This window comes from Musca domestica, unplaced genomic scaffold (genome assembly GCF_030504385.1).
Source record: "Musca domestica strain aabys unplaced genomic scaffold, Musca_domestica.polishedcontigs.V.1.1 12, whole genome shotgun sequence".
NCBI classification, from domain to species: domain Eukaryota; kingdom Metazoa; phylum Arthropoda; class Insecta; order Diptera; family Muscidae; genus Musca; species Musca domestica.
The window spans coordinates 14787405-14925083 of record NW_026712155.1 but is presented as its reverse complement, the minus strand read 5'-3'; the positions used below and the strand labels follow the sequence as shown (position 1 = coordinate 14925083).

Here is a 137679-nt window from a genome sequence, read left to right as displayed (position 1 = left end):
GACATAAATCTATTATCCGCGTTATCCGAAGGACATAAATCTCTTATTCAAGTTATACGGAGTATTCAAATATGTTATCCACGTTATCCGAAGGACATGAATATCTTATCCACATTATCCGAAGCTCAATAAACATGTTATCCATGTTATCCGGAATATTAAAATGAGCTATTCACGTTTTCGAAATATGAAAAATTTGTTATCCACGTTATCCGGAGTGTTCACATACGCTATCCACGTTATCCGAAGAACATTAACTTTATTCGGAGCCGTTTTTCACGTTATCCGAAGGTTAATAAATATGTTATCCACTTTATCTAGAGTATTAAAATATGTTATCCGCGTTATCCGTAAGTCACTAAACATGTTATCCACTCTATCCGGAGTATTTAAATATGTTATCCATGTTGTCCGAAGGATATTAATATGTTATCCACGTTATCCAAAGGACATAAACAGGTTATCCTCGTTATCCGGTGTACTCAAATATGTTATCAACGTTATCTGAAGTGTTCAAACACGTTATCCAAAGGACATGAATATGTTATCCTCATTATTCGAAGGTCACTAAACATGTTATCCATGTCATAAATATTTTATCCATGTTATCCAAAGGACATAAACAGGTTATCCACGTTATCCGAAGTGCTGAAATATATTTTCCAAGTTACTCACGGATCAAAACATGCTATGCACTTTATCCGGAGTACTCAAATATGTTATCCACGTTATCCAGAGTGTTCAAACACGTTATCCGAAGGACGTGAATATGTTATCCACGTTATCCGAGGAACATGAATATGTTATCTGCGTTATCCGAAGTTAAGAAACATGTTATCCACTTTATCCCGAGTATTTAAATCTGTTATCCATGTTATCCGAAGGACATTAACATTTTATCCATGGTATCCGATGGTGCAAACATGTTATCCACTTTATGGAGTATTGAAATATATTATCCAGTTATCTTGAGGTCAAAAATTTGCTATCCACATTATCCGAAGTACATAAATATGTTATCCATGTTATCCGCAATGCATAAATGTGTTATCCGTGTTGTTTAGAGCACTTCAAATTGTTATCCACTTTATCCGCAATGCATAAAAGTGTTATCCGTGTTATTTAAAGCACTTAGACTAGTTATCCGTTTTATCCAAAGTACATAAAAGAGTTATCCGTGTTATTTAAAGCTTTTCAAATAGTTATCCACGTTATCCGAAGTTAATAAAAGTGTTATCCGTGTAATTTGAAGTCCTTCAAATAGTTATCCACGTTATCCGCAATTCATTAAAAGTGTTATCCGTGTTATTTAAAAGACTTAGATAAGTTATCCGTTTTATCCGAAGTACATAAAAGTGCTATCCGTCTTCTTTGGAGCACTTCAAATAGTTATCCACGCTATCCGCAATGCATAAAAGTGTTATCCATGTTATTTGGAGCACTTCAAATTGTTATCCACTTTATCCGCAAAGCATAGAAGTGTTATCCGTGTTATTTGAAACACTTCAAATAGTTAACCACATTATCCGCAATTCATAAAAGTGTTATCCGTGTAATCTGAAGCACTTCAAATATTTATCCACATTATCCGCAATGTATAAATGTGTTATCCGTATTTTTTAAAGCACTTAAAACAGTTATCCATGTTATCCACAACGCAAAAAAGTATTATCCGTGTTATTTGGAGCATTTTAAATTATTATCCTCTTTATCCGCAATGCATGAAAGTGTTATCCGTGTTATTTAAAGCACTTAGATTAGTTATCCGTTTTATCCGAAGTACATAAAAGAGTTATCCGTGTTATTTAAAGCTCTTCAAATAGCTCTTCAAGAGTTGTTATCTGAATCACTTCAAATAGTTATCCACGTTATCCGCAATGCATAAAAGTGTTATCCGAGTTATTTGGATCACTTCAAATAATTATCCACTTTATCCGCAATGCATAACAAAATTATCCGTGTCATTTAAAGCACTTCAAATGGTTATCCACTTTATCCGCAATGCACAAATGTGTTATCCGTGTAATCTGAAGCACATCAAATAGTTATCCACTTTATCCGCAATTCATAAAAGTGTTATCCGTGTTATTTAAATCACTTAGATTAGTTATCCGTGTTATCCGAAGTTCATAAAAGTGTTATCCGTGTAATCTGAAGCACTTCAAATTGTTATCCACGTTATCCGCAATTACTAAAAGTGTTATCCGTTTTATTTGAAGCACTTCAAATGGTTATCCACATTATCCGCAATGCATAATAGTGTTATCCGTGTTATTTGGATCATTTCAATAATTATCCACATTATCCGCAATACATAAAAGTGTTATCCGTGTTATTGTAAGCACTTTATCCGTGTTATCCGAAGTACATAAAAGTGTTATCCGAACACTTCTAATTGTTATCCCCATTATCCACAATGCATAAAAGGGTTATGCGTGTTATTTGGAGCACTTCACTTTATCCGCAATGCATAAAACTGTTATCCGTGTTATTAGAAGCACTTTAAACAATTATCCGCGATGCATAAAATTGTTATCCGTTTTATTTTAAGCCCTTCAAATACTTATCCTGGTTATCCGAAATACATAAAATGGTTATCCGCCCTTCAAATAATCATCCTCTTTATACGAAGCACCCATATAAGTTATCCCTTTTATCGGAAGCCCATAAATATCCACATTATTCGGAAAAAAAAAACATTGAAATATTATCTTGATTTCCTAAACTCTTCACCCCACCCTCATTACTCACTTTCGCAACATCCATAGTGGTCCAGACCACAGCTATTTGTTCTACTGCAAATAATTTCACTATGGTTTAGCATAAAGGCATTTACACACACACATACACAAAACCCCCCACACCTTTGGTCCCAAACCGGGAGAGTCGAAAAAATCAATTAAAATTACAATAATCTTTAAATTATGAGTTAATCATTAATGAAGTTCGTAAAATGTTCATACATTTGTCTTGTCACATTGCTACACACACACACACTCACACACACACGAAGAGGCAGACAAAGGCATTCATATGGACCTTGTTATCAATTTGTTTGGAAATAAATGGAAATTACTTTTTTTTTGAAGGGGGGGAGAAAAGCTAATAGAGAGACAGGTGAATTATTTTTTTTTTGTTATAATTTTCTTTGTCTTTTCGTTTTATTTCCTCCTTTTTTTCTTTCCCCCAACTAATCAATGGATTAGTCATAGTTCAAAATTCCAAAAGAAAAATGTTTTGGATATTTCATTGATTGAATTTTTTTCCTTTTTTTGTTTTGCTGACCAAGCAGCTATGATTAGCCTAGTCTACTGTTTTGTTATTGTTGCTGTTGTTACGTCGACAGCAGCCACTTAGAAGTGTCGTGGCGCTTGGTGACCCCTATGAGTCATGGCAGTGATCTCGGTTGATGTAATATTAAACTATTTCCGTTTGATGGAAGGGAGGCTGTTACTAAATACAGCAGTTAATCATTGGTCGATAGTGGGACATTTTTTGTTTTTTATTTCCATAGAGTAGTTGAGGGGACGGGAGCGAGTGTTTTGACTGAAGATTTGAATGAAAAAAATTTAATGGCTTACAAAGAATTTTCATTTTGGGTTCAAAATTCATGTTTGGGGGAAATATGAAGGAAGGAATTTTTATTCACAATGAAGCACATTTTGAAAGCTATTTATTCCAGCCGAGGAGAAGACATTTTCCACAGAAATTTGAAAAATATGTTATAGGGTTTCCTGGTATAAACATCTTTTTTCAAAAAAATTTTTTTTGGGAAATCGTGGATTCTTTTGGAATAATATTTTAACGAGTTTGATCAAAACAATTTTTTTCATAGTTTTACAGGATTTAATGTTTTCAGAAAAAAGGATATTGGAATGGAAAGTAGTGGTTCTTCAAGAAGGGCTTTCTAATCGAAAACCGTGGATTTGTGAGATTTACTGGTCAAAAAACTTTGAATTGGAATTTTTGATATAAATTATGGTTTTTTATTTTAATATTTTCTGATCAAAACTTTTGGATTTTTTCAAGGTTCTTGTGGAAAATATGTTTTAAGAAACTCTTGATTAAAAATCCTAAAATTTGTTCTAAAGGACTTCCTTGATTTTTTTTAATTATTAGGAATATTTTTTCAATATTTTTATTTTTCAATATTTTAAGAAAAAATAGTGGTTCTTCAAGACTCTTTACATCAAAAATATTGAATATTTTTCGCAAAAAAAAACAAATGTTAAGGAGCTCCAAATTGAAAATCATGTGTTTAAGAAACTGAAAATTATATTTTTCAGAAAAAACTGATATGATCGCGAATCTCATAAAATGTTTTTAAAATCACTTAATATAAAATGTTTTTAGAAAAAATTAGACTCCTTTAAATAGAAAATTGTAGTTCTTTTGGAGATCATTTCTGGACATCGTTTACAATACTCGTGGATTTTATTAAAAATATTTTAAGTACATTCAGTTTGAATATCGTGAATATATTCAGAAAAAAATTTAGGGATTTGTGTTTCATATGAAAAATATTTGTGACAGGACAAAAAAAAACGTAAATGTATTCATATTAATCAAATCGTGAGTATTTGGATTTTTTTCAGAAGAGTTTCAAGGACTTCATGGGCACGAGTTCCGAATATTTTGAGAAAATAAATTAGGATCCGATAGGAAATCGTGAATTTTATGAATACTTCGAACTAGGTTTTTCTGGACCAAACCTGAGCATTTATTCAGAAAAATATCTAAAGGATGAAGATCAAAATTTTTGAAGACCTACCAACATTTCCTTTAACCCACAAATATTTTTAATCCCGGAAAAAATCACTTTTGACGATTTCAATGATGCTGAAAGACAAGATATCGGATATACAGGGTGAGATGAAAAAACTGCGACCAAAGTCAAGAAAGTGGATGGAAGAAAAAAGCAACATATGCAGAATTGGTTCGAAAAGTAAAGAAGCGACATGATCGAAACCCGCGTCGCAGTGGCTCGTGAGCTAAACATATCGCAATATTCCATTCGGCAAATATTAAGAAATGAGCTCGGGGTAAAGCCATTGAAATTCCAAAAAAGTACAAGAACTCAGAAAGAAAATAAACTCAAAAGAGCTAAAGAGTTTCTTCGCTTGGCTGAAATTGGTGAACTACCGAATTTGGTTTTCTTCGATGAGAAAACATTCGTTGTCCAGCTGTTGGTAAACAAACAAAATGATAGTGTTTACTTGCCAAAGAGGTTAGCTGAAAATGTGCACCTTCTGTTGGCCACTAGAACTCAAGCGCCGGCTATGGTGATGGTGTTGGCCGCCATAACAGTCAGAATAAATGCCGAAACTTGGGCACGCAAACATTTTGGCCGCAGAACTTGGACTTTCCAACAGAACTCAGCACTATCGCACTCAGCACCCGCCACCCAAGAATGTTTACAAAATGAGGTTCCTCACTTCATTTCCAGCGCACAATAGCCACCAAAATCTTCGGATACCAATCCCTTGGACTATTGTGTCTGGAGTATTTTGGAAAGCAAGGTTGGCATTAAAAAATAGCAACGTGTCGATCACCTCAAGCAAGCGCTTCGCCGGGAATGGGCCAAAATACCGCAGAGCAACATTCGGGCACCGTGTGACGGTTTCATTGGCCGTTTTAAGGGCATAATTCGAACAAATCTAAACTTATTCTAAAATTTGATGCTATTTCCGACATTTTTTGCTTTCATTCAAAAAAAAAAAAAATAAATAAATAAATAAATAAAAATAAAAAATGTAAAAATTATGCCGTTTGACGTTGTAGCAGTTTTTTATCTCACCCTGTATTTAGTTAACATATTTTTCAAGAATTTTCTGTTCAAAAATGTGGGCTCCATCCAACAAGACGCTGGCAGTAACTAGAGAGAGCACAAATGCCTGAGCAGAGCATGGATTTGCTCATTTCTCCTAGATTTCTTAGAAAAAAATTTAAGATTTAACTAAATTAATTTCAAGATTTCTTGGAAAAAAATTGTAAATGGATTTCCTGGTAAAAATTGTAAATTTTTATTATAATATTTGTGGCCAAAACCCCTGGAGTGTTTCAAGTTTTTTGTGGGAAAAATGTTTTAAGAAACTCTTGATTGAAAATCCTGAATTTTGTTTCAATGAATTCTTTGGTTTTTGTTTAATTGTTAGGAATATTTTTTCAACTCGTTTTTTAAGGACTTCATGTCAGGGACTTCTTCGATTTTCGATTTTTTCTTCGATTTGTTACATTTTTTGAACATATCAAGCCATTGGACTAAAGTCAACACCGAAAAAACAAAAGACTTAAGGAACATACATGCTCTTATGGAATATTCTGAAAACTTCATTAAGAAAAAGCCTTGATTTTTTACAAGGACGTACTGGATAAAAATCATGGTTTTTTCAAGGATATTCTGGCAAAAAAAAATTCAAAAATATTTTTCAAAGAAAAAAAAATTTTTTTTCAAGAATGTTTTTTTTTTTTGGATTTTTTGCAAAAATCTAACATTTTTAAGTTGATTGATTTTTTAAGGTATTCATGTCAAGAAATTGTGGATACATCAAGGCCATCCTGACATGGCACAAGGATGATGTATTTACAAGGATTTCTATGCATTTTTAAGAATAGTATTCCTGGACAAAATCCTGGTATGTATTAAGTACTGCCTTATCAAAAATCCTTGATAAAAAGACTTCGAATTTCTCGCATGGACGTAGTGGTAAAAAAATCAAAGATTTTTTTAAGAATATTCTCGTAAAAAAAATTCAAAAATATTTTTCTGCAAAAAATTTTTTTAATATTTTTTTGGAGAAAAAATTCCGGAATTTTTACAGGAAAAAATTTTGGATTTTTAAAAATTTTTGATTTTTTTCAGAATTTTTTTTTCTCGAATTTTTTCAAAGGCTCCCTTTTAAAAATCCAAAATTTTTAATTTTTTTGATTTTTTAAGGTCTTAATTCCAGATAATCATGGGTTGTTGAGGACATCCTGAATCGTATCTTTTTTAATTTCGATTTACATTTCTGAAAACATTTATTAAAACAAGTAAATAAGCAGTAAGTTCAGCCGGGCCGAACTTTGAATACCCTCCATCATTTGGAACGAATTTGGAAATTAAAAAAAAAAAAAAATTCTTAAAAAATTCTGTTTAAATTTTAAAAAGACCGAATATAGCCGTTATATTGAGTCTATACGATGTGGACCTACATAGGCATTGATTGCCATAAGCCATTACAATATTCAAATTTCAAACTTGAAATAAACGGTGAAGCTAAAATCATGAAAATATCGTATATAGAGAGGAACCGTTATATCTGTGCAGAGACCTGGACCAGCATAGACAATTTTCTGTCGTAGGCTGTAGCATCCATTACGAACTTCAAATACGACATCTCAATCAATTTCGATGGATATTGTTTGGGTACAATCAAAATACCGAATACAGGGAGGTACTGATATATGGGGCCTATACGAAGACCTGGACCTGCATAGACAATTTTCTGTCACAGACTGTAGTTCCCATTACGAACTCTAAATACGTAAATTTGAAACAATTCCGGTTAATAATGTCGCTAAAACCATCAAAATACCGAATATCGGGAGGTACTGTTATATGAGGGCTATAGGAAAACGTGGACCTACATGACCCATTGACGAACTTAACCTGCCTACTGGAAAAATAAACATGTGTGCAAAATTTTAGCCTTCTATCTCAAATCGTTTGGAAGATAACGTGATTACAACAGACAGACGGACATCACTAAATCGACTAAGAATTTAACGCTGGTCAAGAATATATATACTTTGTTGGGTCTGATATGAGTATTTCGAGGAGTTACAAACGGAATGACAAAGTTAATATACCCTCCATAGTATGGTGGAGGGTATAAAAACAAAAGACTAAAGACACAAATTTGCTCTCGAGCATTACGATTTAGGTTAGGTGGCGCTAAGGCGACAAAGTGCTGCAAAATATAAAAAAATTAGTTCTCTGAGACTATGGGAAAATGGTACACTTCCATAGAACATCCAGCCGATCCACTTCATAATTCATTACCAACTTGAGTACATTGTTTAATTTCTTCAAAGACTTCGAAGACGGGTGAAAAAATAAGATTACAATTTTAGAAGGCAGCTATGGCTGGGATTCATTTACCACCAAACAAAAAGGAAGACACACCATCACCACCTTCTAGCAGGAGTCGCAACAGCCGAGACACCAAACAATGGCCTCCCCACAAAAGTGAAGAAAAAAAAACGCAGTTGGAAAAAATTGAAAACACCAACGAAAAAAAAATTACAAATCCAAAGGCGACGAGACGGCGTCAGTATTAAAACTGATTGTCTCGTTGTCTCCACAACATCGAGAAGACAACAACTCCCCCAAACGTCATCAGGCACCCTCAGCTATGGAGCACAAATTTTGGGTGAAAAAAACAAAAACAACAACAACACAAAACAGTAACAACAAAAAGGATTCTAAGAATGTAACACAACAGCCAGGGCATTTGTAAAGTTCCTGGGAGGAAAAACAAAACCCGAAAAAAAAAAACAAAAACTAAAGAGATCTAAAGGAACTTGTTGAACATTTGGTTGGTTGGCTGGTTGGTGGCTTGGCTGTTGTTGTTCTTGTTGCTGGCGGTTTGGTTGGTGTTGCTGATGCTGGTGTTGCTGTGGAAACAAACAAAATAAGTGTGCAATAATTTGTTATTTACAACAGCACATTAATTTCCTCTTTTGCTTTCACAATTAGCAATGCAAGTAACAGGAACAGCAGCAGCAATAACAACAAGAACAACAACCGCAGTCTTAGCCGGAACAGCGGCGGCAATAGCGCCAGCTATGGCAACAATTTGGTTAATGTCCCTTTGGAAGAGGGTTCGTGTTGTTGCCTTGGCTGGGTAGTACCATTGCCAGTTGTATTGTTCTTGTTGTTGTTGCTGGCTATGATTTTGTTACCTTTTGTTGTTGTTGTTGCTATTTTTGTTTTCTTAATGTCTGGGGTGCTGTTGATGATGATGCGACTGTTGCTGCCGCTGCTGTTACTTTTGACGGCCTGTTGCTGGTGTTGATGAAGATGAGGACATCGAAGCACAGGGATTTTGAATAATTTTTTCGGGATTGAGTTTGGAAATTCGTACTCCAGAAGTTCTGGGACTAGAATTTCCAGATTTCGCAATTACGTTATTATTAATGCAAGACATTAGCTGAGGTGGTCTTTTTGGAATTTGTACCAAAAAGGTAGCAAATAGTACCAATAACAGTTTCTTGGACTTATTTACCTTAGGGCTAGAATTTTGAAATTCCCCCGGAATTCAGAATTTAATTTTTTGCTCGGACAAAATTCGGGGTTGAGTTTGGAAATTCGTACTAAAAAAAGTATTAAAATGTACCAGAAACTGGATTTTCTGGGATAAATTCAGATGTTCTGGGACTAGAATTTTCAGATTTCAGATTACGTTATTATTGATGCAAGACATTAGGAGAGGTGGCGTTTTTATACCCTCCACCATACTATGGAGGGTATATTAACTTTGTCATTCCGTTTGTAACTCCTCGGAATACTCATGTCAGACCCAACAATGTATATATATTATTGATCAGCATAAAATTCTAAGCCGTCTTTCTGTCCGTCTGTCTGTCTGTTGTAATCACGCTATCTTTCGAACGAATTGAGATAGAAGACTAGAATTTTGCACACATATTTATTTTTCCAGTATGCAGGTTAAGTTCGTAAATGGGCCATGTAGGTCCATGTTTTCATATTGCCCCCACATAACGCTACCTCCCGATATTCGGTATTTTGATGATTTTAGCGACATTATTTGCCGGAATTGTTTCAAATTTGGTATTTGAAGTTCGTAATGGATACTACAGCCTGAGACAGATGACAAATGGATGATGTAGGTCCACGTCTTCGTATAGCCACCATATAACGGTACCTTCCGATATTCGGTATTTTCATGATTTTAGCGACATTAATCACCGGAATTGTTTCAAATTACGTATTTAGAGTTCGTAATGGGAACTACAGTCAGTTACAGAAAATTGTCTATACAGGTCCAGGTCTTCGTATAGGTCCCACACATCCGTACATCCCTATATTTGGTATTTTGACGATATTAGGTACAATACCCACCGAAATTGTTTGAGTTGTCGTATTTGAAGTTCCTATTGGATGCTACAGCCTGCGACAGAAAATTGTCTATGCTGATCCAGGTCTTCGCACAGATCCGATATAACGGCACCTCAATATATACCATATTTTGATGATTTTAGCTTCACCGTTTATTTCAAGTATTCGGTATTTTTAAAATTTTAACAGAATTTTTTTAGGATTTTATTTTTTGAAAATTTCCAAATTTGTTCCAAATGGTGGAGGGTATTCAAAATTCAGCCCGGCCAAACTTACTGCTTTTTAATTTGTTTTTTTTTTTTTTGTAAATTCGTACTAAATAGGTACTAAAAAGTATCAAAAATTTTGATTTAGAGCACAGATTCTATTCTTTTAGAGTTAGAATTTCCCAATTATGTTAGTACTGTGGTTTTACAAACCCGTACCAAAAGGGTACTAAATAGTACCAATAAAAAGGTACCACAAAAGCACTAGAAATTAGGTTTTCTGGGGAAAACTCAGGAGTTCTAAAACTACAATCTTGAAGGTTCGTAATTAGCTCTATACTGGTGCGAGGTATAGTGGAATTTTTTTGTAAATTCGTACTAAATTGGTACTAAAAAGTACGAAAAACTCTGATATTGAACTTAAATGCTATAGAGTAAGAATCTTGAAATTTCCCAATTAGGTTACTATTGATTCGAGACTTTAGATATAGTTGTGGTTTTGCAAACTCGTACCAAAAAGGTAACTACGAATGCGAGGCATTAGATGCGAAGCTACCTTTAGAAAATTTCTAAATTTTTGTCTAAAGTCTGAAATTTTGAGATTTGATATTTATTATCTCCTGTCAAAGCAAATAATGACATTTTGCAGAATTTTATTTGTACCTAAATTGTACCATATCTCAGTTTCAAATACAAACAGAGACCTCAATATCCAATTTGAGGTTTCCAGCCCTATTCCTTCATCCAATACCAATTTTAGTACCATTTTTTGTGCAAATATAGGACGCATTTCGAAATCACTGTCAAATCTCAAAAGCAGATACCAGATAAAAAATTTCAGAATTTTATCTCTATCCCTTCGATCAATACCAAATATAGTAGCATTCAGTACTTAGAAGTTTAGTACCATTTTAGAACTTTTCGTCACCTTTAAGTTCGAGTTATCCAAAAACCCTTAGTACATTTGTCCTGCACTCCATCTGTGACTCTCATTTCGCATTTTAGTACTTTTCGTATCATTTTGGTACCATTTTCCAAAAACTGACTCAAAATTTCTTCCTTCTGGTACCAACCCCCCCCCCCCCCAAAATCTCTAACTTTTCTAAGAAAATATTTTACTCCACACAAAGAGAAAGGATAATCCGATGTTGCTCCAACTTTGCAAAGCCTAATATTTGTATCGGTGCTAAGTCATGTGCGAAAATGGACAATATCGGTCCACTCCTTGTGGTACCTCCCCCACAAAGAGTCAAAATTTTGAATAATTATAACTTTTATAGAATTTAATGGCAGAGCCGCCTATCTTCAAATTACATACATCACAATATTTTGATTAACCCAAGGTCCACACCTTCTGGTACATCCCTCACAAAAGGTCGAAATTTTCAAAAACAAAAAAAAAAAAAAAAAAATATTTGACTGCACAAAAAGAGAAGGGAAAATCCGTCTTTGCTCCAACTTTGAAAATCCTAACATTTGCATCAATACTAGGAAAATAGACAATATCGGTCCACTACATCAACTACCTCCTCCACAAAGTGTCAAAATTTTGAAAAATTATAACTCTTATAAAATGTGACGTAATAGTCCGATTGATGGCCCACACACTATCACCATGGTCGGCGCATTAGTTCTGGTGGCCAACCGAAGGTGCATATTTTCAGCTGACCTCTTTGGCTAGTAAACACGATCATTTTGTTTGTTTACAAACTGCTGGACAACGAATGTTTTCTCATCCGAATATTTTTTTACCCTCCACCATAGTATGGAGGGTATATTAAGTTTGTCATTCCGTTTGTAACACCTCGAAATTTACATTTTAGACCCCACAAAGTATATATATTCTTGATCAGCATAAAATTCTATGTCGATTTATCAATGTCCGTCCGTCCGTCTATCCGTCTATTCGTCTGTGGAAATCACTCTAGCTTCCGAACGAAATGAAGTAGGTTAATAAAATTTTACTCAAATGTGTATTTTGCCTGCAGGACTTTTGGTATTGAAAATGGGCCATGTAGGTCCACGTCTTCTAATAGCCCCCATATAACGGTACCCCCCGATATTCAGTATTTTGATGATTTTAGCGACATTCTTCACCGGAAATGTTTCAAGTTTGGCATTTGAAGTTCGTAATGGATACTACAGCCTAAGACAGAAAATTGTCTCTGCAGGTCCACGTCTTCGTTTAGCCCCCTTATAACGGTATTCCCCGATATTGGGTATTCTGATGATTTTAGCGACATTCTTCACCGGAAATGTTTCAAATTTGGCATTTGAAGTTCGCACATGGGTACTATAGCCTATGACATAAAATTGTCTGTGCAGGTCCACCTTTTGGCATAGCTATAGCTACATTATCCAGCGATTTTTTTTTCAAGTTTCCCTTTTGAATATTGTAAAGGCTTATGACAAAAGTTTCCTATGCAAGTCCACGTCGTCGTATATTCCCTTATATAACGGCTACATTCGGTACTTTTAAGATTTTAACAGACTTTTAACTTTTAAAGGCCGGCCGAACTTATATAATTTTTACTTCTTTTAAACTTTTTTCACGGGTTTGTCTAAAAAATGTGGTTCGTAATGGGTTCTACCTCCGGTGGTGGAACATTTTACATATAGATCCTCATTTTTATTTAGCCCCATACCTTAGCCCCGGTACCTTCCGATATTCGGTATTTTGATGGTTTTAGTTACTTTTTGTTACATATTTATCCAAAAATTTACATTTATAGTTCATAATGGGTTCTAGCTTCGGTGGCGGAATATTGTATGCATATGAAATGGTTTTCATATTGCCCATATAACTGTACCTCCCGATATTCGACATTTTGATGATTTTTGGCACATTATTCCGCGTATTTGTCCAAAATGTGGTATTTATAGTTCGTAATGTGTTCTAGCTTTGGTGGCGGAACATTGTTTATATAGGTCCACTTTATCGTATAGCAGTACCTCCCGAATTTCGATGGTTTTTGCCGCAATTTTCCACAGATTTTTGGCAGAACATTGAATATCTAGGAACCTAATGGTGGAGGGTATTAAGAGTTTGGTCTGGCCGAACTTAATTTCTTTTTACTTGTATATATATAGAAGCTAGATTTTTTGAATTGGAATTCTGAATTTTTATACATAGTTTTAAAATTTTAACCGGATGAAGTTGAAATATTGTAAAAAAATCCGATTCAAAAAGTTGCCGTTTTTCTTTCTTCAAAATACTGTACCAAATGTACTAGATGCAAAGAGTAGGGCTTGAATCCTGAAATTTGCCATAAGGGTCGCTTCTACTGCAAAGGAGTCGAAAACTATCTGCTCTATGGAAATTTATCTCTAAAGAGTACTAAAAAGTACTTTCTTTTGAATCCCCTAAATATTTATGAACATTTTTTGAAGAACAAAATAGGAGCTTAGCCCGAAAAATTTGTTCCTGAGTCACTGTGCGCCCCCACTTTTTCGCCTGGCCTCCGAGCTTTTGTGCATTGTTAGGAATTTTGTTGTTGTTGTTATTGGTGTTGTTGCGATCTCATAAAACGAAACACCTTTTTGTTTTGCCATGGTTTTCGATTCATGCAGATGGCGGTGTGGGGGCTTCAACAGTAGCTGGAGATATTCCTTGCAGCTTTGGATTTTTCTTCTGCTTCTTCTTAGAGAAAAGACAAACAAAAAACGTTTCATTTCTGCTTTTGTTTTGTACAATTGTTAGTTGTCACTGCATGAACTGAAATGAAATGAAATAAAATAAAATCCAAACACACAATGCCACATAAAAACCAAACAGACAACACTTTTGTTTTGGTTACTATGTCTTGTCCATTTTTTGTGTTTCACATTTTTTTCTTTGGTGTCCTGAAGTCGTCTGCATTTTATGTCTGTTTGTCTGTCTGTATGTCTGTCTCCCCCCTTCGGAGAATGTTGCATGTTTAACAAAACTGTTAAAAAAACTACGAAGCTACTGTTTTGTGAGCGTTTGCCACTATCGTCGCATTATTATGCTATTCAAATTCCACTAAAGAGGGACACACACGTACATACATACACACAAACATACACATGCATACATGAATACATACAATGACGACAATATTTTCCATTTGGTTGGGGGAGAAATTTCTAATATCCGAAAAATGTAAAAAGCGAAGGAGAGTGACTCATTTTGTCGAATGCCGTCGGAAAAGTTTAAAATCAATGTTGCAATGTAGAAATCATAATCTATGGAAATGTATGGAGAATGTGATCCTAAAATATTATAAAACCATTAAGGAAAGCTCAAAAGTCGGGCGGAGCCGACTATATGATACTCTACACCACTATGCATATTTAGCAGAGCTCTCGTAAAATAAAGATTTATATTGGGTATATCTGAGCTCTATGTGATATCTGGTACAAAATATGATTATGGTAGAGTGCATATTCCGAAAGTTGGAGATTTAAACACCAAATCGGATGAAACATATCTATGGGAGCAAATTTGAATTTTTTGCTTCTATGCTAAATTCGGTTGAAGTGTGAAAATCTATTTGGACTAATATTAGCCATTTGGTGCACAAAAAACCTAAAATTGGACAAAGATATATAGAGAAGCTATATCCAAATCTGATCCGATCTTGATAAAATTTGAATCATGTATTGCTAGGCTGAATCTAATATCGGGTACCAAATATAATTTTTATGGGGTGTATGTTGCGAATGTGAGGGACTTAAACACCAACATCGGATGAAACATATATATGGGAGCTATAGCTATATCTGAACCGATTTTCACCAAATTTGAAGCAAATGCTTGTAGGCTGAATTCGGTCGGATGCAGCAAAATTCACACCATTTGGACTGATATCAATAGGGTTCGTCCTTGAGCCAGACAAATGTTATTTAGAAAATTGCATCTCAATCGAATAATAAATGCGACCTGCATTTGTTTACAAAAATACATGGGGAGACGGACGGACGGACATGCTCAAATCGACTCCAAATGTGATTCTTTGCCGACCATCAAAAGGAACTATGGGACTATCTCGTTTCCTTCTCCATGTTACAAACAAATTCACAAAGACATAATACCCTGGTGTAGGGTATAAATACTGAAAATCAGATTCTGAAACTTAAAGAAGGTTTCCAGGTATGAAAAAAAGACTTGCTTAAGTCTAAATTGAAGTCATTAGAACTGTCTACTTGCAATTGCAGTGTTGGAACATTTGTAAAACAAAAGACTTAAGACACGAACATGTTAGTCGCAGTTTTTGTTTCGGCCCCAAATTTGATGATGAATAAATTGAAATAACTATAGCCTACACCACAAGGTGGTCAGGGTATTATGTCTTGGTGCATTTGTATGTTACAGGCAAAAGCAAACGAGATAGACCCTTAGTTTCTTTTGATGATCTGCATAGAATCACATTCTGAGTCGATTTAATCATGTTCCTCTGTCCGGCCATGTAAAGGTCGAATTTATTATGCGATCCAGGTGAAATTTTGCACAAATCATACGTTTGACCCTAAGACGAGCCCAATTAAAACTGGTGATAATCGGTCAAAAGTTATACGTATTTTCGTCCGATTTACTTTTTATTGTGGAACAAAAGTGAAATATAAGCCTAAATGGGATGAAATTTGGCACTTACTTGGCCAAATAGATATAGCCTAGAAATTAGTACGCCAAATTTGGTGAAAATCGGTTCAGATATAGCCATAGCTCCCATATATATTGTCCATCCGATTTGTTATATTTGTTCTCCACAGCCGTAATATGCACTCAGTAACAACCATATTCAGGGAAATATATCAAATACTGCTCAGAAATACTTTTGCCAATTTTTATAGAGGTCGGTTCTGATCTGTTTTTTTTTTTATCAGAAAGCGAAGATAGTATCTAACTTTATTCAAATTTGTGTGTCATATCGATCCGCTCCTTTAGACAACATTTTAATCTAATATAAATTATAGGGTATATCAAGTTTCTGAGGATTTTTTCCTAGCCAAAAATGGTCTCCTCAAAAACTGAGATAGCTTTTCATAGACGAAGAAATAATCTCCGTGGAAAGCAAATTATTTCCATATGAAAAATAATCTCCAGTAGGATTTCTTTTTGTTAAGGAAAGGCAATTCTCAGGTCATCAGGAGCTTACAATAGTTTTTCTATGGAAATAACATAGAAAATTTATTCTACAGGAAAAATAAATTCCTGAGAATTTTTTTCTATAGAACATGAGCTGAAGGATAATTTTCTGGAGTGGATTCCGAAGGAATGGGCCAATATTGTCCATTTCCTATCGGGCCTACATAAATGTGATATAAATATTGTGACGTGCCAGGTTTGGTCTACACTATTTGCTTCACTTTAAGTGAAATATGTGATAATTTTCAGAAAATGTTGAAATATGCTTGAGGTATCAGGTATAGTCGACCGAAGTATTCCATTTTCATACTTCATATAATACAGATAAAAATATTGGTATGGCAAAATCACAAGAAAATCGAACATTTATATCCAATTTTATGCGGAATCATAAATTCGGCATTCATCCCAGGTTTCTGGTTGAGAGAAATATTTAGACTTGTTTAACAAGTTATGACAGATAAAATTATTGAAAATTGTGAGCCTTTGTGGGGAAGGTACCAGAAGAAGTCCGATCTGTACCAGCTTCATGGATATTTAAAATTGTGACCCTTTGTGGGGGAGGTACCAGAAGGAGTGGGCAGATATATCCCCTCTTCATAGCATATCTTGTGTTAGTAGAAATAATGCGGGGTGTGAAATATGAAAAGAAGCGAATGCTTATTTCGGATTTTTAATCGGTTTGGTTTCAAAGCTTTGACCCTTTGTGGGGGAGGTACCAGAAGGAATGGTCCGATCTCTACCATCTTTATAGCACATCTTGTGTTGATAGAAATATTGAGATATGGTAGGTAGGTAAAATGTTTTTTTTTTTTTTTTTTGAAATATTGAAAATATTCTGCTAAAATGCAATATTTTTTCAAAAATATCAAATATGTATGTGAGGGCCAGGAATTCCTTGAACATATCCTTAAAATACTCAACATTTTCAACAAGGAGGACCTTGAAAAAATAGCGTTCTTTTCCAGAAATTCTAAAATATAGTCTATTATAACCCACAATTTTTGTCCGAAAATACCATGAGAAAAAAATTCTTCGAAAAATTCAAGAATTTTGTCCAGATGGTTTGAGTTGAAAAATATTTTTTTAAGTAACAACGGTTCTTCGTCTAAAATTCTCAATAAGTTGGCCAGGATATTCTTGAAAGTATTCTTAAAATATTAACAGCTTCTTACAAGGAGATCCTTGAAAAAATCACGTCTTTTTTTTACAAAATCTCAAACGTATACTAAAAAAATGGCGATTACTGTCCGGAGGTCTATAAAAAATTCATCATCTTTTCCGGAAATCTCAAATTTGGTCTAAAATAAGTCACATTTTTTTCGGGGAAGACCTTTAAAAAAAATATATCAACAAAATCTAGGGAGAGCTTGAGAAAAATATTTTAATAAATTCATAAGTTCTATTCATGGAGCTGATTAAGAACCACCACTCTTGCCCCCAGGAAGTTTTTAAAAAAATATATATTTTTTTAATTTTTATATTCTTAATAATTCTGGTCAAATTTAAACACATCTGAGATCTAGTCTGCGTAAAACGTAATTCATGTTTCTTATACCTAGACCTTTTGACAATTTATTAATTTTATCTTTAATTCGAAATTTAGACTAACCCAAAACGAATGGCCCCTCTGCCTAATATGAGATTTTGGATTTTTCAAAAATTTCTCTTTTTTGGATGACAAGGTGTAAACCTACATATCCAATTATCCAACTTCATCTTCATTTCTTTAAAAATATTTGAAAAGTCGGATAATTAATTTTAATTTTTTTTCATTTTCCAAATTTTTGATTATCAGGGACGTTCTACATGTTTTAAGGGCGGTTTAAAATAAAAAATAAATAAAAAAACAAATTTTCTAAGTCGACCTTAAATTCGAAACTACTGAATCCATTTAAAAATATGAAGACGTGATGAAAATCTTAAGATGTTTTCTGAAAAAAGTCATTAAAATAGTTTTACTTTTTCAATACTGCAGAATTCTGGCTTGAAAAAGATTCTAATTTGCTTTCAATACTGTGTTGTCACTAAAAATTAGAATTTCAATTATATTTTTTGCGCGTCTTTACTTTTTCTATTCCAATTCTCTGTTTCCTTAACTTCTTTATAAAAAAAATTTGGATGCTCAGTTTCTGTATTGAATTGTATCGCTGCAGAAAATCATGATTTTTTACAAAAAACATTTAATATATACCAATCAAAAACAGCCTTCCCTGCTGAGCAATAAAAACGATCAATTCCTTTATGTGTTCCGCCTTTTAACATTTTTTCTTGTATTTGATTATCGCCACCACATTTAAATGCAAGCGTAGTTTTTAATTGTTTTTTAAATATTTACATGATTTTGGAAACTAGATAATCTCATTTATGCAGCGATTCAGTTTTATTGGCAAAATGATTTATGTCCCTCCATTAATGTCCCCTTTGTTATGCTAATTTGTTTCTCTTTTTTTTTCTTACAAATCAAATGATCATGTAATGATTTAAACACATATAAATGTATATATATATTTATTGTTAGTGCTGATTTTTATCGTCGATTTATATAATAGCCTTTGGTTACAACGTCCATGTTGGATTTGTAATGCCATCAATTCAATTCCAAGTCTGTTGAATATTCAAATCGCTTTTTCAAATAAGTTAGCATTTTAATTAATTCGAAATAAAAAATTAATGAAACACACAATTTGTTTGCAAATCATTAATTGGCGGCATGATTAATACCAAATTCAATGAAGATAATTCTCATCGATTAAAAGAGAATAGGGGAGAGAGAGAGAGGAAAAGAGTTGACAACATTATTTGCCATTGGTCATTCACACTTTCTGGCCATTAAAGCAGTCAACTAATACAAACTTCATTCAAATTAAATTCAAATAAAATCTAATGATCTTACATTGGTCATCAGAGTACGATACTCTCTTAGTTTACAACAATAAAAACAATAACCACAACAAAAACTACAACATATTAAAAATTAATTGCTAATATTTTAATAGTCGTACCTATGCCTAAACATTGTCTATGAATTGTTGTTGCTGTTATGATTTTTTGTTTTTCGTCTCCCATGAAGAGTTCATTATGGCTATTATGCTTGTTGAACTATTCACTGACACAGAGAAATACAAATACCTGTATTGAAGACCAATACATGCATTCAATACATACTCTTGTTTATATACTCTCCAAAGATGTGCTCTGATTGGTTATTCACTGTGGAGATGTTTACGCACACAACAGAGATGTTGTTCTCACACAGTTGGCTCTCAACTCAACGGTGTGTGAAGAGGCGTTGTTACAACGAAAAATGAGAGATCAGTTTGTATTGTGATTGGTATTGGTGTATTATAAAACAGTGATGCCAGATTAAGCCGTAACTTAATTGGAAGAGTAATAAAAATAAGGGATTGGAGTTTTCTGGATTCCAGAGCTCACATTTTCGTATAAAATCTATGAATTTTGTAGGACCTTATTCTCCCAACACTTTCCTGGGGAACGTCAATGTAAATATTGTAGCTAAATTCACATATAAATCGGTTTAATTTTGTAAAAACGGTGGAAAAACAAAAGACTTAGGACACAAACGTTGAAAAATCAAAAAGTGCTCCTTAAAACCAACAACAACAATAAACGACATTTTTAGATTCTTGATAAAAAAACAAAGGTATAAATAAGATAATATAAAAAAGCTTATACTTGAAGAACTAAAACCATTCTACAGAACTTCCACTTATGCCATCGCAGAATACCAGAAAATTCGTCAGAAAACATAATGTTTACTTCTCATAAAAAACAGAAGGTCTTCCTACTATAAAAGTAGCAGCTTCAGATGGAAGAGCTACAGATTTTATTCTTAATAGAATTGGAGATATTCCTCTAGACGTGTTTTTCTTTATAGAGGAAAAATGTCTTCTCCAGGATAGATCTACTTCTGATAGATCTACTTTCTTAAAAACCAGAAGTTCTTCTCCTCAAAGAAGGTATTCTCAGAGAAGCCAGAAGGTCTTCACAGAGAGTGCCAGAAGGTCTTCTCAGAGAATGCCAGAAGGTATTTTAAGAATTGCATGTATTTTAAGATATGGCTAGAAATTCTTCTCAAAAAAGGCTGGAAAGTCTACTCAGAGAATGTAAGAATGTGTTTTCAGAGGAGGCCACAAAGCCTCCACAGAGAAAGCTAGAATGTCTTCTAAGAGAAGTCCAGAAGGTCTTCTTTGAAAAGGCTTGATGGTCTTCTCAGAAAAGGCGAGAAGGTCTTCCTATAGAAGACCGTAAATTCTTCTCAGAGAAGGCTATAAGTTCTCCTCAGAGAAGGCCAGAAGACATTCTTCACAGGAGGGCAGAAGGTATTCTTCATAGAAATCTTCATAAAAATCTTCTCAGGCCAGAAGGTCTTCTCAGAGAAAGCCAGAAAGTCCTCTCAAAGAAGGCCAAAATGTCTTCTCAGATAAGGCCAGAAGGTCTTCCTAGAGAAAGCCAGAAGGTCTTCTCAGAGAAGACCAGAAGATCTTCTCATAGAAGGCCAAAATATCGTTTCATAGAGGGCCAGAAGGTCATGGACAGATGGTCTCCTCAGAGAAGGCCAGAAGGTCTTCTTCTGCTCATATCTTAGGCCAGAAGGTCTTCTTCCAGTCATATTAAAGAAGACCAGATGGTCTTCTCAGAAAAAGCCAGAAGGTCTTCTCAGAGAAAGCCAAAAGGTCTTCTCAGAGAAGGCCAAAAGGTCTTCTCATAGAAGGCCAAAAGGTGGTCACAAAGAAGAAGGTCTTCTCAAGGAGAACTTCTCAATAAAGGCTAAAAGATGTTCCTAGGAAAGGACAGAAAGTCTTGTCAGAAAAGACCAAAACTTCTTCTCATTGAAGGCCAAAAGGTCTTCTCAGAGAATATTAAAAAAAAAAATTGAAATAAAATCTTTAAATCTCCTAAAGCTTTCAATCTGGCATTGCCAATTCTAAACAATTCACACACACACACGTTTTCATAAACTCAAAAGAGGCGTTGCTTCTCTCCTAACTTGGTCAAGCGTGGCAAACAAGTTTCGTCAGTTTTTCTAGACACAACTCCCACAACACCAAAACAGTTAAGAACAAGGCCTCTACATGTATTATTCGTTGGATAGCTGATGTATTGGATTGAGCTCATCACAACAGCATATAACAAACACACACACACACACTCATGCGACGACAGAAAGCTAAACTTCTCTGGCCACATTGTGCCCTGTGAGCCAAGTTAAGCACGTTTAGTTTCCATTTGAAACGCTCTTAGATCATAACAAACAACAAATTCGTGCGATTAACGCGATCGCATTGTGGCAACTGAAAAAAAACTTGACGGTAGTTCTGCAGCTCCTCGTTGACATCGTTTGCCGTCGGTAGGAGTCGTTGTGTTCGTAAATTGTGTAACGTGTGTGTGTGTATGTGTGGGCAAGAGAGAATCGAAAGGCGGCCTAGCAAATAAGGCCAGGCCAGGCCAACAATCAAAGAAAAGGGCAGGCAAGGGCTTTTGTTTGCCGAGCAGTAGAGTCAGCAGAAGCAGCAGTAGAACCATCGAAAGGGTTCTTAACGTTTTGTTTTGATTCTTTAGTATTGCGCAAGACGCCAAACGTTAAAGAATACCTTCCGATTGAAGGTCGCGTTACGTGTGTGTCGCTCTTTTTTCTTTGAAAATTGTGAAGAACAGAAAAAAAAAACGGATAAACGAAAAAAGGCGGTTAACTAAACGAAAGATCGTTTAGCGATTACTTTTGAAAAGTGGATTAAAGGAATTAGCTGTGAAGGAAAGTGGTCGAGGCAAATTATGCCGATGAATTGTGATTTCTTATTGGAACCATACAGAGGAGAATTGTGACCTATTTTTAAAATTGAATTGAAATAAAAATTAAAAAAAGTATTTGAAAAATATTTACTAAAAATAACACACAAGTGAGGAGAAAAATTTATTTTCCGAAATAATTAAATAATAAATGAATTTCCGTATAAATGGATATATAAGTGTTGCTACATAAGTTTTGTGCTATATAAGTTTTCAATAATTTGACGCAATATTGGATACTATTTTTAATTACATTTTTTGCTGAAGGAGTAATGTAGCCTTGACTTTTGTAAGTAAATATTTGAAAATATTTTTTTCAAAATCTGTTTTATTTGCTCGTATGGGAAAAAAAGTTATTTATAACTTAAAATTTCAGAATTTTGCAAATTTGCAAAAATTTTAAATTTTCTAGATTGGGAAAACTGCATCCGACAACAATCTATAAAATTGGAAATAAATGTTTATACTTTACAACACTATGTATTGGGGGTATTATAAGTTTGTTCGGGTCAAAATTTATGTAACACCTCGAAATATTGGTTTCCCACATAGGGATGTATATATGGATCTTCTTATCTCGCCGAGCTGAGTCGATCTAGCTATGTATGTCCGTCCGTCCGTCTGTCCATGTTAATTTGTAATCACGCTACAAGTCGCAATTTTGGCCCGATTCTCACGAAATTGAAAATGTAGGTGGGGTTATGGTCAGAATAGAACCCTATTGTTTTTGGAGATGATCGCACGATATTTAGGGCTTGAAATGGACCAAAAACTGAAAAAATTCCTGATTTTGTGGATGCTTTACAGGTCGCATTTATGCATGGAGCTAGAGCTTTGGGCTGGGCGGAAGCCTTACAATTTTTATGGTCATCGGTCAATATTTAGTGGGTGAAATAGACCATAACATTTGTGTTAAATAAAAGTCAAATGTTCATATATATTTTTAATCCCGGCGAAATCACAAATAGACAAAAAGGTCAATTCTGACCGTTACGTAGATGCCGATAGTAAATATATCGGATATATATAGCGAAATATATATAATGTGTATATACAAAGGAAGGGGATGTTAGCTAGAATGCTTATATCTCTAGAACGGCTGGACCGATTTTGACAAATTTGGTTAATTCAGAATGCCTTCTTGGCATAAAAGAAAAAAATTAAGAAAATCGCACAGATGCCAATAATGATGTTAATGTAGATTTTGCAGTATTTTGTGACACTTTTTTTAATTTTTTAATACTTTTTATCGCATGCGATTTTTTCAATTTGACTTATAATATTGAAGTGTATACTTTGTAATATTTTTTCGCCTTAAAACACAGGTTGATGATATTATATACAGATTGCAATTATCGTCTGATCCTCAGGAAAATGTTCACAAGGGTAGGGTTGGGCTCAGCGAGGCTAGGCCTATTGTTTTCAAAGACGTCCATTGGAAATGGACCAACTAGTAAAAATATTTCTGATTTTGCAGTCATTATAAAGGTAACAAATAGAAACCAAAGGGTACGAAATCTCGCATGAAGTTAGAATTTAGGACAGCGGGTAGAATGGACCACTACTTTTGTGTGAAGAATTACCAACATTACTTACAGACGATATCCGAAATACACAATAGGCGAACTTCTCTTTTTTTATGCTGATTTCCACACAATTGAAGCCAATCGACACGCCTGAGAAGAGAGTTAAGGACAGCGAAGAAGTCTATCATTTTTGATGACCATTGGATTATATTTAGCTGTAGAATGGACAACAACAACTAACAATACGACGGAGTGCGTAAATATTGGACAAATGTGCCTGTTCAAAATGCATATCTGGGCAGTGCTCCGTGACATAATTTTAAAAGCAAAATCTTCCAAAGTGGATGTGGACATAAAGGGGCTTCTAACATATTGTAGTGTTGTCGGGTATCATATGGTCGGCCCCGCACGACTATAGCCTTTGCTTACTTGTTTTAAATTTGTTTGTATTAATGGTGTAGAGATCACACACTCTACATTGCAATTTACACATATAAAATAATTTTAACTTTTAGAATCTTCATAGTAGGAAAAAGTTGTACTTGATCTGAGATATTTAGATGGCGAATTTGAAAATTTTCAATATTATCTGAATTATAATTTCTAATACACAGCTGTTTTCACCGAATCATAAAATATTACTAAAAGTTCGTGTCTTAAGTCTTTTGTTAGTGCATATTAGCAAGGGTAATTTATTTCACCGACAATTAAAGCTTTTTTTTTTTCTAAATACATTTACAAGTCCCACTGTTTTGGGTTGCCCTGGAGCCTGGTGCTGTTCTCCATTTCTATATGTGTCAATATACAGTGTTTTGATGTAAGGAACTTGCAATACCAAATATTGGGTTAAATCGTTTTATGCGTCTATACAAAAATATAGTCGGTTTCAGAAAAGTTTCTGTCATTTCAGTCTGTTGCGGAGTCCAACCACCAACTGTTATACAATGCCGTTGAAGAATGTCGCTAAAATTATCCAAATACCAAATATCGAGCTGTACCGTTATATGGAGCTTAGGCTTATTGCCCATTTGCAATACCAATATTTTACGGTGCCAAAATAGAGTTGAATAAAATGTTATCAATCTACTTAATTCCGTTCGGTAGCTAGAGTAATTTCCTTAGACAGAGCTAAGTCGATATAAAAATTTATGTTTTAAAAATACACACATCTTAATATTTCTTTCAATATTAATTTTGACGTGGATTTATCGACCCACTTTTCCGTGTGTGCACAGTTTTGCACAAAACATCGCTTATCGCAATATTCCGCAAATCAGTATGTGAAATTTTTTCAGAAAAAAAATTTCTGTGACCTATGGTTGCTGGTGGCCCTTTTTAAGTAACATCTACGAAAAAAAAACATTTAAAAAGCACCTAAGTTCGGCCGGGCGTTAATACGCTCTACCATTTTTCAAAAACTTAAAAAATTGTTAAAAAAAAAAAAAAAAACTAGAAAAGTACCTTTAAATTAGGGGGAGTAATTTCATGAATAATTTTTAACCATAGGCTGTAGTACCCATTACTAACCAAATATGGGGAGGTACCGTTATATGGGGGCTATAGGAAAACGTGGACCTGCACAGGCACTTTTTGCCATACGCAGTACTCATTGCGAACATCAAATACCAAATTTGAATGAATTCTGGTGAATAATGTCGCTAAAATCAATAAAGTAGCGAATATCGGGAGGTACCGTCATGTGGGAGCTATACGAAGACGTGGACCTACATGGCCCATTTTCAATACCAAAAGTCCAGCAGACATTATATACATTTGAGTAAAAGTTTATCAATCTACTTCAATTCGTTCGGAAGTTAGAGCGATTTCCACAGACGGACGGAGATAAAGACGGACATTGCTAAATCGACATAGAATTGTATGCTGATCAAGAATATATATATATACTTTGTGGGGTCTAAAATGTATATTTCGAGGTGTTACAAACGGTATGACAAACTTAATATACCCTCCATATTATGGTGGAGGGTATAAAAAACAAGTTAAAATTTATCAGTCGGTTTTGCTGACAGATGTATACGCCCAGCCAATGTTTGATTATTTAAATATATTTTGACTTCTGTTATGATTATTCCAAATTGTTTACCCTCTATGGAGTAGGTTCCAAAGGAATGTGTCAATATTGTCCATTTCGATTCGGACCTAAATAAATATGATATAAATATTGTGACGTATAAATATCTGATAAGGGGCATCAGATACTGCTCGAAAATACCTCCGCCAAATTTTATCAAGATCGGTTAAAATTTTTTATATAGCTTCTGTTTATAGCTTCTTCATCCGATTCTACGGTTATTGCTCACTATGTACGTAATATCAGTAATATCAAAATATGACAACGATCGGCCCTCGGCCCTCGAAGAAGATATGTTAACCAGATCTTCTATACAATCCATCTGACCTTTAGAAATTTTTATAAAATCAATTTTGTCCTCCAATTCTTAGATAAAAACCGTGTAGCCTTCAATTGTTCCATTTCTATAAAGACACTCACCCAACATAATGGTCTCCGAAAGACTATCTGGCCTTTAAAAGCTTCTTAATTATTAGTTTAGATACTTCAGGGACTTCAATCTCTACATGTATATACTCCCTGCCTCTATAGCTAGGTTACCAGGCCTTCAGTTCTCCAACTCTCTTTTCTTTAACTTGATTATAAACATTATCCAGAAGGATAAGAGTAACAGGGTAGGCTTAGAGTTAAACGTTTGTCCGAGTCATAGGAGTTAGTTTCTATGATATACATCTTACCATATTTCTGAGACAGCTTTGGAATTTGGTAGAGACGATAATATACTCCCTGGATGGAAATTCCTTGACATATATAAGAGCCCTTTTCAAGCTGTAGGTATGACAATGGTGATTTGTATTGACAAAATAAATAATGTGGCTGGAATTAAAACCTTAAGAAAATCCAAGACAAATTTTGAAAATGTTGTGATATTTTGTCCATCATAAGCTCCCCCAATCACAAACTTAAAACCAATGATTGTGGATTTCACTAAAAAAAAAAAAAAAAAAAAAAAAATAGCTGTTAAATAGTTTTGTACTTAAATTCATATTCATATTTTTTTTCTCTCACTTCATTACTTTTAAATGTATTGTTTTGAAAGAGTTTGATTCTTTCTTTTTTTATTCACGACTACAATGGAAAACCATATTCCGCCGCTTTTCATAAAAAAAAACAACCAAACAAAACAGACAAAAAAACCAACAACATATCAAAACTCATCAATCATTTATGAACGGCTGTTTATGATCTGGTAATTGATCTTCTATCGCAGTTAAGTCCTTTTGTTATTGCAGCATTGTTTGTTTGTTTGTCTGTTTTAAAAGTAACTCTTTTTATTTTCTTGTTGTGATCGGCATTCTATCAATTTTTCGTGATTTGGATAAGAAGGGAAAACCTAAATAATTGGATTAGAAAAAGCGATAATTTAATTGAGAAGATTTGCAAAACCATTTGGGTATATCTAAATCTAAAAATTGATCTGCAATTCAGTTTACACCTTTAAAATCGCAAAAACTTTGATTTTAATACTACTTGTCAACTTTTGGCCTTTTTAAGTTATCCCCACTAAATTTGCCTTATGAGTCGACATATAAAGTTGAAAAGAGTCACATATTGGTGAGAGTGTGGTATACCCTCACACTCTCACCAATATGCGACTCCTCTGGTTCTAAAAAAAACATTCTCTATAAATTGCAGTATTATACACCAAACAATATATATATGGCTAAAAAAATCAAATGAGAATTTAAAATGTGCTCTCCATGACAGAAATGGATAGATTGTTTGCGAAGTGAACCAATAGGGTTTTTTTTGGTACATACAGTGTGAGTTAAAAATCTGCAACAAAGTCAAATGCCATAATTTTTACATTTTTTTTAAATTTTATTGAATGAAAGCAAAAAATTTCGGAAATAGCATCAAATTTTAGAATAAGTTTAGATTTGTTCGAACTAGTCACCTTTGGCACGAATTATGGCCTTCAAACGGCCAATGAAACCGTCACACGCTGCCCGAATGTTGCTCTGTGGTATTTTGGCCCATTTCCGGTGAAGCGCTTGCTTGAGGTGCTCAACACTTTGGCATTTTTTGGTGCCAACCTTGCTTTCCAAAATATGTACTCCAGACACAATAGCCCAACGGATTGGTATCCGGAGATTTTGGTGGCCATTGTGCGCTGGAAATGAAGCGAGGCATCTCATTTTTTTACCCCTTTTTGGGTGGCGCGTACTCAAAATGTTTGCGTGCTTAAGGCTTTACTACACCCTCCAGAATATTTTCGCTATAATATTCTGCATTTATTTTGATACGGTCGATTAATACGAGCGTAGAGCAATCACCGACTGTTATGGCGGCTCACACCATCACCATGGCAGGCGCTTGAGATATGGTGGCCAACCGAAGGTGCACATTCAGCATCAGCTGACCTCTTTCTGCCCGAATGTTGCTTTGCTCAAGCACTTGCTTGAGGTGATCGACACTTTGGTGTTTTTTAGAGCCAAGCTTGCTTTCTAAAATACTCCAGACACAATAGTCCAACGGATTGGTATCCGGAGATTTTGGTGGCCATTATGCGCTGGAAATGAGACGAGGCACTTCATTTTGTAACCATTCTTGGGAGGCGCGTACTGAGTGCTATGGTGCGGAATCCAAAGTCTGCAGCCAAAATGTTTGCGTGCCCAAGGCTTTAATACACCCTCCAGAATGTTTTCGCGATAATATTCGGCATTTATGCTGATGCCACGGTCGATTGATACAAGCCGAGAGAGACCTTTGGCTATTATGGCGGCCCACACCATTACCATGGCCGGCGCTTGAGTTCTGGTGGCCAACCGAAGGTGCATATTTGCAGCTGTTAAAATGTCCAAGGTCTGCGGCCAAAGTGTTTGCGTACCCAAGGCTTTAATACACTCTCCAGAATGTTTTCGAGATAATATTAGTCATTTATTCTGATGCCACGGTCGATTAATACAGGCGGGGAGCGACCATCGTCTGTTATGGTGGCCCACACCATCACCATGGCCGGCGCTTGAGTTCTGGTGGCCAACTGAAGGTGCACATTCAGCATCAGCTGACCTCTATAACACGATCATTTTGTTTGTTTACAAACTGCTGGACAACGAATGTTTTCCCATCGGAGAAATCTAAATTCGGCAGTTCACCATCACCACTTTCGACAAGGCTAAGCAACTCTTTAGCTCTTTTGAGTCTATTTCCTTTCTGTTGCGGTTGCGGTGTAAGTTCTTGCACTTTTTGGAATTTCAATGGCTTTATCCCGAACTTATTTTTCAATATTTGCTGAATGGAATTTTGCGACAAGTTCAGCTCACGAACCATTTTCGGCCTCGGCGACGCGCATTTCGATCGTTTCTTTATTTTGAAAACATTTCTGCTGATGTTGCTGTTTTTTCCATCCACTTCCTTGACGTCGGGCTATGCCATCAGGTAAACACGGTAACGAGCGATCGTACGAGACACAAAAGATTTATTCACATTTAAATGCTGGAGTGCTCTACCGATAGCCACTTGTGGTTTTCCAGCCAAATATAAAGAAATCACACCATGACGCGTGAATTCCATCAGGAATTACTTTTTTTCTGGAAAATTCTCAGGAAAATGCGTTTGTACGCTTGTAAACAACATAATGAGCTGTCACTGGAATAATTTTAACAGCTGACGGACGAGTGGCTTAGAAATGGCAGCAGTCTGAAGTTGGTTGCAGTTTTTTCATCTCGGCCTGTATACCCTCTCATGCCATATTACTGAGGGTATAAAAAACTGAACAAATTCTGTATTTTGAATACTAGAAAACTTTAAGACGAACTATTGGAACGAAAATGAAATGTTAAAGTGGAATTTAGGGGACAGAAAATCAGTATCCTATCTTTTTCGAACATAGCTTATGCCAATATTTTTACCAAACAAAAAAAGATCTCCCATCAAGTCGATCAAGTGGGCTTCAATAAAGAGAACACCAAACACTAAGGGTATATGTCGGTCAAAAGCTCCGACTCGGAACTGATACTTTCCAACATGGGCTTATAGATCTGTGAAGAAGAAAAATTGGAGATATAATTTTCGGAATGGTCTCACAAAAAGCTAAACTGTACTTATTTATACGGTCATAATCTGAAGGTTTGATAAGCTTGATAAAATGTTAGAAAGCTAATGTAGAATACGATCTTAGCCATTTCAGTTGAGTTGCTATTGAACTCTCTGACCATTTATATTTCTAAATTTGAAATTATACAATAAAATCCCTGTGGTCTTCATTGACAAATTTAGGGTTAACGTTTTAATTCTGAAAATTCCCAAAAAATCAAAACTGAATAAAATTATGATGCTCTCATTAATTGCACTTAAAATGCAAGATCGCTTATTATTATAACTTGTTCGTTGTTGCTGTTGTTGCATTTCATTTTCCCTTTTATACCCCGTGCATTATTATTTTGAGTGTGGTTTTGTTGAAAACTTGACAATGAGTTGACGTTTCAAATGGCTTGTAAGCTCTTCAGTCAAAACACTTTAGCCATTTTGGTCACTGATACATTTATTTGTTTGTTTGTCAGGGGCCCACCCTTTGTCTCCCTCTCGCGTAGACATCACACAAGACATTTTGAAACAATTGGCGCCAATTATTTTCCCACTCACCTCACTCTGCCCCCGCCCCCTCTTAGCCAAGATCTCCAGAGTTGTGTGTGGTGTGGTCGTCTCGAAAATGGACAATTGCTTGGCTGAAGAACTTTTAAATGAAAATCAATTTCAATTTCAACCTTTAGTTGTTTTTTTTTTTTTTTTTTGGTTTCATTTTTGAAATGACAACCACAGCCCAGTGTTGATCGGTCTGTCCGTCTGTCTCTCTGTCGCACTGCCGTTTTGGTGTTTGGCATTTATCAAGATGTGTGATTGCAAGTTCTATGGAAATATTTTAAATTGAATGTCTGTTTTTTGGGGGGTAGGCAATCAGATGGTATCAATTTTATGATGTGTTTTTTTTTTTTTTGGTTTTTGTTGCTTTTGTCTCTTTGTCGTCATGTGTAGCCTTCACAGATCACTTTTGAGGTTAAAATGGCAAAAAAAAAAAAAAAACAGAAAAAGAGAGCAAAAATGGGATTTGTGTTTAAGAGTTATTTCAGAATGAACAAACTATGTTGCAAAATTAAAAAAAAAATAATTTATATTAAAAATTATTATTCATATCATTAAGCTCGTCTCGAAAAAGACGTCTTCGCTTAACAAGGCAAATCTAAAAAAAATATTGTTTATAAAAATGACTTTTTCATAATATGAGGAGTAATGTTTCATTAATTTTATACCTTAGTGAGAATATCTATATACGCTAAAAGAGAACCCGCTACTTTAAGTAAAAATAATTGCAGGGAAATTTTGAATTCGAGGAAGCTTAATTCAAAACTGCAAAGTCCAGTGAAACCGCTGGAGAATATAGTAAAAGCCATAAAACCTTTCCTGAGACCTAATAATAAAATATGCCAAAAATTTGCATTTCGGGCGAAAAATGTGATTAAAAACCTAAAAATATTGAATTAGGTGTTACAGTTCTATGGGGATTATGACGAAAAGGTTAGATACATTTTTAGTTTTTTTTAGGGAGTTTCACCAACCTCTTTTAAAGCCTTCATAATACTGAGTATAATATATGGGAGTTATACCATTTATAAATTATTGTAAGGAGTTTTCCTGCCCTCTGAGAATGCAGAATGGCCATTTTAGTGGAAAATACTGTTTAAAATCCTAACCTGTATATGAGGTATTTTTCGCGAGAACATTTCATTACCTTAAAGTTACCATTTTTCCAAAGGATGGAAATCAAAAACAATTTTTATTTTATATAACTAAAAGAGAAGTTGGAAAAATAACTGACGTTTTGGTCTGTCTTCTTATTATCTGTAGGTCTTTATATCAGTTTAAATGGAAAGGTGTTTTTATTTGTTCTCAAATTGATTAATGTATGGTGAAGTTCTTGTCTTAAGTCTTTTATTCAATTTTAAAACAAGAGAGGGAAAGTGCACTCTCACTTACTCTTTCTTTTATCAGAGGAAAGCTCTCTTCTCTGTACTACCAATATTTAGCTATAACTATTTGCTTAAGGCGAGGTTTGGGTCTAAAGTCTTTTGATAAATTTTAAACTACATTTAAACTACAAAAATCGGTTGTATATTTCCAAGTCCAGTTTTCATCACAAACTTACAGGTCCATATTTCATGAAATATTGCCTGACCAAATCGGTAATTGACTTCCTAATGCCTTTGGGTTCCTCACGAATTCCATCTTTGAGATCTTGTAACGACGCTACGAGTAGATCTACCTTTCAAAGCAAGAAGTCGCTGGGTGTTTAATCAAAATATATGGGTGCCAAATTCTTATAACCACTCCGAGAAAAATACGATCCGAGTTTTTTCCCCAAGAAGCAAATAGCAAAGTTTTCGCTACACGAGGCGCAAGTAACACCATTTTGTTGAGAGTAAAAGTTGTCCAGACCACAGATATCCGACCATAAAAAATCACTAAATCACCTTTCGATTGGGCAATCTGTTTACCGGAATCTCATTTCGGTCCATAAAACGCATCAAACAGTCACATGTTGAAATTAATAAGCTCTTCGCACACCAGAAGCAACTTCACTCCACGAGCGAATTCAAAGCGAGTTAAATTATTAACAATTTATTCAAATATTTAGTTTTTTTCTGGGAGAGGATCCAGAAGACCTGGTTTGACGTGGCCAATTTTCGTAACTGATCTAATTTTGACATAAATATTACTATGTGCACAATTTAAACTAAATCCAATACTCCCTTTGATTTTTAATAGTTCATCAACGCCCAGACGAAACGGCTAGAGTGAGGGACACTGGCTGAGTGAGGAGGCTGGGTTTTTGGAAATGTGTACTAGAACGGTACGAAAAGTAGTAAAAGGTACTAAATATGGTATACTAAATTTTGTATTTGATTATGCAGTAGAGGTTTTGCAAAATGCGTACTCCTATTGTTCGAAAAGTACTAACAGGCGTCTAGGATGGATGGAGAGGTGTAGATTGTTTTGGTTGTAATCACGCTATCATTCGAACAAATTGAGATAGAATGCTCAAATTTTGCACACATGTTTATTTTGCCACCAGGCATGTTAAGTTCGTATATGGGCCATGTAGGTCTTGTATAGCCCCCATATAATGGTACCTTCCTATATTCGGTATTTTGATGATTTTAGCGACATTTTTCACCGGAATTGTTTCAAATTTGGTATTTGGAGTTCGTAATGAATACTACAGCCTATGACAGAAAATTGTCTATGCAAGTCCAGGTCTTCGTATAGCCCCCATATAACGGTACCTCCCTATATTCGGTATTTTGATGATTTTAGCGACATTATTCACTGGAATTGTTTAAAATTTGTTATTTGAAATTTGTAATGCATACTACAGCCTAAGACAGAAAATTGTCTTTGCAGGTCCACGTTATATAGCCCCCATATAACGGTACCTCCCTATATTCGGTATTTTGACGATTTTAGCGATATTTTTCACCGTTTATTTCAAGCTTCGAATTTGAATATGGTGATGACTTATGAAAACAAAGCCTATGTAGGTCCACGTCGTATAGACCCCAATATAACGGCTATACTCGGCATTTTTAAGATTTTAACAGAATTTTTAACGGATTTTATTTTTTTGAAAATTTCCAAGTTCGTTCCAAATGGTGGGTGGGTATTCAAATTTCGGCCCGGCCGAACTTACTGCTTTTTAACTTGTTAGTGTTTACATATGGAGACGTTGAAGTAGTTTAAGACAGAAAAATTGGATGTGGGTCTATTGTGCAATGGTTTTACTAATATCCCCCTCTGTAAGCTTCAAAATGAACGATTTTGAAGACTTTTTGGTGTAAAAGGTAAACATTTTCATGTTATTTCTGTACGAAAACGGAAAACTTGAATAATATCTAAAACTTTGAAGAGCAGAATATTTAGCAGGATGTATGGAGTTCAGATTAATAAAAAATGCATATTGTACTAATTTCGCATTGTTGAGTAGGAAAAAGGACTAACACGAACTGTTAAACCGAATCTATAATTTTATGGTGGTATTCTCGCTGACGAAGTAGCGAAAATTGTACATGCTGGTTATCACTACTAATTATTAGAATAATAATATAAAACCACATTATTTTTTTTTAACAATTTCCAAAAATAATTTTAGAAAAAAATGATTATTTAAACTAACCAAATACCACAACAACAACTACAATGTAAATAAATATTTTTTAAAAATAACTTCTTGAAACGAAAGCAAATAAGTTATTCAAATCTGAAATCTATTTGTTTAGCATTTTGCGTAAAATTGAACACAGCAGGCGAATGAATTATCAATGGCTCGTCAAATGGTTGGTTGAACATCAACTATGTATGTGTGTGTAGTTTGGTGGTCAGTCAGTCTGTCAATCATCTTCCTCTCCACAAAAAATATCACATAAAAAAAGCTTGGCTAAATAAATGGCCATAACGCTTATTTGCCATTCGGAGATATATATATAAATGTGGCAATATAAAAATGATGAATATTCTCCCCCCACCACCACTACAACAAAGGCAGTAACAACAACAAGAAAAAAAGACTTTAGATAGATGATTGTGAAGATGGATGGATGGTTGGTTGGTTGGTGGGTTACTCCACTCTGGATGGATGACCAAGTGTATTGTTGTTGTGTGGCATCAATCAGCATTGGCAGGCCAGGCTAACAAAGACAACAATGCCAACCAGACAGCCACCGAGATTCAAAGTGAGTTTTCTTCTTCTTCTGATTTTGTTGTCAGTATAACTTGTTTAGGATTGCGGACAAAAGAAACCCCAAAAGAAGAGAGGGAGGGTGGGGGAGCGGAGCCCATAGAATTCCCCCAAATTCGTTACACTGATGTTTTGCCTTAATTTAAACACTTTTCTGCTCGAGTGTAAGCCACTTATCGATACTTGTAATCTATTATTTGATCTCAATTGAACAATGATGAATGGACAAAATTCAGTAGAGTTACAATAACTCCCAAAAAAACTCTGAACATATTCAAATGAAAAGCCAAGCCAAGCGTTTGAAGTAGGAAACAAAAGCAATAGAAAAAAAGATACGAGAAACCATTAACAATAAATGGTAACAATGTAGCAAAAGTTAAAACATAAATGCCTTAACATGGGAATAAGATAACGGAGATACTCTGCAAAGAGTTTAAGACTTGTTGGGTGAACTCAATGACAATTGGATTATTTTTTGGCAATATGGTAACCTATGAAATAGGTTATAGGAATAGATTATGGAGAGACCTTAAGCAGCTTTTAATTTGAAGAAAATCTATTATACCTCTGAGGCCAGGTAGTCCATGGTGCATTCCTCTGAGACCACCTATTCTAAGATAGAGTCCTCTAAGGCCAACTACTCTGCAATTGAGGCGCCTAAGGCCATTTACTTTACTGCAGAAGCCTTAGAAACTTACTTTTCTACAGTAGATGCCACTGAGGCCGGCAAATCTACGGTAGAGGGCTCTGAGACCAGCTATTTTAGGTAGATGCTTCTGAGGTCACCTATTCTAGGGTAGCGGCCTCTGAAGCTAATTACTCTACAATAGAGACCTCTGAGGCCAGCCACTCTACTGTAGAGGCCTCTCAGGTCAGTTACTCTATAGTAGAGGCCAGATATTTTATGGTAGAGGCCTCTGAGGCAAGATATTCTACAGTACAGTCCTCTAAGGCCAGCTACTCTACAGTAGAGGCCTCTGAGGACAGCTACTCTACGGTAGAGGCCTTTGAACCCAGCTACTCTACAGTACAGGGCTCTGAGGCCAGCTATTGCACAGTAGAGGCCTCTGGGGCCACTTACTTTACAGTAGGGGCTCTGATGCCAGCTACTCTATCGTATATGTCCCTGAGATCAGCTACTCAATACTGGTATGCTATAAGGCCAGCTACTCAACATCAGAGGCCTCTGAGGCCAGCTACTTAATAACAGAGGCCTCTGAGACCAGCTACTCTATTTTAGAGGCCTCTGAGACCAGCTACTCTATATTAGAGGCCTCTGAGGCCAGTCACTCCACAGCAGAGGCCTTTTAACCTAGCTTTTCTACAGTAGAGGTCTCTGATGTCGGCTAATCTACAATAAAGACTTCTGAGGCCAGTAGAGGCCTCTGAGGTCAGATACCCTACAATAGAAGCCTCTGAGGCCATCTACTCCACAGTAAAGGCCTCTGAGGTCAGTTAATCTATAGTAGAGGCCAGATATTCTACACTATAGGCCTGCTACTCTACAGTAGAGGCTTTTGAGCCCAGCTACTCTATGGTAGAGGTCTCTGAGGCCACCTACTCTATCGTATATGTCTCGGAGACCAGCACTGGCAAACTATAAGGCCAGCTACTCAACACCAGAAGCCTTTGAGGTCAGCTACTTAACAGCAGAGTCCTCTGAGACCAGAGTATCTACAGTAGAGGCCTCTGAGGCCATCTACTTTACAGTAAAGGCTCCTTTGGCTATATACTCTACGGTAGAGGCCCCTGAGGCCAGCTGCTCTATGGTAAATAGCTCTAAGGACAGCTACTCTACAGTAGAGGTCTTTGACACATTAGATGTCTCTGAGGACAGCTAATGCACAATAGATAACTCTAAGGTCATCTAATGCATAAAAGAGGTCTTTGAAGCCAACTACTCTACATTAGTCGTCTCTAAGGTCGGCTATTCTACAGTAGAGGCCTCTGAGGTCAGCTATTCTACAGTAAAGGCCTCTAAGATTAGATACTCTGGCCTCAAAGGCCTTTGACACCAGTTACTCTGAAGTAGAGGCGAGCTACTCTTTATTAGAAGGCTCTGAGGCCTCATACTCCACTTTATCGGCTTCTGACATAAGCTTTTCTGCAGTAGAGGGCAGCTACTACAACTACTCTACAGTAGAATGTTCTGAGGACAATATTGTGAAGGCCTCCATTAATTTAAAATAAGAAGTGATTAAATTCCTATATAACTTGAAAACGGATTTCCTTTCTCTTTCATGGTTCAATTTTAGGAAACTTTTGTTCTAATCTTTCATTTTCTTTTCAGGTTTTCGGGTTCTGGTAAAAATAAATTTCCTCAAAAATGTCACAAAGATAGCAATGCTGATGCAATTTCCCCAGTCGCTTCCCAATGAACATCTCACATAGAAAAGACCACATAAAACCACAACGGAAGTAGTCACCTAAAATAACAACCTCCTCCGAAATATTGTCCTTCTCCGAGACGCACCTATGATGATGTATCCCGATAAATGTTTGGAAAAGGCAAATTTACACAATCCATCGCCACACCTGCCAGCGACACTGAATGAAATGCATCATTCGTCGGCACATCACCATCACCACTCGCATGCGGCGCATCATCATCATCACCATGGAGTGCAATTAGTCGCCAGTGATGGCAACACCAATAGCAGCAATCATCAGCATCATAACCTACAAATTCAGGCCCATCATGCGGCGCTGCATGCGCCACCGCATCCAACAATTCTAACAGCAGCGGCGGCAGCAACGGCAACACCTGGTGTTTTGCATGCGAACCAGCAACAGGCTTTGCAGCAACAACACCTTTTATTACAGCAACAACATCAGCATCATCAGCAACAACAACAATCAGGTGGAGTGCCTGTCCAACAGCAATCGCTCGCGCACCCGCATGTGCCACACGCTCCTCCACAGCTGCCACCGCATCATTCCCAGCTGCCACAGGGCCAACCGCAGCAGCATCAGACACCACATGTGGTTGCTGGGCAACAGCAGCAGCAACAACAACATCAGCAACAGCAATCACAGCAGTCACAATCCACACAATCACATGGCCAACAGCAGCAGCAACAACAACAGCAACAGCATTCAGCCATGTTCACAAGGTAAGCCAGATTGTCATGTCATTGCGAGCAATGCTGCGTTTTGATTGCAATTTTTAAAAAAAGAACAGGTGGGAATGCATTTTGTTTTGATTTTTTTGAAATGTCTACACGTTTTCGCCAGGATAATTGATGGTGTTAAAAGTGACACGAGCTTTCGTCAGTTCGTCAAAACAAATTATGAAAAATGAGATGTTATTTTTTGTCTTTGGATAGACGGTGATTGGCGTTTGCAAAAAAGGGTATATAGAGAAGTTCGGTTTCTATGGAAGATGATAAAGAGGTCCTTTATTTATAAAAATTCAATATTTCCCGGGAAGAAAGAAGAATTTCTGTTTGTGCTATGAGACCAGCTACTCTAGCGCCCTCTGATCAGATACGCTATAGTAGACGGCTTTGAGGCAAGTAATTCTACAGTAGAGGACTCTAAGGTCAGCAATTTTACTGTAGTGATCTCTGAGACCAGATGCTATACAGTAGAGGCCTCTGAAGCGAGCCATGGGATAGAATAAATTTCACCAATCTTGAAAAATCAGTACCAAATACCAGTAACTTTTTTGCACATTTCATAGGGAAAGTTTCAGAATATCTCTAAAAGTCCAGAGAAATAGCTTTTTTAAAAAAGCCAAATATTCTTAAAATTCGAACGACAAGATAATTAAAATTGCTGACTATATGTGGGAGGAACCAATATTCCATTTCCCACCTACCCATTCTCGATTAAATATTCGAACTGAATAGACGTTTTTTTTGAGCCTGTAAATAAAAAAAAACATTTCTGGAAAAAATATTTGTTAATATTTTTAAAAAGCTTTGAATATCTTCATTTACGAAGGTACCAATAATGTCGGCGGAGGATTGACTTTATCAGGAAAATGGACCCCACACAAATCTACGAGAACATCTAAGAGAAAATCTAACGCAATCAAGCTTTTATGAAGAAGAATCAATGGATAATTCCGAAGATACAATCCACAATTCGAAATCCAAGCTAGTTGGTAAACCATGATCCAAGACTAAAGCTTCTGATGAAAGAAGACATCGTAAAGATGGTCGTCAAAAGAAATTTTCATCAGCACACCAAATTGAAAAGGTTAGTAAAACAAATTTGGTTTTGCTCAAGCCCAAAGATCAATCTCAAATGAAATGACCAAGATTGTGTGAATATTCTGAAAGTCCACCGGATTCTCAAAACCGATTTTCTCTGCTTGGGAATATTGATATTCTCTACTCTCTCTCTCTCTCTCTCTCAGGATATCTATTCCATTAATGAAACCGCAATACTCCAAATACCAACATCTCATTCAAATCTCAAAACAGTCTTAAAGGGGTCTGTCTCCTAATTTTTATACCCTCAGTCATATGGCTAGAGAGGGTTTATATCATTTGATACGGCTAAAACGTGGCTCACCGATTTTTTTTAGATTTTTTAGGTTTTAGATCCACCAAATCAACTTCAGGACATTTGGAATCGATCTAGCGATGTCCGTCCGTCCGTCTGGCTGGTTCGCACGATAACTCACGAAGGGAGTATCTGATTTAGTCCAAACTTGGTACTTGGTGTCGAACATAGATCGAGTTCGGAGATGGGTAACAACGGGCCACTAATTTTGGTCCGCTCTAAGAAAAGCCCAACATTTTCAAAAAAAAAAAAAAAAAAAATAATAATAATAATAATAATAATAATAATAATAATTCGATTATGGAGAATCTTTGCAAATCCCGATATTATTGCTAGTGCTAAAATGGACAATATCGGTCCACTCCATCAATTATCTCCCCCACAAAGAGTCAAAATTTGGAATAATTATAGTTCCTATAAAATGAGATATACGAGTCCATTAGTCTTCAAATTGCACACATTCCTATGTTTGTATTAACACAAGATCAAGGATGAAGGTGGAATATATCGGTCCAGACCTTCTGGTAACTCCCTCATAAAGGGTAAACATTTTGAAGCATTGTAACTCTTACAAAATAGGATGTAAGGGTCCGATTGTCTTCAAATTACACACATCACAATACTTTAATTAACCTAAGGCCTGTTGTGAAGATGGAATATAACGGTCCACTCTTTCTGGTATCTCCCCCACAAAAGATCAAAATTTCCAAAAAAAAAAAAAAAAATATTGCACAGAAAGAGAAAGAATAATCCGATTTTGCTCCAACTATCCTAATATTTTCATCAGTGTTATGTCAGGTGTGAAAATGGAAAAAATCTATCCATTCCTTCAAGTACCTTCCCAACACAGGGTCAACGTTTTGAATAATTATAACTGTTATTAAATGTGATGTAAGAGTCTCCGATAGTCTTCAAATTACACACATCCCATTACTTCTACTAAAACAAGATATCCTGTGAAGATGGGATATATCGATCCATTCCTTCCGGTACCTTCCCCACAAAGAGTCAAAATTTTGAATATCCATGAAGCTCATAAAATGCGATATTAACATCCGATTCCATTCAGACTTGATAGATCTCAATATATGTGTGGGTGCGATATATCGGTCCATTCCTTCTGATATCTCCCCCAAAAAGGGTCAACATTTTGAAAAACAAATGGCACAAAAAATACGAAATTAGCATCCAACTCTCTTCAAATTTTAACACACACAAATATTTTTGCTAACCCAAGACTGCTGTCATTTCTAAGTCACTCGTCCGACAGCTTTTAAAATATCCGGTGACAGCTTGTTTACAAGCGTACAAAAGCATTTTGGTGAGAATTTTCCAGAAAAAAAGTTATTCGGGATAGAATTCAAGCGTGATAGTGTGATGGTAGCGTAGGTAGCGTAGCCCGACATCAAGGAATTGGACGGAAGCAAACAGCAACATCAGCAGAAATGGTTCGAAAAGTAAAGAAATGACTTGATAGAAACCCGCGTCGCAGTGGTCGAAAAATAGCTGGTGAGCTGAACATATCGTAATATTCCATTCGGCAAATATTGAAAAATAAGCTCGGGTTAAAGCCATAAAAATTCCAAAAAGTGCAAGAACTTACACCGCAACCACAACAGAAAGAAAATAGACTCAAAAGAGCTAAAGAGTTGCTTCGCTTGGCCGAAAGTGGTTAACTGCCGAATTTGGTTTTCTCCGATGAAAAAACATTCGTTGTCCAGCAGTTTGTAAACAAACAACATTATCGTGTTTAATAGCCAAAGAGTTCGGCTGAAAATGTGCACCTTCGGTTGGCCACCATAACAGCCGATGGTCGCCCTCCGCTCGTATTAATCGACTATATCTGGTACCTAACGCACATTTTAACATTTTTTAAAAATTATCGCATATCTCATATAAAGTGAAGGAAATTACCTATATGGTCCAAACCTGATACGACCCAATATTTATATCAAATTTATTTAGGTCTGATACGAAATTGACAATATTGGCATACTCCTTCGCAACCTACTCCATAGAGGGTCAACAATTTCAATAATCATTGCAGAAGTCAAAATATCTCTAAATAATCGAACATTACCTAAGGGTATACATCTGTGGGCAAATCCGGATAATAGTTTTTATCTTGGTTTTAAAACCGATGCTACTTGAGGAAATCCAAAGCTAATTTTCGAAGCTCTATATTTAAAGTTAGGAAATATGTCTCAATATATTAGGGTCTCTTTGTATAGGGTCAAGGCTATATATGTAGAGGCATTTGAGAAGTTTTCAAAGGCCTTTGTAATATTTTTGTTATTTTTAATTATTTAATTTATTTTTTTTATTTATTTATGTATTTTTTTGAACTGATCCGCAATTTTCAAGGACATTTTTGAAAAATATATAAAATTTCATGTTGAGACTATATTTGACAATTGCACCCACGACCAATTTTAATACTATTTTTTGTATAAAGCTCACATCTTTCAAATCGTTTCCAGGAGTAGAAAACCCCCCACCTCCCATTTTTTTGAACTTGTAAGTATTTGGAATATTGACATAAGTGCAATAATTAAAAATATGTTTTGTGTCATTGTCTTGTTGGTGTCATGGCTTCTGTTTGGTGATATTTTTGTTGTCATTGTTGTTGTTTTGTTCCAAAGATATTTGCAAACTTTAACCTTCAAACGGCACATGAATGAAAGAATGAATTGAGAAGGAGAAGGAAGGCAAGTTTGTTGCTTAAGTCTTTTGTTTTGGGATTTATACAAAACTAATAGAAACACACACATACACACACGCTTTTTCAAATTCACAATGTTTAACAACATTTTCTTAAAAACCAACTTACTTTTGTTGTTGTTGTTATATTTTTTTCAAATTTTTGCTTTTAAAGGTTTCCTAACCAAACCTCCTTCCGCTGCACCTCCTGGAGTCGAAAAAATATTCTGCCGTTGTTAAGGCCTTTTTCCTCAACGTTGTTTCATTGCCATTTGTTTGGAATTGTTGAAAATGTGTTGAATTTACTGACAATATTTGCACCAGGCAGGCTCACTTTGGCGGAGAACAGAAAAAACAACAACAACAAAAGAAAAACTACAACAGAAACAAAATATCTGATAGTGTTACTGGACGGTTGCTGTTACTCTTGGGATTTTTTTTTTTGGTTTAGCTTCAAACTTTTTTTCTATTTCTGTTTCATTTCTTTGTAGAGCTTGATGTTGTTGTTGTTTTTTGTTTCTTACGGATTTTACTAATGCTTATCAAGATTTAAGCTAAGCAAAGTAAGGAATAAAAAAAAACAACAAGAAACAAAAACAACCATGGTTTACAGCAGCAGCAAACCACGATGGTCGGGGCTCAACTTTTCAATATCGCCAAACGCCACAATAATGGGTTCAATTTGGAGAAATACAGGGGGCCATGTTTTCGTCATCCAACACATGATGGGAGTTCTTCCATTGGCTAAAAAAAATGTATGGCCCTCTAAAGCAGTTCTGCGAAATTTAAGCGTTTTTTTATTAACCAAACATAGATCAAGGTTTAAACTAATTATATGTTTTTCAATTATTTAACCTCTTTACTTCCACTCGGAGAGAAAAAAAGTGACAAGAGTTTCTTGACCCAAAATATAATTTTCCTTCTCAATTTTTGAGTTTTGCCTCGTTTATGATTTATGTTTTTATTTCTCTTTCGAGAGGAGCTCATTTTCTCCATCAAACTTTTAGCAACCTATCACGTGCGATATTTCTTTCGTATCACCACCACCACCTCACCCCTCAGCCAAATTATGATTGAAATATTTATTAGCTTTTGCACAGCTAAATACTTGTCGATAGAAATCTTGCCACCGTTTCGTTTTTGCTGAAACAAAAGACTTAAGCCACAAACCTGCTCCCAGAATTTATTCACTCATTTTTCATTTTTTTCCGCTCACTCACTCACTCATACATGCACACTCGCACACACAATAATGGTGCACTCAGCTATAACTGCATATCTGATATCTTTTTTGATCGAGTGCGATATGCAAACACTTTAGTTGGCCAATTAATAAAAAACAAAATTTCATTCATATTTGCGATAAATATATGAAATAGTTGGCAAATAAATTATAAAAAAAGATATGTATTTTATCAAATGATCATATCAGACATTAATGCTGATTTATTAGACATATATTTTGAAGACAAAAGAGTGCAATTATTAAATCGATAAAGAAATTTTGTGGGATCTTTTAAAGCAAATTTTATGGGATCTTTTAAATGGCCAATGAAACTGTCACACGCTGCCCGAATGTTGCTCTGCGGTATTTTGACACATTCTCGGCGAAACGCTTGCTTGAGGTGATCGACACTTTGGTCTTTTTTAGTGCCAATCTTGATGTTTGCGTGTCCTAGGGCTTTAATACACCCTCCAGAATATTTTCGGAATAATATTCGACTTTTATTCTGATGCCATGGTCGAATAATACGAGCGGAGAGCGACCATCAGCTGTTATGGCGGTCCACATCATCACCATGGCCGGCCCTTGAGTTCTGGTGGCCAACCGAAGGTGCACACGAATGTTTTCTTATTGGAGAAAACTAAATTCGGCAGTTCACCACTTTCGGCCAAGCGGAGCAACTCTTAAACAATATAATGAGCTGTCACTGGAATTATTTTAACAGCTGTCTGACGAGTGGCTTGGAAATGACAGCAGTCTGAAGTTGGTTGCAGTTTTTTCATCTCACCCTGTAGGTACATATAAAAAAGTTTTTCTAGGCTCCTATAAAGTAGTCTTTATAGGTTCCTATAAAGGAGTTCTTATAGTTCCCTATAAGTCTCAGTAGGTTCCTATAAAAGAGTGTTAATAGGCGTCTATATGAGATCCTGCAAAGGAGTCTTTGTAGGTTCCTTAAAAGATTATTTATATCCTATGTAGGAGTTTTATGAGCTAATATAGAGGAGTTTTTAGAGGACTCTATAGAGGACTCTTCATAGGCTTTGGAGGCACGATATAGGAGTATTTTAGGCTTCTATAAAGGATGATGTATTTCATCCTTTAAAAGAGCCATGTATGTTATATAGGTTTCTCTAAAAATTATCCACGAAGAGCTCGATGGAGACTCCTAAAGAGAAGTCCTAACAAATGTGACTTCTTGTGATGATTATATTGGGGCCTCTGACCAATAGACCATTTTTGAGTTGTATTTTGAGACTTCTAGAGAGGATTCCATTACCTTACTTCTGAGGAATCTTTTGGGACTTCTTTAGAGTAGTCTATTGATACTGCTACTATTTAAATTCCTTTATAGTGGACTTCTTCATAGGAACCTCCTTTAAAGGAATTTCTGAGAGCAATTTCGAAGATTCCATTGAGACTCCTTTTGAGGATTCTATAGGGACGTCTGTTGGAAAGTGTGTTGAAATTATTTATATGTAAGTCCTTGCAGTCTCCTGACAAGAAGTCCTTTTCTTAAGGAGTCCTTATGGACTCCTGTAAAAAATCGTTCAAATAATTTTATGTAGTTTAGAACTACTTCTATAGAGGGGATCATACAAGCTTTTTTATACAACTCTCTTCTGACCCCTTAAAATGACTCTCTGTCATTATATTTAAAGAAATATCTGTAGACTCTCTCAGATGATTCTTTAAAAACTCGAAATACTTGTCTGTGCACATTTTTATAAGAAGCTTTGAATGTTCTATCTTGACAGGCAATTTTTTTCTCTCTCTCTCTTTCGCATATTTGTATTAAAGTAGTGATGACACCACCAAAACATTTCCCTTTCCCGCTCTTCACAATAAAAATCTAGAACAATTGAGATAATAACTTCATTCGGTGACAGGCTTACTATTAGAAGAACTATATCCTTAAAATAGGATAAGAGATGGGATAACCCATCGGCATTGGAAATATTTTAGGTTCATATTATTCTTACGTTTTTCTCCCATTTACAACATTTTTAATTGGTTGGAATGATAATAAATGTATATTTTCACACCTCCTTTTACATGTGTATCTATGTGTCTGCATTGGTCTGTAAAAGTAGACAACAAAAGATTTGGGTGAATGTGAAATAATCAGAAAGAAAATAGCTTAACATAGGAAAACAAAAAATAACAAAAGAAAGAAACTTTTAATAAACAGGAGTTGGGATATTAGGGTGGCTCATAACAGTTTTTTAATAAAACAAAAATTGAAGAACGACTCAAAGGAGTCGTGTAAAGGCTCTGCAATCGATAGAACGTCTCCAAATGTTTTCATATAAGTCGAAAACAATAAATACTTCTAATCACCAATTTTTGCTAGAATTCACTCCTGCGGCAGGATTTGTGTTCTATAAACATATTCCTTTATAAAAATTTTATTTCACATTTTCATAGAGGAGTATTTCTAGCCTTCAATAAAGGGGTCCTTATAGGCTCCTCTTAAGAAGTCTTTCTGATCTCCTATAAAGGAAACTTTATAGGTTCTTATAATGGAGTATGAATACATTTTTATTTTATTTACAAAATTTTTAATGTCGTATTATCATGTGACTAGAATGAAACCTCTGGTCATGTTTTAACAACAACAAAAATAAATAAATAAATTAATAAAAATAAAAATATAAAAATAATAAAAATAAAAAAACATAGAAAAAATATTTTTTTTCTTCTTTTTCCAAATCCTTTACCCTCCCCTAATGTTCCATATGCTATCTCCTGGTGTCTGCCAAAAAATACCCAATGCGATTAACTTAAACTGGATCATTGACCAGACATTGCGAGAAAAAAAAAAACAACAACACAACAACAAAAAAATTTAAACACCTTCTGATATAATAATGTTGAAATACTCTTATTTATGTTGTTGGTGTTGTTGTCGTTGTTGCTTTTCTTCTTGACCATTGCAAGGGTTGGTGCATTATCTTATTGGATTGTTGTTGTTGTTGCAGTGCTTATTTTTGGCTGCCACCATCAAAGAGTTTAATTCTGGTGAACCACAGCGACCAAAAAAAGTAAAAAATGCGAGTAATAAACATTGCAGCCAAGAACTTATTTCAAGGGGAACAGTGGGGTCTTTTTGGGAACTGAAGATAATAATAATAATAACCATATTAATTAAATAAATATTAATAATAAATATATCTTCGGAAAAGACCACAGGAGGCATTTCTAACTTCCACGATTTATTTCCGTAAAATACTTTCTAAAAGACAAACCTGCTCCCAGGATTTATTCACTCATTTTTACACTCACTAACACATGAACACACACATTTACCTAAAAAAGACATATCTGACGTCCCTTTCCAACATACGTTTTTAAGAGGATTTCTGACTAAAAAAACATTTCTAGGACTTTATTCTTGGATGGGCCTATTAAAGGTCTACTATCGAAAGTTAAAATCTAAGAAGGAGCTTTCAGAGTTCATCTCCTCAAACAAACGCCTTTAGCCTCCTTTGAAGGATACTTTAAAGACCCAATGCGAAGACTCTTTAGAGTCACTATTTGGGAGGTCGTTTGAAACTCTTGTAGATGCGTCTATGGAGATTTCTTTTGGGCAGTCCATTGAAATTCCTCTATAAGGAGTCCTACGAGACATTTTATATTAACCTTTGTGAGGATACTACGAGACTCCTATAAAGGAAATTTTTGAGATTCGTTTAGAGAATTCCTTTTGAGGATTATATTCGGACCTATGAGATTCTCTTAGAGGAATTTATTGAGAACCCATTTTGAAACCCTTGTTGAGAACTAATTTTAGATTGCTTTATAGGAGTCCTGCGAGACTTCTTCATAGAAATCCCTTCGAGGATTCTTGGATTCCTCTGAGACTCCTTTTGAGAATGTATGTAGAGAAGTCTGTTGAGATTCTTTTAGGGGATTTCACTGGCAGACCCTCAAGACCCTTTTCGAGGAGTCTTTTGAGACTTACATTGTAATATTTCGGAGGAATCTTTTGAGAATCAGAAGTCTATTGATACTGCTTTTGAGGAACTTGGAACTTTTAGAGGATTCCTTTGAGACTGCTTTTTGAGGATTCTATTAAGACTGTGCAAGAAAGCCTGTTGAGACTCTTTTATAGGATTTTACTATATAATTTTTTGAGGATTATTTTGATGCTTCTTGAGAGGATTCTATTTAATTTCTTTAGGGTAATATTTTGAGAATCAGGAGTCTCTTGATACTGCTTTTGAGGGGCCTATTGAGATTCCAAGGTCTCTAAGAGGATTCTAGGAGAATTTTCGCACTCTTTTGTAGGATTCTCCTTTGAGACTCCTTTTGAGGATTCTATTGGGACCTCTGAAGGGAAGTCTGTGGAACCTCTTTCAGACGATTTTTCTGGGAAATCTTTTGATACCCTTTTTGAGGAGTCTTTTGAGACTCCTTGAGAGGATTGCATTAGATTACTTTTGAGGAACCTTTTGAGAATCAGAAGTCTATTGATACTGCTTTTGAGGAGACTATTGAAATTTCTTTATAGGATTCCTGTGAAACTTCTTTATAGGAATCCTTGAGAGTATTATCGTAGACTCTTTTAATGAAATGTTTGAGACTCCTTCAGGAGGATTCCACCAAGACTAACTTTGAGGATTTTAAAGAGATCTATGTAGAGAAGTCTGTTAAGATTCTCTTGAAGGATTCTAATGAGAACCCTTTTGAGACCCTTTTTGAGAAATATTATAAGACTTCTTGAGAGGATTATGTAAGATTACTTTAGAGGAATATTTTGAGAATCAGGAGTCAATTGCCACTGCTTTTGATGAGCCTATTGAGATTCCTTTATAGGAGTCCTGCGAGACTTATTTATAGCAATCCCTGAGAGGGTTCTTGGAGTCTTTTTTTTTTGAGAAATCTTTTCAGACTCCTTTCGAAACGTCTATTGATATTCCTTTGGATGAAACTATTAAGAGTTCTTTAGAGTTGTCTATTGAGACTCCTTTAAAGGAGACGTCTTTTGGGGGACTATTAGACTATTATATAATCTAGGGGCTTCTTTTGATAATCTTTTTGAGAAGTGTTTTGGGACTCGTTTTGAGTAATCGTTTGTGGCTCCTTAAGAGGGGTCTATTGAGACTACATACAGAAGTCTGTTGAGATCGTTTATTGAATTTTACTGACCCTATTAGGACTATTTCATAGGAATTCTTGAGACTATTTTAGAGGAGTGTATTAACCATCCTATACACGACTTCATTGCTACCCTTTTTGAAAATTCGTTTAAGACCCCTTTGGAGAATTCTATTTAAAGAAGAGACTCCTTTGTGGGATAATGTTAGGAGTCTATGGAGATTCCTTTACAAGGAGACTCCTTTGTGAGAGAATGTTAAGACTCCTTTAGAGAAGATTCTGCGGTGTCCTTGCATTCTCTATTATATGAGCCTGTTGAGACTGATTTTCACGAATTTTTCAGAATGCTTGGCGGAATACCCTTACACTTATTTAGAGGGGTCCATAATGTATCCTTTAGTAGAGGTTATACAGACTCTTTAGAGGAGTCTGAACATTTCTATTTTAGAGAGTCTCTCCAGATTCACCAGACTATGTGAGTCTTAGGCATTATGAGTCTTCATTCATTTTCTTAAAGGAGTCCCTGTGACCACTTTAGGGAAACCGCTGCAGCTGTTTTTAAGGGATTCTCAGTCGACTTCTAAGAATAAGTCTTTGATGTCGCAGGTGTTTTTAGTGCAGTCATCCTTGGATGATTCTACTGAGTCTAATTTAGAGTAATTTGTTGAGACTCCTTTAGAGGAGACCATAAAGAGTCCTTTAGAGCAATCTATAGAAAATCCGTCGGAAGAGTAGATTGAAACTTCTAACTGGATTCCACATAGATTATTACTCCTTTAGAGTCTAAGGCCTCTTTTCGAGGACTACTTTTGCGAGCAAACTATTTAGGAGAGCAGAAAACTCCGACTCCTTTTCCCCTAAAGAAATAATTTATGTCCCCCACTGTAGCCAATTTGGAGCAAGGAGATTCCAGCAAAAATATAGTGCAAATGTTTTCCAGCACACAGAGTCAACGTCATCATTCCATTCTCTCTCTCTGCACATCAGCGGACAGCATCATCGTCATTCGCATCATCAGTTGGCCATTATCCGTTACCAATATCAGGAACAACAAGCTCTGCGAAAGCCTTGACCAAGAGCCAAGTCACTTGGGTAAAAAAAGATTCACAGGCTATTTGGCAAGTAGCTCGACTGGCGTTCCAAGTTTCGGTTTTGTTGTTATTGTTTTTACTGTTCCTTGCAATTGCTACGAAAAGAAGGATATTTCGTTCTGCGATTTTGTTGTTTAATTCGTATCGCAATGAGATGGGATTTGCGTTGGGGGCTTGCTTCGTCTGCTTCGCCTTCGTCTTAAAGACATTGTTGGTGTTTTTTGTTGTTGTTGTTGTTGTTCTTCGATTTCTTTTGTGTGGCGGAGTTGCGAAAACGTTAACTTATTGGATTGCATTAAAAGCACTAATTAATTGGAACAAAATAAAATGGCTTAAAACGTTTTATTTTCGCAGCAGCAACCGTTGCCGCATCACCATCGTCATCATCATTGGCGGCAGTAACCACATCATTGCCAATGACCACGCAGGCTGTTTGGGAGTAGAACCACACAAAAAAAATCCGAAGCAAAAAAATACAACAAAAAACGCAAGGCGACGTTTTCACACAAAGATTACAAAGTTTAGATAAATTCCGAGTTACAAGCTGCGGTTGCTGCTGCTGTTGTGTTGTTGTTCCTCCTGCGGCAAAGGTCATTTAATGAACCAACAGCCAGCCAGCCAACGCGCCACCGCCACCAGAAGGTATTAACAAAAAGTTACAAAAAAAGAGTGTGTCCTTTTTCTTTTGAACAAAAAAAGGGCCACTTAACTAGAAACTAGCCTCAAAGTCTGCGAAAAGAAGGAAACAGAACAGAAATCAAATTAGATTCTTGTCACAATTGCAAATGCTACCACAGACGAACTTTGGTTTTTTTTCTCTTTTTCACTTTTTAGAACTAGGATCTTTGTAAGTTTGGTTTTTAATTAATTTTTACAACATTTCAACTAATTATGTCCTGCTGCAAAGAGCGGAGAAACCCTAGTTATAGAAGAGATGAAAACTTTTTTTTAAGAAAAACCGAAGTTCTCTAAATGGAAGGCTGGAACATCTTATCATAGAAGACCAGAAGGTCTTCTCATAGAAGACTAGAAGAGCAAAACAAAAGAGGTCTTCTCAGGCGAAGGAGGCCTTCTCCGAGAAGTGCTGAAGTTCTTATAATAGAGGGGCAGAAAGTCCTTTCATAGAAGGCCAGAAGGTCTTCTCATAGAAGAGCTGAAGGTCTTCTCATAGAAGGCCAGAAGGTCTTCTCATAGAAGGCCAGAAGGTCTTCTCATAGAAGGCCAGAAGGTCTACTCAAAGAAGAGCTGAAGGTCTTATCAAAGAAGGCCTGAAGGTCTTAACAAAGAAGGCCTGAAGGTCTTCTCATAGAAGGCCTGAAGGTCTTCTCATAGAAGGCCAGAAGGTCTTCTCATAGAAGGCCAGAAAGTCTTTTCATAGAAGGTCAGAAGGTCTTCTCATAGAAGACCAGAAGGTCTTCTCATAGAAGGCCAGAAGGGCTTCTCATAGAAGACCTGAAGGTCTTCTCATGGAGGACCAGAAGGTCTTCTCATGGAGCACCAGAAGGTCTTCTCTAGATGACCAGAAGGTCTTCTCTAGATGACCAGAAGGTCTTCTCTAGATGACCAGAAGGTCTTCTCTAGATGACCAGAAGGTCTTCTCATAGAAAACCAGAAGGTCGTCTCATAGAAGGCAGAAAGACTTCCCATAAATTGTCTTCTCATAGAAGGCCAGAAGGTCTTCTCATAGAAGGCCAGAAGGTCTTCTCATAGAAGGCCAGAAGGTCTTCTCATAGAAGGCCAGAAGGTCTTCTCATAGAAGGCCAGAAGGTCTTCTCATAGAAGAGCTGAAGGTCTTCTCAGAAGAGGCCAGAAAGTTTTGTCAGAGAAAGCCAGAAGGTCTTCTCAGAGGAGGCCAGAAGGTCTTCTCAGAGGAGGCCAGAAGGTCTACTCAGAGGAGGCCAGAAGGTCTACTCAGAGGAGGCCAGAAGGTCTACTCAGAGGAGGCCAGAAGGTCTACTCAGAGGAGGCCAGAAGGTCTACTCAGAGGAGGCCAGAAGGTCTACTCAGAGGAGGCCAGAAGGTCTACTCAGAGGAGGCCAGAAGGTCTACTCAGAGGAGGCCAGAAGGTCTACTCAGAGGAGGCCAGAAGGTCTACTCAGAGGAGGCCAGACGGTCTTCTGGTAGAAGGCCAGGGGTCTTCTGGTAGAAGTCCGAGGAGGAGAGCAGAAGCTCTCATCATAGGAGAGCAGAAGCTCTCATCATAGGAGAGCAGAAGCTCTCGTCATAGGAGAGCACAAGCTCTCATCATAGGAGAGCAGAAGTTCTCATCATAGGAGAGCAGAAGTTCTCATCACAGGAAAGCAGAAGCTCTCATAATAGGAAAGAGGAAGCTCTCTTCATAGGAGAGAGGAAGCTCTCTTCATAGGAGAGAGGAAGCTCTCTTCATAGGAGAGAGGAAGCTCTCTTCATAGGAGAGCAAAAACTCTCATCATAGGAGAGTAGAAGCTCTCTTCAAAGGAGAACGGAAGCTGTCCTCATGGAATAGCAAGAACTCTCCTCATGGAAGGACAATAAGGCTCCTGATAAAACAGCCCAAAATTGTCTCATAAAAGACACGGAAGTCTCCTGACTCAATTATACAATTTCTCCCTCTGTCCCTATTTTCTCTCTCCCAAATCTTCGATATTTACTATTAATAAAAACTCCAACAATAACAACAACAACAACCCAGAACATCACTCCGAACATCAAAGTTGACAAATTGCTACTGTCACAACTTATCATTTATTGTCAATGGATGTTGACTGTCGCCGACAGAAGACAGACAGACGGACAGACAGACGGACAGACAATCAGCCAGTCATAACACAAACTTTATGCGGGTACAACAATGGAGGGCCCAACAACAAAAACAACAAGGTGAAACTACCTCTGATAGATGTACCAGATTTTCGTTGTTTGCACACCGGAGTATGACAGCGCGTTTCGCTGGGCCCAGTGATGGTTTGAGAAACCGAGTAACGTATCGGTGGCTTGTCATTTCATAATTTAGAGGTGCGTCGTCAACAATTCAAATGTGGCAGCTTGGATAGGTTTGTGGCGGTCGGTCGGTCGGTTGGTTGGTTGATTCTAGGTGCCCTGGTGCTGTAACTTGGCTTTAAGCCTGTGCGCATGCGCACCTTCTCGTTGTGTGTTTTTGATTGTTTTCTTGAGCGACTGTCGTTAGAGTCTCTTTTTGTTTTTGTAATGGAAAATGTCTGCTACTTATCACTTGTCAACCGTGAGCACTCACACACATACACACACACACGCTGACACACTCACACACACACATTGTCTGGCAATGGTGACAAAATTTATCTTCGTCGTATCTCCGAAGTTAAAACTACAATGACTTTTGGTAATTGAAAACATTTCAACAACATTCATCAATAATTTCTATTGTTGTTGTTAATATTGTGGTTGTTGTTGTTGTTGCAGTTATTGTCATTGAGATCAGTAACTCGGTAACAATGAAAACATAAGGACTTATGAGGTATTTATGTATTTTTAAACGCCAGATTTGTTTATTGGCTTTGTTTGTTTCTGTTTGATTGTTGGCCTGTTCTGCTGGGTGGGGTGTGTTTTTCGCAGAGGAATTATGACACACCAAGAAGATTGGAGTGAAGGAGATATTTTTGTACAGTGGTGGCTATTAGTAGAGGATAGGCAGAAAAAAAATATTTTTTCTTTCGAGACGAGCTTAATGATCTGAAATTTGCAGTGAAAAGGAAAGCCAGATAGACACTATCACACACTCACCACTATGCGACGCGTTTCGCCGTTGGTTAAGCGGCTCATCAGGCATATTTTGATGTGGATGATGGCTTACAAGGGCCGTTCTCTGGAAAGTAGTATATATTTCGAACTTATTGCAAATTAGCATATGCGAATTATACACTAGAAATTCTCCAGGTTCGACTCAATTTCTATTGGCAGATCTTTTTCACAGCAACGTTTTTGTTTTTGTAGTGATGGATTTTTTGTCCACAACAACTACATTGCTTCCAATGCATACACTTGTTTTAGTGCTGCTTTAGGAAGACGGATTAATGGCTCTGAACGTAGAGACGGCAACTTCTAGTTGGCTGCACACAGAGGTCCGCGGTTCAAATCCCACAGCCAGGCTCGGCTGAATTTTTGAGTTTTGCCTTATTAAGGCGAAGATCATATGTTTTATGATTTAAGTGTTTGTTTTCTCTTTCGAGACGAGCTTAATGATCTGAAATTTGCAGTGAAAAGGAAAGCCAGATAGACACTATCACACACTCACCACTATGCGACGCGTTTCGCCGTTGGTTAAGCGGCTCATCAGGCATATTTGATGTGGATGATGGCTTACAAGGGCCGTTCTCTGGAAAGTAGTATATATTTCGAACTTATTGCAAATTAGCATATGCGAATTATACACTAGAAATTCTCCAGGTTCGACTCAATTTCTATTGGCAGATCTTTTTCACAGCAACGTTTTTGTTTTTGTAGTGATGGATTTTTTGTCCACAACAACTACATTGCTTCCAATGCATACACTTGTTTTAGTGCTGCTTTAGGAAGACGGATTAATGGCTCTGAACGTAGAGACGGCAACTTCTAGTTGGCTGCACACAGAGGTCCGCGGTTCAAATCCCACAGCCAGGCTCGGCTGAATTTTTGAGTTTTGCCTTATTAAGGCGAAGATCATATGTTTTATGATTTAAGTGTTTGTTTTCTCTTTCGAGACGAGCTTAATGATCTGAAATTTGCAGTGAAAAGGAAAGCCAGATAGACACTATCACACACTCACCACTATGCGACGCGTTTCGCCGTTGGTTAAGCGGCTCATCAGGCATATTTGATGTGGATGATGGCTTACAAGGGCCGTTCTCTGGAAAGTAGTATATATTTCGAACTTATTGCAAATTAGCATATGCGAATTATACACTAGAAATTCTCCAGGTTCGACTCAATTTCTATTGGCAGATCTTTTTCACAGCAACGTTTTTGTTTTTGTAGTGATGGATTTTTTGTCCACAACAACTACATTGCTTCCAATGCATACACTTGTTTTAGTGCTGCTTTAGGAAGACGGATTAATGGCTCTGAACGTAGAGACGGCAACTTCTAGTTGGCTGCACACAGAGGTCCGCGGTTCAAATCCCACAGCCAGGCTCGGCTGAATTTTTGAGTTTTGCCTTATTAAGGCGAAGATCATATGTTTTATGATTTAAGTGTTTGTTTTCTCTTTCGAGACGAGCTTAATGATCTGAAATTTGCAGTGAAAAGGAAAGCCAGATAGACACTATCACACACTCACCACTATGCGACGCGTTTCGCCGTTGGTTAAGCCTGATGAGCCGCTTAACCAACGGCGAAACGCGTCGCATAGTGGTGAGTGTGTGATAGTGTCTATCTGGCTTTCCTTTTCACTGCAAATTTCAGATCATTAAGCTCGTCTCGAAAGAGAAAACAAACACTTAAATCATAAAACATATGATCTTCGCCTTAATAAGGCAAAACTCAAAAATTCAGCCGAGCCTGGCTGTGGGATTTGAACCGCGGACCTCTGTGTGCAGCCAACTAGAAGTTGCCGTCTCTACGTTCAGAGCCATTAATCCGTCTTCCTAAAGCAGCACTAAAACAAGTGTATGCATTGGAAGCAATGTAGTTGTTGTGGACAAAAAATCCATCACTACAAAAACAAAAACGTTGCTGTGAAAAAGATCTGCCAATAGAAATTGAGTCGAACCTGGAGAATTTCTAGTGTATAATTCGCATATGCTAATTTGCAATAAGTTCGAAATATATACTACTTTCCAGAGAACGGCCCTTGTAAGCCATCATCCACATCAAATATGCCTGATGAGCCGCTTAACCAACGGCGAAACGCGTCGCATAGTGGTGAGTGTGTGATAGTGTCTATCTGGCTTTCCTTTTCACTGCAAATTTCAGATCATTAAGCTCGTCTCGAAAGAGAAAACAAACACTTAAATCATAAAACATATGATCTTCGCCTTAATAAGGCAAAACTCAAAAATTCAGCCGAGCCTGGCTGTGGGATTTGAACCGCGGACCTCTGTGTGCAGCCAACTAGAAGTTGCCGTCTCTACGTTCAGAGCCATTAATCCGTCTTCCTAAAGCAGCACTAAAACAAGTGTATGCATTGGAAGCAATGTAGTTGTTGTGGACAAAAAATCCATCACTACAAAAACAAAAACGTTGCTGTGAAAAAGATCTGCCAATAGAAATTGAGTCGAACCTGGAGAATTTCTAGTGTATAATTCGCATATGCTAATTTGCAATAAGTTCGAAATATATACTACTTTCCAGAGAACGGCCCTTGTAAGCCATCATCCACATCAAATATGCCTGATGAGCCGCTTAACCAACGGCGAAACGCGTCGCATAGTGGTGAGTGTGTGATAGTGTCTATCTGGCTTTCCTTTTCACTGCAAATTTCAGATCATTAAGCTCGTCTCGAAAGAGAAAACAAACACTTAAATCATAAAACATATGATCTTCGCCTTAATAAGGCAAAACTCAAAAATATTTTTATTCGAAAAAATTTTCAGGGTTAAAAATATTCGAAATTCGACTCCATAATCATCTGTTATTGCCGATTTTATTGATCAATTTTGCTTTGAGAGATGCAATTTTTTAAAGTTTCCCTGTTTTGTTTAACTAATTTATGACTTAGAGGCAGAGTGTAAAATGAAAAGGGGGACTGGTCTCCTCTAAAAATAAATCAATCGACATTGGTTTTTGCAATTAAATAAAAAAACTTAAGCTCAAAGCATACCCTCAGCTAACAAGAGAGATAATTAATTAGCGTTAAATAAAACTTGACGAATTATAATTAATAAAATTTTATTATGAAATAAATCTTGCATGACTCACATCATGTGGTGTGGTGCTATACAGGGTGAGATTAAAAAACTGCAGCCAGAAGGTCTTCTCATAGAAGACCAGAAGGTATTCTCATAGAAGACCAGAAGGTCTTCTCATGGAAGGTCTGAAGGTCTTCTCATAGAAGACCAGAAGGTCTTCTCATGGAAGGTCTGAAGGTCTTCTCATAGAAGACCAGAAGGTCTTCTCATAGAAGACCAGAAGGTCTACTCATAGAAGACCAGAAGGTCTATTCATAGAAGACCAGAAGGTCTATTCATAGAAGACCAGAAGGTCTACTCATAGAAGACCAGAAGGTCTTCTCATAGAAGGACAGAATTTCTTCTCATAGAAGACCAGAAGGTCTTCTCATAGCAGATCTGAAGGTCTTTTCATAGAAGGCCAGAAGGTCTTCTCATAGAAGGCCAGAAGGTCTTCTCATAGAAGGCCAGAAGGTCTTCTCATAGAAGGCCAGAAGGTCTTCAGACTGCTGTCATTTCTAAGCCAATCGTCCGACAGCTGTTAAAATTATTCCAGTGACAGCTAATTCTATTATTTACAAGCATACAAAAGCATTGTGGTGAGAATAATCCGGAAAAAAGTTATTTGTGATGGAATTCAAGCGCCATAGTTGTGATATCTTTATATTTGGCTGGAAAACCACAAATGGCTATCGTTAGAGCACTCCAGCATTTAAATGTGAATAAATCTTTTGTCTCTGGTACCATCGCTCATTACCGTGATTACCTGGTAGCGTAGCCCGACGTCAAGGAAGTGAACGGAAGAAAACAGCAACATCAGCAGAAAGTGAAAAAGCGATATGATCGAAAACCGCGTCGCAGTGGTTGAAAAATTGCGCTTGAGCTGAACATATCGCAATATTCCATTCGGCGAATATTAAAAAATGCCCCCAGCTCGGGGTAAAGCCATTGAAGTTCCAAAAAGTGCAAGAATTTACACCGCAATAGAACCACAGAAAATAGACTCAAAAGAGCTAAAGAGTTGCTTCGCCTGGCCGAAAGTGGTGAACTGCCGAATTTGGATTTCTCCGATGAGAAAACATTCATTGTCCAGCAGTTTGTAAACAAACAAAATGATCGTGTTTACTTACCAAAGAGGTTAGCTGAAAATGTGCACCTGCGGGTGGCCACCAGAACTCAACCGCCGGCCATGGTGATGGTGTGGGCCATCATAACAGCCGATGGTCGCTCTTCGCTCGTATTAATCGACCGTGGCATCAGAATAAATGACGAATATTATAGCGAAAATATTCTGGAGGGTGTATTAAAGCGTTTGACCGCAGATCTTGGACATTCCAACAGGACTCAGCAACACCGTACTCTGCACGCTTCACCCAAGAATGGTTACAAAATGAGGTTCCTCGCTTCATTTTCAGCGCACAATGGCCACCAAAATCTGCGGATACCAATCCGTTGGAACATTGTGTCTGGAGTATCTTGGAAAGTAAGGTTGACACAAAAAAGCACGAAAGTGTTGATCACCTCAAGCAAGCGCTTCGCCGGGAATGGACCAAAATACCGCACAGCAACATTCGGGCAGCGTGTGAAGGTTTCATTGGCCGTTTGAAGGCCATAATTCCTGCCAAATGTGACGAATTCGAACAAATCTAAACTGATTCTAAAATTTGATGCTATTTCCGACATTTTTTGCTTTCATTTAATTAAATTAAAAAAATAAAAATATGGCTATTGGTTTTGTTGCAGTTTTTTTATCTCACCCTCTGTATCATTTGATACGACCAAAACGTGCCTCATCGAAATAATGGTTTTAGACCCTAGGTCTCTTTGAGCCAAATCTTTGTAGGGACATTTGGAGTCGATCTAGGGATGTCCGTCCATCTGTCTGGTTGGAAGGGCGCACGATAACTCTAGAAAGAGTATCCGATTTGGTCCAATCTTGGTACATCGTAATATTATTATCAAACTTAGATCGAGTTTGGAGATGGACCATATCGATAAATTCCTTCTGGTACCTTCGAGACAAAACGTCGAAATTGTCAAAGAAAATATCTTACTGCCCAGAAAGAGAAAAGATAGTCCGATTTTGCTCCAACATTGCAAATCCTAATATTTGTGCTACGTCAGATGCGAAAATTGACAATATCCATCAAGTACCTCCCCCACAAAATTTTGAATAATTTTATCTCTTATAAAATGTGATATAAGAATCCGATTGTATTTAAAATACATATATCACAATATTTTTATAAATCCAAGACCTGGTGTGAAGATGGGATATATCGGCGCACTCCTTCTGGTTTCTCCCCCCACAAAGAGTCAACATTTTGAATAACCAAGAAACTCAAAAAACGTGAAGTTAATAATATTTCTATCAACACAAGGTCTATTATAAATATGGTGGAGATCTGACCTCTCCTTCTGGCACCTTCCCCACAAAGGGTCCAAATTTTGAATAAACAAAACGAGCATAAATTCCGAAATAATTATCCAACTCTCTTTAAATTTACTTCTACTAACACAACATCTGCTGTGAAGATGTCAACTCCTTTTACCAAAAAGTGTGAAAATTTTGAATATTCATAAACCCCATAAAACCCAAAATTAACATCCGCTAAACTTAAAAAAATCATAAAAATGTTTTAAAATTAAAAAATAAAAAAGCTGTTAATTCCGGCCGGGCTGAACATTTAATACCCTCCACCATTTGGAAGGAACTTGAAAATTTTCAACAAATTCCGAAAAATACCGTTTAGTAAAAAACTGTTATGCGGGTGCTATGCTGATCTTGTCATAGTCTGTAGTACCCCTTAAGATCTTCAAAAATTCCGGTGAATAATGTCGCTAAAATCATCAAAATACAGAATAATGGGAGGTATCGTTAAATGGGGCTATACGAAAGCGTGGACCTCTATACAAAATTTTTAGGCATAGTTTGTAGTACCCATTACAAACTTCGAATACGAAATTTGAAACAATTCCAGTGAATAATGTCGCTAAAATCATCAAAATACCGAATATAGGGAGGTACCGTTATATGGGGGCTATACGAAGACGTGGACTTGCACAGACAATTTTCTGTCTTTGGCTGTAGTATCCATTATCCATTATCCTGTACAGACAATTTTCTGTCGTAGGCTGTAGTATCCATTACTTCAGATACCAAATTTGAAATCATCAAAATTCCTTATATCGTGGGTATACGAAGACGTGGACCTGCACAGACAATTTTCTGTCTTAGGCTGTAGTATCTATTTCGAACTTTAAATACCAAATTTGAAACATTTCCGGTGAATAATGTCGCTAAAATCATCAAAATACCGAAAATAGGGTGGTACCATTTTTTGGGGGCAATACCGAAACGTGGACCTGCACAGACAATTTTCTGTCATGGGCTGTAATATCCACTACGAACTTCAAATACCAAATTTAAAACATTTCCGGTGATTAATGTCGCTAGAATCATCAAAATAGCGAAAATAGGGAGGTGCCATAATATGGGGGCCATACCGATACGTGGATCTACATGGCTCATTTGCAATACCTGCAGACCTACAAACATAATATACATTTGAGCAAAATTTTATCAACCTATTTAATTTTGTTCGGAAGCTAGAGTGATTTCCATAGACGGAAAGGCGGATAGACAGGCAGACAACAGACTTCATTATATCGACATAGAATTTTATTTTTTATAGAATTTTATATATACTTTGTGGGCCTAAAATGTATATTTCGAGGTGTTACAAACGGAATGGCAAACATAATATACCCTCCATACTATGGTGGAGGGTATAAAATATCCCAATTCCCAATTACACATGTTTGTGTCTTAAGTCTTTAGATTTGTGGAGCTACTCAACATTTAATAAATAGAGGTTGTTAAATGTATATGTGTACATTTTAATTATTGCTCTCAGTATTCACATGAAATTTCTCGCATAGAAGGATTTCGTCTCCCTCTCTCTTTCTCCCATACCATTGTAATCAAAAGACCTAAGACACAAACATGATTTTGCCAAACAACTCCATTTATGGCATTAATCTTTCTTTTGCAACTATTTAAAGTTAGCCATTTTTTATTTACGGCAAATCAACAAAAACAACAAATCATTAAGCTCTTCTCATATATGAATATGTAACTGTGTGTGTTTATTTTGCCCTCCCCAATTTGTCAATAATGTTTATTGGACAGCTACGCATTTTAAAATCATTGATGCGTGTGACATATTCCACCAACACCAACACAATGGCGCCCCACACACGAGCTTTATTTATTTACGCTCTTCTTTTTTTTAAACACACATCGAGAGAATGGCACGGCGTCGACGACGTCAACACACAGCCCCCTATTAGTCACGGTAATTTAATGCCACAAGTGTGCGGAGTTGGCTGGCTGGCTGACTGGTTGGTCTCGCTTTGCCTCGCTTTTGGATGATTGGATGGATGGGGCGTGTGCGTGTGATTATGTTTTGTGGTTGCTGTTGTTGTTAGTGTTAGGCTTGAAAAAGTAGAAGTAAATGAAATATATGTATAATATTTTGCCAAACAGAGACACAATGAGCGTCTGATGTGATGGCCAGTTCAAATGATCCCTTGCCCCAAATCTCGCCCCCTCTCATTTGTCCATAGCCATGAGAAGTGTGTGTGTGATGGTTGCGATTCCAACCAATTAATTTGTTGTTATATCTATGTTGATTCGATAAATGAACCAAGCGCGTGTCGTCGTGCCGATGATGATGAACTATAACTATTCACACATCAAAAGATGTGAATAAGGTTGACAATGGATCGGATGATGATGATGATGATCAGGCGCATGACATTAATGTGTTTGGTCGGAATGTATGCGAGAAAATGTTGCTAATCATGATGACGACAAGAATGACGACGATCACCAGACCATTGGGAAAGTAAACACACGTGAGCCGGGCTAGACGAAAATCTTCGATCTCCAAATAGAATCTCAGCCCGTGCCGGATGAGTAAATAAAAATAATATTTTAATAACTTTTCGGTTGAGTGATGTTAGGTATTTGATAGAAATTTTTTGGGAAGCAATTAATTGTGTTAATTAAAAGCGGTTTTTAGGGGTTATTCATTTTATCAATCCACTAAAATAGTTGTTGTAATTACTGCATTGAAATATATTTTATATTTCAGTAGAACATACCATACCATACCAGACCTCTCAATATTCTATTAGGAGAGCTTTCCTGTTTATCTCTGAGGGGAGCTCTGCTCTTCTATTGAAAAAGATTGACCTTTTGGTCTTCTCTGTGAGAAAAATTTGGCAATCTCTGAGAAGAACTTTTGGTATTCTCTGAGAAGACGATTTGGGTCTATGAGAAGCCATCTCTGAGAAGGCCTTTGACCTTCTCTATGAAGAATTTTTGGCTTTTTCTGAGAAGAATTTTTGGTCGTCTTCAAGAAGACCTTTTGGCCTTCTCTGAGGTGTCATGCTGCCTCTTATGAGAGGACTTTTGGTATTTCACCATTCGGCATTCTTTGTGAAGACTTACTGGCCTTCTATGAGAAGAGATTCTGGCCTTTTCTGAAAGACATTTAACCCTATGAATAAGGCCTTCTGGTCTGGGGGAAGACGGTCTGTTCCTCTAGGACATTAACTCTTGGCCTCCTCTGACATTAACTCTTGGCCTCCTCTGAGAATGCCATTTTCCCTACTCTGAGAAGACCTGGTGATCTTCACTGAGAAGACCTTGTGGTCTTTTCTGAGAAGACATTGCTGCCTTTTATGAGAGGACTTCTGGTATTCCAGGAGAACACCTTTCGGCATTCTCTGAGAAGACTTACTGGCCTACTAAGGGATGAGCTTCTAGCCTTTTCTGAGAAAACCTTTAGCCCTCATGAATAAGCCCTAATGGTCTTCTAGGGTCTTCTTTGAGAAGGCCTTCTGGCCTTCTATGAGAAGACCTTCTGGCCCTCTCTGAAAATAACTTTTGACCCTCTCTGAGAAGACTTTTGGCCCTCTCTGAGAAGACCTTTTGGCCCACTTGTCCTTGACCTTGTGATCTTTTTTGAGAAGACCTAGTGGCCTTTTCTTAGAAGACCTTGAGAAAAATATTTTGCCCTCTCTAAGAGGACATTTTCGCCATCTCTGCGAAAACCTTCTGGCCTCTTCTGAGAATATCTTTTGGCCTTCTCTAAGAGAGTAAAAAGGTCTTCTCTAAGAAGACATTTTGACTTTTTCTCAGAGATGGATTAGAGTCCTCTCTAGAAAGACTTTTTGGTTTCTCTGAGAAGACTTTTTGGCCATATTTGAAAAGACCTTCAGGCCTTCTTTAGGAAGACCTTTTGGCTTTATCTGAGGAGATCTTTTGTCCATTTCTGAAAAGACCGTTTGGCTTTCTCTGGGAAAACCTTTTGACCTTCTCTGAGAAAATCTTCTAGCCCTCTCGGAGAAGACTTTTTGGCCTTCTATGAGAGGACAATTTGGCTTTCTCTGAAAAGACCCTTTGCCTTCTTTTGTTAAGATCTTTTGGCCTCCTCTGAGAGGACAAAAAAGTCATCTCTGAGAAGACCTTTTGGCTTGCACTGAGAAGACCTTCTGGCCTTCTCTGAGATGACCATTGGTCTTCCCTGTAAATACCTTTTGGTCTCTTCTGAGAAGAACTTTTGGACTTTTCTGAGAGAACTATTTGACCTTCTCTCAGAAGACAATTTGGCCTTCTATGAGCAGATCTTCAGCACTTCTAGGATAATACTTTATAGGATTCTGTGGGAATACCTTCACCTCTTTTATGAGAACATCTTCTGGCCTTCTCTGAGAACAGCTACTTGCATTCACTGCGAAGACCTCTTGGCCTTTTCTGAGACGACCTGCTGGCCTTATCTGAGACGAACTTCTGACCTTATCTGAGTCGAACTTCTGTCTTTTTCTGAGACGAACCTCTGTCCTTTTCTGAGACGACCTTCTAGTCTTTTATGAGAAGACTATTTGTACTTATATCTTAAGACCTTTCCGCCTTCTTTGATAATATCTTGAGGCCTTCTCTCAGGGGACTATTTGATCCTCTCTGGGAAGGCTTCTTCTTCTCTGAGAAGATTTTCTAGCCATTTTAGATTAGACCTTCTGACCTTCTCCGAGAAGACCTTCAGACGTTTTCTGCGAAGACATATTGACCTGATTCAATAAATCCTTCTGGTCTTCTCTCTATAGACCGCTCGTTTGGAAAGGATTCTCTTCTTCTATGAGAAGACCTTGGATTCTTCTGTGAGTAAACCTCTCGGCTCTTCTATGAATTTTTAGAAAATATCTTCTTGCCTTCCCTAAGATGACGATCATGTTGGCGATCTCTTTTTTGGCAACCTAACCTTACCTAACCTAAAACTAACACTCACTTGTCAATGTTAATCAATGTAAACTAATTAATACATTTCCCGCCAGATATCTGGGGCATTTCGAACATCAAATATTGTTCGAATAATTCTAAAAATATAAAAACCATTCTACGCTTGAGTGGCTGCGAAAGAAAAAATACCAAAAATATTCACTTCAAATCAATTGTTGATCCAAACAATTCACACCCAGCGATAATATTTTCTTGTTTTCCCCAAATATTTGTTTAAGAAGAAGAACTAGTTCAAAGACGGAATAATAAATTCAATTTACGTCTTAGACAAGAAAGGAGGAGGAGGAGGAGGATTGAAAGATGCTGCCAAGAGAAGTTTACCCAACCAAAGATGATGCACTGGATTACCTAGCTCAGTTGTGGAGTTCATTATTTTCGAAATGGGCGAAATAATCTTTCATTCATTCAACTTCCCTTTGAGAGCTACTCAAATATGTGTGAGTGTGTGTATGCGTGAATATACAACAACAATTCTTCCGTATTCCAATGAACAAATAAAACACTTTGGTGTTAATGAAATTAGCAACCCTTCTGGGCCCTGTGCTGCTGCATTTGGTATCATGGCCCAAGCGGTCAAACAGTCAACCATCTAACGAAGAGGTGGACGGACGGACAACCAGTAAGCAGAGCTCTAATTTCCTGCTGCTGTTTCAAGTTGAAGGTTTTGGTTTTCGTTTTACAAGAAATGAAATGCTCAACTCCAATCCAGTCTGGTCCACTCCGTACCCGTAATGTAAACTCATAGCTGTTTTCCGGGGTGTTAATTGCCAGAATCTACAGTGCATTCGCACTTTTGGAAATTTCTATTTGTTTTCTGACGGTTCGAACGCCTCGTGGGGGGAAGGAGCTGACGGAGGGACAGACATGTATACGAAGAGCTAGATAGACCAGTACTTATTTATGTATTTTTTACACATTTATTTGTTGGAATTGTTGTAGGTTCAGGTTGATCTGATAATTTTTACACCTTCCTAGGTATGATGAACTCCGGTTTGGGCCGGAGGGGTGGATGGATGGACGGCTGAACGGCTATGTGTTACATTTTCTCCATTTAATTAGAGTCATTAAATATTTAGAGCGCTTACAGTTATTTACAAATATGGACGGTGAGGCTGGAAGGCAGGCAGGGAGATAGAGAGACAGAAAGGCAGGCAGACAGACTGACAACCACCAATACTCAGATTGTCACACAGCCAATTCATTGACACTGGAGAGCACTCACCTTTTGTACAGTTTTTTTCTCTTTATTTGTCATTGTCATTATGATTTGGAGCTCTATAACAGAGGTCTTCCTCGAATTCCCGAGTGAAAAGACCTGACGATGGCAATGTTAATTAAAATAATTATTTTACAGCGAAAAAAAAAACATATTAACATCTCAATTTTAAATTCCAGTGGCACACTTCGTCAATGGCACTTTCTCCGGAAGCCACGCGACCGCTTTCTAGGGGAAAATCTAAAAAAAATCTATCTGGAGCGAGAATTTGGATGTGAAATGATTGGATATTTGAGGGGAGCAGATCAGAAGAAGTTTACTCATCTTTTAAAAGGTCTTCTAATAGAAGGCCAGCAGGTCTTCTCATAGAAGGCCAGAAGGTTTTCCATAGAAGGCCAGAAGGTCTGCTCACAGAAGAGCAGAAGGTTTTCTCATAGAAGGCGAGAAGGTTTTCTCATAGAAGGCGAGAAGGTCTTCTCATAGAAGAGCTGAGATGGTCTTCTCATAGAAGAGCTGAGATGGTCTTCTTCATAGAAGAGCTGAGAAGGTCTTCTTCATAGAAGAGCTGAGAAGGTCTTCTTCATAGAAGAGCTGAGAAGGTCTTCTTCATAGAAGAGCTGAGAAGGTCTTCTTCATAGAAGAGCTGAGAAGGTCTTCTTCATAGAAGAGTTGAAGGTCTTCTTCATAGAAGAGCTGAAGGTCTTCTTCATAGAAGAGCTGAAGGTCTTCATCATAGAAGAGCTGAAGGTCTTCATCATAGAAGAGCTGAAGGTCTTCTTCATAGAAAGCCAGAAGGTCTTCTTCATAGAACGCCAGAAGGTCTTCTTCATAGAACGCCAGAAGGTCTTCTTCATAGAAGGCCAGAAGGTCTTCTTCATAGAAGGCCAGAAGGTCTTCTTCATAGAAGGCCAGAGGGTCTTCCTCATAGAAGGCCAGAAGGTCTTCTTCATAGAAGGCCAGAAGGTCTTCTCATAGAAGGCCAGAAGGTCTTATCATAGAAGGCCAGATGGTATTCTCATAGAAGACGAGAAGGTCTTCTCATAGAGGAGCGGAGGCTTTTCTCCAAGAAGGGATGTAACTGAAGGGTATTAGCACGTCGCCAAGAAGATTAGTAGCTCTTCTCGTAGACGAGCAGTAGCTCTTCTCGTAGACGAGCAGTAGCTCTTCTCGTAGACGAGCAGTAGCTCTTCTCGTAGACGAGCAGTAGCTCTTCTCGTAGACGAGCAGTAGCTCTTCTCGTAGACGAGCAGTAGCTTTGCTCGTAGACGAGCAGTAGCTCTTCTCGTAGACGAGCAGTAGCTCTTCTCGTAGACGAGCAGTAGCTCTTCTCGTAGACGAGCAGTAGTTCTTCTCGTAGACGAGCAGTAGCTCTTCTCGTGGACGAGCAGTAGCTCTTCTCGTAGACGAGTAGTAGCTCTTCTCGTAGACGAGCAGTAGCTCTTCTCGTAGACGAGCAGTAGCTCTTCTCGTAGACGAGCAGTAGCTCTTCTCGTAGACGAGCAGTAGCAGTAGCTCTTCTCGTAGAAGAGCAGTAGCAGTAGCTCTTCTCGTAGAAGAGCAGTTGCTCTTCTCCCAGAAGAGCAGAAGGTCTTCTTCTAAAAGAATTAATCTGTTCCTCTAGTTTTAACTAATCTCTGTAAAAACTGTTGGCCTTTTCTGTGAGGACACAGAGAAGCTATAGGAAATCCTTCTCTACAAGAAGCTCATCTTGTATTCTTTAGAGGATCAGCTGTTGCTGCTATCATTGGGCAAATAGTTCTCCACATTGTCATGGGAACAACTTGTAAACACCAACTACACAAAACATACAACAACAACAACAACAAAAATTGGCAACAAAAATAATCTTTTTTGGAATATTTTTATTAAAAACTTTCGCACGCAAATTAAAGCAATCATGGGTTTTGCGGAGCCCACCAGCTCGAGGAGCTTACGGAATATGACGAAGCGTATGAAATATGCAAGCAGAAGCATTTTTTTGTTTAGTTTTGCCTGCGGTAGCTACCGAACAAAATCCAAAAATATTACCGAGATGATGACGATGATGCTGATGATGAAATAGTCGATGAGGAAGAAGAAGCAGCAACAGCAACAATACCACTAACAACCACATTACAAGCCAACTAATAAGTTATTAAATGTATGCGCTGACTACTGACCGCAAAAAATAAGCCAATAATGCTGGCATTATTTGGTTGCTTGGCTTGCTTCCTTCCCAGGCGCGGAACAGGACTCCAAACTGAATATTACCAGATTATGTGTGCAATGAAGCGCCGATCAATATCACGCATAAGCGTTAGGTTAGGTTTTGCAATGCCTGGCATGAACGTCTAGCTGGCGTTGCTCATATTCACAGGCCATGGAGTTTTTGTTTTGAGGCTAAATGAGAGGAATTTATGGGTACTTCTCTCCTCACTTGGCTACCTCACTTCGCTGTCGTACATTATGTGAATGTGTGTGTGTGTGCCATACTCATAAATCCATAAAGGCCGGCATAAACAAAATACCAACCAGTAACCGACCAGGCAGCAGGCTACGGCTCAAATTCAATACCGGTAGCTAAACCTAAAAAGTCAGGATAATTGACCACCATGGTGATTGCTAACACAGCAGCAGCAACAACAACCACAATAGCAACACCAACAGCATTTTCCTTTGGATGCTAACTGTTAGTGTCGCTCTTAGCCGAACTGCTTTGTGGTGTTGTTGGCTGACTGAACAAAAAAGTGTGAGAGTTCTTCGCAAAGTTATATGGATTTCAAGCTCATACCTCCACATCCACCTCCACCTCCACCCAGCAGCTCCTATTTCATTTTCGCATATTTTTGTTTCTTTTTTTATTATTATTGTTGTTGCCAACTGTGCAACAACAACATCACCACCACCAACAACACATCACTTAGTACCCGGGGTCCGTGTAATAACAGCAGCCTGTCTACCAAGCCATGGTTCAGGGGCAATCTTTTTTTGCTTTTGCATACTGCCATAACCCGCAAAGCAGTAGCCGCCATCGTCACCACAGCCACCACCGGCTGAGTGATACATCTCGAAAATCCCATAACAAAAATATTGAATGTTTTCAACGAAAATCATAAGGAAACATGATGTTGTTGGTATGCGGCTGACGTTGATGATGGTCATGATGATGTCGACACAATGCGGCTGCTGATGATGATGAGGACGTTGTATTGGTGGTTGACTGGTTGGCTTCCAGTGTTACGCGTAGTATGTTGATAGGGTTTTTTTTTGGGTAATATTGTGGCCGTACAAGGCAAATGTGGGCAATTTATGGCCCCTCGCTGGAAAACATTGCAGGAATGAATGTTTCAATCTCTAAGTGAAACAAAAGACTTAAGACACAAGCACGAAAGGAAAGAACCACTCACAAAAAATTAAAAACTTTCTTGGATTTTAATACCCTACACCACAAGGTGGTCAGGGTGTTATGTCTTTGTGCATTTGTTTGTAACAGGCAAAAGGAAACGAGATAGACCCATAGTTCCTTTTGATGATCTGCATAGAATCACATTCTGAGTCGATTTATGCATGTCCGTCCGTCCGTCCGCCTGTCTGTCTGTCTGTTCGTCCGTCTGTCCATGTATTTTTGTAAACAAAGTACAGTTCGCATTTATTGCCCGATCCAGGTGAAATTTTGCACAAATCATTTGTTTGGCCCAAGGACGAACCCTATTGAAATTGGTGATAATCGGTCAAAATTTAGATATAGCTCCCATATATATCTTCGTCCGATTTGCCTTTTATTGTGCACCAAACGTGTAATATCAGCCCGAATAGTATGAAATTTTGCATATACAACCAAATTAAGCCTGAAAATAAGTATGCCAAATTTGATCGAAATCGGTTCAGATATAGCTATAGCTCCCATATATATTGTTCATCCGATTTGTTATTTTTGTCCTCCGCAGCCGTAATATGCACTCTGTAACAACAATATTTAGGGAAATATATCAAATGCAGCTCAGAAATACCTTAGCTAAATTTTATCGAGATCGGTTCAGATTTGGATATAGCTCCCATATATAACTTCGTCCGTTTTACCTTTTATTGTACAACAAACGTCTAATATTTGTCCAAATGGGGTGGAATTTGGCACTTACGACCGAATTGAGTCTAGAAGTTAGTATGTCAAATTTGGTGAAGATCGCTTCAGATATAGCTATAGTTCCCGTATATACTGTTCATCCGATTTGTTATATTTGTTACCCACAGCCGTAATATGCACTCCGTAAAAACAATATTTGGGGAAATATATCAAATACAGCTCAGAAATACATTTGCTAAATTTTATCGAGATCGGTTCAGATTTGAATATAGCTCCCATCTATAAATTCGGTCCGATTTACTTTTTTATTGTGCACCAAACGTCTAATATTTGTCCAAATCGGATGGAATTTGTCACTTACGACCGTATTGAGTCTAGAAGCTAGTATGTCAAATTTGGTGGAAATCGGTTCAGATAAAGCTATAGTTCCCATATATACTGTTCATCCGATTTGTTACCCACAGCCGTAATATGCACTCCGTAACAACTATGTTCAGGAAAATATATCAAATACAGCTCAGAAATATATTTGCCAAATTTTATCGGGATCGGTTCCGATTTGGATATAGCTCCCATATATGTCTTTATCCGATTTCAAATTAATTGTGCACCAAATAGTCAATACATGTCCGAATTTAAAAGATACAAATGCTTCGGCATATTTAGTCCTTTGAACTTTAAATTATAATTATAATCATGGCGTGTATGATTGAATTCTCCCATAAAAACTTTAAAAACTCATTGTTATGCGGAGCTCTACTAAATTAGCAAAGTGGTGTAGGGTGTAGGGTGGGTTTTTCTTCAAAAGTCGATGGGGTCAAGGACTTCTGTATGAAGACATAAAGTGTATTTCAGAAGAGAAATTTTATATTATTTTATTTATCTTTTTTTTGGTATTCCACAAAATAATTAGACATCAGAGACTTTAGAAGCTTTCTCCTGTGAGATGACTTTTAGGGACTCCAAAGAAAATATGTATTTGTGGACATCCAAAAAATTATTTCTTAATTTTTTAAGGGGATTTTCAAATTGTTATATGGAAGAAGATTTGAGATTTGCCCTACAATAAAATCTAGTATTATCCAAATTTGGGAAGATTCCTATGAAATTGGATATTATGAGCTTCTACGGAAGAGAATCTAGGATTTTTCCATACAAGACAACTATATCAAATCCTGCAAAAGAAGACGGTATTGTTTTCCAAATGGACGACCAATTTTCTGTATAATGATTATTTTATGATTTTGTGCAGAAAAAGGGAATAGACCCTCCATAGAAGAAAACCATATAACTTTATTTTGAAAGAAGACCTTGATATATTCAGTGGAGATCGACCGGAACTATAGTATATGAAAAAAAACCCTGGTATTACTCTATTAAAATTAATTCCTATAATATTCAGAGTTAGAATACTTGCGCCAACTCATTGAAAGAAAAACCATTTTTTTATTTAAAAGAGAAAACAATTCATCACTTATTATGTTCTCTTCTGTGAAAAAAACGGCCATCTTTCTAACAGTAAATCAGAAGTTCTCTCTCTCTCTCTCTCTCAGTGAAAAATATATTTTTTTTCTCCATTAAGGAGATGGAAATGTATACATTCTCTTTCATGATTTTCCTTCTCATTAAAAGGAACATCTTCACAAAAATAAAGGCCTTCATCTCAGTGGAAGAGAAGATAACTATTATCTCCTGCAAGCTTATTCTCACTGAAATCCAACATATTGCCCTTTTTCTATAAATATGAAGAAAATCTTTTTCCTTTCTCCATATCGAAGTAGATGAGCTATTTATCCTCTCCGAAACAGAATTACTTCTTCACATGTTCTGAAAGAAAATGGATTACTCTTTAGTAAAATTTTATTCTTATTCATTGTATGAAGAGAATATCATCTTCTACTGAAGAGATTGGAAGAAAAGTTCCTCATTTCCACCTTATAGAAATATACCTTCTACCTCGCTGTAGCTCCCTCTCTGACACTCAAAAACGTCCTTTTCTTTTTTGAAGGAGAAGACCTTCCAGTACTCCTCGGATATGAGCCTCACCTCTATAGTAAAAAATCTTTTCCTTTGGCAGAAAGAGCTTCTATCCCTCAATAACGGAGAAACCTCATTTTTTAAAGAAGAGAGGGAAATTTTTCTTATACTCATCGAGAGAAGGCATTTTTGGCTGTTATAAAGGAAAATATCGTATATTCATCCATATAAGAGAAGTCGTTTTCGCATCTATGAGAGAGTATCCTCTTCTATTCTGTGAGATCTTCATCTCCTCTTCGATTTTTTTCGTCAAAGAAGAACACAATTTTTTTCCTCCCCAGCAAATAAGACTACCTTCTCTTATACTAAAATGAAAATTTTCGTCATCTCACTGAAGCAAAATAATGTCTTGTTCTTCGCTCTGAACAAGACTTTGTTCTCCGATCTGAAGAAGATATTTTCTCCGTTTTGAAGAAAATATGGCTTACCGCTCGGAAGAGTCTTTGCTTTTCTCTCTGAAGTAGAATAATATATTGCTCTCCACTCAGAAGAAGAAAAAGTTTTTGTCCTGAATAAGATATTTTTCTCCGATCTGAGGAAGATCCTCTTCTTTGCTTTAAGGAAGATTTCTTTCAAATTTCTCTATGATAAAGAGACTTTTCCCTCATCTTCGAGAAAAAAAGCATATTTGAGGGAATTGACCTTTTTATCTCTTAACAAGGAGATATCCCCTTTTCCATGGTGAGAGAAAACCATTTTTCTTCGATGAGGGAGAAGACGACGTTGTTTTCTCTCCATGAGGTAGAAAACTTCTTTATCTCTATGACAGAGAATCTTATTTTTTTCTTTTTCTCTATTATGAATAAAAATAACTTTTTATCACATATGAGAAAAAATACCTTCATTTATTCTATGATAGAGTAAATCAATTTTTCAGATTGTTATTTGCGCGGAAGAATGCTTCTTCTTCTATGGAGAAATCCATCTTTCTGTCTTCGCCCTTTTGGTGCAGATGAAGGAGCCCTTAGTGGCCTTTTTCCTGGGTGAGATAGATATCCCTCTTTTCTAAATATGAGACATGATATTGTTTAATATTTATAAGAGAAAGAGAGAGAGCAACCTTTACTTCTACGTCACTGTGTAATTAAGATCTTCTTTTTATTTGTGAAGAACGACGAAAACAAGAAAATTTTTCTTCTCCATAAAGAAAAGAAAGAAGAATAATCTCTATGAGAATTGGGTCTTTTTTTTCCGCTCAACGGAGAAATAGGCGGTCATCTTCCTTTTTTAAGTTTCTCTGTGTAGCGGATTGTTTCAGGTTAATTTGGGAACCTTCTACTGCTTATTTGAAAATCGACTTCCAATTTATTTACAAAGGTGACTTTAAAAGCTCTCCTTCAAACCTGAAAACATTTCAGGTTCATTATGAAGAAGAGAGGGGCTGACATAGCCCCTCTATTATGGATATTTTTTAAAGGGTCTATGAAGGAGTATCTCAATTATTCTTGAAATGAAAAATTTTGTATTATGCTACGGGAAAAAATTTCGTCTCCGTCTACATGGAGAATTCTCTCATCGTTTATTAAAAATTGTATAGAAGAAGTCCTCTCACCTTATGTTTTTTAACAAAAGAATTTTTATACTCCTCTGTGAAAAATAAAGCTTCTTCTCTCTTGTGAGAACACAATTGAGAAGAGTTTGAACAACATCTCTGCTCTAAGAAAAAAATCCTTCTTCTTTAATGATGAAAAAATATTATTTCTTTTTATTTTTCTTCTTAACCTTTCCTTTGAAAATTTGAATAAAGTTTGTCCTTCCCCGACAACAAATCAGTGCCTATAGGTTTCCTCATCCCAATAACATGCGATTAGGGTAAACTTCGGCTATCGACAAATGTTGCGTATGATTTTGAGAAAGTGCATTGTTTGTTTTGCTGTGGTCGATTGTCTGGCAGCTAGTCAATTTCATCATTCCTCGTCTAGTGGCGTTCAACTGGATGATGGTGATGATGATGACGACGACGTCTGCATCATCATCTCTGTCGATGATGATGATGTTGTTGTTCTGCTGGGTGGTTAACATAAAGACGTTTTCATTGGAATTATTGTAAATTCTGGGAATTCTTTTCTCCCAAGGATTTTAGCCAATAAAAAGTAATCAATAAAAGCCTAGTCTTCAATGCACAGCAACAAAAACAAACAAAATCAACAAAAAATTCAATATGATCTATATTTCTATGATATAATCAATGGCAGAGCTCTGCTACTGCATCCAGGGAACTCCACATAAGAAATCATAACTCCAATCAAACCGCATAATAATCTCAAGTAATTGCCCAGGTAATTCAATTGTCCAAAGTAATTGAAATGAACCTGAAATGCACCAGATCCCAGAAAACAAAAAGAGCAACAACAACAACACCAAAACAACTTTGAGAAATTTAGAGGAATTGCAGTTGCCGGGGTTCCCCTCTTTTTTTGGGGAGGCTGTGTGTGCGTCTGAGAATAGTTGATTTGTGGGAGCCAGTTTTTTTTTTTTTGCGGAATTTGTAGCGTGGGAAAAGTGAACATAAAACTCATTAAAAAAACGAAACTTGGTGGGAGAACAACCTGGCAAATGATGCTCTCAAGAATCTGAAGTGAGTGACCGGTAGGTAGACCAACCGACCAAGCAACCGGTAGTTAATGATTAGCTTAGTTGGTTGTTGCAGAAACATCAATTTGATCCTCTAAGACGTTACGTTCGTTGATTTGACTTGCAAAATTCATTGCCAAAGGCGCTAAATCTTGGCCAGCATTACTCATGCAGGCAAATTAAGGGAGTTGCTTCTTTTGTTGGTGTTGTTGTAAAAATGCATACATTGCATACCAATATACCAATATATTTGTGTACGTATGTGGATTGGCATTTGATGAGCTATATGACGCCACCATACCATCGCCTCCCTCTATCGAAGAATTATAGCTTTCAAAATTATCCCTTAATGAAAGAAGACTTAATGTGGCTTTCGGAACTCCATATAAATTAAGTTTTATTTTGGTTTGAAATCCTTTCCAAAAAATTCCTGTAAACCAAATCCCTAATTGTTTGCCAATCATTTAATGGCTTTCTAATTGCCACTCTCACTTTGAGCAGAGGATACTACTCTTAAATTTATCGTTGAGCTGCTAAATTTTACGATTTACTAAACACTGACCGGTGGCTTTTCGGCAAATCATTTCCACGGAATTATTTTATGATTTTTTCTCGCTCCCCCCTCTCACTCTCCCTTTTACTCGCCTCTTGTTTACTGCTATTGCATTTGCACTCACAATAATTTGCCTGTTTTTTTTATTTTTATATTCCGCTACAGGTTCGATGCCAATAAATCTACAAAAGGTGCCTCCAAATTACGCCGAGATTTAATTAATGCCGAAATTGCCAATTTGCGGGATTTATTACCTCTGCCTCAGTCAACGCGGCAGCGTTTATCCCAGCTGCAACTTATGGCCTTGGTTTGTGTCTATGTGCGAAAGGCTAATTATTTTCAACAAGGTGAGTAGAAATTCGAAAATGAAAATACAAGTTTAGGAAGCAGTTTTGTATTCCGAGGAAAACTTCCAACGATTCTCCATTGATCTTCAAATATTATTTTTTTTCTTGGAAAGATGAAAAACTATCCAAGAGACCAAATTTAATGAAATCTATTAATAAAATGTCAGAAGACCTTCTTCTATTGACAAAAAAAAAAAACAAATCACTGCTGAAGATTTTGCACCTTTAAGAGATCTTCTTCACCTTTAAAAGATCTTCTACAAAGGCAAAATAGGTCTCTAGGAAAAATGTCCTTTAAGAGGTAATCTTTATAAAGAAGACATAAGGAGATAAGGGTTTCGAACATTTCCTATAGATAGGAGACACAACAAATCATTTATAGATCGAACCCTCTCAGAGTTATTTTTAAGATATAAAACATTCTAGAGGACTTCCACACAGAGAAGGCCTTCAAGAGGTCTCTTGTAGACAAGAAGTAATTTAAAGAAAAAATTCAAGTGATTCTCTTAAGGTGTTTTTTAAGACTAAAACTCTTCTAGAGTTTTCTAGTAACACAGTAACAGTCCTTTTGATTATACATGGAAACCTCTATATGTCTGACAGGCCTTCAATAGAGCGAATAACTTACACAGGCCTTCTCTAAAGAAAAAGTAAGTTATTTTATGCCTTTTAAAAGTTTTCTATTGACAAAAGTCTTTTGAAAAACCTTTAGATGTTTCTCCTGCTGAAAGTATTTGACAGGCCTTCAAAAGTTATTTTATGTCTTAAAAGCTTTTCTATCGACAAAAGGCTTTTGATGGTCTATAGACTGAAAAACTTGTATAGGCCTTCTTAAGGTGTAAGACCTAATCGATAAGTTCTATGAACATACACCCTTCTTAAGGTATTATATATGAAAATAATGGATCTTCTATGAACAAAAACCCTTTTAAAATTCTCCTAGAAATAATCGGATGAAGACCCCTTCACAGGCTTCTATGTGACGAATAGTTTCTAGAGGTTCTTTGCAGGGAATATTTTTTATGTAAAGGTGACATCCAAAACGACTTCTGCAGAGAGTAGTTGTATTCAATGGAAAAAAATATCTTCTAAAGCTCTTCCATGGACAGAAGGTCTACTAAAGGTTCTTCTTATAGTTAAGACTTCCTAGATATATTTTTCAGACACTGAAGGTCTTTCATGGACATATATATTTCTAGAGATCATTTATGGGCGGAATACCTTCAAAAAGTCTTATGAAGACAGAGAAACTCCTAGGGGTCTCCCATACACAAAAAAATTTTTCGGAGGTAGTCTCTAGGTCAAGCTCTTTAAAGCGAAGAACACCTCGATAGTCAAGGCATCAAGAGGATTACACAGCTATAATAACAGACACAATATCTAGATATCTACAGAAGTCATTTAAAAGTCTTCTAGAGACAGACATATGTTCTCAAGGGACTTTTTATAGACAGGAGACCTGGTGGAAACCTCTTTTAAGCCGGTGACTTTTCAGCAAACTTATTTAGAAGTGAAAAGCCTTTTATGAACAAAGTACTTTCAATATTTCTTTTTTTAAGGAAGATCTTTTAGAGAATTTATTCATACATAAGGTCTCCTATTGGTTTGCAAACCGCCTTTTAAAGTACTTTTTAGACAGATATTTTAGTCCTCTTAGAGGTTCTCCATTAAAAAGGTTCTGTAGCCAGAAGATCTTCTAAGTTTTAAGTTTCATAGCCACAATAACTCTTACGTGAGTCATCTATTCAAGTCTCCTTGGTGTTCTATAAGTCTCTCTATAGGGTTTCTATTGCTGACCTGCAGTCAGTAATAGGGCTATATTATGTTCCTCTATATATCTGCCATAAGCATAGAAGATTAAAGACCTATTGTATATCATAGAATACCTTCAAGAAGTTTGGATATTTCCTTCTTTTTGTTCCAAAAGCCTTAAGTCTTCCTCAAGAGACTCTAGAAGTCTTCTATGAAGATAGGACCTGAATGGGTATTTTATACCCTCAGCCATATGGCTACATTGGTCATATCATTTGATATGGCCAAAATGTGCCTCATCGAAATAACGGTTTTAGATCCTAGGTCTCTTTGCGCCATGTCGGTTTCAGGGTATTGGGTGTCGATCTAGGGGCGTTCGTCGGCCTGGATGTTTGGTGACCTATAACGATAACTCTCTAAGGGAGTATCCGATTTGGACCAGACTTGGTCGGAGATGGGCAAAATCGGTTCACTCCTTCTGGTACCTCCTCCACAAAGGGTCAAAATTTTGAATGACCATGAAGCTCATAAAACACAAAATTAACATCAGTTTCCATTCAGACATGGCACATCTTAATATTTCTATCAACATAATATCCTTCATCCACCTTCTGGTACCTTTCCCACAACGGGTCTATATTTTAAATAATTATATATCTCATAAAATGTAAAATAAGCATCCAACTCTCATAAAATTTCATACATCCCAATATTTTTATTAAGACAAGATGTGGTGTGAAGATGATAAATATCGGTCTACCCCTTGTGTTACCTCCCCCACGCGAAAACGCGAAATTAACATCCGATTCTATACACACATGGCACATTTCAATATTTCTATCAGCACAAGATCTGCTATAAATATGGTAGAGATCGGACCACACCTTCTGGTCTTCTGTCTACAAAGGACATAAAAAGGTATTCTTTCTTTAGAAGTATCATCCTCCTGATAGAAGTAATTTAAAATTTTAAATACAGATCTTCTTTAAGTAGATAACGATTTATATGTCTACAAGATAGAGGTAAAGACATCCAATATAAGTTCTACAAGAACTCAATATATCTTCACAACAATAGGATTTGGACAGAATATTTAAAGCACCCGAATATATATTAAATTGGAGCATATATATTTTTAGGCTTGTTATAAACGGAAGACCCTCTACAGGTGTTTTGTGAATGGGAAAAATGTATATACCCTCTATTGAGAAAATATTTTCAACCTTATATTGATAGAAAGACATCTAGGGGTATATTATGGTAAAAAGGTCGTCCATTTTTAGAATAACTCCTGTAATGCTTCTTTAGATAAAATAAGTCCCTATCTTATTTTTTAGAAAGGCATATATTGCAGTATAAATATTCAAGCCGATCTCTACGCAATGTATTTTCTAACAATACTTATTGCCATATCCATAATTATCTTAGAACAAAAAGGCATAGGCTTCAAGTTGAACGCACTTTAAACAATTTGAAAAAAAAAAAGAACAGCGAAAAACTTTTTCTCCATTTGAGTTCACAAAACAATTCCGCAAATGTTGGTAATTTCAAGTGTAGGAATGGGAAATTACCGGTAATTTTAGATAGCTGCACTTAAGTTCGTCCAATCTGGCTGAGTTTTTTATCCAATTCAATGGCTGGATGGATGGCTGCTTAGCTGGTTGGCTGACTGACTTGCTGCCTAGATGGACCTTCACCTCCCACCACCTGTACTTGAATACCGGCAGATAATTTCGAAAATTGTTCACTAAATTAATGTGAGTGAGGTAGGATGGTATCTCGGGAATCAAGGGGAGAGAGACAAAGAGAGAGAGAGTAGGAGAGTTGAAGAGAAAACAAATTAAAGTCTGTTGCAATCCCGGCAAAGAATTCCTTCAAATGTTGGTTTTCAATCTAATCGCCATTGTTGGCTATTAGCCGGCAAGTAAATCAAGCAAATTGGCCAAAAATGAAAATTATCCAACTAGAATAACAACTATTGTAATGGCAATAAACATTATTATTACAACAATAATTACATGATATTAATAACAAAATAACTTGGCACATTAGCAACATCTCTGGGGTGGGGAGATATTTGTTTTTTTTTTTTTTTAAAGGCAATCCCCAGTCATTTAAATAGACATTGAACTTGAATTGAATTTGAGGAGAAAAAAAAACAAATATCGAAACAATTGTGTCACTCTCAAAGCATTTGCATCTCCATTTGAATTACACATCTTCGTTGAGGCGATGACTTTTTTTGTTGTGCGGCAAACTTATGTGGCACTCCTTGAACATGTCAGATTCATTTGTCTTTCATATTTATTTTTTTTTTGTTTGTTTTGGATATCAGTTACAGATTATCAACAAAAGCAATTAGTTCAAGTTTGCATTTTTCCATTCTATTTGCATCAGCATCATCATCATCGTTGTCGGCATCATCTCGTGATGCTGGTGGCGCATCAGCTGAATGAAAAACATTTTCCCATCATAAACAAATTCAAACAAGCACACCGACAACATGCCATTAGATCTCGAAATGATGCTGATGCAGCAGATGATGATGAGGACGACGCCCACGACATTATTTAAATTTTGTTGACAAAGTCAAGATCTGATTCAGTGTGAATATGTGTGTCTAGAATGCTCTGGAAGTTAAAATGAAGAGAGAATTTTCCTTTTTGGATTAGAAAAAGGTGCGTCGCAGATCTACGATCTATTGTTAGAATTCACAAACAAGGTATGCTCCAGGAGCTTGACAACATTTTTCAGCAGACCAGTAATGAAGAGCTTTTTTAAAGACCTAAATTGAGTCTCTCTCCGTGAGATGCTGGAAGTCTCTCCACATAAGTGGTGCAAGGAGTTTCTCCAAATGAAGTTCTGAGAGTCTCTCTAGAAAATCTGCTGGAATCCGCTATGGACCAGGGGGTCCTTATATACAAGTGTAAAGAGAGGAGTGTCTAGGAATGCAAAGAGAAAGAGATACAAGTATGAAGAGAAGGGTCTCTCTAGAAGAGATTCAAGGCAGAAATCTATACCAGCTAGCACTTCAGAGTCTCTCTGTAACAACCTGAAGACAATCTCTATAGACCAGCTGAAGGCTATCTCTATAGACGAGCCAAACGCTGTCCCTAAAGATCAGCCAAGGCTGACAAATTAAAGGTTGCCTCCATAGGCCAGCCAAAGGCTGTATCAACAAACGAGCCGATGGCTGTCCCTATAGACGAGCCGAAGGCTGTCTCTTTAGACCAGCCAAAGCTTGTCTCTTGGGACGAGCCAAAGAGAGCTTCCATCGACGAGGCAAGAGTGGTCTCTGTAGATTAGCCAAAGTATGAAGAGAAGGGTCTCTCTAGACGAGATTCAAGGGAGAAATCTATACCCGCTAGCACTTCAGAGTCTCTCTGTAACCACCTGAAGACAATCTCTATAGACCAGCTGAAAGCTATCTCTATAGACGAGCCAAACGCTGTCCCTATAGATCAGCCAAGGGCTGTTTCTATAGACAAGGCAAACGCTGTCCCTACAGACAAGCCAAAGGTTGTCTCTATAGACCAGCCAAAGCGAGGCAAGAGCGGTCTCTGTAGATGAGTCAACGGCTGTCTCTATAAACGACGACTTGAAGACCCAGTCAGTCTCTTTAGAAGAGTTGGAGACCCAAGGAAACTCTAAATAAGAGCTGAAGACTCAAGAATTCTCTATAGACGAGTAGAAGGCGCAATGAGTTTCTATAAGCGAAATGAAGGAGTCTAAAGACGCAAATTAAAGGTCCACGTATTCGCCATAGCGGAGCTGAAGGCCCAAGAAGCCTCCATAGACCAATTTAAGTACCAAGCAATCTCTATGGACGAATTGAACGTCAAAAGAGCCTTTATATGTGAATTGATGGTCCACGGAGTCTCCGTAGGCTAGATGAAGGCCTAAGGCGTCTCCATAGACGAGTCAGAAGCCCAAGAAGCCTCTATAGACAAGGTGAGGGTCCAAGGGTTCTCTATAGAATTGTGCAAAGACTAAGGATCCAAGGGTGCCTTAAAGACGAACCAAAGGTTCCTTGAAGACCCAAGGATCCGAGGATTCCATACAGACGAGTTGAAGACTCAAGAAGTCTCTATAAAGGAGTTGAAGGCCTAGGGAGTCTCTTTAGATTAGTTAAGGGCACAAGGTGTCTCTATAGAAGAGCTGAAGTTTCAAGGATTTCATACAGACGATTTGAAGGTCCAGGGAGTCTCTTTAGACGAGTTGGGGGCCCAAGGAGTCTCTTTAGATGAGTAGAAGGCTCAAGGAATCTCTACAGATGAGTTGAAGGCTGAAGGAGTATCTATAGACAGTTAAAGACAAAATAGTCTCTATAGAAGAGTTGAGGCCTAAGAAGTGTCTATAGACCAGTGGAATACCAAAGGGGTCTCTATAGATGAGTTGTTTGCCCAGGTATGCTTTAGAGACGAGATGAAGGCTCAAGAAGTCTCTATAGCAGAGTTGAAGGCTCATGGAGCCTCCATAGATGAGTTGAAAGCACAGTGAATCTCTATAGACCACTTGAAGACCCAAATTGTATCTATAGGCAAGTAAAAAATCTAAGGCCCTCTATAGATGAGTTAAAGTTAGTCGAAGGCCCAAATAGCCTCCATGAACGACTTGAGGGCCGAAGAAGTCCTTATAGAATAAGTGAACTCTAAGGAGTAAATAGAAACCAGTTAAAAGATCAACGATTCAAGTGTTACACAAACAGAAATGGGAAGTCTTGTAGGCGAGTTGAATGCCCAGGTCCAAGGATTGTCTATATATATTGGAGTAAAATACCCAAGAGGTTTCTATAAAAGAATGGGGGTTTCAAGCAGTTCCTATGGAAGGAGAACATACAGTGAAGTAGAAGCCCCAAAGAACCTCTATAGACGAGTTGAAGGCCCTAAAGTCGTTGTAGGTGAAGTTAGTCCTTTTAGGCCTTTCGGAGGACAATTTCTTGGCACGGACGGAGTCTTTTCAGAAGAGCTAATAGAAGTCTTGAAAGACCCCTGTGTAGACTTCTTAGTTGAGGGAATCTTCATAGACGATCCCAAGGGAGGCTTTAAAGGATGGTATTCTTCCAATGCACTGTAATTACGGTGCTTGTGTCCTAAGTCTTTTGTTTTTCCCAACATTTCAGGATATCCCCATTTGCTAACATCTGTGCGGATATTATTTACCCACATGAGACATTTTTACACTCAATAGTATATATCTCAGCAGGGGGGAATTTTGCATGAATAATTTTCCAAGACAAATAATATGGAAATCACTAAACGTCAGCAGCAGCAACAGCAGCTACAACAATGACAACAACATATGCGGATGTAGCAAACAAACAAAAAATATCCGTACCACTGGAAAACCAACAATCGATGCATAAATTTAGAATCTCTCGCTCTCTCTCGATGGGTGAGAAGTCAACTGCCAAGTCAGTCAACATTGACCGTAGTGGCGGTGAATATTTACAGCCGGGTTTTTTTTTTAGACATCTTCCCGCGAATGACCGGCCAGGGCAACAAGTGTTTATTTTTCTAATATCAATTTTTCTAATTTTTTTTTCCTGTAGTTATTTTATTTCTATTTCTATGGAGTAACAAAAACAAAGCTACATTGGTGTTGCTGATAATGAGTGGAATATTTTAATAAGGTTTTTTTGTTGTCGTTGCGATTGTGATTGCTTTCGATATTCAGCTGCACCTTTTGATTTAAAATAAGAAAGAAAAAAATTGGAAAAAATAATAATCAGAATAAAACAAACGTTTAAGCACAGTCGGCTACAGTCAGAGTGGCGACTGATTTGAGCTGCTGTATTGTTGGCCAATTGTTAACCGCTGACGTAGCACCAAACAGATGATGTTGGAACAGAGACGGAGGTAGGGCAAGGGGAGAGGAAGCTATAAGTAATTCTCAAAATGTTCTCCTGCAATATTTCTCTAAAAATGCCCCTTATCTCCTTTTTATCTTCCAAATTTGAAATCACATCCACGCCCCTGAGTGTCGGAAGGACAGAGATAAGGTGCCACAATGCACCAACAAATTGAACACCCTCCAACAATTGTTGAATTGTAATTATAAGTTTTGAATTTGGATTTTTTTTCGTTTGTGTTGTTCAGCTTTAATCGATTGCAGAAATTACAGCTAATTCAAGTTCAATGTAATTTTGTGCTGTTGTTGTTGTTTGGTTATTTTAACATTTGTTTTCCTCGAAAAGTCAAAAGAGGGTGCTGGTTATTTGTAGGTGTGTTGTTAAGTTGGCAAAATTAAAATAAGAATCCGAAGAACGCATTTGCCACATTCTTCGGAATATTTCAGATAAGGCCTTCGAGTGAATGGAGGTATTGCTGGGGTTGGGTTTTGTTTGCTCTTGAAAGGAGAGGGTGCACAATGGGATGGTATGAGAACAAAAAATTGAAGGCATTCTTTTTAGAGGAGTTGACGGGAGTCTCTCTGTATAGACGAGTTGAAAGGAGTCTCTCTCTAAAGACGAGTTGAAAGGAGTCTCTCTCCATAGACGAGTTGAAGGGAGTCTCTTCCTATAGACGAGTTGAAGGGAGTATCTCTCCATAGACGAGTTGAAGGGAGTATCTCTATAGACGGGCTGAAGGCTTAAGGAGTCTCTATAGACGAGCTAAAGGCCAAGGAGTTTCTATAGACGAGCTGAAGGCTCAAGGAGTCTCTAAAGACGAGCTGAAGGCCCAGGAGTCTCTATAGACGAGCTTAGGTCGCAAAATATCTCAATAGACGAGCTGAAGGCTCAAGAAGTCTCTATAAGCGAGCTGAGGGCCCAGGAGTGTTTATAGACGAGCTGAAGGCTCAAAGAGTCTCCATAAACGAGCTGAGGGCCCAGGAGTCACTATAGAAGAGCTGAGGACCCAGGAGTCTCTATAGACGAGCTGAAGGCCCAGGGTTCTCTATAGACAAGCTGAAGGCCCATTAGTTTGTATAGACGAGCTGCAGGCCCATGAGTCTTTATAGACGAGCTGAAGGCTCTATAGACGAGCTGAAGGCTCAAGGAATCTCTATAGGCGAGCTGAGGGCCCAGGAGTCTCTATAGATGAGATGAAGGCCCAGGAGTCTCTATAGACGAGCTGAAGGCCCAGGAGTCTCTATAGATGAGATGAAGGCCCAGGAGTCTCTATACACGAGCTGAAGGCCCAGGAGTCTCTATAGACGATCTGAAGGCTCAAAGAGTCTCCATAAACGAGCTGAGATCCCAGGAGTCACTATAGAAGAGCTGAGGACCCCGGAGTCTCTATAGACGAGCTGAAGGCCCAGGGTTCTCTATAGACGAGCTGAAGGCCCAGGCGTATCTATAGACAAGCTGAGGCCCAAAAGTCTCTATCGGCGAGCTGAAGTCCCAAGAGTCTCTATAGACTAGCAGAAGACTCAAAGAGTCTCTATAGACGAGCGGCTGGTCCAGGAGTCTCTATAGAAGTGCTGAAGGCTCAATGAGTCTCTATAGACGAGGTCAAGGCCCAACGAGTTGAAGAGAGTTAAAGGAAGTCTCTTTAGACGAGTTAAAGAGAGTCTCTATAGGCGAATTTATGGGAGTCTCTATAGGCTACCGGAAAAGTGAGACAAGGGCGCGGAATGAAGCAAGGACACCAAATGAGACACCTTTCATTAAAACAACAACCAAGTGGAGCAAATCAAAAGACTTAAGACACAAACAGAGAGAGAAAAACTAGGTTATTTATATTTTTTCTTCCTCTCTTTTTTATTCCATGGATAAAATCAAAAGACTTAAGACACATACATGAAATGATTTGCATTTTTCCTTGATTTCGAACTCTTAAACAGGATTATTTTTTTTTTTTAAATTATTTATCACTCATTTTGCATCCAATCAACCCACTGTCCAACGATGCCTGACATTTGAAATCCCCATCTTACCAACCCAACAATTATAAACAGTTTGCTTTGCTAGAGGTAGAGCTTGCTTAGCTAGAATTTTAACTTAAAATAGAAATAAAAAAACAACAGCAACAGCAACATTGTTATTATGACAATGACACATTTTCAATGATTCATTTGTTTATTGGAAAAGTTTTTAATTTATAGTTGTTATCTCTTTACTGTCATCGCATCTGCTTTTTTTGCATTGAATAATACAATGAGGCAGTCAATTTTTACCCAACATGGCGTAAATTTGCATGGCTCCAAATAGGCAAATTGCAAATGTGGCTGGTGGTGTCAAGGAACAAGGTATTTGGTTGTTCTGACCATATGGTTTTACATTGCGATACAAACTTTTTGGATCCTGCGAAGCTGGTTACTTAAATTGGCACTTAAATTGAAGGCTCAAAGAGTCTCTATTGGTAAGTTCCAGGCCCAAGACGAGCTGATATGTAGTCTTCTTAAACGAGTTGAGGGTTAAGTCGCTTTAGAGGAGTTGAAGGCCCAATAAGCCTCTATCATTTGATCATTTGAAAGCCCATGGATGTTCCTATAGAGTTCAAGGTTCAAGGTCTCTCTCAAAAAAGATTTGGGGGACCGAGGAGTCACTATAGGCAAATTGAATGCCCAAGGAGTCTCAATAGGCGGGTTGAAGAAGTGGAGTCTGTTTACAAGAGTTATAGATTCAAGGATCCTCCTTAGACGAGCGGAAGGCCCCCGGAGGCGCTAAAGACCAGTAGAAGGTTCAAGAAGCCTCTATAGGCGAACTAAAGGGTCAAGAATCCTCTATAGGCGAATTGAAGGGCCATCAAGAGAAGCAATAAGCGAACAGGAAGCTCAAAAAGTCCTTATAGGCAAGCTGTAGGTCCAGAGAGTCTCTATAGGCGAAGGAGGTCCAAGGAGTCTATAATATACGATCTGAATGCCCAAGAAGAGTATATTGACAAGATGAGGCCCAAGGAAAATGTCCCTTCAGCCCTTTTTTATAAGCGAGCTTAAGGAAGTAATTCTATAAAGAAGAGCTGGAGAGCCTCATTAGGCTAACTGAAGACACCTTTTCTCAGATAAATTGGAATTGCAATAAGTCTCCAAAGCGTCTCTATAGACGAGCATAAGGACCAAAACAGTGTCTATAGACCAGTTGGATGCTCAGGGTGACTCAATAGACCACCTAATGACCTATAGAGGTTTCATAGACGACCTTAAGAGCCAGCTAGCTTCTATAGGCGAACTGATTGCCAGGGAGGCTTTCGAGTTGATGTTCCAGGGAGGCTCCATAGGCGAGCTCAAAGCTCAAGAGTCTTTACAGACGAGTTTTTTAGTAAAAGGCCAAAATAGTCTCTATAAACGAGTTAAAGGCCCAAGGAGTCTTCATTGACGAGGTGAATAACTCAAGAGTCGTCGTAAATGAGTAAAAGGTCCAAAGTATATCCATAATTAAACAGAAGGACCAGTGAATCTCTCTACACGAGTGGAAGGTACAGGAAGATCCTATATGTGAGTTGTAGGCCCTAGCTGTCTCCAAGAACGAGTTGAATGCCCTAGGAGCCTGTTTAGACGAGTTGAAGGCCATGGAACAAGGTGAAGAGCCTGTGAGAACTGAAGCCCCAGAGAACAGAGCAAAGAAATCTCTAGAGGTTCAGGAAGTATTTGGAGATCCAGGAAGTTTTTGAAGGTCCATGTAATTTTTGGAGGTCAAGAAAGTTTCTAGAGGTCCAGGGAGTCTGTGAAGGGCTAGGGAGAGACAGGGAGTCTCTGGAGGGCTAGGGCGTCTCTGGAGAATCAGGTGGTCACTGGAGTGCTGGAAGTCTCTGAATGGCCACGGAGTCTCCGGAGGGTGAATAAGTTTCTGGAGGACCAGGAAGACTGGTTAGGGACCGGAATGCTCTGTAAGGCCAGAAAGTCTCTGGATATCCAGAAAGTCTCTAAAGAACTTCGGACTCTATATATAGACGAACTGAAGAACCTTGAAGTCAAGACCCTGATATCATGAATTCTTTAGAGATGAGCTTAAGGGCCACTATGTCCACACTGAGGGGCCGAGGGAATTGAAGGCTATTCAAGCTTTATAGAAGACCATGAAGCAAAGTTTTCGAGTATTTTTTAATTTTAAAAATAATTTTTACAATCAACCAAAAATTCAAATTTTTCCCACTATAAAAATAGTTATTACATGACATCTGACAACTGTTGTGGCGGACACCCAATTGCCACCCAATGAGTTGGCAATTTGCACACCATTCAGCGACAGACAACCAACAATTAAGATCAATTCAATTACACCACATAATCTATAAACCCCACATATACTATACACTCCCCCCGCTTTTTCTTTCAAACAATATTAACTTCATGGCTCTGGGCTCCTTTGGCTAGTCTCTGCAACTCTCGCCATAGGGGTGATGATGGCGTGTAAAAAGCAGTTTCACCTGTGACATGTGTGTTCGTTTCTTAAGTCTTTTTTTCCAGTCGTTATCAAATGGCCTTTGGCTGTTTTGGAGCATGAATGAGTTTGCAAATCGCACATGTGGGGGAGAGCCATACATATTTAGTTATCGAAATTCGTGTCTCCTTTAAAGTCATATCAGATGCCTGGTCATACAAATGAGCGAACAATTGTTTGGTTGGTTGTTCGTTGGTTCAACTTCAATTCATTCATTCATTCTTTCGTTCGATCGAACGTTTCTTCGATCGTTTTATTTGTTCACATTGTCTAGAAATCATCTCATGTTTAAAAATAAAACAGCCAAGTCTTTTTTTGCCATAATCTGGTGGCATGACATTCAGACAATAGAGCAGCAGTGTCAGCCGCCGTAATAGACCCACTGCGATGGCGTCCGTGGCTATTGAGATAGCCTTTTTTATGTAATTAAATTAAGCGCAGCAACAACAAAAACAGCAACAACAGCAACGAATTATTAACTCGATTAGCAATGACCAGTAAATATGTGCTGTGGATAACTCAGAATATCGTTTACTAATCGTTGGAAGTGTTGCTGTTGTTATTTAATTCAATTTTCTACATTTCAATGTCATTTATTTCATTACCTACATAAATATGTTTGAGTTTTAAAAATATATACATACGTATTTTCCTAAAGATTGTGGGAATTTTTTATTAAAAAAATTAAATCATTAAATTTAAATAAATGGTGAGTTTTTTTAAAGTCTTTACAAAGGAGAAGAGGGAAGTCTTTATAGGGCGGAAAGGAAAATCTGAGAAAAAGATATCCATAGACGAGCAGAAGCAGAAGGAGTCTTATAAAAGAGCTGATTGTCCGGGGAGTCTCTATAGACGAGCTGAAGTTCCACCGAGTCTCTATAGACGAGCTGAAGGCCCATCGAGTCTCTATAGACGAGTTGAAGGCCCATCGAGTCTCTATAGACGAGTTGAAGGCTCAAGTAGTCTCTATAGACGAGTTGAAGGCTCAAGAAGTCTCTATAGACGAGTTGAAGGCTCAAGGAGTCTCTATAGACGAGTTGAAGGTTCAAGGAGTCTCTGTAGACGAGTTGAAGGCTCAAGGAGTCTCTATAGACGAGTTGAAGGCTCAAGGAGTCTCTATAGACGAGTTGAAGGCACAAGGAGTCTCTATAGACGAGTTGAAGGCACAAGGAGTCTCTATAGACGAGTTAAAGGCTCAAGAAGTCTCTATAGACGACTTGAAGGCACAAGGAGGTTCTATAAACGAGTTGAAGGCCCAGGGAATCCCTATTGATGAGCAGAAGACCAAAGGAGTTTCTACAGACAAGTTGAATGTCTAGATAGTCTATTATAGACGTACTGGAGCTAGGAAGAAGAAGAGCTGATGGCCGAGGGAGTCTTTAAAGATGATCTGAAGGTAAAGGGTGTCTATTATAGACGAGTTGGAGCCAGGGAGTATTTATAGAAGAGCTGAGGGCCGAGGGAGTCTCTATGTATGAGCTGAAGGCCCAGGAAGTATCTATTGATGCGCTGAAGGCCCACCGGATCTCTATTGATGCGCTGAAGGCCCACCGGATCTCTATAGGTGAGCTGAGGGCCCACCGGATCTCTAGAGGTGAGTTGAAGCCTGTATGCGAGCTGAAGGTCCAGACGAGTTGGAGTCAGTGAGATGTATTGAAATCAGACGTGTTGGAGTCAATTTTAGACAGGCTAGAGCCAGGAAGTTTACTTTAGACGAGCTGGACCCGTAAGTCTATTTTAGATGAGCTGGAGCAGGTAGTCTATTATGGACGAATTGGAGCCAGTACGTCTATTATAGACGAGTTAGAGCCAGTAAGTCAGTTTTAGACGAGCTGGAGTCGGGGAGTCTGTTTTAGACAAGTTGAAACCAGGAAATCAATTTTAGACGAGCTGGAGTCGGGGAGTCTATTTTAGACGAGCTGCAGCAGTGGATTTTTTAAGACGATCTGGAGCCGTGAATTCTATTTTAGACGAGCTGTAGTCGGGGAGTCTTTTTTAGACAAATTGGAACCAGGAAATCAATTTTTGACAAGCTGGAGCCGGGGAGTCCTTCTTAGATGAGCTGAAGCCGTGGAGTTTTTTTAGACGAGCTGAAGCCGGGAATTATATTTTAGACGAGCTAGAGCAGGGAGTCTGTTATGAACGACTTGGAGTCAATTTTAGACGAGTTGGGCCAGGAAGTCATTTATAGACGAGATGGAACCGGGGAATGTTTATAGAAGAGCTGAAAGCCAAGGGTGCATTTAAACGGAAGCTGGAGCTGGGAAGCATGTTATAGACTAACTGAATGCCCAGGGAGTCTTCATAGACAAGCTGAGCAAAGTTCTCATAGACGAGCTGAGGTAATTATTCATAGACGAGCTGTGGGAAGTCCTCATAGACGAGCTAAGCAGAGTCTTTCTAGACGAGCTTAGCGGAGTTTTCATGGACGAGATGATGATGAGCTGAGAACAGCCATTGCGGAAGAGCCAGAAGGAATTTTTACAGTTGTGGCGAACTGAGGCTTTTTTAGGCGAGCTGAAGGTAGTTGAAATATGACCGTGCTTGAGTTCAAATCAAAAGACTTAAGACACGAACATTAAGTTTTTCATAATTGTTGCCACTTCGCTTCTCTCTTTATTTGCTCTCACTCACTCTGTTTCTCTCTTGATTGCTCAATTTATTTTTCGTTCAGAGTTTTCGTTAAACGGACTTAAGGCATTATTTCCCTTCTTTCTCTCTCACTCTCTATCTCTCTCTTTCTTTCCCACTAATTGAATAGATACGAAATAGAAAGACTTAAGACACAAACTTGATGTGAACTACAATAATTCGGCGTTCATATCTTATTTGATGGAGAAATCGATATTGCTGATTTAAAGCAGATTCGTATTTGAAGATATGGGTCCAGCCTGTACTATGGATGTTTTTTAATACAATTTTATACTGGTTATGATATTTGTTGCTACCTCTCTTCTCTCCTTCTCCATCTCTTTATCATCAAATATGATATAAATATTGCGACGTGCCAGGTTTCGACTATATTGGTTACATCCTTCACTTTATAAGAGATATGTGATAATTTTTAGAAAAAAAAAAACGCTGACTTTACGTTCGTTAAAAGGTCTCGTAGGATCAAGACGTATTTTTTTTGTGTTAAATAGTGCGTATAAAATTGTTTGAATAATTATTCTGTATCGATGAATTTAAAGTTAAAATTATTTTCTGGTAATTGGTAACTACACCTTCTCCTTCTACAATCTGTCTTCATCTCTTACATTCTTTTCTTTTAATAGTTTCAGTTGGTTTCATATAAAAAGGACTTCATGGACAAGTGTGAAGTAAAAAGTGTAAGGTTATAGCGTTTCCATTCTCTGTAATTCCATGTCTCTTTTAATAAATTTTTATTTTATTTCGAATGGATGTAGGTTTGGGATTTAAAGAGGATTCGTATATAAAGACTTCTTTCCATGGATGTTTTTACTAGTTGAATGTATTGTTTCCTTCAGAACACAATTTCAATATTAAACCCCCAAATGAATAATAATAATAATAATTATAATGAATATATTTTCAAGGGATATTGATAAGTTTTTGATACATTTGTTTTTTTTTTCGAACCTCGCAACTTTAACCTTTTCTTAGATGTTGGCTTTATTGTTTTTATATTTGTTTTCTCTTTTTACTCTCTGCTGTGGTATAATTTATTATCTTATCATAGAAATGACATAATATAGGAAAACGTCAACCATTCATATTGTCTGACATTCTCAAATAAATTATGCAAGCGCACACAGCATTTGTTCTTCCATAAATTACAACATATGACGTCTTTATAAATAATAGAGACTTATACTAAGAGAGATGCCCTACACCAGTCCGGGATGGTCATGGCCAGATGAATGTTTACTACGACTGAAATTATTAACATTTTAAAAATTTAGTTTATAAAGGGTCACTACGACTCATTCGAGCCTTCTTGATTAGATTCGAACAAGTTAAAAACTATTTGCCTGTTTTGCCGGTAGATGTATACCCTAAGCCTATGTTCGATTATTTAAACATATTTTGACTTCTGTTCTGATTATTCAAATTTTTGACCCTCTATGGAGTAGGTTCCGTAGGTTCCACTTCATATCGGACGTAAATAAATATAAATATTGGGACGTGCCAGGTTTGGACCAATACAGGTTACTTCCTTCACTTTATATAAGATATGTGATAATTTTTAGAAAACATCGGTGATATGTTTCGCAATTTATGGTAGAAAATGGTGACCCTTTGTGAGTGAGGTACCAGTAGGAGTTGACAGATATATATATCATCTTCACAACAGATCTTGTGTTAGCAAAAATGTTAGTATGTTTGAAATTTGAAGAGAGTTGGGTGCTTATTTCTCTTCCTTTGAGTGTTTTGTTTTATTTTTACATCTTGAACCCTATGTGGGGCAGGTGCTTGAAGGAATGGTCCGATCTCTAACATCTTTATAACATATTTTGTGTTGATGGAAATATTGAGATGTGCCAAGTCTGAATGGAATTGGATGTTAATTTCGGGTTCGTTTGAGCTTCATAGATATTGAAAATTTTGACTATTTTGTGGGAGAGGTACTAAAAGAAGTGGACCGATATTTGCCATCTTTACACCAGACCATGGGTTAATAAAAATATCGTGACGTGTGATATATGTAGAGATTCGTATGCTTATTTCGGATTTTATAATCGTTTTGGTTATCCAAGAACTTTGACCCTTTGTGGGGGAGGTACCAGAAAAAATGGTTCGATCTCTACTATCTTTATAACACATCTTGTGTTGATGGAAATATCGAGGTGTACCAAGTCTGAATGGAAACGGATGTTAATTTCGCATTTTATGAGCTTCACGGATATTCAAAATTTTGACCCTTTGTGGGGAAGGTACCTGGAGGAGTAGACCGATATATCCCATCTTTACACCAGACCTTGAGTTAATGAAAATATTGTGATATGCCAAATTCGAAGACAATCGAACTCTTATAACTCATTTTTTAGGAGATATAATTATTCAAAACATTGACCCTTTGTGGGGGAGGTAGGTAAATGGTCCGATCTCTACAATCTTTATAAACGATCTTGTGTTGATGGAAAGATTGAGGTTTGTAAAGTCTGAATGGAATCGGTTGTCAATTTCCCGTCTTATGAGCTTCATGGATATTCAAAATTTTGACCCTTTGTCGGGGAGGTAGCAGAAGGATTGAGCCGATATATGCCATTTTTACACCAGACCTTGGATTGATGAAAATATTTCGATGTGTGAAATGTGAAGACAATCGGACTCTTACATCACACTTTATAAGAGTTATAATTATTCAAAATTTTGACCCTTTGTGGGTCAGTGGACCGATATTGTCCATCTTCTCATGTGACCTAGCACTGAAAATGTTGGGATTTGCAAAATTGGAAGAAAATCGGATTATTCTTTCTCTTTTTGTGCAGTAAAATATTTTTTTCGAAAATTCCAATGTTTTTGGGGGAGGTACGAGAAGGAGTGGACTGATATTGCCCATCTCCGAACTCGAACTAAGTTTCATAATATATCACGATATATACAAAGAGGACCTTAGAGTGAATTTTCATTTTTATTTATTTTCATTCTATAGCTCATCCTCGAGTCGCCTTCACCACAGCGGCTGTATACCCCCCATCCGACTTCCATAATAAAAAAAATAAATGATTGCTAATTTTTTCTCTCTCCATTATTATTGTTATCCACAATTCAATGACTGCGAGTATTTTGTTAAATGTTATAACAATTGTAGATATTTTTTACAAAACATAAATCCCACAGCAGACCATTCCATGACCATTTCAATTGAAACAAACACTTGTTTCAATTCAGCCGTCGGCATCAGCAGCACCACCAGCATCCAACTGATGTCAGCAGCAGTATCGGGGCTTATTTTTTGCCAACAAATAAATTCGAGTGTCAGCTGGGGCCAGTATTTATGAGCTGGCAGCTCAAATGAGTCGGCTAGGCTGCAAGTTATGTTTCATAGCCACCAGGGCATTCAACAGCACAAGCATTGTTGGTGTTGTTGTTGCTGTTGTTCTACAGCTCGTATATGACCATAGGAATATTATTAGCAAAACATTTTATTTGCAATTGATATTGTTGTAATTTATATGTAGTTTTTAATATTCTTTTTGTTATTGTTGTTGTTAATTTTTTTCTAAAAGACCCCTACCTTTATTTTCTTCACCATTCTATATCATATTGGGACTTTGACATTTTACCAATTGACATGAATTTGGTTTTCTTTTTTTGTGGCGGTCCTACTTGTTGTTATGTTTTCCGAAGCTAAGAAGGTTGGACACTTGACAGAGTGTGTTCTCTGGCCGCATGGCTAATGAAATATTAACAGAAGTGAACAAGACGGGAAAAAAAGCAACACAAACTACTCCAACAATGTTCTCCCACATTCACAATGAGGCCATTTAGGAGTTTTGACAAACCAAAAATGAAAATTGAAAAAAATATTGATTGGAACATTGTACAAAAGTTGTCAATAAGTGCACAATTGGGACATTGGGTTGCGAAGAATGGGGTTTCAATCGGTTCTTAGAAAATAAAATGGTTAGGAACGAATAATAATAAGATTATCCAAAAGACAAAAATAACCATGGAATAGAAAACTTGGAGTACTTCGCCTCTTATGCGGAGTATTTGGTCTTAAAGATCTCTATTTTAGGGTAGTTGAGGAGTATCAACTATATAGAAACTGGACCCTGAACCCAATATGGTACTGTAACTACGTAACATAGCGAGATTTGCTGGCAATAGAGGCCACCAATGTAGAATAGCTGATACCAGAAGTCACTTCTGGTGAGTAGATGCCCTTAGTTTTATGGAGTGACTGGGCTCAGAGGTTTCAGCTGTGGAGTGTCTGGGCTCATAGATAGGTATTGCAAGGTAGCTGGCTTTCGATACCACTGCTGTTGAATAGCTGGCATCTGAGGCATCTAGTGTTGAATAATTGGCTTCAGAGGTCATTGCTATAGAGCCTCAAAAGCCAGAACTAAAACTCTGCTGGCCTCAGAGATCGCTACTGAAGAGTAGCTGACTTCAGAGATCGCTACTGAAGAGTAGCTGACTCCAGATGCAGCTACAGTAGAGTAGTTATTATTGAGTCAGCGATCGCTAATATAGCCTCACATGTCGTTGCTGTAGAGCAGCTAGCCTCAGAGGTCCCTACTTTCGAGTAGATGGCCTCAGTGGTCGCTAATGTGAAGTAGCTGTCCTCAGTGGACGCTACTGTAGATTACTGGTCCTCGGTCCTCTCACTATTGTAGAGTAAATAGCCTCACAGGTCGTTGCTGTAGAGCAGCTGATCTCAAAGTTCGCTACTGTAGAGTAAGTTGACTCAGAGTTCTTTACTGAAGAGTAGCTGTACTCAGCGGTCGCTACTGCAGAATAGGTGGACTCAGAGGTCTCTACTGTAGAGAAGCTATCCTAAGAGATCGCTAGTGTGTAGCTGCTAGCCTAGTCGCTACTTTAGATAAGTTGGCCTCAGAGACCTCTGATGTCGAGGATTTAAAGTAGTGACCTTAGATGTCGCTGCTGTAAGTTAGCCTCATAGGTCGCCACTGTAGATTAGCTAGCCTTAGAGGCCACTAATGCAGAACAGACCTCCGAGGTTGCCACTATGGGGTAGCTGGCCTCAAAAGTCTCTACTGTAGAGTAGATTGCCTTAAAGGACGTAGAGAAGCTATCCTCAAAGGTCTCTGCTGTAGAGGTACCAACTGTGGAGTAGCTGACCTCAAACGTCGCTGCTGTAGAGCAGCTACCGGCAAAGGCCGCTTATCTGGAGAAGCTGGTCTCAGAGGTCGCTACTGAAGGTTAGCTGGCCTCAGAGGGTTCTACTGTTGAGTAGCAGGTCTTAGAAGTGGTTGATGTATTGTAGCTCGTCTTAGAGGTCACTAAGGTAGAGAAGCAGGCCTCCGAGGTCGCTGCTATAGAGTAGGAGACCTCAGAGTTCTTTACTTAAGAGTACTTGTACTCAGGGGCCGCTACTGTAGAGTAACTGCCCTCGTAGGTCTACACTGTAAAGTACCTGACCTCAGAGGGCTCCACTGTTGTGTAGCTGGCCTCAGAGCGCCAGTACTCGGAGGCCACTAATGTAGAGTAGCAGGCCTCCGAGGTTGCTACTTCCTTCAGGGGTCGCTGCTGCAGAGTTGCTGTCCTCAGAGTCCACGATTCTAGCCCCAAGGGTTCCCTAGAAACTTTTCTGTGAAAGTCCACAAGTCAAGTCCTCCAAGGTTCTTCAAGAAATTTCTTAAAGGGCCCAACGATTCTTTTAAGAAACTATCATGGTTCTCCCTCCACAACTGGCCTCTGGAAAATTTCCTTAAAAAATTCACTGTGGTAGCCCTCATGGTTTTCCAGAAAATGTGCTTTGAACATTTTCGATTTAGGCCTCATGTTCCTCCAGTCTCAACTGGCTTTCCAGAAAATGTCCTTTGAACATTTTCGATTTAGGCCCCATGGTCCTCCGGTCTCAACGGGTTTTCCAGAAAATGTCCTTTGAACATTTTCGATTTAAAAATTTCCATTAAAAGTTCACGATTGTGGGTCCATAGTTCCCATAAAATTTCCTTGGAAAGTCCACGATTATAGCCCCAATGATATCTTTAAAAGTCCACGATTGTAGCTCTCATGGTTCAAGAAAAAAAATTCTTGTAAATGTTTTCAATTAAAGTCCTCATCATTCTCCAGAAAATTGTCTTTAAAAGTTCCAGATTGAACCACATATGGCTCAATGAACTTCACATGAATAGTTCAATAGCTACTCCAGAAAACGTCCTTAAAAGGTGACACGATTGTAGCCCCAATGGTTCCCTTGAGATTTTCACTTTAAACTTTACGATTTAAACTCTCATAGTTCTCCAGTAAAATTCCTTATAAATTCCACTATTGTAGCCTTCAGGGTTCTCCAGAAAACATCCTTTAAAATTCCTTAGCCCTTATGATTCTCCATAAAATTTTCTTTCAAATTTCAATCAAAAGTCCACGATTGTTTCGTGAAATTTTCCTTTAAAAGTCCACTGTCATTGCCCTCAATGCTTCCCAGAAAAATTCCTTTCAAAATCCTCGACTGTAGTCCACTTGGATCTCCAGAAAAATTTCTTTAAAATTTCACAATTGTGGCTCTAATGATTGTCCGGAAAATTTCCTTTAAAGATCCTCGTAGCTTGCCTCATGGCTCTTTACGAAAATGTCCTTAAAAGTCCACAATAGGATAGTCGCTGTCCTCAGATGCCGCAACTATAGATCTGCAGAACTCAGAAGTCGCTACTGAAGTGTAGCTGTCTCCATATGTCGTTATTGTGGATTAGCTGGCCTCATAGATTGGTGCTATAGAGTAGCTGGCTCCAGAAGTCGCTGCTGTAGAGAAGCTGGCATTAGAGGTCGTAATCTCTTCAAGATTACAGCTCAAATAATACTTAAAAAAAATATCTGTATTTTCTTCGTGCCACCCTAATATCCACCTTCCATATTCGCCTAACATGAATTATGTTCGAAAAACAAACTAAACATGGCTAAATGTATGTTGTTCTAACTCAATTTACAAAGTCAACAGAAATGTGCAACAACCACAACAACAGCAGCAGCAGCAACAGAAATCAATTGAAAGACAAAAAACAAAACTCCCCCACCTCCTACTTCTCCTCCCCCCAAATTTAGAAACAAATGACGACATTTACTGAACTCAGGAGAGGAGATAGCAAAACACAATTAAATTGTGAATATTGTTTCATTGCTTATAAGTTTAACTGCCATTGTTGTTGCCACTCTTATTGTTGTTGTTGTTGCACACAACAACATACCACAACAATGCTATAAATGTTGTTATATACAAAAAAAAATTAACATGTGTTAAAAGCGTTTTTTTTTCTCTCTTCTACTTCTATTTATTCTTGTTGTAGCGAGCTTTTTTTATGTTGTTATTGTTAATAATAACTACTCTATACAAAACATAAAACGAACAATAACAACAACAAAAAAACCAACATTTATTGACATATTTATATTTTTTTCTTTCATTTTTTCCATTTTTTTTTTTTTTTTTTGCAGTGTTTAAACGTCATGACATTTCCATGCACCAAGCACCAACACCAAATATAGGATTTTCAAAGGTGAGTCATAGAAACACATTTTGGAAACAAAAAATTGAATTTGCAACTGTAACCTCTATTACCAAAAAAAAATATGAAGAAAAAATGACAAAAATAACAACATAACAACAACTGGAAAAATAACGAAATAAACCAAAAAAACACACAAATTAGCTTTTTTGTGGAAGGAAAATCATCTTGGCCACTGCCATTGAGAGATGAGGCACAGTGGAACAGCTCTGGAAAATTTTGAAAGAAATTGTTTAAAATATCCACGATTGGGGTGCTGATTGGTATTTAGAAATATAAAAAAAGTAATTTATAAAAGTGAAAGAGAAGAGAACCGATTGGACCCTGGAAAAATAATCTTTTAAAATTTATTATTTTTTTATCAAGATTCTAATTCTTATGGTTCTTGAAAAAAAATTTTCTACCAATTAAAAAATCTTGAAAAAAAAATTGTTTCAAAGAACATCAGGGCCCTCAGAGGCCTCTCCTGTAGACTAGCTGGCTTCTACTGTAAATTAGCTAACCCCAGATGTCGCTACTGTGGGTTAGCTGGCTTCAAAGGTCTTTACAATAGTGTTCTGTCCGAAACCTACTGTGAAGTAGCTGACATCAGGGACATCTACTGTAAGACAGCTGGACTCAGAGATCTTCAAAGTGGAGTAGCTGGCCTCAACTTTAGAGTTACTGTCCTCCGAGGCCACTACCGTAAAGTAGCTTACAATAGTGATCACTACTAGGTAGTCTTCTAGCTATTCTCTGAAGCCTCTCCTGTTGAGTAGCTAACACTAGAGATCGCCACTGTTGAGTAGCTGGCCTCAGAGATCTCTACTGTAGAATAGCTGACTATAAATGCCTTAATTGTAGAGTACCTTACCTGAGAAGCCTGTATTGTTGAGTAGCTGGTCTCAAAGGCCTCTACTGTAGAGTAGCTAAACTTTACTGTTGTCTCAGAAATCGCCACTGCTAAGTAGATGGCTTCAGAAGCTGCTACTGTAGGGTAGCTGACCTCAGAGACCTCTACTGTAGAATAGTTGGCCACAAATGTCACTACTGTTGAGTAGCTACCCTCAGAGGTCGCTACTGTAGGGTAGCTGGCCTCATAGAACTCTACTGTAGACAAGCAAGAATTCAGAAGCATCTGTACAGCATTTAGCCTCAGAGGTCGCTAATGTAGAGTACTTGGCCTTAGACGTCGCCACAGTTGAGTAGCTGGCCAAAGAGGTCGTCGCTGTTGACTAGCAGGCGTCAGAACCCTCTACTGATAGGTAGGGCTAACCTCAGGGACCTCTGTTGTTGAGTAGCTGACCTCAGAGGCCGCGCCTGTAGAGTATCTGGCCTCAGAAGTCTCAACGGAGAGTAGCTGATCTTAGAGGCCTCAAATGTAGAATATCTGGCTTCCGAAGCCTCTACTGTAGAGCACCTGGCCCCAAATAGCCCTCTACAGTAGAGTAGCTGGCCTCAGAAGTCTCAATGGAGAGTAGCTGGCCTTAGAGGCCTCTAATGTAGAGCAACTGGTCTCAGAGGTCGCTACTGTTGAGTGGCTGGCCTCAGTGGTCGCCACTGTTGAGCAGCTGGCCTTAGAGGTCTCCCTTTAAGTAACTGGCCTCAGACGTCAGATGAGGCCTCCACTGTAGAGTACGCTTCTACTTCTTAGGTGAGGCTACTTTTGCGTAGCTGGTCTCAAAGTCGCCACTGTCGCTACTGTAGAATAGCTCCCCTCAGAGGCCGTTACTGAAGAGTTTCTGGCCTCATAGACCACTAGTGTAGAATACCTGGTCACTGTGGCCTCTGCTGTAGAGTAGCTGGCCTAGAGACCTCTTCTGTAGAGAGGTATCTTCTGCAGAGTAGCTTGACTCAGAGGTCTCTACTGTAGAGTAGCTGGTCTCTACTCTGGAGTAACTAGCCTCAGAGGTCCCAGAGCCCTTCACAGTAGTGGAGCTGGTCTTAGAGCCTACTGCTGAAGACTACCTGTCCTCAGAGGTCGCTACTATAAAGTAGTTGGTCCCAGAAAGCCCTATAGAAGGTAAGTTAACCTCAGAGTCCTCTATTTTAAAGTGGCAGGCCCGAGATGACTCTATTTTAGAGTAGCTGGCCTCAGAGGCCTCCACCGGAGTGTAGCTGGCTTCAAAAACTGCAGTAGAGTAGTTGACCCCAGTGATGTCTACTGTAAAGTGGCTGTCGTCAGAGGTCCCTAGCGCAGCGTTCTTGGTTCTAGAGATATCAACCGTACGCCACCGTTCAGTGGCTAGACTCACAGACCTCTATTGTAGAGTATGCCGACTTAGGGGCCTCTACAGTGTAGAACTTGGTTGGGAAACATCTATCGTTGAATTCATCTACGGTGTAAAAACGTATCTCAGTGACATCTACTGTAGAATAGCTAACCTTAGAACCACCACAAAGGAGTAGTTGACCTCAAAAGCCACTACTGTGCAGTAGATGGCTCTAGAGTCTAGTAGCTGGACAGAGGCGGCTTATGGCTTAGGAAGCCATATCATAGTCCATAAAATACGGATAGGTAGATCTCTAAAGGAATTTTCTTATAATTCTTAAAATTTTTACCCGTCCCACTGTGCCTCAAATAACTTCCATGACCCCCATCACCAATTACTTCTTACTTTGTTGTTCGTTTTCCATGGTTTTGATTACTTTACGCCGACATCAAGCCACCAGCCTGCCATATGCCGTCGGAGTCAGGAAAACAATTTGAACTTTGTGTGTTGTTCGCTTCGTTTTTTAGAGAAATTATTACCAGGAGCAAACATAACAGAAATCTCCCCCACTCTCTGCCAAGTGGATCCATCAGTTGGAATGATGAGAAAACAACAATTGGAAAAATTCCTAAGAAATTCTGAACATGGAAGCCGAGTGGACTCCCCCATCTACCGGGTATTAACATGGAATTTCATTGATTTTCCCAAAATGTCTGGCTATGGTAATGATGATGATGCGACAGCAGGTTCCTCTGCTCCGCCACTGCTGTGTGGGGGGAGGAGGGCTGGGTAGAAGCTTTCATTAACTCCAATCCAAATTGTGAAAATTTTCAGTGACTTTTTGTGTCAGTTTTGTTTGGCTTTAAGCCAAACAAAGGAAAAAATGGAACCAAGTCCGATTAGAATGGCTTAGAATTTAGTTGGAATTGTTGGCCTTCAGAAAAATAAAAAAAAAATCTTTTGAAGTTCTCTTGAGGCAAAACCAAATGGTTGCCTAAAACCATAACTACACATACCCACTTCCTTGCTCCGTATGGAAACTGCCAGGGCAGTTATCCATTTTTTCCCTCCATCTGTCAAAGTGCTGTCTCAGCCACATAAATGACAATCATTCTTAGGAAACAACTCTATTAAGTCAGAAGTCCCCAATTGGCTTTGTTGTTGTTGTTTCTTTTTTTGGGTTGCGTTGACATTTACATATCAGAAAACTAAATTCCAAGGAAGTATTTAAAAGTGGCACCCCAAAAACCCCGAGTAAACACCCAAATGGAAAAAATGGAAACTGAAATTGAATGGTCAAAACCTCCACTTAAAAAGTGTTGGTGTTGTAGGAGTAGTATCAAGGAAACCTATCCTGTTTTGTTGTTATTGATTTCTGAAACTATGTCTAGCCAGGCAGGCATGGCAAGTGAATGGCTACTGGGTTAAGCACCAGGCCATAGCCTAACTGGTCTGGCCACACCAGGCCAGTTCACTTGAATTGAGGGAAAATGAAATTGTTTATTAGCAGACCTTGACGTTGTGGCCAAACTAAGTGACTGAGTGAAGGAGATTGATCACAAATCGATAACAGGCCAACCAGAAAATACAACAAAAAAAACAAGGCACAAAAACCAACAAAAACCCCCCATTCGTGACCACCGTAAATATGTAGATTGAATTCCCTTTTTCTCAAACAAATAAACAAAGCCCCACACTAAAATTCATAGGCCATTTGTGGTTTTGGCAAAAAAAATTGTAGTTTATTTACTATGTGTGGTGATTTATGGTTTTAATATGGCCCTAACACTCTATGGCCAGACCCATTACCTAGGTCTTAAATTTATGGCCAATAAATTTAATTAATGTATTCTTTTCCATTTTTTTCTTTTCTTTCCATAGGCTTTATCCGGTTTCCTAATGATGCTAACCCAAAATGGCAAACTGTTATACATTTCCGATAATGCGGCGGAGTATTTGGGCCATTCAATGGTAAGTGGAAAATTAATCAAATATTTAAATGAATAATATGCGCATTAAAATTCAGCATATCATACGCCAACAAATTTCGGCATTCGAACTAATTTAGTAGAATTGTTACTTCTTTTTAACTAATCCGCCCCTAAATAAGTAGTGAGTGCAAATTCTTTTCCAAAACCAAACTGAGTTTTTTGTAAGAGAGCGGTGAAAAAGAGAGACTAAAACTCATCTCAATCATCTTCTCTTTCACACATAAATGAATTCCTTAGGTCCAAAGAGATATAACTCCATTACCATTTTAATTTCAATAGTGTAAAGTATAGGTCTCTACTGTTAATAAGCTGAAGTCCTAGGTTTTACTGTGGTGAGGCTGGCCTCAGAGGCTACACTGCAGAGTATCTGCCTTTACAGTCCCCCACCGTAGAGTAGCTGGTCTCCAAGGCCTCTACTTCAGCATAACTAGTCTCAGAGGTCTCTAAAGTTGACTAGCTGGCCTCAGAGGTCGCTAGTGTTGAGCAGCTGGCCTCCAAAGCCTCCAGTGTAGAGCAGCCTGCTACTCTAGAAGTGTTAGACTCAGTGGCCTTTACTGTTGAGTAGCTGACCTCAGACTCATCTTCTGTGCAGTAGATGGCTTCAGAGATCACTACAGTGGATTAGCTAGGTATTACCGTTAATTAGGTCAGCTACTCAGTGGCCTCTACTGTTGAGTAGCTGAACTCAGACTCCTCTTCTGTTCAGTAGATGGCTTCAGATACCACTACAGTGGAGTAGCTAGGTATTACCGTTGATTGGATGGCCTCAGAGGCATCAACAATGGAGAATCTGGTCTCAGTGACCTCTGCTACAAATTGACTTACCTCGGAGGCCTCTACTATTGAGTAGTTGACCTGAGTGAGCTCTACTGATAAGTAGCTTGCCTTGGCGGCCTCTATTGCTACATAGGTGCCCTCAGAACCTCAACTGTGGAGTAGATGACGCCAGAGGAAACTACTTTACAGTGCCTGGCATCAGAGGTATCTTCTGAACAGTACTTGGTCTCAGTGACCAATACGACAAATTGGCTCGGCGGCCTACACCGTTGCGTTGCTAACAGAGGGGCATATGCTGTTGAGTAGGTGGTCTCAGAGGCATCTATTGTTGAGTAGGTTACCTCAGAGGCCTCTACTGTAGAAAAGCTGAACTCACAGGACTTTATTAAAAACTAGTTGACATCAGAGGCCTATAATGTAGGCCTCTGGCCTCTGTTGTAGAGTAGCTGGTCTCGGATACCTCAACTTTAGAGTAGCTCACTTCAAAGACATCTACTGTGGAGTAGCTGACCGCAGAGGTCTCTACTGTAGAGTAGTTGGTCTCAAAAACCTCTACTGTAGAGTAGCTGGCTTCAGAGACCTCTTCTATGAAGTAGTTGGGCTAAGAGGTCTCTCCTGTAGTGCAGCTGCGTTCAGAGGCCTTTATTGTAGAGTAGCTGGCCTGTACAATGGAGTAGCTGGCCTCAGAGGCATCTACTGTAGAATAGCTGGTCTCAGAGACCTCTACTTTAGAGTAACTGGCGTTTGAGGCCTCTACCGTAGAGGAGCTGGTCTAAGAGACTTCTACTGTAGAGTATCTGGCTTATGAGGCATCTACTGAAGTGTAGCTGGCCATAGAGGCCTTTACTGCAGACTAACTGGTCTCAGAGGCCTCTATTGTTGAGTAGCTAAATTTACAGGCTTCAACTGTAAAGACCTGTACTGGTCAGAGTAAGGCCAGCTACGGCGGAGTAGTTGGCATTAAAGGGCACAGTGGTGGGCTGGAATCACCTCAAGTGTTGAGTTGGTGGACTTTAGGGGCTTATATTGTGGAGAAACTGACCACAGATACATCTATTGATGAATAACCTAGATTCTATTGTGGATAAACTCAGATTGACCTCTAGTGTAAAATAGCTGCTCTAACAACCACTACACAAGATCAGTTGGACTCAGAAGCCTCTTCCAACACCTGGGCTTTAAAAATATTTTAAAAAGTCTACGACTGATGACCAATATCGGGGCTCTAAAAATTCTTTAAAAATCCACGACTGGTGACCGATATCAGGGCTCTAAAAATTCTTTAAAAAATCCACGACTGATGACCGATATCGGGGCTCTAAAAATTCTTTAAAAAATCCAAGCCCGATGACCGAATTCGGGTCTCAAATTTTTTTTTTTAAAAAAATCCACGTCGGATGACCGATATTGGGGCTCTAAAAATTCTTTAAAAAATCCAAGCCCGATGACCGATATCGGGGCTCTAAAAATTCTTTAAAAAATCCACGACTGATGACCGATATCGGGGCTCTAAAAATTCTTTAAAAAATCCACGACTTATGACCGATATCGGAGCTTTAAAAATTCTTTAAAAAATCCACGACTTTTGACCAATATAGGGGCTCTAAAAATTCTTTAAAAAATCCACGACTGATGACCGATATCGGGGCTCTAAAAATTCTTTAAAAAATCCACGACTGATGACCGATATCGGGGCTCTAAAAATTCTTTAAAAAATCCACGACTTATGACCGATATCGGGGCTCTAAAAATTCTTTAAAAAAACCACGACTTATGACCGATATCGGGGCTTTATCGGGACATATGCTCCTCGAAAAATTCTTTAAAAAAATTCACGCCTGATGATAAACATCTGATCCTCGAAAAAATTCTTAAAAAATCGACGCCTGATGATAAATGTCTAATCCTCGAAAATAATTTTTAAAAAAAATGCACGCCTGAAACAAACATCTGAGCCTCGAAAAATTCTTTAAAAAATCCGCGTAAGATGACCAACATCTGAGTCTCAAAAAATTCTTTAAAAAATCCGCGTAAGATGACCAACATCTGAGTCTCAAAAAATTCTTTAAAAAATCCGCGTAAGATGACCAACATCTGAGTCTCAAAAAATTCTTTAAAAAATCCGCGTAAGATGACCAACATCTGAGTCTCAAAAAATTCTTTAAAAAATCCGCGTAAGATGACCAACATCTGAGTCTCAAAAAATTCTTTAAAAAATCCGCGTAAGATGACCAACATCTGAGTCTCAAAAAATTCTTTAAAAAATCCGCGTAAGATGACCAACATCTGAGTCTCAAAAAATTCTTTAAAAAATCCGCGTAAGATGACCAACATCTGAGTCTCAAAAAATTCTTTAAAAAATCCACGCCTGATGACCAACATCTGAGCCTCAAAAAATTCTTTAAAAAATCCACGCCTGATGACCAACATCTGAGCCTCAAAAAATTCTTTAAAAAATCCACGCCTGATGACCAACATCTGAGCCTCAAAAAATTCTTTAAAAAATCCACGCCTGATCACCAACATCTGAATCTCAAAAAATTCTTTAAAAAATCCACGCCTGATGACCAACATCTGAGCCTCAAAAAATTCTTTAAAAAATCCATGCCTGATGACCAACATCTGAGCCTCAAAAAATTCTTTAAAAAATCCACGACTGGTGACCGATATCGGGGCTCTAAAAATTCTTTAAAAAATCCAAGCCCGATGACCGAATTCGGGTCTCAAATTTTTTTTTAAAAATTCTTTAAAAAATCCACGACTGATGACCGATATCGGGGCTCTAAAAATTCTTTAAAAATCCAAGCCCGATGACCGAATTCGGGTCTCAAAATTTTTTTTTAAAAAAATCCACGCCGGATGACCGATATCGGGGCTCTAAAAATTCTTTAAAAAATCCACGACTGATGACCGATATCGGGGCTCTAAAAATTCTTTAAAAAATCCACGACTGATGACCGATATCGGGGCTCTAAAAATTCTTTAAAAAATCCACGACTTATGACCGATATCGGGGCTCTAAAAATTCTTTAAAAAACCACGACTTATGACCGATATCGGGGCTTTAAAAATTCTTTAAAAAATCCACGACTGATGGCCGTTATCGGGGCTTTAAAAATTCTTAAAAAAATCCAGGCGTGATGACCGATATCGAGGATCTAAAAATTCTTTAAAAAATCCACGACTTATGACCGATATCGGGGCTTTAAAAAATCCACGCCTGATCACCGATATCGGGAATCTAAAAATTCTTTAAAAAATCCACGCGTATGACCTGGCATATGGGCCTTAAAAATTATTTAAAAAATCCACGCCAATAGGGTGTCATGTGGGCTTCAAAAATTCTTTAAGAAATCCACGCCTGATGACCAAAATCTGGGCTTTAAAAAATCCACGCTTTTTTTCTCCCTTCCAATTAATAATTTACCCTTAGGCATTAAAAGTAAAATAATTTCAATTTAAAAAATAACATTTCCCAAAAAACACTTTAACTCCATTATCAGTTTGATATTCATAATGACCCCCTTTTTGGGGAGAAGTATAACTTCTCGTAGTGTTCAAAGTGTCAATAGTTCAAATTCAATTTTACCAGTTCATAATTAATACCCAGTTTGCAACGACGTCAAATAAAACAAAAAAAAGCAATACCCTTTCAAAGTTTTATAACTTATCAATAAATCTTGGATATGTGGCTTTTGGCAATGGCCGGGACGGGCCAAGCCAGGCCGGGGCCAGGCCAAGTCAAATCAAGCGGGCTAAAGCGGCAGCAGCAACAGCCTCAATGGCAGACACACAAGCGACACACCCAAATGAATTGGGAATTCGTCGGTGTTTTACATATCATTTTTTCTAGTTCACCTATTGCAGAGGGATAGACAAACAGACATACATAGAGACTTACATATATATGTATGTTTACTGGTGGTGTAGTTGGTTGTACAACTTGAGAGTTTGAGGGGGAAGTTTTTAGTTTCGGTGGGCCAAGTACTTTTTTAATTTACTTAAGTCGCAACATTTCCTTTTTGGCAACTCTAAGACAAAACCCCAAAATTATGGACTGGTTGGGACAACACCACCAATAACAACAACAACCATTCATAAAATATGTGTTTTCTTGTTGTTATTGTTGCTGGCTAGCCTTTGATGATATTCAAATAAATATGCCGTTGACCAGGACCACAAAATTGAGTGAGGTTTTGACACAAAGCCCATTTGCGGCATAAAAGCTTGTGTTGCAGTTGTTGTTATTTCTGATGTTGATGTTGTTGTTGTTACCAGTTTCTTGTTCTTCAAATGCAATTTTTAATTTTAGCAAAAATAATTGAAGTGGCTGCCCGCCGCTTTGCTATTTTGTCCGTTGTGTTATTCTTCATAAGCCGGGCTGTTACTTGGTTAAATTTATGGCCTGTCTTTGTGGAGCTGGTCATAGGTTTAATTCCATTTGGCATATTCCAACGACATGCCACTAGTCTTGGTGTCTAGGCAAAGCCAAGGAGAGAGAGGGAGAAAAAAAGAATTTATCATAACTATGACATAATAGAACAGTTTAATTAAATGGTGTCTCAAGGCGTGTCCTCGTCATCATCATTGTCTTTGGCGTTGGCTAACAATTTGCCGGGACTGGCCATAGAGCAGTTTAGCAGCCATCCCAAAAAAAAAAAATTGTTTGGTTATATTCTATGGAAGATCCTTGATTGGTAGGAGAATTCATTGTCGGACTCCTGGTTTTGACATTTCCATAAATGAAATGTGAATGCCAATTAGTGCAGTTATGACATTTATTGTCAGGCGTTATTTGGAGTGTGTCAGACCAACGATGATATGACCTGGGGATAGATGCCAAGAAGTAATAAAAAAGAGTTGAGATTTAAAAAATAACAAAAAATCGGAAAAAATTATCAGACATAAATAAAACCCAAACAAAACAAAAGACTTAAGACACAAACTCGTTTATACTCAGAAAGCCATTGGAAGAAGTAGAATTGCTACATAATCTCAAAAATGAAATCTATAGCTAGATGACCTCCGTAAAGTCTTCCAAGGTTGGAAAACCTTTACAGGATCTTCTCTTTTGAGAAGACTTACCTAACGTCTATTTCATAGAGTATTTTTGGCCTAAGGTATTTAATTGAGAAAAGGCCTCCAAACTAGGTCTCCGAGACTTTTTTCAAAAAACGGACGAGCCCCTAAACACTTCTGAAGGGAGAACTCTTAGAGGACTTTCATAGACAAAAGTTTCTAAGTGGAATTCTATAGACAGAAATCTGTGAAAGTTCTTCTATAAATGAAAAAAACCTCTCAGAAATGCCTTTCGAAATCATTTCAGGGGTGGCTCAAACAATAAAATATGAGATTTTCAGCCTAGAAAAAAAATCCACGCCTGATGGCCAATATCTGAAGCTAGAAAAATTCTTTAAAAAGTCCACGTCAATAGGGTGTTATGTGGACTTCAAAAAATCTTTAAAAAGTCCACACCCAAAGGGTGTTATGAGGACTTCAAAAATTCTTTAAAAAGTGCACGCCCATAGGGTGTCATGTGGACGTGAAAAATCCACGCCTGTAGGGTATCATATGTAAAATCAGGGCCCTCAAAATTCTAAAAAAAATCTACGCATCATGGCCGACTCCTGTGCCTTAAAAATTCTCTATGAAATCCAGGTCTGTTGAACAACATCTAAGCCTCGAAAAAATCTTTAAAAAATCCATGCCTGATGACCAACGTCTTAGCCTCGAAAAATTCTTTAAAAAATCCACGCCAGATGACCAACATCTAAACCTCGAAAAATTCTTTAAAAAATCCACGCTCGATGACCAACATGTGAGCCTCGAAAAAATTCTTTAAAAAATCCATGCCTAATGACCAACATCTGAGCCTCGAAAAATTCGTTTCGTGACCGAAGTCTGGGCTTTAAAAATTCTTTAAAAAAATCCACAACTTTTGCCCAAATTCTGGGCTTCCGAAATTATTTCAAGGTGGCTCAAACAATAAAAAATGAGGTTTTTAAGCTACATTGCCACTCTGGTTTCTTCGGTGAGATAGAATGCCTTATGGACTTTAAAAGCTCTTCCACAGATAGAAGGCCTATAAAAGCTCTTCCAGGGATATGAGACATTTTAAAGCTCTCCTATGGCTAGAAGACATTTAAAAGCTCTTCTATGGCCAGAAGACTTTTAAAAGCTATTCTATGAATAGAAGACATTTAAAAGCTCTTCCAGGAATATAAGACCTTTCAAAGCTCTTCTATGAATAGAAGACCATATAAAGTTATTCTATAGATAGAAAATATTTTTAAGCTCTCCTTTGACCAGAAGACCTTTTAAAGCTCTTCTATGACCAGAAGTCCTTTTAAAGCTTTTCTATGACCAAAAGACCTTTTAAAGCTCTTCTATGACCAGAAGTCCTTTTAAAGCTTTTCTATGACTAGAATAACTTTTAAAGCTCTTCCATGAATAGAATATAGTTTAAAGCTTTTCAATGACTAGAAGACCTTCAAAAGCTCATCTATGACCAGAAGACCTTTTAAAGCTCTTCTATGATCAGAAGACCTTTTAAAGCGCTTCTATGACCATAAGACCTTTTAAAATTCTTCAATGACCAGAAGACCTTCTAAAGCTTTTAAAGCTCTTACATGAATAGAAGATAGTTTAAAGCTTTTCAATGACTAGAAGACCTTCAAAAGCTCAACTATTGATAGAAGACCACCAAAAGCTCTTCTATAGATGGAAGACCTGTCAAGCTCTTCCATGAGTAGAAAACATTTCTATAAGTAGACAGTCATTTACAGCTCTTCTGTTAAACTGTTAAAGCTTTTCTACGAATACCTGTTAAAGCTCTTCTATGAAGACCTTTTAACGCTTTTATATGAAGACCTGTTAAAACTCTTCCATAAATACATGTTAAAGCTCTTCTATGAAGACCTGTTAAAGCTCTTCTATGAAGACCTTTTAACGCTTTTATATGAAGACCTGTTAAAACTCTTCCATAAATACATGTTAAAGCTCTTCTATGAAGACCTGTTAAAGCTCTTCTACGAAGATCTTTTGAAGCTATTTCCAGAAGGGCTTCTAGAGTTACACTATGAAGACCTTCTAAAGCTCTTTTATTAATAGACCTTTTAAAGAGATTTGAAAACCAGTCCTTTTAAAACTCTTATATGGCCAAGAGACCCTTCTAAGCTTTTCTATTAATGTAAGACATTTTAATAAAAATATAAGATCTTCTCTAAACTTCATTGATATTTCTATGGTTGGAGGACCTCAGGAAGCCCTGCTAAAGCTCTTCTTATATGGATGTTTAATTACAATTTAATACTATTCTCTTATCATTAATTTTTTTTATTTTTTCTCTCTTCCCAGGAGGACCTTCTCATCCATGGCGATTCGGTGTACGACATCATCGATAAACAAGATCACTCTGCCATCCAAGCCGAACTCAACCGCAATGTGCCACCACAGCCTGGACAACATATCAATTCGGCCGCGGCAGCTGCAGCGGCAATATCCAATTTGGAGGGGGAACATCGAATGTTTTTGTGCCGCATGAATGTCAGTCGCAACGCTCGCAGACAAATGCGTTTTGGCGATCAAAAGGTAAGTCTGCATCGATTGGCTGATGCCAAAAAATGTGCGATAAAATTACTTGGCGGCGAGAAAATCTTTATTAATATTTTTTCCGCTGTGTCTCTTATCTTCGTGGCTTTGGAAACAAAAATAAAAAGTTTCATCTCTTGAATAAATCATGAAGATGTTGGGGGGAGATATGAAGAATATTTTTTCTGTTTTATGCAGACTCATACATATGCATGTATGTGTGAGGGTGTGGGAGGGGGGAGAAGAGGGCCACAAAAAGGATTTTTATGATTTAATAAAGATAAGATTAAATATTTTTAAAAACTAATGAAATATTTATGGAAAGAAGAGGGATTGCGATTGCGTGTTAAGGCCATGCGCCACAATGAGAAGCCATGCGCCATCGTTGCATCAGCATTTCGAAATGCCAGGCTGTAATTTCGATTTTCAATTCAGTGAGGCACGTTAATAAGTGAGTTAGTTAATTAAAAGCAATAGATACAATTTCGTACCTAAATTAAAAATGGAAAATTGAGAGTGTTAGGCACTCCCAGATTTGAAAACCTAAAATTATTCTCTTCATTTTGGAGTTTCAAATTTTATTATTATTATTTTTTTTTTTTGTTTTAAAGGAAATTAATTTCAAATTTTGTCTTGGTTCCAAAATACCACCGACAGTTTATGTTCAATTTGAATTCCTTCCATACAAATTAAGACATCTCCCAGCAGGCGAGAACAGGTGCCGCTGACGTTAAATATTTGTGGAGAATTGACATTAAACCAGTGGCGAAACAAAATGAAGAATTTCAACAATTTATCAACATTGACTTCAATATGTTGAAACAAGCACGTTTTTTGTGTGGTTTTTGCTTCTGAACCCCTGAATCTTCATTCATTCCGAAAACCAAAGAAAAAAACTCAATACCTCAAAAAAAGGCTTGAAATATGCCGTTCGGATGGATGGATGGTAGCAGCATGCCATGCCAGTATCCATGGCTCACCGCTCTGCATGCAAAAGATTTCATGTTGAATTATTCATCATTTAGTGCTTGCGTGGAAGGGAGCGAAAAGTGAGTGCAAAGGGGGAGTCCTGTCCCATGTCATACCCCGTTGGTAGTAACAAAGATGAGTTTTTCTTTGCGCAAAGAGAACAACATTTTTGGCGTTTACGCTTTGGCTTTTGCGAAAAGAAGCTGAAGCTCAAGTGATTTATAAACTGACAAACGATGACAGTTGTTAGTTGTGATGTTGGCGTTTTGTTTTGTTCGACAAAAAAGAAGGAAAACCCTACATGGATTTGATGTGAGCCAGGATAAAGCGTAGTTTTCGAGTAGGGGTGGGATTTTTTTTCAAATCATTTTGGAAACCGAGGGCAATAGACCATTGGATAATGAGCAGAACTTATAAACCGCTCTAGAAGTTAGTCGAAACTAATTTCCTGCAGAAAAAAAAATATTTTTTTTAAGAAAACTCACAGAAAACTTCAAAATGTTCTACGAAAAAATGGCAGAAGTCTTCTATTTTTTTTTTTTTTTTGAAGAAAACTCTGCACCCAGGAAACCTATCTTAGGGCAAACTTGATGACCTTCATCAACCCTTTTGAAGTCAAATTCTTCATAAAAATTTACCTTAATATGAAATTTCCGGATTCAAGCTCTTATACATTCCCGCAACGGCTAATTTGGTACCGTTAGGTGCTTTTCGAACAATCATAGTACGCATTTCCAAGTCCACCTCCTTCTTTCAAAACTATATAACAACAGTGGCCTCCATACCAAAAAAAAACCCTTTCTCCAACTACCGAAATTCAGAATTCCATCTCCATCCCAACAACCAACGTCACATTTTGTAACATTTTGCACTTTTCGTACGTTTATAGTACGTATTCCAAAATCACCTCCCTCTCTCAACTACCGACACCAACAGTGACATCCATATCAAATTTCGAGATTCCAGCTCTATCCCTTCACCAATCCGTTGGACTAATGTGACTGGAGTATTTTAGAAAGCAAGGTTGCCGCTAAAAAAATACCAAAGTGTCGATCACCTCAAGCAAGCGCTTCGCAGGGAATGGGTCAAAATACCGCATAACAACATTCGAAGATCTACTGGAAGATCTGGATCCAGATCTTCTATAAGGTGATCTAAAGATATTCTCTGAGAAGTCCTCTAGATCTTCTATGAAAAAATCTACAGATCTTCTATGAGAGGATCTCTAGATCTTCTATAAGAAGATCTACAGAACTTCTATGAGAAGACCTCTAGATCTTCTATGAGAAAGTCTCCAGATCCTCTTTGAGAAGTTTTCCAGATCTGCTATGAGAAGATCTCCAGATCTTCTATAAGAAGAACACCAGATATTCTCTGAGAAGTCCTCTAGATCTTCTATGAAAAGATCTACAGATCTTCTATGAAAAGATCTCCAGATCTTCTATGAAAAAATCAACAGATCTTCTATGAGAGGATCTCTAGATCATCTATGAGAAGATCTCCAGATTCTCTTTGAGAAGTTCTCCAGATCTGCTATGAGAAGATCTCCAGATCTTCTATGAGAAAGTCTCCAGATCTGCTATGAGAAGATCTCCAGATCTTCTATGAGAAAGTCTCCAGATCTGCTATAAGAAGATCTCCAGATCTTCTATGAAGAAGTCTACAGATCTTCTATGAGCACATATCCAGATCTTCTATAAGAAGATCTCCACATATTCTATGAGACGACCTCTAGATTTCTTATGTGAAGATCTCCAGATCTTCTATGAGAAGATCTAAGGGACATCAATAAGAAGATCTACAGATTTTTTTATAAAAGGATCTACTGATCGATCTCCTGCCAGAGAATATAAAAATCTTCTACGAGAAGATGTACAGATCCTCCATGAGAGGATCTACAGGATTTCTATAAGAAGATCTACCGATCTTCCGGGAGAGGATTTACAAAACCCCTTCGAGAAGATCTACAGATCTTCTACGAGAAGTTCTGAATATGTTGTATAAGAAGATCTACACATCCATACATCGTCTATGAAAAGATTAAAAATCTTCTCTCTCACTTCTGGAGCTCTTATTATGACAGATGGCCTAGAAAAGTTTATCCATGACCCAAAGGCTTCCATGCTAGCCGTTTGTGTGGGAAGTATAAGGAGTCGGCCGATATTGTTCATTTTCGCACCTGACCTTGAACAAAATCGGAGAGGAATTTATCTCTCTATGAAATAAAGGATTTTCCTTAAAAATTTGGACTATTTGAGGGATGGGTTCTAGAATGTATCCACCAATGGTTATGGATATAAAACATCTCGTAGCATCAAAGGTTCTGGAAAAACCTTCGGATGTTCAAGATTTTTCTGAGTTCTCCCATAAATTTTTGGCTTTTGGATGCGCGTTACAGTTAAAAAGTATTTCAAAGACTTCTAACAATCTATTAAGGTCTTCTAAGAAAGAACTTGGTTTTGGAGTTAGGTCTGATACCGTCTAATAAGATCTGTCAGTTATTTCCTAGTAGCTCAAGGAGAGTTGAGCTTGAAGGTAGAGAGTTTCCCTTAACTCCTCCTTCAAACTACAAAACACTGACGCCCCAGCAACTCATTCATTCAATCATCAACTCATCATGTTTTCTGTTCAGTGGTTGGTTGGATGGTTAGCTCACTCACTTGTCGTGTCGTGTGTTGTGCGTCCATACAAAAGGATCACAGCAGTAGTCTTGTTCCTCAGCACCAACAAGGCACAGCCAACAGTAGTCGTCAGTCACATTATGAGTTACAAACGTCAAAAATTTGGCATGATCGCCTCGAACTGATAGTGTCACGGTGACAACACAACGCAATGAAGTTGTGTGTCGCAGAGTTAGCGATGCGGCCGGGCGGTTTCAATTTTGTCGCAAGACGTTTCTTTGCGTTTTCATTTTTTATTGTGTGTTTCCAAGTACTGCTGCTGATGCTGCTGGTGGTTGGTAGCTCTCTTGCCACCGGGGTAACAATGTGTGTCACATTATATTTCTGTGATGACAGCATGTGGGCGTCATCTTTATCAGGCAACGTGGCTTGGTTGTTGGTCGGACTAAGAGCAAGCACAAGCACTGGAGCAGCTGTTGAAGCAACAGCATCAGGCCGATAACAACTAATTTAAGACAGCAACACCAGCACCACCACCAACACCACTCACAGTTGGGCAACTAAATTTTCGTTACGTTTTCAAATGATTTTCGCATTCGTTTCATTCATAACACACATACACACTCAAACACATACTTATAATAATAATTATTATGTGTGTGTCATTGTGTGTGTGTGTATTTTAATGATTTCTATTTCAAGAATAATTGAATAGCAAAAAATCAATGAGGACTGAACACCAGCAGCAACAACAACCACAAAATTGAAATTGGAACATCCTTTGCGTTGAAGTGCCACAAAAATTGCCAAATCAAATGAAAATGGCAAAGACGAAGACAATGGAGAGCACAACAATAATAAGACGCTGCGATCCAATTATTTTAACACCCACTCCAAATTTTTTGCTGTCTTCGTCCATGTTGGTTGTTGGTTTGTTGCAGGTTTGAGATCTTATTTAGGCAAGCTAAGTAGAGACTTTTGGTGGTGCCAGCAGAGACAGCCTTATAAATGCCATAATCTAAAGGAGAGGTATAATGAGTATTGGGGGAATTTTGAATAAAAGAAGACCTATGAGAGACATTTCATATATAAAAGATCCGGATGTGATTCTATAGGGAGTATTGACAGAGGAACCGAATGGGTGTATCCTCTACAGACGCAGTTGATTAAGGAGACTCTTTTTATAGGCTTAGCAGAAGGGAGTTCCCTCTATAGACGAGCTTTTTGGACGAAATGAAGGTCATTTTTAGCGGAAGAGGCAATTTTTGGGTGTATTTTTGACAGAGGTAAAAAGGGTATTTTCGAGGATCTAAAAATGTTTTATTTGTTGTCAAATACCTCTTGACGGGTTTAAAAAAAAAGTATTTTTGGGAAAAAAAAATATTTGATGCTGATGAGGGTATTTCTTGCTCTTACTCTTTTTGAAACAGCTCAAATACCTTTTTCGGGTCCACCAAATAAACATTTTCAACTCCACAAAAAAATTCTACAAAAAACCTTTACCAGTCCCACTAGTATTCCTTGCAGCTACCAAAAAATAACCTTTCAGTATTTTTTGGGAGCTGCAAAGGATACTAGAGGGACTGATAAAGGTTTTTTGTAGGACATTTTTTGTGGAGTTGAAAATATTCATTTGGTGGACCCGAAAAAGGTATTTGAGCGGTTTCAAAAAGAGTATTTTTAGGAAGCTGAAACGATTTTTTGAAGCTAATAAGGGTAATTTTTGCAGAACCGAGAACATTATTTGAATCTGATAAGGATACCTTTTGCGGAACTGAGAGGGTATTCTTGGGAACTGCAAAGGAATCTTTTGGGAAGAAAAGACTCTTTTTGGAGAAGCTTAAAATAATATTTTTGGGGAGCTTATAAAGATATTTTGTGGAGCGGAAAGTGTTTTTGGGGGAGAAGAAAAGGGTCTTCTTTGGGAAACCTAATGGCATTTTTGGGGATCTGAAAATGGTATTTTTGGGGATCTGCAAAGGGCAGATGGAGTTGAAAAGGGTATTTTAATGGGTCTTTTCGAAAGAACTGAAGGTGTATATTTTATAGAGCTGTGGAAGGAGGAACTAAATAGGAGGCTTTTTGGGATAGGAGTGTGTTTGTGGAGGAGCTGAAAAGGTATTTTTTGAAAGGCTGAAAGCTATTTTTGGGGAACTGAATACGCCCTTCTTTGAGGAACCGAAAAAGGTATTTTTACGGTATGGGAATGGGAAGCAAATGGTATATTTTAAAGGGTCTTTTTTGAGGAGCTGAAAAGGGTCTTTTGGGGAACTGAAGAAGGAGTTTCGAAGCCGCTGATGGTGTATTTTTTGTAGAGCTTAAGAGGGTCTTTGAGGGGAGCAGAAAAGGGTATTTTTGGGGAAACTGAAAGGTGTCTTTTTAGACGAGCTGAAGAGGGTATTTTTTGGGGGGATGTAAAGCGTTTTTTTTCGGGAGCTAAAGAGGATCGTTTGGGGAACTGAAAAGCGCTTCTATGGGGAGGTTAAAACGGTATTTTTTGAGGGAGCTGAAAATTGTCTTTCTGTAAACGTTAAAAAAAGTATTTTTGGAGAAGCTCAAAGGGGAATTTTTAGAGAAGCTGAAAAGGGTATTCTGGAGGAGCTGAAAAATGGAATTTTGGGTATAACCAGAATAACCTTTTCAGCTTCTCTAAAAATTCCCCTTTCAGCTCCTCCAAAAAACCTTCTTTGGGAACCTGAAAGGGATATTTTTTAAGGTTATGAGAAGCTGAGGGTGTATTTTTGTGGTAACTGAAAAGGGTTTTTCTAGAGAACTTTAAAAGGGTATTTTTGGAGGTGCCTAAAAAGCACCTGGAAAGGGTCATTTGAAGGTGATCTAAGTGTATTTTTAGGGAACTGAAGAACGCGTTTTGGAGGGTGTATATTTGGGGGAGCTGAAAAAGGTCTTTCTAGAGAACATAAAAAGGGTATTTTTAGAGACTCCTAAAACGGACCTGGAAAGATTCTTTTGAAGGAGCTGAAAGTGTATTTTTGGGGAACTGAAGAACGCGTTTTGGAGGAGCTGAATAGGGTATTTTTTTGGAGCTGAAGAGGATCTTTTCGGAGGAGCTGAGTAGAAAATTTTTAGGGGACCTGAAAGGGGAATTTTTAGAGGAGCTAAGGAAGAGCTCAAAATTGTCTTTTTGGGAAACGAAGAGGGTGTTCTTGGAGAAGCCGAAAATATTTTTGGAGAAGCTAAAATGGGTTATTCGGAGGAGCTGAAAGTTTGTTTTAGGAGGGTGCTGAAATAAGTTTTTTGGGGGAGCTTAAATGGGTATTAGACGGAAGATCCTAACAGATCTTCTATGGACAGAAGATCTCCGGTAGACAGAAGATCTCCTGTAGGTCTACTATTAACTGAAGATCTCCTGTAGGTCTTCTGTTGGACAGAAGACCTCCTACTGGTCTTCTATGGACAAAAGACCTTCTGCCGGTCTTCTATGGACAGAAGACCTTCTGCCGGTCTTCTATAGACAGAAGACCTTCTGCCGGTCTTCTATGGACAGAAGACCTTCTGCCGGTCTTCTATGGACAGAGGACCTTCTGCCGGTCTTCTATGGACAGAAGACCTTCTGCCGGTCTTCTATGGGCAGAAGACCTTCTGCCGGTGTTCGATGGATAGAAGACTTTCTGCAGGTCTTCTATGGACAGAAGACCTTGTGCCGGTCTTCTATGGACAGAAGACCTTCTGCCGGTCTTCTATGGACAGAAGACCTTCTGCCGGTCTTCTATGGATAGAAGACCTTCTGCCGGTCTTCTGTGGACAGAAGACCTTCTGCCGGTCTTCTGTGGACAGAAGACCTTCTGCAGGTCTTCTGTGGACAGAAGACCTTCTGCCGGTCTTCTGTGGACAGAAGACCTTCTGCCGGTCTTCTGTGGACAGAAGACCTTCTGCCGGTCTTCTGTGGACAGAAGACCTTCTGCCGGTCTTCTGTGGATAGAAGATCTTCTGCCGGTTTTCTATGGACAGAAGACCTTCTGCCGGACTTCTATGGACAGAAGACTTTCTGCCGCTCTTCTATGGACAGAAGACCTTCTGCCGGTCTTCTATGGACAGAAGACCTTCTGCCGGTCTTCTATGGATAGAAGACCTTCTGCCGGTCTTCTGTGGACAGAAGACGTTCTGCAGGTCTTCTGTGGACAAAAGACCTTCTGCAGGTCTTCTGTGGACAGAAGATCTTCTGCCGGTTTTCTATGGACAAAAGACCTTCTGCCGGACTTCTATGGACAGAAGACTTTATGCCGGTCTTCTATGGACAGAAGACCTTCTGCCGGTCTTCTATTGACAGAAGAATTCCCACAGGTCTTCTAGAGACAGAGAACCTCCTATATATTTGATATTCTTATGATTTGGTCCCATTTTTAGGATTTTTATCTTTTCCGAGCACTTGTTACTGAAAACATAAAATGTTGACATTCCACCACTCTAAAATCCGAACAAAACCCCCAAAACTTCAATTGCCATAAATTATTTGAATTATCGTAATTTTAAATAACATTAATCAAACATTAAAGCCAACAATTTACAAAGCGCATGTCTACCCTTTATTAACTCCATTTCCGAACATGTAAAAAAAAACCTACGACCAACCAACTAACCAAGTCATGTTCCTTCTCATATCAATTTTACAACATCGATTAGAATGTAATAACGATTCAGAATTTGGAGACATAGAGTTGTAAGAATTCGGAACAAACACAATCACTTTTTGTGAAAAAAACAACAACACCAAAATAGTTAAGACAACAACAAGTGATTTGGTCCCCAAAAAGATTGTCATAAACATTCAACTCTCCATTCGGCAATTACTCTCCAGTTGTTCTTTTGATTTCTATTTTCAATTTTGTTTCATTTTTTGTTTGTTTTTCTTTTTTTTTTTCTTCTTCTTCTCTTCGATATTCTCTTTTAGGTGGTACTGGTTCAGGGTCATTATTTGTCATTTCTGCCACTTTGCAGCCGCAACGAACCCGTATTCTTGGCCACATGCACACCGATCGCCATGCCCGAGACCAGGGAGTGTGTGGTGCAGGGTGCCACCAATGTTTTTACCACCATCCACTCCATGGACATGAAAATAGCGCACATTGACAAAAAGTAAGTCGGACTAGTTTCGCCAAAACAAAAAAAAAAAACAACGATTTTATTATTATTTTTTATTTGTTATTTGGCGATCACTACCACTGAGCTCTTGGTCACCAACCAGTATCCCCCCGATTGTGACTCGCATGCGTCCACCAGTGGATACTGGCCTCCGAGTGTCCAAGACTCAGTTGTAGTTTTTTTTCATTTTGGCCACAGGCTCTGTGAAGGTCAGTTATTTATGACTGGATTCTAATTGTTGTTTTTGTGTGTTTTCAATTTCAGTGGCGAATTCCATTTGGGCTATTCCAGAGGTGATATTCAGGGACAATCCTGGTATGGTCTGATACATTCGGATAATCTGCGAGAGGCTCAAAGTAAACATAGACTAAGTAAGTAGAGCTCAGAATTAAAAATTAATTAAACCTTATAAAGGCAGAATGATCGATCTTCTTCCATTAGGAGACCTCTAGTCCTCTTCCATTAGAAGACCTTCTTGTCCTCTTCCATTAGAAATCCTTCTGGCTTTCTCTGAGAAGACCATTAGCTCTTCTGTGAGAAGACCTTCTTCAGCTCTTCTGTGAGAAGACCTTCTTCAGCTCTTCTGTGAGAAGACCTTCTTCAGCTCTTCTGTGAGAAGACCTTCTTCAGCTCTTCTGTGAGAAAACCTTCTTCAGCTCTTCTGTGAGAAGACCTTCTTCAGCTCTTCTGTGAGAAGACCTTCTTCAGCTCTTCTGTGAGAAGACCTTCTTCAGCTCTTCTGTGAGAAGACCTTCTTCAGCTCTTCTGTGAGAAGATCATCAGCTTTTCTGTGAGAAGATCATCAGCTCTTCTGTGGGAAGATCATCAGCTCTTCTGTGAGAAGAGCTTCTTCAGCTCTTCTGTGAGCAGACCTTCTTCAGCTCTTTTTTGAGAAGACCTTCTTCAGCTCTTCTGTGAGTAGACCTTCTTCAGCTCTTTTTTGAGAAGACCTTCTTCAGCTCTTCTGTGAGTAGACCTTCTTCAGCTCTTTTTTGAGAAGACCTTCTTCAGCTCTTCTGTGAGAAGACCTACAGGCCTCCTCTGAGAAGACCTACAGGCCTCCTCTGAGAAGACCTACAGGCCTCCTCTGAGAAGACCTACAGGCCTCCTCTGAGAAGACCTACTGGCCTACTCTGAGAAGTCCTACTGGCCTCCTCTGAGAAGACCTACTGGCCTCCTCTGAGAAGACTTTCTGGCCTACTTTGAGAAGACCTTCTGGCCTGAGAAGACCTTCTGGCCTGAGAAGACCTTCTGGCCTCCTCTGAGAAGACCTTCTTCAGCTCTTCTGTGAGTAGACCTTCTGGCCTCCTCTGAGAAGACCTTCTGGCCTCCTCTGAGAAGACCTTCTGGCCTCCTCTGAGAAGACCTTCTGGCCTCCTCTGAGAAGACCTTCTGGCCTCCTCTGAGAAGACCTTCTGGCCTCCTCTGAGAAGACCTTCTGGCCTCCTCTGAGAAGACCTTCTGGCCTCCTCTGAGAAGACCTTCTGGCCTCCTCTGAGAAGACCTTCTGGCCTCCTCTGAGAAGACCTTCTGGCCTCCTCTGCGAAGACCTTCTGGCCTCCTCTGAGAATACCTTCTGGCCTCCTCTAAGAAGACCTTCTGGCCTTCTCTGAGAATACCTTTTGGCCTTTCCTAAGAAGACCTTCTGGCCTCCTCTGAGAAAACCTTCTGGCCTCTGAGGAGACCTTCTGGCCTTTTTTGAAAAGACTTGAGGTCTTCTCTGAGAAGACCTCCTGGCCTTCTCTGAGAAGACCTCCTGGCCTTCTCTGAGAAGACCTTCTGACCTTCTCTGAGAATACCTTCTGGCCTTCTCTGAGAATACCTTTTGGCCTTTCCTAAGAAGACCTTCTGGCCTCCTCTGAGAAAACCTTCTGGCCTTCTATGAGAAGACCTTCTGGCCTCTGAGGAGACCTTCTGGCCTTTTTTGAGAAGACTTCTGGTCTTCTCTGAGAAGACCTCCTGGCCTTCGCTGAGAAGACATTCTGACCTTCTCTGAGAATACCTTCTGGCCTTTTCTGAGAAGATCTTCTGGCCTTCTTTGAGAAGACCTTCTGGCCTTCTCTGAGAAGACCTTCTGGCATTCTCTGAGAAGACCTTCTGACCTTCTCTGAGAATACCTTCTGGCCTTTTCTGAGAAGATCTTCTAGCCTTCTCCGAGAAGACCTTCTCTGAGACGACCTTCTGGCCTTCTCTGAAAAGAACTTGTGGTCTACTCTGAGAAGACCTTTTTGCCTTTTCTGAGAAGATCTTCTGGAAATCTCTGAGACGATCTCCTGGTCTCCTTTGAGAGGGCCTTCTGGTTTCCTCTGAGATGATATTTTGCCTCCTCTGAGAAGACCTTTTGTCCTCCTCTGAGAACACCTTCTAGCATCATCTGAGAAGGCCTTCTGGCCTCATCTGAGAAGACCTTCTGGGCTTCTCTGAGAAGGCCTTCTGGGCTTCTATGAGAAGATTTTCTGGCCTCCTCTGGCCTTCTAAGAGAAAACCTTCTGGCCTTCTATGAGAAAACCTTCTGGCCTTTTCTGAGAAGATCTCCTGGCCTTCTTTGAGACCTTCTGGCCTCCTCTGAGAAGACCTTCTGGCCTCCTCTTAGAAGACCTTCTGGCCTTCTCAGAGAAGACCTTCTGGCCTCCTCTGAGAAGACCCTATGACCACATTTGAGAAATCCTTCTGCTCTTCTATTAGAAGACGTTTTGGCCTCCTCTGAGACTAACTTCTGGCCTTCTATTAGAAAGAGGTCTTCTCAGAAGACCTCTTGGCCTTCTATGAAATCATCTCCTGACATTCTATGAAATCGCCTTTAATGAGAAAACTTTCTCGTCTTCTATGATCCTGCGCGTTCCTCAAAACTTACATCGAATAAAAAATATTTGATTTTCAATTGTCTTTTTCAGTAACTCAATCCGAACAGGATCGTTCATGTATTCTATTGGTACGCATGCAACGGCGTCAGGGAAATTTTATATGGGTTCATGTTGTGCTGCAGGTGCGAGATGCCCAGGATACCAATCAGCAGCCAGTCATTGTGTGTACCAACCAAGTGTTGAAGTAAGTTGAAGAAATTACCCATTCTCCTCCTCCCTTCCCCTCGAAAATTAATCCACAGATGTCAAAATTTATACCACCCTTTCCCCCCTTTTTTTATCCCTTTGCAGCGAACGTGAAGCCTCTGTGATGCTGCTGAATTCCTGGCTCTATCATTATTACACCGTGCAATCGAAAATACAATTCGGCCTACCCTATGATGGGGGGACTCGAGTGCCGGCCACTACGCCAGCCTCTGGGAATCCTGCTTCCGTCTATTACCATCACCATCACATACATCATCACACGGCTGCATCGGCGTTTTCACCCACCTCTGTGGTGGGTTCACCCTACTCAGGATTGCATCATGCCACAAATCACCATACACATCCGCTACAGCACCAATATCATCCTCATCCGCATATGCCCACACATTATGGCTCATTTCACTCGGGTGGCAGTGGAGAAATGCCCATGAATGGTGCCTCTAACGCTTTGCCAAATCGAACAAATGGTGAGGTGTTAATGGACTCTCCCGATTCTCGTGTGGTAAGTGATACGGGCGCAGGGCATTTACCCAATGGTGCACATTTGAGGTTAGAGCCAGTGGATTATAGTCAATTGGGCGGTGGAGGCGGAGGAGCTGTTTCCAATCATTCCATATCTCCCGCTCGTTCTCCCTCCTCCAACAAATCGAATGGTGCCGATTTACGCTGTGAAAGTGCCAATAGTTCGATATCAAGTCATGTCTCTGCCGCCACCAGTTATACCCTGTCATGTGCCAGTCATAGCCGTGTAAGTCCACCACCAGTAGCACCGGCCAAGCGAAGAGCCCTAGGGAAGCTGGAACCCATTTATGTGCCAGATCCCTGTGAGGAGGGTAGTCATTATGAGATTTGTGAACTGGATCCAGTCTATCATCGCACCCCTGATAGTCATTCTTCGGTGATATTTGCTACCGTGGTGCCGACACGGCCTCGATTACTCAACAAATTATTACCTCCCGATCCAGCCGAATTTATGGATCAATGGAATCCCAGTCCCCCGTGGTCGGAAAGTGCCCAAAAACTAGATAACTCCTCGTCGTCACAACAAGAACTAAGTCCCTGCATAACCACCACCCCACCAACACCAACCAGTGCCCCGCCCACCATGGGTGTGGGGGGAAATTGTAATTCAGGTATAGCTGCCACATTGGGTTCGGCCTTCTCCTTCGAATGGATGCCCGAACAATTGGTGCCCGTTGTCGATGGCTGTGTAACTTGCCTCAATTCCGAAGGCTTGCCAATGGTGATGAGTCATCCTCATCATCATCACCACCAACCCCATTCTCATCCAGCTGCTGCTGCTGTTCATCCCCATCATCATCACTGTCCACCACCACCGCCACCTTGGTCTTCCCACATGTTAAGTTCGGATCATTATAATCACCTATTGAGTACACAAAATCAGCAGAGGATCCTTAGTCTGGGTGAAACGAGCCATAATGAGCACCACCAGGAAAGTTTAGCTGCGGCGGCGACGTCGACTGAGGCTGCCATGAAGTGTGAGCGACCCGATGATCTGCAGGGAAAAAGTGGTAAGTTTTGAAGGGTATTAGAGGCAAATTATAAAAATGTAGATCACATGGTTTTGTATAAGAGCGCAAGGTTTTGTATAAGACCACTTGGAATTGTATAAGACTACATGGAATTGAATAAAAACACTTTGTATTGTATAAGACCGCTTGGAGTTGTATAAGACCAATTGGACTTGTATAAGTCCACTTGGTATTATATAAGACCAGTTGGTTTTGTTAAGACCACGGTATAAGAAAACTTGGTCCAATTGGACTTGTATAAGACCACTTGACTTTGTATAAGACCACTTGGTCCTGTATAAGACCACTTGGTGTTGTATAAGACCACTTGGTCTTGTATAAGACCACTTGGTCTTGTATAAGACCACTTGGTCCTGTATACGACCACTTGGTCTTGTATAAGACCACTTGGTCTTGTATAAGACAACTTGGTATTGTATAAGACCTCTTAGTCTTGTATAAGACCACTTGTTCCTTCATGAGAATATAATAAGCCACTTGTATAAGACCACTGGATCTTGTATAAGACCAATTGATTTTGTATAAGACCACTTGGTTCTGTATAAGACCACTTGGTTCTGTATAAGACCACTTGGTCTTGTATAAGACCACTTGGTCTTGTATAAGAACACATGGTCTTGTATAAGACCACATGGTCTTGTATAAGAACACATGGTCTTGTATAAGACCACATGGTCTTGTATAAGACCACTTAGTCTCGTTTCAGACCTCAATATAATAAGCCACTTGTATAAGACCTCTTGGCCTTGTATAAGATCACTTGGTCTTGTATAAGACCACTTGGTCTTGTATAAGAACACATGGTCTTGTATAAGACCACATGTTCCAGTATAAGACCACTTGACTTTGTATAAGACCTCTTGATCCTTCATGACAATATAATAAGCCACTTGTATAAGACCTCTTAGCACTGTATAAGACCACTTGATCTTGTATAAGAACACATGGTCTTGTATAAGACCACATGTTCCTGTATAAGACCACTTGACTTTGTATAAGACCACTTGACTTTGTATAAGACCACTTGGTCTTGTATAAGACCACTTGGTCTTGTATAAGACCACTTGGTCTTGTATAAGACCACTTGGTCTTGTATAAGACCACTTGGTCTTGTATAAGACCACTTGGTCTTGTATAAGACCTCCTAGTCTTGTATAAGACCACTTTGTATCATATAAGACATCTTGTTTTTGTATAAGATTGTTTGGTCTTGTATAAGACCACTTGGTATTGTGAAAGACCACTGTATACGGCAATTTCGACCTGTATAAGACTGCCTGGTCTTGTATAGGACTTGAATAAGACCACTTGTATAAGACTACTAGGTCTTGTATAAGACCACTTGATCTTGTATAAGACCACTTGGTCTTGTATAAGACCACATGTTCCTGTATAAGACCACTTCTTCCTGTATAAGACCACTTTGTCTCATATAAGACATCTTGTTTTTGTATAAGATTGATCGTTCTTGTATAAGACCACTTGTTCCTGCATGACAATATAATAAGCCACTTGTATAAGACCTCTTGGCCTTGTATAAGACCACTTGGTCTTGTATAAGACCACTTGGTCTTGTATAAGACCACATGTTCCTGTATGTTCCTGTATAACTACTTGACTTTGTATAAGACCACCTGGTCGTGTATAAGACCACTTGACTTTGTATAAGACCACTTGGTCCTGTATGAGACCACTTGATCCTGTATAAGACCACTTGGTCTTGTATAAGACCACATGGTCTTGTATAAGACCACTTTGTCTCATATAAGACATCTTGTTGTTGTATAAGATTGCTTGGTCTTGAATAAGACCACTTGTTCCTGCATGACAATATAATAAGCCACTTGTATAAGACCACATGGTCTTGTATAAGACCACTTGACTTTGTATAAGACCACTTGGTCCTGTATAAGACACTTGGTCCTGTATAAGACCACTTGGTCTTGTATAAGACCACATGGTCTTGTATAAGACCACAAGATCTTGTATAAGACTACTTTTTCTCATATAAGACATTTTGTTTTTGTATAAGATTGTTTGTTCTTGTATAAGACCCCTTGTTCCTGCATGACAATATAATAAGCCACTTGTATAAGACCACTTGGCCTTTTATAAAACCACTTGGTCTTGTATTATACCAGTTGACCTTGTATAAGTCCACTTGGTCTTATATAATATAAGACTAATTGGTCTTGTATAAGACCACTTGCACTTGTATTTGACCTATTGGTCATGTATAAGATCGCTTGGTCTTGTATAAGACCACTTGGTTTTGTATAAGAGAATTCGGACTTGTATAAGACCACAAGATCTTTTCAAAGATCATTTGGCCTTTTATAATATAACTTGGTCTCGTATAAGTCCCCTTTGTCTTGTATAAGACCATACTTTGCCTTGTATATGACTAATTGATCTTATATAAGACTAATTGGTTCAAGTATAAGATCACTTGGTCGTAAAATGAAGCCATTGGTCTTCTATAGAATCACTTGAACCTGTATAGGATTACTTGCTCTTCTCTTATCAGAATTACTGCTCAAATTCCAAACATATTTTTTCTTTCCATTCAATTCTTTCGAATTCTAATATTTTCCAATTTTTTTTTTTTTCTTATATTCCAGATTCTGATCAAAATCGTCAACCCCACCACAAACAAGAAGGTCGATAGGAAACCGATTTCTATTTGGGCTGTTAAGGGGGAAAAAAGTCATAAATTTGCCAAGTATCCTGTTTCTTCCCTTCTCTCCCTCTCTCTCAGCCCTCGTCAATGCCTTAAATCAGAGATTTAACAATGTCCGGGCTAAGAGCCAACAAAATGTAATTTATTATTTTTTTTTTTTTTTAATTTTCTCTAAATGTTTATTGTCTAGTTTCTTAGTTCGTAAATTAGCTTTTAAATTGGAAAAAAAATAGTGCAATTGTTTTTTAAGTTATAAACATTTAACATTTGAGATAAGCCGACAGACATAACGGAAGACAAACAAAAGTAATTGCTTTACTAAGTCCCAATACATATTTTGAAACCTAACAAAGTGAGGAGAAGAGTATAGAAATATTGAAATATTTTCTTTTTTAAATTGTTTACAGATTTTTATATTTTTTCATTTTTGTATATTTTCTATTGTATGAATTTAGAATTCTGTAGTAGTAGAAATTAGCGTTAGATAATAACAACAAGAACAAAATGTAATAAAATTTTAAATTTTATTTATTTTTAATTAAAAAAAAACTGGCGTTTTTCTTACCCTTCCTGGCAAACAAAACAAGGTAAGTAATTGACATTGAATTGGGCAAAATTTGCCCATTCCTTTCCTGGAAAATCTCAATTACGTAACTGTGTGCTATCTGCGTTCGACTTTCCTGAAACTCTAGGACATCTCAATATTTTGGTACATACAGGGTGAGAAGAAAAAATTTGCAACCAACTTCAGCTGTTAAACAGCTGTTGTCCGACAGCTGTTAAAATTTTATTCCAGCAACAGCTCATTTTATTGTTTACAAGCGTACAAAAGCATTTTGGTGAGAATTTTCCAGAAAAAAACTTATTCGTTATGGAATTCAAGCGTGGTAGTGTGATTTCTTTATATTTGGCTGGAAAGCCACAAGTGGCTATCGTTAGAGCACTCCAGCATTTAAATGTGAATACATCTTTTGTGTCTAGTACACCATCGCTCGTTACCGTGATAATGGTAGCGTACCCTTTGGGAAGTGGACGGAAGAAAACAGCAACATCAACAGAAATGGTTCGAAAAGTAAAGAAGCGACTTGATCGAAACCCACGTCGCAGTGGCCGAAAAATGACTTGTGAGCTGAACATATCGCAAAATTCCATTCGGCAAAAATTGAAAAATGAGCTCGAGGTAAAGCCGTTGAAATTCCAAAAAGTGCAAGAATTTACACCGCAGCAGAAAGAAAATAGACTAAAAAGAGCTAAACGGTTGCTTCGCTTGGCCGAAAGTGGTGAACTGCCGAATTTGGTTTTCTCTGATGAGACAAACATTCGTTGTCCAACAGTTTGTAAACAAACAAAATGATGGTGTTTACTTGCCAAAGAGGTCAACTGATGCTGAATGTGCACCTTCGGTTGGCCACTCAAGAATGGTTACAAAATAAGGTTCCTCGCTTCATTCCCAGCGCACAACGGCCACCAAAATCCGTTGGCCTATGGTTCTGGAGTATTTTGGAAAGCAAGGTTGGCACTAAAAAATCCAAAGTGTAGATCACCTCGGGCAGCGTATGACGGTTTCATTGGCCGTTTGAAGGCCATAATTCGTGCCAAAGGTGACCAATTCGAAAAAATCTAAATTTATTTTAAAATTTTCAATAAAATTAAAAAAAAAAATGTAAAAAATATGGCGTTTGACTTTGTTTCAGTTTTTTTATCTCACCCTGTACTTAGCTCGTCCAGATATTTTGGTCTATGTTAGAGCAAGTGTTGAAAAATGCACTCCTTCTGGTGTAAATTATTGAATTTGACAGAGAGACTATGGGATATCGAAGGCGTATGAGGCTGAGATTTTGGAAATTTGTACTAAAAGGGTACGAAAACTAATAAAATGTACATTGTATTGGAATACTATTGGACAAGTGGAAGGAGCTAGAATTCGGAAAACAGGAATGAGAGTCATTGATGGAGTTCAGGGCTGTTGGAAATTCAAACTTTACGAAATGTTACGAAAAGTTCTAAAATGGTACTAAACTTCAACTAAAGCAGTACCATTTGGCATTATGTAAATTTGGAACCGTTTTGGTTAAGGGTGAACAAAGGAAGTTAGAATTTTAAAATTGTGCTTTGGAGTCCCTGTTGGTGGTTAGTTTGTGATAAAAAAGGGGATTTTGGAAACGTGAACTTCAAGTGTACGAAAAGTACAAAATAGTACTATATTTGGTACTATTTGGCCCGGATATATGGGGGCGACATCGGAAATGTACGATGTACGAAAAATACTGAATGTTACTAAATTTAGTCTCGGATGAGGTGACGGAGATAAAAAATTGAAATTTGATATTTAGATAACTGTAGGTATCTTAAATTAAGATTTGGAAGTGTATTTGGAATTGCGTAATATAGTTGTTCTAAATATACTAAGTGGTACTAAATTTGAGTGAAGGGGTAAGACTGGAATTCTCAAATTTGATTTTGAGTTATCTGTTGGTATCTGGGATTGAGATATGGAGATGGTTTTGGAAATGTGTACTATAAATTGGTATTTGGTGAAGGGATAGAGCTACAATTATGAAATTTTGATATTGTGATCTATGTTAAGGTATAAGAATTACAGTTCGTTTTGGCAATGTGTACTACAACTGCTCGAAAAGCACTAAATAGTGTCTTATCGAAATAACCCTAGGTTTCTTTGGACCAAATCCGTTCAAGAACATTTGGAGTCGGTCTAGGAATGTCCGTCCATCTGGCTGGCGCACGATAACATCATATTATTATTGTCAAACTTAGATCGAATTCGGAGATGGGCAATATCGACCTACTCCTTCCGGTGTCTCCCCCACAAAATTATATCATATTATTATAACTCTTACAAAATTCGAAATAAGCATCCGATTCTCTTCAAAATTTTGAATAACTATGAAGTTCATAAAACGCAAAATATTGAAATTTTGATTATTTTATTCGCATAAACTGAAGTGGATACCTCAGTCCACTATATCTGGTACCTCATGCAGATTTCTTAATTTTCCAAAAAAATATTACATTTCTCATATAAAGCTGAATGAAATAGTCGATATAGCCCAAATCGAGAACATTTATATCAGACTTAGGTCAGATACGAAATGGACAACATTGACCCACTTCTTTAGAACCTCCCCCATAAAAAGTCAACTATTTGGATAATCATAACACAAGTCAAAATATATTTAACTAAACGAACAGTGCCTGAAGGTATACATCTGTCGGCAAAACCGGCTGATACTTTTTAACTTTTTTTGTAGTTGTTTTTTTTTTAATCCTCTTTTGGAAGTCCTATTTTATTCCAAATAAGCTTATGGATTTGGGTCCCAAGAAAAGGCCTCTCGAAGGTCTTCTATCTATTGAAGACCTCTGTCTATAAAAGTCTTTTATTTTTTGGTGAACTTTTCAAGGTTTTTTTCTTTAGAAGATCTCCATAGAAAATTCAGACTCTTCTTTGTTTAACTCTAAAGAACTTCTTTCCATGGGAACCATCTGATTGTCTTCTATCGAGAATCTTAATCTATAGAAGAAACCTCGTACAAATTCGATTTATGGATAGATTTTTAGGAAAATAGTTTTTTGTATTCGCAGATTGCTCCATGGTGTTCAAAACTTGCAACGTACAAGTTCATCCTCCATCTTGACATACTCACAGAAAATAGGGGAAAAAGTGAATTCATGAAATATTAACATTTTTGAGTTTTAAAAAATCCACGTTTTTAGAACTTTAAAAATTGTAGTTTTCAGGACTAAGGGTTCTTCCGAAGTTAGTAAACAGTCAGTTCATAAAAAGTCTTATCACAATCCTGGCGTTTGAAATTTGAAGTCTCAAACATTTCAAGTTTTGAATTCTTAAAATTCAGGACTAAGGGTTCTTCTGAAGTTGGTGGACATTCAACGTTTTGGGCCTCGACAAAATCCTGTTTGGAGACCTTCAAAATCGACATTTTGTAGTATTGAAAAATACAAATTTAAAGGATTAAATTTTTTCAAAACTCTTTAATAAATCCATGTTTTGAGATTTTAAAAAATCACGTTTTGAGATCTTAAAACCCTCATTTTGGGCTATAAAAAATCTAGGTCTTAGATCATAAAAACCATGTTTTGGTGTCTTAAAATTAATTTTCAGGGCGTTCTAGAGACTAGGTTTTGTGGTTTTGAAAATTCCAGGTTTTGAGGTATCAACAAATTTTAATTTAGAGCACTGATAGTTGTTCAAAAAAGGTTTGCGATTTTGAAAATCCATGGTTTGGGCCCTGACAAAACCCTCTCTTGAATATCGACATTTAAAATTCTCTTTTAAAAGCCCATATTTAATGGTGAACAATTCTCGAAGAAATCCTTGTGGATCCTTGAATAAAAATTTTCAAAACGCTGATTTTTTCAGTTTTCTTGCATTCACAGATAACTCCATGGTATTCAAAACTTGCACCGCACAAGTTCATCCTTCATCTTAGCATACTCACAGAAAATATGGGAAAAAGTGTGTGAGGTTTTGAAACGGAAATGGGTCCAAGTCGATGGTCCATAGTCTAAGTCCGGATAGTCCAAATTTTTAAATTATCCAATGTGTTAGAATTTCCATAGTTCCTCTCAACAACATATATGTTTTGTTTTTGTTGGTAGTTTGTCAGTTCTTGTTGTTGTTGTTGTTGTATTGTGGCACTCTCGATCCTCAATTCAAGTAATTCACATCCTTGCCACACAAAACCGGCAATGAAATGAAAATAACATTTCTTTGTCACCCGAAAGGTAATTTTTTGGTGGAAAAAGTGAAGAAAACGTGTACAACTTGGCAAAATACTCGTGTTTGGAAAATTCAAATCACATTTGAATGGAGTTTTTTTGTTTGGAGGTTTTTCAATCGGTTGGGGGTGCTGGCATTGGCGCTGTTACATCGCCGAAGGAAAGCCACCGAGCTATAAAATGAAATTCAGTGGAACAACATCGTCGCACAACGACATAAAAGCTGTTGCCATTTTTTTTTTTCTTTTCGTTTCAACATATTTGTGGCACTCGTGTCAGTCAGAGGCCAGTCTTCTTGGCTACTACTCCAGCATTTAATGTAACATCAGAGGACTGCATCTGAGGAGCTTCAGCAGCAGCAGCAGCAAAGGAATGGATGGTCTTTCAGATGGACAGACAGACGAACAGATACAAATGGACAGACATGAATTCAAATAATATAAGCAAACAAAACGACGACAACACCACCACCGAGCAGACAAAACTCACCCTCACACCCAATATGAAAATCATTCAGAACAAAAGGTATGTCGTGACCCCAACGTGAATGCGTTTTTATGCGATTTAAATGTTGCCAAATAGTCGCGAACTCTTTATTATTATTGTTGTTGTAGTTGGCTAATGTTATTGTTATTGTTGTTGTTGTTCGGCTTTGCACATTAAAACTGCTCCTGCTGGAGTCTCATTCCAATGGCCAACTTGGCCCTGGATATTTTTTTTCTTATTCCGTTTTTTGTTGTTACTTTTGTCGTCATTGTTAAACGGTGGCTGCTGGATGGCTGGATGTGTGTTTACCTTTGGAAAATACCAAAAAAAAACAAAAAAAAAAACTCCATCCAAAAGGATTCGAAACATTCAAAACAGATTTAACATAGTTTTGTGCGGAATTGTTTCCATTTGTTGTAAGAATAGGGAAACACCAGGCAGGGCATTTAACCAAAAGCTCCAAAGTTATATTCAAATCAAGGCAGAGTAACTGGAAATCATCAGCATCATCATCAGCTGGAAAAAATACGAAATATGGAAATTTAGGAAATGTTATTTTCTTCGGTCTAATAGTTACTCAAAAACAATTAAGTCCTGGTGTTGGTGTTTGAAATCGAAAAATATTTTGGGTAAATTCTTTAATTCATAAAAAAAATAAATTGTTTGAAGTTTTAAAGAATTCTCGATTTTGGAATTTAAAAATTCCAGTTTTCAGGACTAAGGTTCTTCTGAAGTTGGTGGAGAGTCAGTTCTTCAAAAATTTTGTCAAAATCGAGTTTTTAGGCTTGAAAAAAATTTGAGGTCTCTAATTTCATCAAAAATCTTTAATGTATCCATGTCTTGAGATTTTAGAAATTCACGTTTTGAAGTCTTAAACCCCTCGTTTTGGGGGGTGTAAAAAATAAAAAAAAACTAGGTAGCCTATGAAGTGGATCTTGAAAATTAGGTCCGGCCCGGATCTTATACGGGTCTTGAAACCGGATTTCGTGTCATCCAGGTCCGTTCCCCAAGTTGAAACTACTTCCTCAGAATCAGGGTAAAAATACCTACTCTGGAAAAAACTTAAAAAAAATCCGAGAGATTTTACTAAACTGGAGTTAAGCTCTTTAATATTCTGAGATGTTAAAGACCCCACTTTTTTAAAAATCCAAGATTTGAGGAATCAGAAATCCACTGCTTGAAATCTTAAAAATATAACCCTAAGCTATAGATTTTTAATATCTCAAGCAGATTTAAGATCCCTAAGCTATCGATTTTTAAGATCTCAAGCAGTGGATTTTTGAGACCTCAAAACTTGGATTTTGAAAAAGTGGGGTCTTTAACATCTGAAAATGTTAAAGGGCTTAACTCCAGTTGATTAAAATCTCTGGGATTTTATTGAAATTTTTTCCAGTTTTTCCAACGTTTTTCCAAAAGTTATAAAAAAAGAAAAAAAAAACATTTTTTTGGTTCCCAAATATTCTCAGTTCTCAGTATAACCGTTAAATTGGAACTGTTATACAAACCAAAAATAAAAAAAAAACTGCAACAAAGCCAAACACCATAATTTTTAATTTTTTTTAATTTTTTTGAATGAAAGCAAAAAATGTCGGAAATTGTATAAAATTTTAGAATAAGTTTAGATTTGTACGAATTGGTCACCTTTGGCATGAATTATGGCCTTCAAACGGCCAATGAAACCGTCACACACTGCCCGAATGTTGCTCAGCGGTATTTTGGCCCATTCCCGGCGAAATGTTTGCTTGAGGTGATCGACACTTTGGTATTTTTTGTGCCAACCTTGCTTACCAGAATACTCCAGACACAATAGTCCAACGGATTGGTATCCGTAGATTTTGGTGGACATTGTGCGTTGGAAATGAAGCGAGGATCCTCATTTTTTGTAACCATTCTTGGGTGGCGTGTGCTGAGTGCGATGGTCCTGTGCCGAGTCCTGTTGGATTGTCCAAGGTCCGCGGCCAAAATCTTTGTGTGCCCATGGCTTTAATACACCCACCAGAATATTTTCGCTACAATATTCGGCATTTTTTTTTGATACCACGGTCGATTAATACGAGCGGAGAGCGACCATCGGTTCTTATGGCGGCCCACACCGTCACCGTCACCATGGCCAGCTCTTGAGTTCTGGTGGCCAACCGAAAGTGCACTTTTTCAGCTGACCTCTTTGGCATTTCTTTGTTTACAAACTGCTGGACAACGAATGTTTTCTCATCGGCCATTTTCGGCCATGCGAAGCAACTCTTTAGTTCTTTTGAGTCTATTTTGCGGTGTTAGTTCTTGCACTTTTTGGAATTTCATTGGCTTACCCCGAGCTCATTTTTCAATATTTGCCAAATGGAATATTTCGACATGTTCAGCTCACAAGCCATTTTTCCGCGGGTTTCGATGAAGTCGCTTCTTTACTTTTCGAACCATTTCTGCTGATATTTGCTGTTTTCTTCCCTCCTACGCTACCAGGTTATCACTGTAAAGAGCAATGGTACGAGCCACAAAAGATTTATTCTCATTTAAATGCTGGAGTGCTCTAAATCACATCACACTATCACACTATTCCGCTTGAATTCCATCACGAATAACTTTTTTTCCGAGAAATTCTCACCAAAATGCTTTTGTACGCTTGTAAACAATATAAAGAGCTGTCACTGAAATAATTTTAACAGCTGTCGGACGAATGGCTTAGAAATGACAGCAGTCTGAAATTGGTTGCAGTTTTTTCTTCTCACCCTGTATGTGCAAAATTTTCGCCATCTAGCTCAATTCATACCAAAGATAGCGTAATTATAACAGATAGACAGACAGACATCGCTAAATCGACTTACAATATTAAGCGGATCAAGAATATATATATTTTTGTTGGGTCTGACATGAGCATTTCGAGGAGTATTGGAACGATCCCAATATGTTAATGTGTACTTTTCGCTTACGAAGTAGCGGGTACCTGGTAGTATAAGTATACAAAAAATATCTTTGAAGATATTCCATATGTTGAAGATCTTGTGATGGTCTTCTAGCCACAGGGTACCTCCCAGGTCTTCCATCCATTGAGGACCTATTGTAGGTTTTATATCAACAGAATACCTTTTAATTGTGTACCATCTATAAAAGATACTTTAACGGTCTTCTATCTCCAGGGTTTTTCAAGAAGATCATCTGTATGTATAAGACCTCTAAAAGGCATGCTGTTTTAAAAAGACCTCTTGAAGATCTCATGCCCACAGGAGATCTCTTAAAAGTTGGATATCGACATAAAAGACTTCTTGGAGAATTTCTATAAAAAATACCTCTTGAAATCCTTTTTTCTACGAGAAATCTCTTAAATATCTTCTATCTATAGAAGACTTTTAGACGAACATTTAAAGGCCTCCTATTCGTTCAATACCTCTAGGAGATTTTTCTCCAGAAAACATTATATGTAAAAGACCTCTAAAAGGCATGCTGTTTTAAGAAGACCTCTTGAAGATCTCATGCCCACAGAAGATCTCTTAAAGGTTCGATATCGATATAAAAGACTTCTTGAAGGATTTCTAAAAATACCTCTTTAAATCTTTTTTTCTATAGGAAATCTCTTAAAGCTCTTCAATATATAGAAGACTTTTAGACGAACTCTTAAAGGTCTTCTATTCGTTCTATACCTCTAGTAGGGTTTTCTCCAGAACACATAATAAAGATCGCGCTTTTTCCCCCACTGTATAACAGTTCTACAGTTACATGTAGCCCCTCTCCTCATATGACAATGACGCAGCTATCCGGAATGAGCGAAACCCGTCGTTTCATGAAAATGAAACAAAACTTATGCCATAAAAATTATCCAGGTTTTGTAGTTTGGAACGCCACATACTAACAACAACAATAGCAGCAGCAGTAAAGGGAAGAGAAGCCTCTTACAAAACATATGAATATGTGTACATTTGTAATACAATTTTGGCATCCTTTAAATGCCAAAAAAAGTAACGAAAAATTGTTTAATAGAAACACTTGAAGGCAAAAAATGTGTGTAACCCCTCATACCCAAGCGAACGTCAGCAGCATAGGCACAGTGGGTGATAAGGGAGAAATTATGGTCCTTAATAATCCGAAGATTTCTGCTTCGTTTTTTGGAGGTTTTAATCTTTTAATTTTTTTCTAGAAAAATCTGTTATACTTGCTGACTTTTCATATAAAATTCTCCTCCTCTCCATTTCCAAAATCTCCCATTGTTTCCCACACCAAATGAGTAAGCGAAGCTTTAACGCATTAAAGGCCATCTCGACAACAACTGCAACAGTAAAAAAAACCAAAACTTCTGGACCAACCAAAAAGATATTCAACCAAGGAAGCAGTCGGCCTGCCAGCCAGCTATCCATCCAGATCCTCCAAATATTTACCACAGCCATAAGGCAGCGTACTGGTCCCGGTAAGTTAGCAAAACAACGAAAAAATTCATCCTCAGCTTTTGTGTATTTAAAACTGCATTTGTTCTTCTTCTTTTTCTTCCTTGGCTTTTGTTGCAGTTTACGTCCTCATCGTAGTTGTTGTTATTGTTTTTTTCCTTAGCCTCTATTTGCATACAATGCAAAAGAAGGTACACACAGCATGTTATCTTTCTATGACCTACACCAATATTTCTGAGAATGATTGTGTCTGTCGGTCGGATGGTCTGTCTGTCCAGTATCGGTTTCGATTTGGAAAACGTCCATCGTTTAAGCAAAACAACAACATCAAACGCCACAACAACTTTGGCACTTTAATATCAACAACGTATCACACACAATGAAATGAAAAGCAGCAGCAGCAACAACAAAAGGAGTTATACGATTGGACACCAAGACAGCAGAGGAAATATTGGTGATGGGGAAGCAAAACCTACATTGACCATGGCTAAGGGAATTTTGAATAAGCTCCAGCTTCCTGGAGGGAATCACGGACCTTTGGGACGAAGGATCGAAACATAAAGGGGAACGAAGTAGCTTATAAAAATAGGATCTTGTTTATATTTCACAATGGACTTGCGAATGGCTACCAAAGGGTTGGGAGAGAAAATATTTCATTCAGAAAATAGATTCTAATTTACAAGATACAGTTATAAGTTTCAAAACATGTATAAATGCGATATATAATAAAAAATATTATTAAAAATCCCTAATTTCATTAATTTTTGGGAGTATAACAGTTAAATTAAAACTGTTATATAGTCCAAAAATAACGGCACAGTATTAATTTATCAATTTGACAGCAAACGCAAACAAAAATTATGTGTATAACATTTAATTAGGTGTATGAAAGTTATATTAAAACTGTTATACAACCCAAATATGTGAAATATGTGAAACTTCAAACTGTTATACCGTCCAAAAAAATTATTTATTGATTTAACATCCAATACAACCAAAAATTACGTGTATAACAGTTATTGTGGTGTATAACAGTTATATAAAAACTGTTATACAACCCAAGACTGTAAAAACTATTTCAAAAATTGAAATTAAAACATAGATAAAGGTTCCTATTTATCAATTTTATAGCCATTTTGTCTCTATAATTCTTAATTGGCATACAGATGGCTGCCAAAAGGAGTAGAGGGGAAAGTATTTCTCTCAAAACTGGGGCACTTATTTACGCAATACAGAAACTAGTTCCAAAAAATGTATTAAATTCGATACATAAAAGATAAAATTTGTCAAAAATCTTTCATTTTCTTCATTTTGGAAAGTATAACAGTTATCGTAAAACTGTTATACAGTCCAAAAATAAATAAACTTATCAATTTAAAAGCCAACGCGAACAAAAATTATGTTTATAGGCGTTATTGTGGTGTATAACAGTTATATTAAAACTGTTATACAACCCAAAACTGTGAAAATTATTTCAAAAATTGAAACTAAAACATAGACAAACTTTTTCATTTATCAACTAAACAGTCATTTTGCCCCTGCATTTCTAAATTGACATACAGATGGATGTCAAGTGGGTGAGAAGGGAATAATTCTCTCGAAACTTGGACACTCATTTGCACTATACAGAAATTAGTTCCAAAAAATGTATTAAATTCGATACATAAATGATAAAATTGTTTTGGAAAGTATAACAGTTAACTTCAAACTGTTATACAGTCCAAAAATAAACGACACAGTATATACTTATCAATGTAAAAGCCAACGCGACCTAAAATTATGTTTATAACAGTTATTGTGGTTTATAACAGTTATATTAAAACTGTTATACAACCCAAAACTGTGAAAATTATTTCAAAAAGTAAAATTTCACATTCATATCACTTTTCATTTATCAATTTCACAGCCATTTTGCCAAAAAAAATATGTATAACGGTTATATTGAAACTGTTATACTAAAGAAAAATATCACACAAAAAAATCAAATATCGAAATTAAAATGTAACGAAAATCTTTGCCATATGGAGAGACCCCTTCTGTAGAGTAGGATGGAAAAGGATAGGATGGGATGTCTTCTAGAGGAAGATCTCTAGAGGAAGTCCTTCTATATATAAAAAAGTTCTTCAAGACTTCGTCAAGCAGTCTTCTATAGGTTGAAGTGCTTTGTGATGTCTTTTGTAGAAAGAAGATCTCTTAGAGATTTTCTACCGTAAAAACGATTTCAAGGCCAATTTTATATAGAAGACGTTCATCGATCCTCTGTAGATACGACAATTGTTCTTTTCAGAAGCCTTAAACAAAGAGATGACCTTCATTAGAAAACATCTAGAGATAGAGGACCTTTAAAAGGCCTTCAGAGATAGCATATCTACAAAAGGTAATCTCTTAATATAAGGTCTTCAATAGGCCTCTATGGATGGAATACGTTCACGAGATTTCTAGAAGATGGAATATCTTCAAGAGTTTCTTAATTAAATGGTCCTCAATCGATCTAAATGAAGAAGTCCTTCGAAAGGAGATTGTATAGGCTCCTTCGAAGGGAAGCTGTATAGGCTGGTTGTAGGAGGTTGCATAGGTTCCTTCGAAAGGAGACGATACTGGCTCTTTCGCAAGGAGGTTGCATAGGCTCCTTCGGCAGGAGACTGTATGAACTCCTCGCAAAGGAGAGTGTATAGGCTCCTTCAAAAGGATGCTGTATAGGCTCCTTCACAAGGAGGTTGTATAGACTCCTTCAGAAGAGGCTGTATAGGCTCCTCGCAAAGAGGCTGTATAAGCTCCTCGCAAAGGAAGCAGTACAGGCTCCTCGCAAAGGAAGCTGTATAGGCTCCTCGCAAAGGAGGATGTTTAGACTCCTTTCAAAGGAGGCTGTATAACTCTTTCAAAGGAGTCTGTAGAGACTCCTTCAATGGAGGCTATATAGACTCCCTCAAAGGAGGCTGTATAGATTCCTTCAAAGAGGCTGTATAGGCTCCTTCAAAGGAGGCTGTATAGGCTTCTTTCTAAGGAGGCAGTATAGGCTCCTTTGAAAGGAGGATATATAAGCTCCTTTGAAAGGAGTCTGTATAGGCTTTTCAAAGGAGGATGA

General features: G+C 37.9%; 1 protein-coding gene across 1 annotated transcript; it reads left to right on the top strand.

Moving 5' to 3' along the window:
* Window positions 1-37173: 37173 nt before the first annotated feature.
* On the top strand, window positions 37174-125384 carry LOC101896689 (uncharacterized). The gene is made up of 10 exons (XM_059118314.1): window positions 37174-37711; window positions 74022-74203; window positions 96369-96430; window positions 100513-100602; window positions 108756-108989; window positions 117489-117673; window positions 117944-118050; window positions 120574-120727; window positions 120835-122282; window positions 124925-125384. Exons 1-10 carry the CDS (start codon window positions 37701-37703, stop codon window positions 124969-124971), a joined length of 2520 nt encoding a protein of 839 aa, XP_058974297.1. The 5' UTR covers window positions 37174-37700; the 3' UTR covers window positions 124972-125384.
* Window positions 125385-137679: the final 12295 nt, after the last annotated feature.

Excerpts from the sequence above, each read along its gene's own strand:
- LOC101896689 (XM_059118314.1), top strand. Across the intron at positions 74,204-96,368 it reads GGCTAATTATTTTCAACAAG|TGTTTAAACGTCATGACATT; the intron begins GTGAGTAGAAAT and ends TTTTTTTTGCAG. Across the intron at positions 122,283-124,924 it reads TGATCTGCAGGGAAAAAGTG|ATTCTGATCAAAATCGTCAA; the intron begins GTAAGTTTTGAA and ends CTTATATTCCAG.